Raw genomic sequence first — 143240 nt, forward strand, 5'->3', positions numbered from 1 at the left:
AATCTATCTAAAAATCAGATGTGCTTGGATGCACAATTGAATTGCCAAAATTGCATTGATTTGCCAGTGAAAAGTGCTGATCCTATTTCCCCATGCATTGTTGATTTAAATATTGAAAAGGAATATTCAAAAACACCTGAAGCCAATGATGAAGCTGTTGAAAGTTTGAAAAGTGAAAGTGCACTAACTGTAAGTTTTATTGTTCAAGTTCCTATTATATAGATAGCCTTTAAATTATCTAAAATAGTATATATAAAGAAATTACAAAACACTTATTATATGATTTGGATTCTGTGGAATCATTTTATCTGTCATTAAATTAACATTGATTTAATTGTTTTCTTCTGTTTCTAAAGTTTCTACTTAATGGCTTAAAGCATTTGCAGAGGGTGTTGTGGAGACAGGCAAGCCATAAAATAGGTGGAAAACTAATGCAGCTTTTCATGAATGTTGGCACTTCAAGAGGTATGTAATTATTTATGTTACCGTTGAATTATTGCTCTTTTCTTTGTGATTTGTTTGCTGTCATAAATTCTGGTGTTGTTCTTTGTCAAATCCATACATGTTTAAATGAATATGATATACTGTCAAAAAGCAAGCTGGGCTGAGCAGCTTAGGTTTGAAAGACGTTTCATACATGAATTTCCTGATGGCTTGACAAATGAACATATTTTTGTAAGGAATGCAATAGTGAGAACCTTTTTTTAAAAAGAAGAGCATATTCCCAGGGAAAGTTGTCCATGTGGCTAAAAGCACACAAGAGAACTTCATGTTATTTTTGTTTTCCAGAAAAATGGTGAGGTGCTAGTGCACAAGCATGAGCGTACCACGACATGACACACACACAGACTAGAAACTCCACTTTTACAAGAGATATGGTTGAGCAGACTAGAAGATAGAATTATTGGTCATTATTCTTCATAATAATGTTGCGTGTAAACTTTTATCAGGTGTCTTTACCATCTTATTTCTCAGATAGCAGTATTTTGCATAATATTGAATCTTTCTTAGTTTTTTGTTTGAAGATTAAGTCAAGTTCCCAGTATGAGATGCATATCTAATAATTTTCTCTACAATTTCACTTACAAAACTACTTCTAATCACAAACTCCTAATATGCATATAACTAACTTATTGCACACTTTCTAACACTATTGTATGCTTCACTGGTTTACAACTAGGTACCTAATTTGTTTTTCAACTATCATTTCTGATTGAACAGATAAATTAGTGACTGAAAGGGCTCATGATACTCCAAATAATCGATGGAGAAGATATAAGCGTTCTACCTCATTTGATTCAAGAAAGATCGTTCTCCTATTTTCAATCATGTAAGCTCCAGATCCTCAATGAAATGATGATAGTGACAGTAGGGAAAGTACTGCTTTCCAATGATATATGCTTATATCCATGCTCTGGTTTGAGCCTCCATTTCATATTGACATAATTATGAACTGTGAATGTTCCAGTATAACTATCATGATACATTCTCAACTTAGAACTTGTTGGAAATGCTTGCTTTAGTATTAGGACACCCCAGACATAATTTGTTGTATGATACTAATGATGAAAGTGGGAAAAACATGTGAATGGGTTGTTGGCTTGGTGTCAATTATAATTATAGGATTGTACGCCATTAAACACTTGGGATTTAAAGCATACAAAATGGCTTTTCATTTAAGATTTTAGAACTACATGCCGGTATTACTGGCATTCTCGCTAGAGTGCTCTGCAATTTCAAGTTTCAAGCCCTACACCTAGCCACACATTCCATAATAAAAAAATGGGTAAGGGAGAAAATCTTGAACTTCAATGGGTACAGGAGGAGGTGTTCTTTGCCAGATGGGTTTATTTGCTTGATGAAGCACTTTTTACTGAACTTTTTAATACCAGCTACTGGCAATGTTTTTCCATTATGGACGTGTATGTCTTTTCTATGGGTTTCCCCCTCTGTTGACCATTGATTTAATTAGGTGTTTCTTTTTTTCAGGTCAAGTTTGGGAACTTTGGTGCTGATATATCTGACATTGAAAGTTAGGCAGAGTATTGATGGTTCAACCTGATTGTTCAACCTGCTTTTGTGTATTTCTCTTCAGAACTACTTTTGAAGATCTCTTGTCCACAGTGTTAATATGAAACTGTTTTTGGATGTCCTCTGTACATGAGTAGTAATTATCATTCACAATTCTACTAAATTTTCTGTAATATGCAACTATCACAGCTTATCTCAGTGTTCATATTTCAGCATTAAGGGCACCGTGCTATGCATATCTGATGTGGAATATTGCCACCTGCAATTATTATGTCAATAAACTAGTATGCAACTACTAGCATGCCACCACTATGTGATGCTGCCAATTGCATATGCTAATCAGTTACTCATGCTAATAGTCAATCAGTCTTCACATATGTTAATGCTACCAATTCCATCTACCACTTCCAATATATCATTGACCTAAATACAAGGTATGTGTATGTTATACCCGAAGTATACTGATACCTTCTTATATGTAATAGTATATCGATATATCAAATAGTATCTTTTGTAATAAATGAGATACTGAAGAGAGTTTACCCGTCACACTAATAACATTTGGGAGAAATTTCAAGACAAGTACTGCAGAAAACAAATGCTAATGGTAATAAAGATTCCAAAATATCAACCGCAGTTTGTCAGACCAAAACCATTACTACCTTTGTTCACTAAACGCTCAAGTCTGCCGCAACTTCATCTTGCTATAAAGTGCCTGATCTCACTCAGCTTTCATATCTGAACAGCGTCTCTCTCTCTCTCTCTTAATCTTCTGAAACAGATACGTTTCTCTAGCACCGGCAACCTCCTTGCTGCTCTTGATGGGATGAATTGACAGTTGGTTTTAGATTTATGTCAACCATTTCTTCCTGTTTTGTGGAAGAAAGGGTTTCCATCCCTGGCAAGGCAGCAGCAATCTTACGGAAGAGAGGCTGCAATTTTAAGTAATGGAAGTTATCAAAAATATAAGAAACCAAAACAACATTACACAAAAACAGACATGTATCAGAGGATGGGATCATTGCAAACTAAATGGGATGGTCAGCATGGACTTAAAATTTCCCACTAGAAATATACTAGAAGAAATGCCCTTTGAGTGCAATGACATAAGATGAGATAATAGATCACTCCCCACCCTAGAGTTACAAAAGATATGAAGCAATTAAGGATCTGCTATCCCCTAAAATTTACCTTGATATTGAATCCTGCTTTTGCACTGGTTTCTATAAACATGATTCCAAACTCACGAGACTTGGCATCTCCCTCCTCTATAGATACTTGCCTGTTTGATCACCATAACAACATAATCAGGAATTCCTTTGTACTAATGACAACAAAACTGCACTTAGCAACAGCAAAAAAATGACAACAAAATTCTCTTATGCTCTTTATGATCAATGCCAAAGCATGCCAACTCACAGAAGATAAACCAGTACTGTCTAGTGTTTTGTTAATGAGGTTTATCAAATCTAAAGAAACCAACTAAAGACATAGGTCATGTTGACTCCCATGAATAGAAACTGAAATTATTATACTTGAACAGATAATCTGTTAATTCCTCACCTTTTATCAACAAGATCGGTTTTGTTCCCAACAAGTACGATGATGACATCACTGCCCCGTTCTGTACGTACCTCTTCAACCCACCTATTAATATTCAGGAATGACTGCCTATCTGCATTATGACAAATTAGTTAGGAATTAGAAAACTATGTTCATCTGTATGGCAAAGTATAAGGAAAAAGCTTTTAGCTTCTTCTTATCTTCCTGAAATGAACTCAATTTGATAGAGAAAGCTTGCAAGGAGTGTTCCCCAATTTTAAGGAAACAAGTAAACTTCTCTTGAGCTAGACTAAATACTTACTTGCTACGTCATAGACAATTACGGCAACAGAAGAATCTCTGATGTAGCTTGGAATGAGACTCCTAAATCTTTCTTGCCCAGCAGTATCCCTGTGATGTATATTATCATATTATACCAACAAAACTAAACGGATATATACATTAAATTCATAAATAGAAAAAATTGGAAAAACAACTTGGGTATGTCACCATAATCAGCCACTTGACAGTTTACTATCTAATGTTCATTACAAACATTGTAAAGCATGGCAAACATTGCTTGCTAAGCCCTAAGCCTGACCAACATTTATTCTGTCAGCAAAAATCTTTTAACTTGGGAGAATGTTTAACAAATGGTGATTCATCTTACCAAAGCTGCAAACGAACTGTCCGATCTTCAAGGTACATTGTTTTTGACAAGAAATCAATTCCGATTGTAGCCTGCAGTTTATGCAGCTAAGCATTAGGCAAAAGTTTAATAATGTGGAAATCTAATTTCCATAACCAAATTACCTACTTTAATCATCTTCCATTAAACCTAACAAAAAATAATGGGCACTAACTGGTGGCAGAGTATAACAGCAATGTCTTTGAACAATTATGAGTAATCAGCTCATACACACTTACTCCAATCTTTGCCTGAATCCTTGTTCTAGATTAACAACGCAAAACTTCATGTTTAATTCGTTTTGATTTTTCTAGCGTAGCAACTAAATGAAAAATACATTCATCCCATTAAAGGATATATAAGCATTTACAATCTATACATAAAGAAACAAACATATATATAGATTTTTTTCCCCTAAAAAGTTAAAATTCAGTTTTAATTGAATACACCACAAACAACAATAAAAGTGAACCAAAAAAAAAAAAAAATTCAAAGAAGGCACAAGTATAATTACAAACCCTTCAAGAGAACAAATCTTCGGATCCAAATTAAAAGGTTCAATAAATAAACTAATAATCCCTTGAAAATTTGTAAATATCATCCAAGATTCTAAAAGTATAAATAATGATTTCACATGGGAATTGATAAAAATCACGTCTTCGAAACTCATTTCTATCTTAACTTCTCTCTCAAACAAAAATTAAAACATCGCACTCATTGCACAAAATTCTTATTTCTGTGAAGAATGGAACACGCAATTGGGAGACAGCTCTACCCTAATTTTTTGAGAGGCTGGTTCTACACATTGCTTGCACAATAAGAAATGTATAAAATAAAAAAAAATAAAAAAAAAACACGATAGTTCTAATAATGTAAAAGAACGAAAAGATTGTTATAGAATGATGAACGATCCACGTGAATTTCCAAAACGACAAAACTCATGTTAAGAATCCAAATCACAAATATTTATATATGAGCATTCAATAACATGATGAAAAGAAAGAAAGGTGAGAGGTCGTGAGAGTCAGAGACAGACCTGGTAGGTGGCGTCGAATTTATCGTACATGAAGCGAGTAATGATGCTGGTTTTGCCTACGGATTGGTCACCCAAGAATACCAGCTTGTATTTGGCCAGAGGAGACACAGCTGCCATTTCTTTCTTTCCTTCTTATAGAGTATTTCGGGTATGTGGGGTGTGCAGGTTAGGCTCGTTAGATCTGAATCTCAGAAAATTTTCTCTCTCTTCTGAAAATATGGATGAGAGAGAGAGATAGAGAGAGAGAGAGAGAGAGAGAGAAAGAGAAAGGGTGACAAGAAAGAATGAACGTTTTTGAGTTGAATGTATTTATAGTTGTTTCTAGGAGAAACCGCCATACACGACGAAGTCGAAGACGGCAGAAGAAAACAAAAAAAAGTCAAATCTTTCAACTTATTACCTTCTAGTTATTACATTCATGTCTATCAATATTTTTTTAAAAAAAATTAATTCAACTTATTTTTTAATAATTACAATGAGTGAGAGATTTCGAAGATGGTTCGACTCGTAACTTGTAAGGGAGAGCAAAGAATGTCAATGAGATAAATATAAATCAAATTGTTTAAAGAATGAGTAATTATTCAATATTATGAGAGTATATATGTGTGGTTAATGATTATCACTACTCTATTTTATTTTACTATTTTAGTGAGTCGTGTCAATTGAATTTATCATGATCTATCATTTATGTGAGATAAGAGAGTATTATGTTTTTGTATCTTGAGAATATTTAATAATTTTTCTTAAGGTGAGTGAAAAGCTGCATACTTTAAATACTAATTAGGGTGCGATGTATTGTGTATCTCAACTAGAAATTATTTAAAACAATTATCAATTACCTAGAAAACATTTGCCCAAGATGGTTGAAGCCCAGTAAATATCTATCTAATATAGCATGTATCTCAATTAGTTTAGTTAAGTCTCTAATTTTTGTCCTGATGATCCTAAGCATGGTGAAAATCAACTTTTCTATTGGCACTTTGCTTTTGCTATATAAGGATTGATCCGAGTGTGTGTGTGTTTTTTTTTCCTTCAAAAAAGTTATTTGCGCCCTTTTATTAGTCTTTCTGAATGATCAACAAACGATATGACATAAATATCCCATTGGCGGTTAGACCCATTGAGCAAAGTAGGCAAACAACTATTTTCATACAGAGAGTATCACTTTAATTAGAGTTTCCATCAATTTGGAGATTTTTTTAATAACCTTTCCATTTAATCAACTTCTTTCTGCCTTTATGTCCAATTTTCTAGAAATTTTTTAATAGCAAAAGGCGTTTTTTTTACTATTCAAATATTGTTTCTTTTATAGTAAGAGTTTGGGTAGCATTATTTTAATCCAGAATTATCATTTTGCTTTGCAAATAGAAAATGTAGTGTGTTTGGATATATTATTTTTTGCTAGCTTATTTTACTATTTAGCTTATTTTTGTTATTATTCATGGTCTCACTATACTTTTTGGTACTATTTATGGATCCCGATGTACTATTTCAAACTTTTATCTTTATCTACAATACTTTCAGCAAAAAAATTTTAGTTTTAGCAAAATAAGCGGATTCCAAACAAACTCATATGTGCCAAAAGCCCAAAAGACAAACTATTTGTCTTAAATCTCACTCTTACTTTTACAAATTTTTTTTTTCCGACTGTTTTTGTTATTATTATTTTTCTTTATTTATTTATGAAATGTACAAATGTAATACTAAATGGCAAACTAGTTGACCTTCACTATTAATTAAGTAGCTTCATTACTCAAAGAAATAATTAAATAAAATAATCAAGTAGCTTCATTGTGTAAGCATGCAGAATCTACACGAGGTAACACGACACTCTTTTTTGCCCAAGCCCACAACTCCAGAATCTACACGGAGCTCAGGTTACATTTACCTCTTTGGCCTTTTTGGATATGATAAATACTAAAATTATTACAAATTTGACTGTACACAATACAAACTCACGTTATAAAAATGTGATTGACAGATTTTAACAACTTAAAAGCATTAAAATGTTTGTATGATTACTAATATTTTATAATATATATATTTTTTAGAAGATGGTAACTTTTACTATTAAAATAATTTAGCCAAATAGGGTAAAATTACAATATTGAGATGTAGAAAAACATTTTCCATTCACACTGATAAACCACTAACATATCTAATAAGGTTATAAAATTGTCTTGTCTCATAGTATGGAAAAAAACTAAAATCAACAAAGGCTTTTGTGAGGTTCTTACTTCTTTAGCCTCAGCAATCAAACTGACTGAATGAAGCATTATACTCATCTTCCCTCTAATACATCAATATCTAAATTTTATGTAGTAAAATTAATAATGTTCCTAATATCACTATTTTTTATACTTATTTCTTAGCTCATGTTAGGTTTTGAATAAAATTTTATTTATTATTTTTTTTAAAAGGATATTCAAAATTCTTTGAATATATAACTATTCCTCGAACATAAAAGAGTAAGAAATTTTCCAAAAATAGAGGTTAAATATTTTAAATCTAGGACCTCATCAATCTCATCCGATGCCAACCTCTCATAAAATAGATTGTGTAAATTTTACACGAACACGTGCATGGATATGTACGTGCAAATGTGCAAGTTGAACATGGGAATGGAATAAATCCATATGATGCTGCAGGGTGCGGAAAGCAATCCCATCCCATCCACTAAAAAATTAACTATCTTGTAAAGAAAGCAATGAGTAGTTCTACGACTATAAATTATTTTATAATTTTTTTTGAAATAACTCTAACGTGACAGACTATGAGTAATAATTTATCACTTGCACATAGATTCACTATTTTTTCTTCACCAACTACACTTTGCCTCGTTAAAATTATAGAAAGAAGTTGTGAAAAATTTTCATGACGCAGGCTTTTTCGAAACCAATTGGGGGATGGGATTTGTTGCTTGCAGCTTGCACACAATAAACGAGAAATCTTACAACCAAAAGACTAACAATTTATTTAAATCCAAGAGTACTTGTCTGTCCTTGTCTTTCAACTGTTCTCTTATTATGAATAAGTAGCTTCATCTTACGGCAAAAATGGAGCCTAACAACATGGCACTTCCTCCGCCACAGCTTATGAATCCAGATTCCAGAGGATGGATTAGTCATTATTAGTGTCATGGTAGGGTGAGAATTTTGACTGGAAATAAGATTGTGTAAGTTCTACACCAGCATGTGCAATTGCGCATGAATTTGTCAATGCAGTCATGCTTATGCAACATGCAAATGGTAATGAAAATATGCTTTTATCACTTGCTTCATTGCTTGTATAATTGAAAAAGTACCATATTTTAACCAATTAGGCTCAAAACTTACCCGTATTTAGGTTATGTAAAATTGTAAAAACATACATTGTTGTTTATAGCAACTACGTAAATTTACATTGACGCTATTAATTTTGAATTTAGTGTTTTATTATTTCTTTATGTATCTCAAAGATAAGGAAGAAAGTTAATAATAATTGTTGTGTGTGAAGAAAGATAAATAATTTTAAAAAATTAATATTTTAATAGAAATGTGGTGTAAAATAAATAATTTGACGTAGAGTATTTTGAAAAGTGAAAATGTAAAATAGAAAAAAATAGGCTCTTATATTAAAATAAACCAGAATTTTTACGTGCAAATACTTAAAGCTTGAATATGAGAAGTAACTGATTTAAAATAAAATAATAAAAAAAGAATCAACATCCATCCAAGCCATTTAAAGGTGGACAAAGCTTTGATCCAATGCATTGTACAAGAATTGATGATGTCACATGCTTAATTTTGGATTCGCATATGAATCATATCGTGTAGTCATCTTCTTTTATGATTATCATGTTATTTTGCCTGTGATAAATAGAAATTTTACCATAAAAATAATAGTTTTTCATTGCAATTTGGGGTGGTCAGGCACTCATTTGGGCCAACCCACCAAATTGGTGTCGCACAATTGAGCTGTTGACAGTGACCGGGTAGCAGTCGGAGGAGAGCCCGTTATTTTGACATGGGCCAGAGCAATTATCGACTGTGAATTTTGAATTATGACAATACCAAACTGACCATATATATATATATATATATATATATATATATATATATATATATATATATATATCAAATACAATATAATAAAAATTGGGTTTAGATGTCATGTTTGCACCAAGTGGCAGTACTAAGTTGCAGAAATTTTTTTAGATTTTAAAAAGAAAAAATTTACATAAAAAAAGTCTAATGCATCTTAAATTGCGGCAATATTTATAGAATATTTTAAAAAATAGATATAATTTTTTTTCCTATCTCTTTTTCCTATAATTTCTAAATTGATAAAAATCTTAATTTAATTACGATCCAAATTCTTTTCTCCATTTATTTCTTCTTAATTTCCATCTTCATCTAATTTTTTTTTTCATTTAAATTATATTACTACACCTATTAGCCACAATTTTTTGGATTAAAAAAAAAAAAAGCAGCAGCGTGATATATGATTGAGTTAACTTGATTATTTTTCATACCTCCACAAATTAAGTTTGAATCCAAGAGAAATTGAGTTGAACTAAAACTATTTAAGAATGCTAAAATCAATCAATAAAAAACCAAATTACTATACGTAAAAAAAAAAAAAGATATAATTTGTTTTTTTCTTATCTTCTTCTCCTATAATTTCTAAATTGATAAAAATCTTCATTTAATTACAATACAAATTATTTTCCTTATGTATATCTTCTTAATTTGATTACCATCCAAAATCTTTATCTTCATCTAATCCTTTTTTTTCATTTAAATTATATTACTGCGCCTATTATTTTTCACACCTCTACAAATCAAGTTTAAATCCAAGAGAAATTGAGTTGAACTAAAACTATTTAAGAATGTTAAATCAATCAATAGAAAAACCAAATTACTACACGAAAAAAAAAAATAGTAACATGATATTTGATTGAGTTAACGTGATTCTTTTTACACCTCCACAAATTAAGTTTGAATCCAAGAAAAATTGAGTTGAACTAAAACTATTTAAGAATGCTAAAATCAATCAATAAAAAAAATCAAATTACTACACGTAAATTTTTTTTTTTTATAAAAACAGCGTGATATTTGATTGAGTTAACGTGATTATTTTTCACACCTCCACAAAATTAAGTGAAGAACTGTAAAAGGAAGGATTTGGCTTTTTCAGTGAGAATAGCTATCTTTTTTTTCTTTTTTCTTTTTTCTATTAACGTAGTTCAATTATTACTTAAATTCTATGACTTTTTAAAAATATTTTACATAATGCAATTCATCTTAATTATTGATGTATTATTTGATTTGGTGTTCTTAATTGATTGTGCAAATTATTTTCTCACTTATGGCAATATCAAAATGGCTAGACACGAATGTCAATATCAAAATGGCTAGACACATACAGGTAATTTATACATAAACTTTTACATTTACATTGCAATACAATTTTTTTTTCTTCTCTTTATGTACTTTTATTTATCTAGTTTTGAAATTATTTTGATTGTTGTTCCCTAGAAGGTTTAGATATACACAGGTAATTTATATGTAAACTTTTACATTTACGTTGCAATACGATTTTTGTTTTCTCTTTATGTACTTTTATTTATTTATTTTTGAAATTATTTTGATTGTGGTACCCTAGAAGGTCCAGATGCTTTATTATATATATATATATATATATATATATATATATATATATATATATATATATATAATTTGTGGAATTTTTATTTCGGTCAAAAATTTATCACTGAATCTATTTGGGATAGAACTCACCTACCATATGGAATGAAAAGATTTATGTGAGAAGAGCTATCTTAGTTTTTTTTTTTTTTAGTATCTATTTTTCTATTAAGGTAGTTCAATTACTGCTTAAATTATATGATTTTTTTTTTCAAATTTTAGATAATGCAATTCATCTTGATTATTGATATTGTTTTTTGATTTGGTATTCTTAATTGATTAAATACTTACATTTTTATAATTTATGGAATTTTTTTTTAGTCATATATATATATATATATATATAAGAAATTTATATTTGATTAGCACTTCTACTACTATACATGTTAGCAAGTATTATGGAAAGATTTTTAAGTGCCATACACGCACACATATATAATTAAATTACAATTTTACTAGTAAGAGCTTTAAAAATTTTAAACTTGCCATAATTTTTAAAAATATTTTATAATATCTATTTTTGCAACAAAAAAAAAAAAAACTTACATAATATACATTTTACATGTAACTTAATTTTTAAATTTTTTTTTTATTATTAGATTTGATTATATTATCAAAAAATTTATATTTTAAAATTTATATATAATTTTTTTAATTAAGCCGTCGCACGGTATAATACTAGTATATATATATATTATATAAAAGACAAAGTGAATCATATGATTTTTTTTTTACATATAAAAGGCTGGAATTTATTAACAGAAAAAGAGAGTTTGAAATATTCTTCAAAAAAAAAAAAAAAGAGAGTTTGAAGCAGACCATAAACAGAGCAAAAACTAAAGAAGATCTTCAGGACCAACAACAAGACCCAAACAAAGACTCTATACAACAAGAAGAACCAACAAATACTAACCAAAAAAAAACATAACAGAACAAGAACCATGGAGTTCTGAACTGAACAAAAACAAAGCAACACCTAAGCTAACAAAACCCACAAGCTTCAGATATTACATTCAACAGGACATGATATGAATGAAAAAAATAGGGATATATATTGAGGATTAAAAACTTTGTGATATATATTGGGGATTAATGTATATGTGTGTGTGTGTATATATATATATATATATATATATATATAGTCGTCTTCTGGACAGGGCACGTGGAGCGGCTTTTAGAACCAGAGGCACCTGACTGTCAGGCTGACCATTTTATCAAAAATTTAGTGATGCTTTTTGAAGGTGGGCTGAGCCCAAACCTTCCAGGCTCGTAGTTCCTTAATACCAAAGACCAACAACTCTTAGATAAGGCCCACAACAGACCTAACGCCATCCGCCCAGATCCCAACTACTCAAACCAATAACAACATATATAAATTATAAATACTTAAAAATATCCCTTACAACTGCCGCACATCTTAAATGTGATGGTTATAAGTGCTTGTACGGTGTGTCGAGAAAGGGTTAGATTACAAATTTTCAGGAGAGAACTTTACACATATATACTTAGATAAGATTAAAATAGAATTTATATCTTGTATAAAAAAAAATATCCCCCCGCAGACCAACACCAATACAGACCAACACCAATACGCCTAAACCAAAAACCAACAAATGTCCATCTAGCGTCAAATGCAAAATATCAACCCTGTTTGCACATCAATTTATTTGACTTTTTGTAGATTTTTTTTAATATATTAAAAGTGTGCTTAAGTATAATTGGACATTAAAAAGTAGGAAATTTTTTTTGAAGTTTTAAAAATAATATACATGAACAAAATAAGCTAAAAACTAAGTGACCGTTTGGAAAGCGTTTCCCTCAGCATGTCTACGTTTAGCGTTTAAAAGGTAGGTCCCATAGCAACTGTGCACTTCTCAACCAACTTCACTATAAATGCAGATTATATATTTTGCTCAGTCCCACACAGCACTGTTCATATTTAAAAATTATTTTGCTATAGTGTTTTCAGCAATAAGTTTTCAATTTTCAGCAAATAAGCGATATCCAAACAAACCCTAAGGGGTCGTTTGGATAGAGCTTATTGCTGAAAATTGAAAACACTGTAGCAAAATAATTTTTAAATGTGTGAATAGTGCTGTGGGACCCATTTTTAATATTTTTTTCTGAATAAAGTACTTGTGGGTCCCGTGAACAGTGCGTGAACAGTGCAGCTACAGTGCGTGAACAGTGAAATTGGTCTCCCGCACAGTGAAATAACGTGTATGAACAGTACCGGTTACTGTTCATGCGCGTTGAAAAAAAAAAAAAGCTACAAAACGCATAATCTCAAAACGTGGCCACAATAAGGTGGAGTTTGGATACACGTTTTCACGTTTTGCGTTTTGCGTTTTGATTTTTTTTTTTTTTTCTGCTGCGGGGGGGGGACAACGCGCACTGTGCGCGCATTGTTCATGTACGTTTTTAGCAATTTTTTATTAAAAATGGGTCCCGCAGTACTATTTACACATTTAAAAATTATTTTGCTACAGTGTTTTCAGTTTTCAGCAATAAGTTCTATCCAAACGGACCAAGCTGAATCCAAACTCAGCTTAAGTGTCCATTTGGCAAAGATTATTTTTGCCAACTTATTTTACTATTCAGCTTATTTTTACTACTATTCATGAGTCTCAGTGCACTTTTTGGTACTATTTATGAGTCTCGCTGTACTGTTTCAACTAACTTCTATTTTTATTTACAGTACTCTTAGCAAAAAAATTTTAGTTTTAGCAAAATAATCAGATCTCAAACAGATTCTAAATAAAAAAATTAATGACAAACGCACTTGACACTCAATCAAAGGTAGGTTAAACAAACAGTCACTTCCCAATCCATGCCAACTCTCTCCAACAACAATGCAAGTTCCCCCCAATTGGATTCAAGTGCAACAGTCCCAATCTCCCCAATTGACCTTAGTCACTAACTCTATGTTTCGATGGAGGGACCTCGCCTCTCCTCTCTCTCCGATTCAAACAGATCATAAAGTTAGCTAACTAGTCCCAAAAAGTCTAGGAAGTTCAAATCCTAGAGTTGGGACACTGAAATGGGATTCACAGAAAGTTAGAGGCTCAGGCAAGGTTGGAAAAACTAACGCAAGAGAACATCTTTTTTCTTGGGATAAGTACACAGATGAGGTGAGACCAATAATTTTTCAGGCTTGCTTTCACTTTGTCCAAATTGGCCAAGGAGGCAGGTCCAATCATAATCCCACCCAAGCCTTGACGATCCTAACCTGGAACTACCATGGCCATGCCCGAGCCGAGTCAGTTTGAATGAAAGTTGCCTGTAAGGATTTCAAATTCTAGAAGCTGCTCCAATATGAAGCCAATCAAGATATGGGAAACACGCAAATGTATGGTACCCCACCATCACAATCAATATTTTCAAAAATGTGAGAATATAAAATCAGTCGTTTGGCTGTCAAATTACCAGTGAACAATGGGGTATCCCCCCTTGGACATCTTTGACATGTAATTGAACAGACAATAGTATAGAAGTTTTGAATACCCAGCACAGTATCATGGGCGTACAGTTGCATGCAGAAAGAGACCTTTGAATACATTTCTATTTCACATATTTCACACAAGGTATTTTTTTTTTTTAAATGAAACAAATATGGAAATAAAAATAATCAAAGACAAACAAACCCCCACCCACCCCCCAAAAAATCGTCTGTTGTTCCCAAGTTTTGTTTCAAAAAAAAAAATGTCAGCATAAATGTATGCGTGTTTTTTTACGTCACAAGAAATCTATAGTTAAAACAAATCCTCTTCTGGTAAGTAAACAGAAAATAATAATAATGCTTACATATATGCTACAAATGTTGGGAACAGTCAAGCTACATATGAACCACACAACCATCCATTGGTCCAGTCCACATTTGTGCGGTTCAAAATGGAACTGGCACAGCCAATATCATCCCCATTTCTCAGATGCTAAGCTAATGTGCGTGGAAATTGGCTTTTTACCCTTATTTTGCAAAAAATCTAACAATATGTTCTTATTTTGAAACTATTTAGGTCCATGTCCCTTTTTTGAAACTCAATTTTCTCAAAATCGATTTTTAATGTTGTAAGTGCACAATTGCACCTAGACCCAAAGGCAATTATGGACTCAGGCCCAATGAGCTTTAAACAATGAAATTTGTAGAGTGTGGGCTTGAAATCTAGATTAGAGGTACTGAGAACTTGATAACAGACTATAGTGTGCAAACACTTGTAAATAATGAATGATAATTGCAGATGGACCTCCTCGGACGTGAGCCGAAGACTACTTCTGTATTATTTCTCTTTCTTTCTTAAAGATTACAATTCTTCCTCTCCCTCTTGGTTACAGACTGCCCCCCCTAAATACTTCTTCCCCTGATGTTTTATCCACGTGTTGCTCAAATCCCCTCCCCTCTAGATATTTCTTCTCTTAGTGCCTTTGAATAGTAACCAGAAGTTTCAGTTCTACTGTTCAGGGGTCACTTCCCCATTAATGAGGCCAGGAAGGTAGGTGCAGAGTCTTTAATGTGGAGGTGGCAACCTTTGCTCATAATATTTTTCTAACACCGGTGTATCTAGAAGGTTCAGGGTTTCCCCCTCTTAACCAACAGTCTTTCTGGAATTCTGCCTTGACCTTCGTAGTGAATCTTCGAGTTCTCTTGGGTCTGTCCGAGGAGAAACTCACCCTCGGATGTGTCCTCGGACCCTCGGCGTATGGGCCGATTCGTAGTACTAACAAATTCTTAGCTCAAGAACAGATCGGCCTTCCTTGCTAGAGCCCAAAGGCCCAAATGCCCGCTTGGGTCCTTTTACTCCCCACAAATGTAAAACTCGATTTTTAGGAAATTGAGTTATGCCAAATCAAACTTTAAAAAGAAAAATTGTGGAACTCGAGTTCCATAAATTTTTTTTTTTTTTTAAGTTTGATTGCCTCTAACTCGATTTCTACAAATCGAGTTTCAAAACGGAAACATAAACCTAAATAGTTTCAAAATAGAGATATATTACTAGATATTTTAAAAAATAAGAGGAAAAGCCCATTTTCTTCCCTCTATATGTCACAATCCAATTTTGCGACAGGGAATAAACACAGAAGAAAAAACGAATAAACAATCCACCTACCCTCATAATGGTACTCCTAAGCCAACCACATACTCACTTCTCAGGCATTTATGTAGACAACCCACCCTATTATACCATATTAATTGACCATATGTATTGTCCCTCATGTGTCCAGCTAGAAAGCCACCATGAAGAAGTCTCTTCAAGTAACTGAACCAGGGAGTGATTCGGATGGCATTGATCAAGTTCACGACCAACGCATCGTAATTCCCACCAAATTTGTCTCTATAGCTGATAGCTTGGAAAAGAGAGAACACTCACGGTAATAGAAGTATTAGTCTAGAATTGGCAACAACAAATCAGTTTATCATAGGAGAGCCACGGCATGTTCTTTCTAGAGAATGTCTAAGCTGATATAGGAATAGGGATTCTCTCCTCTTTGACATAAATATTCAATTTTGGCATTTTTTTTTTCCTCTGATCCATTTTGTTTTCAGCGGCTTCTCTTCTCTCTCTAATGAGATCTTTCTTGCAGGTTTCTCACGTCTCAAATACCAACAGATTTATCAATCCAAGTTCAAGAAACTACCTTTAATGTTCACAAGGTATAAACAAGACAAAAAAACAATGTTCAATATTCAATATTCATTATGAAACACACACAAAAACTTGAAACTAAGTGTTTTTTTTTTTTGATAAGTAACTTGAAACTAAGTGTTTATATATATATATATATATATATATATATATATATATTAGGAGACACCACTTGAAACTATGTGTCACGTACACCACTTTGCATTGATACAATTTGTTTCATTAGTAGTGATTGAATGTGTGTACTATACATGATCTGATAAATATAATACAGGGGACTACTTGATATGGTAGATATAATACGGATGCACAAAAAAAGTAGAATTGGGGCTCTTTTGTTTGTAGGATAAATTTTCATAAAAAATAACTCTAAGCACATTTTTTATAATTTTAAGGGGAAAATAAAGAAAGGAGGGGAGGGGGGGGGGGGGGGGGGAGCAAAAAGAATAAGAATCATGTTCTTTTCATGTCTTAAAGGTATATCAAGAAAAAAAGAAAGAAATCCTCCATGTAGAATTTCTTATCTTCATAAAGCTCTAAACTCCACAACATTAAAGACCAATTCCTCTATTCAATTTTAGGAAGGGAAAAAAGATGTGACTATTGCCTAGTGAAGCAATCTAAACAAGAAGTCTCCCTTCCTTTTACTGTGACCGTGTGAGAATTTAAATGCATAAATAAAACCATAGTGTTTTTTTCATACTGATTTTTCTTTGTTGGGGGCCAGATATAACTTTGACGTCAGAATTAAAGATGAATATAGGGGATAAGATAAATAACCAGAAGTATTCACTCATTTCATAACTCAATTCTCCTGAAACAGTATCCCTTGGTGTCAAAATGCGGATACATAGGCCGATTGGAACTTCAGCCTTCAATCTCAAATTATGGGTACGACCTCAAGCTTGAAAACTTTCCAGGAGGATCAGAAACATTTGAAATCATTTTAAAATTCTGTTATGGTCTCCCAGTGGACTTAAACCCTAATAACATAGCTTTACTAAGATGTGCGTCAGAATTTCTGGAGATGACTGAAGAATTTGAAGATGGAAATCTCATCACCAAGAGTGAAGCTTTCCTCACATTTGTAGTCCTTTGCTCATGGAAAGATACCATTACTGTTCTAAAATCCTGTGAAGCTCTATTTCCATGGGCTGAAAATTTACAAATTGTTAGAAGATGCTGTGACTCACTAGCTTGGAAGGCTTCTAGGAAAAACTCATCAACTGGAGATGCAGTTCATGAAGAAGGCTGGTGGTTTGATGATATAGCTACCCTTCGTATTGATCATTTCAGGAGGATTATAACAGCAATAAGGGCTAAGGGAATAACACCAGAGATCATAGGTAAATGTATCGTGCACTATGCAGACAGATGGCTGCCGGGCATGGACATGGAGATAGAAGGAGTTAGAGGATATGGCCATGGAAAGAATGAGCTTCAGTTCAGTATTTGTAGTCAGAACGAGGAAGGGGGCATTGCACACAGCAAGGAGCAAAAAGCAATTATTGAGAGCCTAATAAGCATGCTTCCTCCTCAACAAGAAGCTGTTTCATGTAAATTCCTGTTGCAGATGCTAAAGATGGCAATAGTATATTCCGCAACACCAGCTTTGATTTCGGAGCTTGAAAAGAGAGTGGGGATGATGTTGGAAGATGCCAGTGTGAATGATCTTCTGATCCCAAGTTACAAAAATTTTGATCAAGGGAAACTAACAAAGTGAGTATGCTAACTTCCTCTTTCTTCCTAAATTGTGTGACATGACATTACAGTCCAGAAAAATTTTAATAGAAAAAGTTGTTGAATAACTAACCAAATAGACTAAGACTCTATAAAAAGAATAACTAACCACACTCCATCAAGAAACTAATAATACTAAATTTTCATCCTTGGTATTTCATTAATGGCTGGCACAGTTCTCCTGAACGATGCACAATGCATGACATAGATGTGGTGCAAAGGATAGTGGAATATTTTTTGATGCATGAACAGCAGCAGCAACAGCAACAGAAGTCTGGCAAATGCAATATAAGTAAGCTCTTAGACAATTACCTAGCTGAGATTGCAAGAGACCCAAATCTCTCTGTCACCAAGTTCCAAGTTTTGGCTGAATCATTGCCAGAAAATGTTCGAACATGTCATGATGGTCTCTATAGAGCCATTGACACCTACCTCAAGGTTACCTGTTATCCTTTCTCATTCTTCTTCTTGTGTATTATATTAATCTGCCTTTTATTTTTGGGAGGAGGGAGTGAAAAAAAAACTTGAACTCTACAATGTAATCTACTTTTCAGACGAATCGTTCACTACCTGAGCATGACCGAAGAAGACTGTGCAAGATAATGAACTGTGAGAAACTGTCTCTTGATGCATGCATGCACGCTGCTCAAAATGATCGATTGCCTCTAAGAACCATTGTCCAGGTATATATTTTATGAATTTTAGACCTTGTCTTGCACAAGCCTTGTAGATCTTTTAATGAGTAATAAAAGTAAGAAATTTTTAGAGCCATACAAGTCTTACTCTTACATACTTCATCAACAAACAATACTAGGTAGTTAAAGAATGAATATTGGATAAAGAATGGACACTAGGCCAAAATATCATTATTCTTACAAAGTACTTTGATACTTCATATATATACATATACATATAAAGTAATGCATGTTTGTATTTATGATGTCACAAGCACAGCCTGCCTAACGTTATAGATTTATAAGATTCCACAAAGTGAAGTTCATAGTCTTTCTTGTGGGCTACAATAAGTTGAGGGGGACCTTGGCCCAGGGTTCAAACCCAAGCCTTCCCTATGGGCAGAGACAAAAGTACCACTGAGCCGAGAGGCTCTTTGCAAAACTAAGTTCATAGACATGTAGCTAAGTAATAGACTGTAAATGCATTCAACAGAAATAAGTCCCATGATCTCAGTGCTCACCTGTATGTAGCATATCATCTTAACATTTCTCACATGTGGAAGAGAAGATGAGATGAGATATGCAGGTGCTACTGTCGGAGCAACTGAAGATGAGGGAAGAAATGCTAGACAAGAATGGCAACACCTCTGAGCCGGAGGGAAACCAGTCATCTACAAACATGGAGATCAAGACTATGAAGGCAGAGCTTGAAAACATGAAGACGAAGATGGAAGCGCTACAGAGTGATTATTCTGGTCTTCAAAAGGAGTATGGAAAGTTAAGCAACAAGCCAAAGAATGCATCGGGTTGGGCATTGAGTTGGAGGAGGATCAGGAACTCCTTCCATGCAAAATTAGATGGGGATGAAACTGGAGATGGACAACAGAGACCCAACCCAGCCCGTAAACGTAGCTCCAAACGAAGGTCATCCATCTCCTAAATTTTCTCAACATCTAAGATCCTGCACTATAATGCTAATTCCATCCAAAAGCCTTCAACAGGATCACCCATATCTGCTTTCTCAAGTTGGTGGGGTTTCTTTTCACAGGGTTTAGAGCAAACTCATAATCTGTATTATTTAATGATTCTCTAGCTTTAATGGATTTTTATTACATATATCCGAAAAAATAAAATAAAAGCTTCTCTAGCTTGGAAAAAAAAATAGCAGATGCCCGTAGAATTTGTATCAGTGGAGAGTGTAGAAAGGAAGTCCATAATTTTAGTCATATACTATTTCTATAGTCTCATACATTGTGTAGTTAGCTACACTTTATGCTACAAGACACTTGGCAAAAATTTAATCACTTTAAGATTCACAATTACGCGCTCATTGCTCTCAGGTGAACCTCAGCAACTTCCACCACACTAGCTACATTCACATTTCACACATCAAGCAAAACATATACTTTTTACTCTGCAATCCTCGAAAACCAACTTAAAAAATTCATTCGATCGAGAATCAATTTCTAAAATTAATTTCACACTCCATTTTATTGTTTTCATATAAATACCCACAAGCACTTTTCTCGCAATAACGCATTCCTAATTTCAAATCCCTAATACTCTTCAATCCTCAATATTCTACACTTCACAAACACAACACATTCCATAGCCTAAGTGAGACTTTAAATGCATGTACCTAATGAAATAAACAATTCTCATTCCATCAAAATGCTTTTTAATTCTTCTTTCCTCTTAAAATAACGAGAAGTTCTTATTCTAATCTATCATAAGCAAAAAGCATTACACATTCAAAAAAACCATCAAAATCATAAGCATTTCTAAGCACAAACAAATTCTTTTTTTTTTTCTCAAAACCCTACCTCCTCGCAGAAGTAACATGAGGAGACCTCATACTGCTCCACGGAAACTTCGCCACTTCACCACCACCGCCGCCACCACCGCCTCCGCCGCCGCCGCGACGGCGATCTCGATCGCGAACGCCGAATCTCTCGTATTTCTTCTCGGCAACCCTAGGCCTATCGTCGACGAGCCAGTGGTGCTTCCCTTCGCCATCCTCGACCACGCTCGACTTGGTCTGCTTGTTCATGCGCTGCTTCTCCTCCTCGAGGATCCGAATCGGGTAGAGGTCCGGGGAGATGGAGAGAGGGCTTCTGAGAGTGATGTACGCCTTCTTGTAGTCCGGTTTGGCGACCAACAGGCCGCCGCGCTTCTTCTTCTTGCCTTCCATGTTGAGAGTGCTGACCTTGTCCACCTCGAAGCCGTAGAGGGACTCGAGGACGCGCTTGATTTCGATCTTCGAGGCGGAAGGGATGGTTTTGATGGCGATTTCTGTGATGTTGTTGAAGTTACTTGGCATCAACAGCTTGATTGGGAGGTTCGCGAAGTGGACCACTCGTCTTCCCAATCTGCTTCCCATGTTTTCGGCTTTCTTTCTTTCTTTTGTGTGAACTGTGGAGTGTTGAGCTGAGTGATGAAGATGAGAAATGTGGAGCTTTGTGTGTGATTAGGATTGGGCCGGGCCTTAGCGTGTGCATGCAGTATTAATGGGCTTCCAAGTATGGGTAAAGGCCTTGTATGAGGGAATTTTGGATAACATTGACATTTGGCTTTTTGTTTTCTTTTTCTTTTTTTTGGGGTAAAAGAGCATAGATATAGAGAAGAAATGGAAATAAGTCTATTGCACATAGCTGCCCTATATCAAGGGGCAATAGGTTCTCCACTACAACCGGTGGGCAATGAAAAAAAAAACAATAGAAGCAGAAAGGAAAGATCTAAATTTGGCCAATGCATCAGCACACTGGTTAGCTTCTCTAAAAATATGCCTAATTCGAGTCTTGACATTTGATAATTTGTCAAGATTGGTTCAGTGGTATCGTAGAATTCTTCTCTTCATAATTAGAACATAAGTCTAAATCTCTCTAAATGAGGAAAAATATACAACTTAATTTTTGGCAATTTTTTATTAATTAGGATAACTTCAGGGGAAAAAGAAATCTAGAGTAAGCAAGTGCATCACTTAATCAACAAGTCTATGATCGCTTAATCAACAAGACTGATTCACACCCTCTCACATGAAACTTTGCACTCACCTCACTCAGTCCCACCACATCACAAATATAAAAGATAGCTTGTACAAATATATAAGGTAGCTTGTGAAATTTTCGATGTGTTTTTCAGTGCTAAAGAGACTTATGGTGTGTTAACAAATGGAGATCGAAGGAGAGTAGAGGGAGTTTATGCCTTTTTCAAAATTCACTCTCAACAACACCACGAAAGAAGTTTAGTAAACTATTATGCCCACTGATCTGATCATAGGTGAAATTCAATCCCTTCTTAAAGTGGATCCCTTCGCCTCTCGGAAGCGATCAGCAAGAAGGTGTCCAATATATATTAAAATTTAATACATTCAAGTAGTCATCTATTAAATCCAAAAAACAAGAAGAAAAGGTTAGACTATTTAATTTACCAAGCAAAAACTAGTTCATTACTCATCTCAAATTGCCTGCAGTGGTCCAATTTAAAATTTCCCCTTCTTCCTAGTGTGCATGGGAAATATAATTTACCATGGTACTGAGAATGGATTCAAGAATGCTGCGCTGTGCTATAACAAGTAGAAAAGATTACCGTGACAACGACGGAAAAAATTATAACTATAATTCTGCCCAAGATTTTGGCATCAATTTACTTATTACCTCAACTCAAACGACCATTGTTCTTATGAACGTAATAATATTCAACTTCTCACACGATTCTGCACTGCTCAAACATGTATCAATACCCCATTCAAATGGTTATGAATTTTGATGAAAGCAGCATAACGTGTCTTCTCAATTCCCTTGATTGGGCACTTAAATTTACACTTCCAAAAGAATTCCTCTAAGTTCTAACTACCATTTACAGATTGAAAATTTTCTAATCAAATGAAGCATGAAGTCAATTGGGAGGGGCTAATCTAACAGCTTCCCTTATGCTGTAGTGGTGACAATTTACAATTCCTTCTTTTTAACTTGGTCCGGGTATTTCTGGTATATTGAAATGCTACAAACCACGATTGGGAGAGCCACAAGACAATACAATGAAAGGCGGTTTCCCTTCAAAAATGAACTGCATCATAGCCGTGACAAGAAGTGCAGAAACGATGACAAACCCCTGCAATCATGTTAGGAATATCTTCTACAATTAGCTTTCTCCACAATGGAAACAGTTTCTTGATAATTTAAAAACTGAAAGAGAGAAGTGATACTGTAATTGTTTAAGAAATGGAAGATGCCAGTCATTCCCACAAATATGGCTAGCAATTAGATAGATATGTATACCATGCTATATTTCAGTTCTTAAATGAATGATCAAGTGGTAAAGTCTCAAAAGAATATTTAGAGTCAAACTTGCCTTTCTAACACCGCCAGCATGGCTTGTAACAAGGCCAACAAGAATTCCGCCAAGGGCATTGAATATAACCGGGATCTGAAATGAAAATAAAATAAATTGGTATGAAGTTGAGGCACATCAATAAAAGCTAAACAGTAAGTGCATTATCATAAAATTATTATGTGTTTTACTAAATATAATTTACATCAGCATTTATGCTACTTTGAGGAATTTGTATTTTGCTGGGCTCTTCTGGGGCAGGTGAGTGGCTTCTTTTTCTTTTGGGCCTTTTTTTGGAGAGGATAAAAGGGCAGGAAGGGGGTTTGCATCTGAATTTCATAATGCTAGTTGACTGTCAACCTGATTACAATCATCAATTCCAAAAGGAGTTTCAAACTCCCGAACTCTTTTGGCCTGAAGCCTCAAAGAGCCCACACCACATCCTTGATTAATCATGTCATTGGTGCCTCTTTCCTCTCTCTCTTTTTTTGGGTGCAATACAATTTATCCCCCCAACCCCGCCCAAAGATTGAGCGTTGGGACTTGAACCCTGGCCCCTAGAATAATCTGCTCATTTTTCTTGATGATTTTCTATATATATATCTAACTGCCCACCGCTGCAGTCATAAAATTTTCATAAGTCACAACTGTGTTTGGATGATCCTACTTTCATTGGCTTGTTTTGTTTAAAAATAATCTGTATTAAAGAACAACTGTACCTAGAAAAAAGAGAAGATTTAAGAAGTTATAAGGTGGTGATGAAAATAAACTGTCATTTTAAGCTAAAACAAACAGACCCTAGCAATTGTGTATAGCATTGCAAATTTAGCCCTCAATTAATAATAAAAAGAACAATTGACATTTTCGAGGTTCTACAATAAAGCGTAAGTTATCTTGGAGTTAAGGAGGAAACAACTCAGAAGGTATATATTTAGCCCAAACACTCAAAAGTTTTTTGTTTATTTTTTATAATGATTCAATGATACAAAAAATTAGAAGACCATGTATACGTATAAACTATAAGGTTTAACTTATACTCAGCTTGTCAACAAGCACAGTCAGCCCATCTAGAGAATGAATAAAAGGAAAAAATGAGACATACTCCCATAAATACAGCATTCCACACCAAGGGTGTCTATTGATGGATGTACCATCTAGTAACTACTAAGATTGAGTGGGGATGATAATAAAAAACATGGCGATCTAAATTTTCCGCATCAAACTAATAGCAATACGCAAGAGCAGAGACAGTTTACGATCTTTGATGTAAACTATAAAATTTTCTCTCTGTTTGGTCCTACTAACTATTAGATGGTTGTGCTAGCTCTCTACCTGAGTATGAGCTAGAAAGAACAGCATAAATATAGAATCAATTCACATTGCTTTCTTGTAGAGCAGTTAGATAATTACCAAAGTTAGAGGAGTCCAACCATAAAAGAATCCATGTTGTCTGATAGCTTCTCCATCTGGAGACTTAGAGGTACTGAGCAACAAGCACAGGCTTCCAACAAAAGACATTTCTACAGTCATCAAGTACGATGAGTGTTTCTTGACCTGTAATAAAAGTAAATGTATTGGAGAGCAAAGAAAATTAACAAGACATGGAATCACTTATTCTAATTAGAGGAAAATATTTTTTTGCGCTAACCTGAGAAGCCCATTGACATAAAGAAGAAGCCAGTCCAGAGAGTACAGAAGCAACCAATACAGGAATAATTCCATAATATAATATTTGCTCAGCATCAGCACTACTAGTTCCTTTGCTAGAGCCTTCACCAATGCTTAAAAGGACAGCTGCAATGATCAACAAAAAAAGGGCCCCAATTTGTTGAATTGATTGCTTCTGCCTACATATTGAGTTCTCAAAGATTATCCCAAAGCTAATGTCAGATACCTCACAACCCCTAGACTTTTGCATAACCAGATTATCTATAGAAACAAGTGCATTATTGAGACATTTCTGGCCATATATGCAAAACAAATACATTGTAAATTATAATGTGCTATCTCTCAACATAACTGGCATTGCCTCGTAAACAATCATAAATATGTGCCTCGAGAAGATAAATTTTCATTTGTCAGAATGGGGGTGAAAATAGGTGTACCATAGAACTCCAAATGTGGACATTCCCGTCAAAAAATGAGCATAACTCCAATAACAATGGACAATGGCACTATTGAATTTTCATACGTACCTTATATGTTGCTAACAAAAAGGAAAAATCCATCAAAGGAAAATGGAACAAGTAACTGTACCATAGAACTACCTAAAAGACAAAGATAACACTCGCATTCCTTAGTATACTCAAAAGAGAAAGTAATGTAATAGCTGAAGAAGTCTTACACCATAAACAAAAAAGGACCATAGGCTACTAGTAGACATCATTTGCATCAATAATAAATGGATTATTTTGCACCGTTCTTTGAATCTCATATCACCTCATAAATGGTAGAGAGAGCAGTAGCAATTAATCACTAAACAAGTCATTTGCAAGTTCCAATACAGTCTTTCGGATCAATATGAAATCAACTACTTGCAGCATACCAGGAAAGCATCAGCCCAATGAACATAAACATTGTCTTAATCTCCGGCTTCTAATAATAATAGTGCATAGAAGGTTATTTGCTTTTACTGAGGACCAATTGTCAGAGAAACCATACGTGCCAAAACAACAACAACGAGAAGAAGAATTGAAGAGATGTAAAGAAAGCAGTGAAAGCAGTGAAAAATATTTTGGTCTGGTTCAGCATTGAGAATGTGAGTGAATCAAGATTCTTGTAAGAAATCTGCAGTAGACTATTTTGCAGAGCATAAACAGCTGCAGGAAGTCCTGATGCAGTCAATGCCCCAACCAAAGTCCACCCATTGTATACTTTCTTTTAAGTGCCATCTTTTGTCATGAAAAATAGGGCACAAATAACCTAAGAAGTACATGAAGAGTGCATGTCTGTTTATGAGGGAATATTATCATAAACAGCAACAGCAATAACTAAAATATCAACATAGATAGGAAGAAGATAATCGTGTCAAGTACAAACTTTACCTTTGCTCTCGTCTGCAGAAAAAATCTATAATTGAAGATGAAATATTATCATAAACTAAAGGTGTAAAATATTACTCTTATAATATTTCAAGAAAATAACATTTTTTCCCCTAATATATTTACATGCCCATGGCTTATGCTGGGCATGTAAATATAGATATTTGATGTGAACTATACCCCTTACTTTGTCAAGTAAGCCAATCGAAATTAAATTCAAACCAGAGATCCTACCAATCACTAATGCAAAGGTCATTGAATAATATTATGAAACAATTAATCAAAACTATTATTGTACATCAAATAAGTCTGATTGATTAGCAAACCAATAAGACATGAATACAAGGATCTAACAAACTTAAAAAATCCACGTTTTATACAAATGATGAAGTTCAGATTACAGTTACAAAAAAAAAAAACCCAAAGTTACCATAAAAAGGAAGACACCATCATACTCCATACAACCAATCAGTTCCTACCAAGCGGCAGTGATCTACAAGAATATGTTTCCTTAAAATTTGACTTCCTAGACGATGTAAATATCGAAGCATACACTTCCTTCGTAGCATTAGCCGGTGCCAAATCCACTGCCTTAAACCGCTTCACTGCACCATTACCAACACCCTTAACACCAACCTCACCATTCACAACCTTCCCATTTCCCTCCACTTTACCCGAAACCTTCTCCACAGCCTTCACATCAATCCCATGCTTCTTACCACTAAACCGCGGCGCCTCCAATCCAATACCCTCTTCTCCATTCACACCCATCTCCCCATTCTTCACCTTCTTTGTCTTTTTCTCCCTCGTCTTCGCCTTCGCCTTCTCCTCCTCCATCCTCTCCCTCAACACCGCCACCTCCTCTTCGCTCCCATTGATCACAAGCTTATCTGATTCCTTAAACTCCTCATGGCACACAAGGCAGGCCGAGGACTTAACCTCCTTCAAAGCCTTGGCACTCAAAACATGCCCACAATTCCTCAAAGCGAAAAACTTATACTTCCCATTAAACGCAAGACCCGTAATGGGGCATTCAAACCGCGTCCCATCATGCACATTCTCATCCAATTCCGCCCCGGGAATCATCGACAACTTAACCGTAATCATATCCTTCAACCCTTTAATATGCCCAAATGCCTTGGGCAACTTCTTCCCCAACAAAGCCTCAACCAAAGCTTCCTTATTGAACACATTACCGAGCTTATCGATAACACAGGGCTCCCTCAAGGGCTCATTGGAGAGAGCACAATTGGACCACTTGGAGAGCCTCTGCTCATTTGGGTCAACCTTATCAGGCTTCTTCTCGTCGTACATGTGGAGATAGCAGTCACGGGACTCAGCCCCAGTTGCACCGCCATCACCGCCTCCGCCGGGGAGTCTGGGGTGTAAAATAAGGGTGGAGAGGGGGGCAATTTGGGGAATTTGGAGAGGGGTTGAGTCAGGGAGGGTTTTGCCATTGAGGGTGAAGTAGAAGGAAGAGAGGGATTGGGTTGAGAGGAGCGAGAGCTTGAGGTGGTGTAGGGTTTGGTTTGGGGTTGGGGTTAGGGTTAGGCTTTTTGTGGGGATTTGGGGATCAAGGGATTGGACGAAGATTTGGAGAGTCATTGTCTACTGCCCAACAGACTGACAATCGGGAATGAATGGAAACTTTATTTATTTATTTATGAGAATGACTGAATGAAAGAGAAAGAGAAAGACAAACCTATTTCAAATATCGTCGAGGGGCAGAGAACGGACGATACTGTTTCTTCTTTGGGTTTTGTTCAGTTGCCCAGGGTTCTTATGGTTGATTAGTAAGAGAAGCTTTTTTTTTTTTTTTTTTTTTTTTGGGGAGAGAAGAAGCTAATACAGAAGAAGAAGAAGGAGGGAATTTTCAGCCTAGCACAGTGGGGGTGGGAATTTTCTAGCATAATGGGAGGGCAATATAGTAAGTTAACACACGTTTAAAACATATTAACAAACTAGCGTCTCGAGTTTTATTTTAAAACTCAAGTCTCAAAGACTCGCTTTGTACTGATGACTTGGACAGAAATGTCAAGAAATGCCACATAGATCTCGAGTCTCTTAGACTCGAGTTCTACCAAAGGGACGAGCTGCGAACCCATCTGAACTTTGAAGAAGAGAAAAACCCAGTACCCAGAACGATGAAGAAGAGAGAAATCCAGAACGAAGATGAAGAAAAACCCAGAACGAAGAAGATGAAGCCCGAACCGATCGAAAATTAAACAACAAGAACAGAACGAAGATGAACCCAGTAGAAGAAGAACAGAACGAAGATGATGAAGAAACCCTAGAACGCGAGGAAGAACCCAGTAGAAGAAGAACAAAACGAAGATAATGAAGAAACCCCAGAACGATCTGATGATGAAGAACAAAGGGAAGAACAGAGGAAGAACCCAGAACACTGGAGCTCCGATTGGACGATCTGCACAAAGAAGAACAATGGGTCTGACTCAGAAGAATGCGAGGAAGACGAAGGATGATCTGAAAGGGAAAAATGGCGGAACTCGAGTTTCTAAAACTCGAGGTCTACGCGAAAGGAAAAAATGATGGAACTCGAGTTTCTAAAACTCGAGTTCTACGTGGAATTTTTTCCATGTCAGCTTCTACTGCTTGGGTCTCGAGTTTTAAAAACTCGAGTTCCAATTAAATCTCGAGTTTTAGAAATTCGAGATGCTAGTTTCACACTTTCTTTCAAAACTGGGCAACTAACGAAATTGTTAAAATATTATTGTTATTTGGAATGGGTGTTCGAAGAAGAAGCCCAATACTGGTTCTTGGCCAAAATTGAAAACTAAACCAATATAATTAGTAGACATTGTTTTCAAATTATATATATTACTAACGTCTCGAGTTTAAAAGACAAGATTTAGGGCCTACAAATCAAGTCTCAAAGACTCGATTTCTGTGGTCTGATCACCTCTAATGTGGCATTCTTTTCACGTGGCGTCCACCTAGAAATTGAGTCTCTAAGACTCGATTTATAAGCCAACCCTTTAAAAAGAACACCATTCTATGTTTAGGAAAAAATAAAATAAATAAATAATTTAAGATAAGATTAAAAACATCTCTCGGCCTCTCTCTTCTCTCGTCCCTGTGCTTCTCTCACATTAACAACCAACGGTGACCGCAACCACCGCAAAAACACCAACAACCACTGCATCCACACAAAACAAAACAACCACCAATCTCAATGCTACCATAAGCAACCCACAAACTCACTGATCGCAACCCATGAAAACCCATTCACTGCCAAAACACCAACAACCACCATGACAAGCAAACCCCAAAATCCAACCCACCATGATCGCCACACACAGCCCAAACACCCATATATATCGTCGACCTAAAACACCCAACTCGCAAACCCACAGTCGTGAACCCACGACCAACTAATCAGCAACCAAAATCAACCGCCGCCGCCTCCACAACAACCCCACCACCACCAAACCGGTGAACTGAGGTGACTCAATGGCTGGGTTTTTGCAGTTCGTAGTCGAAACCACCACCTATCCACGTCGTCGCCGCCACCTAGCAACCCAGCATCTTTGGTCTGTGCTCCTGAAAGAAGAGAGAGCAGATAATGGTCTATATAACTTGCTAGCACTGATAATGTTTGAATGATATTAAATGTAAAATGGGCCAAAATTGGGAATTAACCATGTTTGTCAAACAATATAATTAGTAGGCACTGTTACAAAATTATATTTTTTACTAACATCTCGAGTTTAAAAGACTTGATTTTGGGCCTAAATATCAAGTCTTTGAGGGTCGATTTTCATGTTTTGATCACACCTAATTTGACATTTTTTTCATGTGGTGTCTACCTGTAAATCAAGTCTCTAAGACTCGATTTATAAGCCCACCGTAAAACATGTTTAGCTCTCTCATGTACACCATTCCCCCCATCCCACCCCACCCCACTCCACTCCACCCCACCTTCTCATCAGACCACGACAAACCCCCATGCCACCATGCAGACCTAACCAGAAGCCAAAGAACCCACAACCGCCCAATCCAGCCAGACCACGCCACCACCGCGCCAAACCCACGCTGCGCGACCCAAGCATCAACCCACAGCCACCCAATCCACCCGACCCTCAAGTATTAGGGTCATGGGTTTTTGGATTTTCTTACTAAGAACCCCGATCAACAAACTAAACGGGTCGTGGGTTTTGGGGTTTTATTTTTTTAATCTGGATTTTAGGTGGTTGTTGAATTTGGTTGGATTTGTGCTGAATTGTTGGATTAATGCTCGGATTTGTGGGTTGATAGTGGCTGGTCTGTTCTTGTATTTGGTGGTGGTTGATCTGTGTTTTGAACTCCAGACACTTGAAAATCTTTTCACTGTAAATGTTTTACAGACATAAATCGAGTTTCTAAGACTCAATTTTCAGGTGGACCCCATGTGGAAAAAGTACCAACTCAGACCTGATCAAAACATGAAAATCGACCCTCAAAGACTCGATTTTTAGGCCCAAAATCGAGTCTTTTAGACTAGAGATATTAGTATGAAATATAGTTTTAAAACAGTGCCTACTAATTATATTGTTTGGCAAACAGTATTAATTCCCAATTTTGGCCTGTAAAGTGTTTTGTTTGCTAGCATATACAAATTGATGTTTAAATGGCGGGCTTATCAATCGAGTCTTAGAGACTCGATTTCCAGATGGACGCCACGTGAAAAAAACGCCACATCAGACATGATCAGACCATGGAAACTGAGTCTTTGAGACTTGATTTATAGGTCCTAAATCGAGTCTTTTAAACTCGAGATGATAGTAATATATATAGTTTGAAAACAGTGCCTACTAATTATATTGTTTGGCAAATAGTGTTAATTTCTAATTTTGGCCTTAGGTTCTTTGAGGAGGAGAAACGCACAGTGAACTAGGTTCTTTTTATTTTTTTACATATATATATATATATAACTTGTTTAACCGGTAGCAAGTATTCACTCTAAATTACTCCAAATTAAGTGAATGGGCGAGATCAAATTAACATTAAATTATTAATGGTTTAGATTTAAGTGGGTATCGTACCTAAAAAAAAAAGAGGGGTATGGTAGAATGACCCCCTAATTTCTTTTCATTTTTTTTCATTAAACTTAAAAAAAATTTGTTTATTTTTACTCTAAATCATTGAAACAGTTTCACCCACCTATTTTTCAATTTAAATAATAAAGAGTTCATTTTTATTTTTTAATTATTGTATTTTTTTTCACATTTAAACTTGGTCTAGTTAATAATGTCTTTAGAACATTTGTTAATTGTCAGACTTAGAAAAGTTTTAATACCGATTTTATGGAAAGTATAAAAAACTATAATAAAAAATTAGTCATTCTGTTCTTTTTCAATAAAAATAATTTATAAAATGATTTATAAACCAATGCCTTTAAGGCTTATATTAATTTTTCTCTTAAAATTATTATAAAAATTTCTTTAAAAAATTTAGGGGCGAAATTTAAAAAAAAAAAAATTAAAATACAATTTTAGCCCATACTTTTTGACTTTTTTGTCTACTTTCAAAGCATTGAATCTAGGTCCAAATAGTAATTTTATTTTGAATACATTCTGTGTGGGTACCCAATTTGACATAATATAAGATTTGAATTGTTTAGGATTTTTTATTGTTATATTGTTATGCTTGTATTGTAGGTTTTATAATGTTACAACTGGTGCTTGATGGGTTTTCATTTCATGTGTAATTTTAGATCAAGTTTTAAGAAATTATGTCCATAAAAAAAAGTTTTAAGAAATTATAAAAATAAAGATATTGCACAAGATTGGACAATTATCAACGGGTGTTTGATGTTGTGGAGGTGTGGGACAAAAAACCTAACTTGAAGTTTGGGGTGGGGGGTTGTTGAGGTTGGGATGAAGAATAGGAAACCCACCCCGGTATATGTATGTGTAGATTACACATATATTGCGGCTATATATATATATATATATATATATATATATATATATATAACCGACCTACCAAATTTGCCGAGGATCCAATTACACTTAGAAATTTATTTCTAAGGTTTTGTTGTTGTATTTTTATATATATTGACTATGATCAATATCAAATTACACCTAATTTACTATTTTGTTAATATTGCAATACTTGTATCTTTTAATGTGTGTTAGATTGTTAGTCATTGGAGATGATGAGGACACAATTTAGCTTTAAACTGATTTATAACTATTTTCTTTTTAACTCATTTTGTGGCGATTGAAGAGATCATCCATGTATAATTTTAGTCACGTGACTTTTTTAGTAAGTCATGTGACTTCTCTCTCTCTCTCTCTCTCTCTCTCTCTCTCTCTCTATATATATATATATATATATATATATATAAAGCCAAAACTTAAAGAAAATTCATCTAAATTCCAAATTAGATTTCTATTATAAGCTAATTTGGTGCCATGTGTTTTTAATCTTTCGTGCCAAGTGAATATAATGAGTGCAAAATGCTAAGATTATAATACTAGTGTGGATTCCAGTTAGCTCAAATGGTAAAGTTATTAATGGTTGAATAAGAGATCTGGGGTTCAATCTTGCCTACACCAAAAACTAATTGGTGTCTTGGTCTAATGATAAAGAGTTATCATCAGAAGAAAATGTCATAGGTTGAAACTCTCTAAAAAAAGAGTCTAATACTAATGAACCAAAAAAAAAAATCATATATTTACTCAACAAAAATCACCACACATTCTGTCTTATCAATTATTAGAATAAAAATGATCATAAATAGTAATTAAATTTAGCATGAATTTTAACATGCATCTAATTACATTTATTTTTTAATAAGTCGATTAATTATGTATATTTTTAAAAGTATCCATACATATGTATGAGCATAGATAGATATAGAGCAAAAATGGAAATAAGTCTATTACACATAGCTACCCTATATCAAGGGGCAATAGGTTCTCCACCACAACCAGTGGGCAATGAAAAAAAAAAAACAATAGAAGAAGAAAGGGAAGATCCAAATTTGGCCAATGCATTAGCACACTGATTAGTTTCTCTAAAGATATGCCAAATCCGAGTCTTGACATTAGACAATTTGCCAAGATTGGTTCAGTGGTATCGTGGAATTTTTCTCTTCATAATTAGAACATAAGTTTGAATCTCTCTAAATGAGGAAAAATACCCAACTTAATTTTTGGCAATTTTTTATTAACTAGGATAACTTCAGGCGGAAATGAAATCTAGCGTGTATGCAAGTGCATCACTTAATCAACACGACCAATTCACACCCTCTCACATGAAACTTTGCACTCACCTCACTCAGACCCACTGCATCACAAATATAAAAGATACGCATGTTTGGATAAACTGTTTCAAACCGTGCATTTTGAAAACACTATTTTAAAAACCACATATAAACGTTTGGTAAAAATATGAAAATATGCGTTTTTTATTTTTAAAGCCACATTAAGTTTTTGGATAAGTTGTTTTAAAAATTGTTGTTTTGGGTGTAAATTCCAAGAAATGACTTAACTATTTTGTTAAGATTATTTTGTCATTTTTCCTGCGTTTTCTTCAAACTCATCTACTATTCAACAAGAAAAAACTAATCTCATCCGATCCAAATGGTTTTGATCAACCCCATCTATTTGATTTTTTTTTTTTTAAAAACTTCACAACCAGTAAAGAAACAACAGCCACACCAAACATCCAACCAAAATTTTATTCTAGTACCATCACCTACCTCAAATTTAATGAAGCAAGAAAACTGTCCACCCTCCCTGAATATACTTCCATAAGCTAACCCATACGGCATACGGCCCATTAATAGACTTGGTACACCACCCACCCCCCATTGAACCATACGTTTAGTACAGAGACTTGGTATAAGAACAGAAAACTACAAGAATAAATAAAAAAGACATTTAACTGTCACAATTTTGAAGCATGCTAAAAGAATACCACAATGACAACAGCCTTGAAGACATTAGGCACTATTACCATCCCATCTAATGTGCTTCTCATATGTGTGATACAACCATTCCACTAGGGCCATGTCATTGTTTAGAATTTAAATAACTAACTTTTAGTCAAAAGTTTATAGGATCCAAACAATGGTGACCATCTCACCAATGCATAATGCCAGTATTAGATGTAAAGAAAATTTTAAATTTAACTTTCTCTCATGATAGAAACACAAAATTTATGCCATCTATAAAGCATCCACAAGGGTTATGACCAGCTGTAACATAAACTGACACCACCAAATCATTAAATCTGTCTATTGCTTTCAAAAACCTGCATAAGAATGTAAGGAAGGAGATTGTTAGGAGGTACATTGATGACAAAAATAGGTGCAACACTAGAATAATAGAGCAAAAACATAGTTGTTTTCACATTGACATATTTATATCATGAGGAATAGAACTCACATGGCACTAGTAGTCCATGCAAGGTCTTGAACAATATCCAAAGCGTCATGTAATATGAACTGATGCAGCTGAGCAGCATCTTCTCTCTGTTACCAAGAAATACAACACCAACAACAAATAGATTTAAAAAGGCCATAATATACAACTCATATGGTAAGCTCCAATAAAAATATTAAAAAAAATTAAATAATAAATAAATAAAACCAAAAACAAATCAAATTAATCATGATGATTAAACAAACCATGCTTCATACATTACTCTCATGGATTCACCCTCCAAAAAATGATAGTTGCAGCTGTTATACCAAGGGGAATTCATTAGAACAATCAACCAAGGTGTCTTGGTCCGGTTAACTTTTGGTAGTTCCTCTTCAAGCGATTTGTATTGAGGGGTATATTTACCTGAAAAAATGGTAATGACAAGTAAATTTATTATTTTTGCTTTTGTTGCATGAAATCCTCAATTTAATTGGGACAAAGCCTTAGTTGAATTGAGCTGAGCTACATTGAGTTTGGCAAAATGAGACACTAACACATGCCATCATCAGATGCTAGCTTAAACAAAACACTATGGTAGCAATCTTGCCGTTTAACTTAACCACATAAATTAGGAAGTCTTGATCATTACATTCTGTCATCCCCTGTAAAAACATTATTCTGTTTGTTTCTTACAGCATTTTGGGGGCAAAACCCCATCATTGAGGATGTGGTCCTAAGTAGTCCTAAAAAACTGATATACAATGTTAGTGAAAGATACTTATAATGTTATAAACATTGTATATGATGTCATTATGGAAATCAAAATCAAACAAGATCCCATATTGATAATTGAGGGGCCAATAGAGTTAGAAAAGTTTGCCAACATTTGATCCCATGGTCATGACGTTTTTCTTTGTGTCTATATCAATTATTCATTATGATAGGCCAACTGAAGCATTAGAGGCTATTAAAGAGAGGAAGGCCAAACTTGACCTTGTTCTGACAGATGTCTATATGCCCTTTTTTTATAGCAAAAAACCAAGATTGAAACGTATGAATAATAATATGACCAAGAGGCATGAACAATTATGCTTACAAGACAAAGCCCAACATACTTTCTCTACCCACCACTTATAAACAACCACAATCCAGAATTTCCAACAAATTGTTTGCTTCAATAAATAGTATTCTTGCTCTTTTCCCCTTTGTTATCAAAATATATGCCCACTACAAACACACAAAGATACACATCTAACCCTCAACTCCCCAGCAGCACACATAAATAGATTCCAAAATCTGCCAAACTCAGAAGGGCACTTCACATAGAGAGGACACACAAACACTATACTGGAAGTGCATTTACAATACCCATTAAGCTTTTTTATCACTAAAGAATGTTAAAAATTGAATTTTTATCAAAAGCCCATAAACACAATTCTGATTCTTGAATGAGAAACATAGTACAGAAAACTCCTTTATCCATTTATTCCCAACCCACCCAAAAAAAAAACACAATAGTCCGATTCCAATGGTATCTATGTGTCTACAAATATAAAGCAATAATTATAATCAAAAGCCAAAATGGGCAAGTCTCAAAAGCAGCCAAAAACCCAAATAAATCCACAACCCACGAAGAAACAAAAATAGCAGCAGCAACAAATCCCTCAACCAAATTAAGTTCCAAAATTTTGATTTCAAATTCGAACAATCATGTAACCCACCACGCAAAAAACTCAAATCTATAACATAAATTCAACAGAAGAGAAACAGAGAATTGTTACCTGGCAAGTGAGAAGAAGAGCAAAGACCATAAACAAAGCAGGAGTAGGAACAAAAAATAGAGAGCCTGTGGAGACTGAGAGAATAGAGTAGCAAATATAAATGGAGGAGTATAGACTGACTGAGAAAAAAGAGGAGGAGATATACATAGGGGAAGGGATAAAGCTGATATTTCCTATCGTATTGGCGTTATTTTGATATTCTTAAGAAAAAAATAGCGGTAACTTAATCTACGTTTTTGAAAAAGCAGAGCTTCACAGTGTTTTGTAAACGTAAAAAATCTAGATTTTGAAAATGCAGACGTGCTGATTTTGTGGAGCCAAATGATTTACAAAATCACATTTTCTCTAAAACGCGCATTAAGACTGTGTGAACAGCCTATCCAAAGGGGCTTAATCAACAAGACTGATTCACACCCTCTCACATGAAACTTTGCACTCACCTCACTCAGAGTCTCAGATCCACCATATCACAAATATAAAAGATAGCTTGTACACATATATAAGATAGCTTGTGAAATTTTGAATGTGTTTTTCAGTGCTAAAGAGACTTATGGTGTGTTTGAAACATATGGAGATGGAAGGAGAGGAAATGAAAGGAGAGTGGAGGGGAAGTGATGCCTACTTCAATATTCGCTTTCAACAACACCACAGGAAAAAAGTTTAGCAAACTATAGTGGCCCACTGATCTGATCATAGGCGAAATTCAATCCCTTCTTGGAAAGTGGATCCCTTCGTCTCTCGGAAGCGATCAGCAAGAAAGTGTCCAGAATATGTTAAAATTTAATACATTCAAGTCGTCATATATTCGACCCAAAAAAGAAGAAGAAAAGGTCAGACTATTTAATTTACCAAGCAAAAAACTAGCTGATTACTCATCTCAAATTGCCTGCAGTGGTCCAATTTAAAATTTCCCCTTCTTCCTAGTGTGCATGGGGATTATAATTTACCATTCCACTGAGAATGAATTCAAGAATGCTGCGCTGTGATATAACAAGTAGAAAAGATAACCGTGACAACGAGGGAACAAATTATAACTATAATTCTGCCCAAGTTTTGGCATCAATTTACTCATTACCTCAACTCAAACGTCAATTGTTCTTATGAATGTAAAAATATTCAACTTCTCACGCGATTCTGCACTGCTCAAACATGTATCAATACCCCATTCAAAATTCAAATGGTTATGAATTTGGATGAAAACAGCATAACGTGTCTTCTCAATTCCGTCGATTGAATTCTTACAAGTACACTTCCAAAAGAATTCCTCTAAGTTCTAACTACCATTTACAGATTGAAAATTTTCTAACCAAATGACGCATGAAGTCAATTGGGAGGGGCTAATCTAACAGCTTCCCTTATGCTGTAGTGGTGACAATTTACAATTCCTTCTTTTTAACTTGGTACGGGTATTTCTGGTATATTGAAATGCTACAAACCACGATTGGGAGAGCCACAAGACAATACAATGAAGGCGGTTTCCCTTCAAAAATGAACTGCATCATAGCCGTGACAAGAAGTGCAGAAACGATGACAAACCCCTGCAATCATGTTTGGAATATCTTCTACAATTAGCTTCTCCACAATGGAAACAGTTTCTTGATAATTTAAAAACTGAAAGAGAGAAGTGATACTGTAATTGTTTAAGAAATGGAAGATAACAGTCATTCCCACAAATATGGCTAGCAATTAGATAGATATGTATACCACGCTATGTTTCAGTTCTTAAATGAATGATCAAGTAGTCAAGTCTCAAAAGAATAATAGAGTCAAACTTGCCTTTCTAACACCACCAGCATGGCTTGTAACAAGGCCAACAAGAATTCCACCAAGGGCATTGAATATAACCGGGATCTGAAACGAAAATAAAATAAATTGGTATGAAGTTGAGGCACATCAATAAAAGCTAAACAGTAAGTGCAGTATCATAAAATTATCATGTGTTTTACTAAGGGTCTGTTTAGATACCGCTTATGACTGAAAACACTGTAACAAAATAAATTTAAATGCATAAATAGTGCCATAAAACCCAGTTTTAAATTGCTTTTGCAAAAAAAAAGTACTTGCGGGTCTTGTGGACAATGCAGGAGACCCACATATCAAAACGCAGACGCGCAATTCATTTCATTTCAGCAACATCCAAACGTGCACTAAATATAATTTACATCAGCATTTATGCTACTTTTAGGAATTTGTATTTTGCTGGGCTCTTTTGGGGCAGGTGAGTGGCTTCTTTTTCTTTTGGGCCTTTTTTTGGAGAGGATAAAAGGGCAGGAAGGGGGTTTGCATCCGAATTCCATAATGCTGGTTGACTGTCAACCTGATTACAATCATCAATTCCAAAAGGAGTTTCAAACTCCTGAACTCTTTTGGCCTGATTACAACCTGACTGCCCACTGCTGCAGTCATAAAATTTTCGTAAGTCAACTGTGTTTGGATGATCCTACTTTCATTGGCTTGTTTTGTTTAAAAATAATCTGTATTTAAGAACAACTGTACCTAGAAAAAGAGAAGATTTAAGAAGTTATAAGGTGGTGGTGAAAATAAATAGTCATTTTAAGCTAAACAGACCCTAGCAATTGTGTATGGCATTGCAAATTTACCCTTCAATTAATAATATAAAGAACAATTGATATTTTCGAGGTTCTACAGTAAAGCATAAGTTATCTTGGAGTTAAGGAGGAGACAACTCAGAAGGTATATATTTAGCCCAAACACTCAAATTTTTTTTTTTTTTTAATTTTTAATAATGATTCAATGATACAAAAAATTAGAGGACCATGTATATGTATAAACTATAAAGTTCAACTTACACTCAGCTTCTCAACAAGCACAGTCAGCCCATCTAGAGAATGAATAAAAGGAAAAAATGACATACTCCCATAAATACAACATTCCACAACAAAGGTGTCTATTGATGGATGTACCATCTAATAACTACTAAGATTGAGAGGGGATGATAATAAAAAGCATGGCGATCTAAAATTTCCGCATCAAACTAATAGCAATACGCAAGAGCAGAGACAGTTTACGATCTTTGATGTAAACTATAAATTTTCTCTCTGTTTGGTCCTACTAACTATTAGATGGTTGTGCTAGCTCTCTACCTGAGTATAAGCTAGAAAGAACAGCATAAATATAGAATCAATTCACATTGCTTTCTTGTAGAGCAGTTAGATAATTACCAAAGTTAGAGGAGTCCAACCATAAAAGAATCCATGTTGTCTGATAGCTTCTCCATCTGGAGACTTAGAGGTACTGAGCAACAAGCACAGGCTTCCAACGAAAGACATTTCTACAGTCATCAAGTACGATGAGTGTTTCTTGACCTGTAATAAAAGTAAATGTATTGGAGAGCAAAGAAAATTAACAAGACAATGGAATCACTTATTCTAATTAGAGAAAAATATTTTTTTGTGCTAACCTGAGAAGCCCATTGACATAAAGAAGAAGCCAGTCCAGAGAGTACAGAAGCAACCAATACAGGAATAATTCCATAAAATAATATTTGCTCAGCATCAGCACTATTAGTTCCTTTGCTAGAGCCTTCACCAATGCTTAAAAGGACAGCTGCAATGATCAACAAAAAAAGGGCCCCAATTTGTTGAATTGATTGCTTCTGCCTACATATTGAGTTCTCAAAGATTAGGCCAAAGTTTATGTCAGATACCTCACAACCCCTAAACTTTTGCATAACCAGATTATCTATAGAAACAAATGCATTATCAAGACATTTCTGGCCAAATATGCAAAACAAATTCATTGTAAATTCTAATGTGCTATCTCTCAAAATAACTGGCATTGCCTCGTAAACAATCATAAATATGTGCCTCGAGAAGATAAATTTTCAATTGTCAGAATGGGGGTGAAAATAGGTGTACCATAGAACTCCAAATGTGGATATTCCCATCAAAAAATGAGCATAACTCCATTAACAATGGACAATGGCACTATTGAATTTTCATATGTACCTTATATGTTGCTAACAAAAAGGAAAATCCATCAAAGGAAAATGGAACAAGTAACTGTACCATAGAACTACCTAAAAGACACAAGATAACACTAGCATTCCTTAGTATACTCAAAAGAGAAAGTAATGTAATAGCTGAAGAAGTCTTACACCATAAATAAAAAAAAGGGACCATAGGCTACTAGTGGACGTCATTTGCATCAATAATAAATGGATTATTTTGCACTGTTCTTTGAATCTCATATCACCTCATAAATGGTAGAGAGGGCAGTGGGCAATTAACCACTAAACAAGTCATTTGCAAGTTCCAATACAGTCTTTCGGATCAATATGAAATCAACTACTTGCAGCATAGCAGGAAATCATCAGCCAAATGAACATAAACATCGTCTTAATCTCCAGCTTCTATTAATAATAGTGCATAGAAGGTTATTTTCTTTTACTGAGGACCAATTGTCAGAGAAACCATAAGTGCCAAAACAACAACAACAACAACAATTGAAGAGATGCCATTCTGGAACATACCTCATTATGAAGTATGTAAAGATAGCAGTGAAAAAAATTTTGGTCTGGTTCAGCATTGAGAATGTGAGTGAATCAAGATTCTTGTAAGAAATCTGCAGTAGACTATTTTGCAGTGCATAAATAGCTGCAGGAAGTCCTGATGCAGTCAACGCCCCAACCAAAGTCCACTCATTGTATACTTTCTTTAAAGTGCCATCTTTTGTCATGAAAAATAGGGCACAAATAACCTAAGAAGTACATGAAGAGTACATGTCTGTTTATGAGGGAATATTATAACTACTATTACTACTACAACAACAGCAATAACTAAAACAGAAACAAAATAGATAGGAAGAAGATAATCATGTCGAGTACAAACTTTACCTTTGCTATCTCGCATGTTAAAACAGAAGAAGTGACAATAACCTCTCGTCTGCAGAAAAAATCTATAATGAGATAATGGCACTTCTTTACAATGTCAGGAGATAAAACTGAGCATAAAATATTCAATTTCTTAAAAGAAATAAACCTATCCCACCTGTACAGGGAATGGAGGAACTAAATAGCCCATCATTCCAAGAATGCAAAATTGAATTGTAAGTGGTTATTTGCAAGTATTGAATACAAAATAGTAAAAGTTTGTGATTGATTTTAAAATTTAATTTTCATGATGAGCAACAAGAGAACCATGCTAGAAAAACATATGTATATACAGGCATTAGTATCCTACAAGAGTACATTGTCTGACATTGTGAACTTCAAAGAACCAAATTAGACTATGCTAATTTTCTTTGCCCTCTTAAGTAAAAATAGCATCTCCTTCCTCCATACACACACGGAACACACTGTCTGACAACGGCACAATGCAAACTTCAAAGAACCAAGACAAATATGACATCCCTCCCCCCCCCCCCCACCCACCCTCCCTCCTGTAAACAAGGTGATTCAGCCAATTGAATAAAAACACAAATTATAATATTTGCATTAATAGCTGATTGTAGCAAAGAGCTCTGTAGCTCAACTGCCCCCACCTAGGATGCCTCGGCAGTAAGGGAGAGTGCCTGGACTAACTATAAACCCAGAAGTCTCAGGTTCGACTCCTAGCTAAGGCATTTCGCAATTTGCCTAATGCCCGCATCACGGTTTTTGAACGGAGACATCATGGTTCAAATCTTCACCCCCCCCCCCCCCAACTATTAATAAATAAATTAATAACTGGTAGTATGTAATAACAACACCACAAGGTATTAAACATGTATGGAAACCCTAGTGTCCTTATTACATAAAAAGAGTGTTCCTTATCCAAAAAGAAATTACACAACAAGAGAACATTATCGAATCAGGAAAGTATAATCTATTTTGAGCACAATATCATCAATTCATCTACAAAGCCAAGAAATTATTAGGTCCACCAGGAGAACTGCTGATATGGTTCTCCCTGACCTCCCAGCTAATAAAATGCTGGTATTTATGCAAATGTAACACCATTCGGTAATTTTTATTTTTTACTCTTTGTGCAGATTAGGTAGCTCACGCCTACATTTGCATAAATGACATCATATCATTGGTCAAGAAGGACCACATCAGCAGTTTTTCCGGTGTAAATAATTTCTCCTATAAAGCCTATCATACAATCAATCAAAGCAGCCTCAAGATCCAAATCAAGATTTACACCGTTATTATATTGAAGAAACTAAAACCGACTAAAATCACATAGATACCTCCAATCTGAAAAACCTAATCAGCATTTCCTAAACCCTAAAACAAGCTATGATCCATAATTTTCAATCCGTCCTAAAAAAAAAAAAAAAGAAGAAAAGAAAAAAATCTTCGCCTACAATTCAAAAACCAAAGAAAACTGTACAACAAATCTTTGTCTGTTATCTCTAAAAGTAGAATTGTGGAAGATCAGAGCGGTGAAATTGTAGTTGAAGAATGAGGAGGTTACCTGATGAAGCGCTTGGAGATCAAAGGCTGAGCTCCATATTGCAAGGTTAGCAGGAGCGAGTAGAACCAAATCCTAGCGCTCGTCTTGTCGGAGCTCGGAGTGGATTTCTTGGACTTGACGGCATTGGTCGCCATTGTTGGAGCTTGGAAATTGGCCACCCTGTTGAGTGAGAGAGAGCGGTTAGAGCTTTCTTTTTCTTTGTTCTTTTTTCTTTTTTCTTTTTATATGATTTTTTTTTGGTTGTTGGGATGCAGGCATGCGGCAGAGAATCTGTATGTGTGATCTTTAGCTTTGGACCCAGTGAGGTGAAAGGGTAGGCAGGTTCGCATTTAATCAAATGCCAGACATGAAAAGTTTAAAAGGAACATGTGAAAAGTACCGTGCAATCAACGTTTTTTTTTTTTTAAAGACCGGCTTCAATCTCCACGTACACCAAATACTAATTACTATCTTTGTCAGATGATAAAGTACTATTATTAGAAGTATACACTAGGGATGGCAATAGAGTGGGGCAGGGCCAAAGGATGGAATCTTCGCTCTCGCCCCGTATAGATTTTTCTTGCCCCATCCCCGCCCCGTATGACGGGGAAAATTTCTTGCCCCATCCCCGCCCTTAAGGCCCCACGAAGACCAGCGAAGCCCTGCCCTATACTGTAAAACTTTATTTCTTGTTAATTTTCCCTATAACTATTATCATTTTTTCAAATAAAATGACATGTTTTAATATTAAAAATATACTTGAAATTATAAATAAATTTATCCTATCAAATCAAACTAATTTTTAGCAAAAACTAAATAATATTATCTAAATGTTTAATAAGATAATGTCACAACAAAAATATTATAGTATAACACAAAAATTTCATATTATGTTAATGATGAAAAGTAAGTTGAGAAAGACATATGAATCATGAATGAAAATACAAAAAAAAAGGTAAAATCGGTACCTTATTTCCAACTTTGCTTGAGAGAAAAGAGAGGTAGAACCACGTTAGGTAGAATAAAATAAGCTAATGGTATTTTTGTTTAAATAGTAGGACTTTAAAGTATGAAAAAATTACAACTTAATCCTTATTAACGCAGGAGGGGGCGGGGCGGGTCTAAAAAGTGTAAACTCATCCCCGCCTCACCCCGTGATGCGGATCTAAAATCTCGCTCCATCCCCCCCATCACCTTTGCTGGGCGTAAAAATCCGCACGGGGCGAAGCGGAGAGGGGCGAGTGACGGGAAAAAATTGCCATCCTTAGTAGACACTATAGATTAAAATTCTCTAAAAAAACGTGTTTTTATTTTTTAATAATTTATATGTATCTATATATATATATATATTTTTTTTTCTACAAATTCAATTTGATGAATAAATTATCCGGTTTCTTTTTCTTTATTTTGATAATGGTGGTTTTTTCTTTTTTTTTTTATAGATATTAATAATGGTTTCGTTTTCTTTATAAACATTCCTTTTAGGTATGGATTTAAATATTCTAATCTGTTTCTCAAAAAATAAAAACAAAGATGTTTTATACAGAAACTCTTTTATTTATTTTTGGGTCTTGCACCTTTCCGTGACCTAACTTCGAGTCCACTTCAATCCTCATCTAGTGTAATGTCTTAATTGGTAAACTATCTCATTACTGTTATATTTCATCATATTAAAAAAATTATGCCTACACTTAAAAATATCTCATTTAAAATGACATGTATGATAGATGTATGCTATTTAGAACAAAATAATTTCATCACTTAAAAAAAAACCTCCTCTCTCTCTCTCTCTCTCTCTCTCAACTAATGAAGGCATGGATTTTCAATCGTTGACTATAGACAAAAACCTCATACTTGCGGATAAATCCATCTTCATACTTTTTGTTATTTCTATCCATTGACACCACTCCTAACCCAAATCACGACCTCACTCCAAAAACTTATACTTTGTTTGGTTGAATTAGTGGGAAAAGAAAGGAAAATAATTAAGAAAATAGAAATGAGAAAGAACAGGAAAAGAAAACACTTCTCTCATATGTGTTTGTAAATATATGTTTTTTGTAAATATATGTGTTTGTAAATAGGAAGGAAAATTAGAGGAGGTGAGGGAATAAGAAGAGAAGAATTCCTTATTTTGGTATGCTAAGGGAAGAGAAGTGGAAAGATTTTTACTTTTTACTTTTTACTTTTATACCCCTTATGAAGTAAAGGGAGGAATGTAAACTAGTTGGTGAAAATATATTTTTTGAAGCAATTAAAAGTCAAAGTTCGTAAATATTATTTTTTTATTTTTTTGTGGGTGGATTTTCTCTCTATTTGGCAGAAATCAAAATTCGAGCCCAAGTGATTCAATTTCTCCCTTATTTTTCTTCCCTCTTACTACCCAAACAATATAAATCTCATTTTCCCTTTCCTTTTCCTTCTCTTCCCTCCTCTTTTCCCTTTTCCAAAAGCATTGTTAGATATCATGGTCTTTTTTAGTAATACCTTCTTACTTCGTATTTAATTATATTGTATATAAAAAAACTAAAAGAATGTTGAATTCCATTAATTTTTATGAGAAATTTGTCAAATGGATGATGAAATAGTGTACTCGATCAATGTAAGAATTTTTTTTCTTTTTAAAAACTTATAAGACATAAATAAATATTATTACTATTATTATCAATCTTTCTTTTAGAAAATTATCTTACGAGACAAGCTCATGTAGAGGGCGTTTGGATTCAGCTTATTATTTCCACGTTTTGCTGCGTTCACGTTTTGCTGTTTTTTTTTTTTTTCCCCAGCCGCACTTGTTGACTTTCCTGTGTTTCACCTTCTTTTTTTTTTTTTTTGCTGCAGCACGCTTTTCAGGAGACAAACGGCTACTGTTCATAAACAGTAGTCGTATATTTCTGACTTTTCAACACTTTCTTCCGTGAACCGTGCATTCGTGCACTGTTCACGGACCCACAAATTTCATTTTCAGCAATTTTTTTATTAAAAATAGGTCCCACAATACTATTCACACGTTTAAAAATTATTTTGCTACAGTGTTTTCAGTTTTCAGCAATAAGTTCTATCCAAACAGACCCGTAGTGTCTCTCTTATAATATGTGGGTCCCACAAATGTAGAGAGTCCACCATTTGTGAGAGAGGTGTTGCACTTATTTATACATGCTCCTCCTTTGCCTCCTCCCCATAAAGAAAAAAAAAGTCTAAAATGGCTATTATTTATTTATTTTATATAATGGTTGTTAATTCAATTGTTTGTGTTTGTGACCTCATATAATTAGCTTGATGCCATCACCAACTTATTAGCAATGCCTACATAACAAGAGTGTTAAAAAGAAAAAGATTTGGTTAACAAGTGTTTTTAGGACATTTGTTAATTGATAATTTTATGATTTTTTTTATATCATTTTCATGAGGAATATACAAAGTTGTCAAAAAAATCAAAACTTTTTTTTTTCATAATTGAGGTAGTAGTGGATTTCTTGGACTTGACGGCATTGGTCGCCATTGTTGGAGCCTGGAAATTGGCCACCCTATTGAGTGAGAGAGAGCGGTTAGAGCTTTCTTTTTCTTTGTTCTTTTTTCTTTTTATATGATTTTTTTTTTTTTTTTTTTTTGTTGGGGTGCAGGCATGCGGCAGAGAATCTGTATGTGTGATCTTTAGCTTTGGACCCAGTGAGGTGAAAGGGGGTAGGCAGGTTCGCATTTAATCAAATGCCAGACATGAAAAGTTTAAAAGGAATATGTGAAAAGTACCGTGCAATCAACGTGTTTTTTTTCTTTTTTTTAAAGGCTAGGTTCAATCTTCATATATACTAAAAATTGATTGCTAATTTTGTCAGATGGTAAAGTGCTATTATTAGGAGTAGATATTATAGATTAAAATTCTCTAAAAAAAAATATTTTATTTTTTAATAATTTATATGTATCTATATATGTATATATTTTTTTTTTTTCTACAAATTCAATTTGATGAATAAATTATCCGGCTTCTTTTTCTTTATTTTGATAATGGTGTTTCTTTATTTTTTATTTTTATAGATATTAATAATGGTTTCGTTTTCTTTATATACATTCCTTTTAGGTATGGATTTAAATATTCTAATTTGTTTCTAAAAATTTTTTTTTAAAAAATGTCTTATACATAAACTCTTTTATTTTTTTTGGTCTTGCACCTTCCCGTGACCTAACTTTGAGCCCACTTCAATCCTCATCTAGTGTAATGTCTTAATTGGTAAAAACTATCTCATAACTGTTATATTTCATATATTAAAAAAATTTAATGATTTTTTTTTTCAAAAATTATGCCTACACTTAAAAATATCTCATTTAAAATGACATGTATGATAGATGTATGTTATTGAGACAAAAATAATTTCATCACTTAAAAATAATCCTCTCTCTCTCTCTCTCTCTCTCTCTCTCTCTCTCTCTCTCTCTCTCTCTCTCTCTCAACTAATGAAGGCGTGGATTTTCAATCGTTGACTATAGACAATAACCTCATACTCGCGGATAAATCCATCTTCCTACTTTTTGTTATTTCTGTCCATTAACACCACTCCTAACCCTAGTCACGACCTCACTCTGAGAACTTACACTTTGTTTGGTTGAATTAGTGGGAAAAGAAAGGAAAATAATTAAGGAAATAGAAATGAGAAAGAACAAAAAAAGAAAACACTTCTCTCATATGTGTTTGTAAATAGGAAGGGAAATTAGAGGAGGTGAGGGGATAAGAAGAGAAGAATTCCTTATTTTGGTATGCTAAGGGAAGTGAAGTGGAAAGATTTTTTTTTTACTTTTATACCCCTTATGAAGTAAAGGGAGGAATGTAAACTAGTTGGTGAAAATATATTTTTTGAAGCAATTAAAAGTCAAAGTTCGTAATTATTTTATTTTATTTTTATTTCTTTGTGTGTGGATTTCCTCTCTATTTGGCAGAAATCAAAATTCGAGGCCAAGTGATTCAATTTCTCCCTTATTTTTCTTCCCTCTTACTACCCAAACAATATAAATCTCATTTTACCTTTCCTTTTCGTTCTCTTCCCTCCTCTTTTCCCTTTTTCAAAAGCATTGTTAGATATCATGGTATTTTTAAGTAATACCTTCTTCCTTCATATTTAATTATATTGTATTTAAAAAAACTAAAAGAATGCTGAATTCCATTAATTTTTATGAGAAATTTGTCAAATGGATGATGAAATAGTGTACTCGATCGATGTAAGAATTTTTTTCTTTTTAAAAATTTATAAGACAAATAAATATTATTACTATTATTATCAATCTTTCTTTTAGAAAATTATCTTACGAGACAAGCTCATGTAGTGTCTCTCTTATAATATGCGGGTCTCACAAGTGTATAGAGTCCTCCATTTGTGAGAGAGGTGTTGACTTATTTATTCATTCTCCTCATTTGCCTCCTCCCCATAAAGAAAAAAAAAGTATAGAATGGCTATTATTTATTTATTTTATATAATGGTTGTTAATTCAATTGTTTGTGTTTGTGACCTCATATAATTAGCTTGATGCCATCACCAACTTATTAGCAATGCCTACATAACAAGAGTGTTAAAAAGGAAAAGATCTGGTTAACAGGTGCTCTTAGGACATTTGTTAATTGACAATTTTATGATTTTTTTTATACCATTTTCATGAGAAATATATAAAGTTGTCAAAAAAATTAAAATTTTTTTTTAAAAATTGTTTATAAATCAATGCCCTTAAGGCATCCATTAACTCTTCTCAAAAAGAAAACTTAAGGGTAATATGGAAAAATAATAGTCAGAGTACTATTTAATCCTTCAAGTATTGGGTAAAGTTCAATTTGGTTATTCAACTACTAATTGTATCAATTTAATCCCCTAACTTTCAAAATCAAATTAATGTTGTCCTTAACTAATTTGGCAAATAAGGCTTATGCTGAAAGGTTGTTATGAAAAGTGAAAATCTAAAATCAAGCAAATTTCAACTATTAATTTTGTTAAATAAATTAATAAATTGGACTTTCTAATTAATAGTTAAAGGGCCAAATTAGTAACTACCTTCTCCCCCTCCCAAAAAAGAAAAGAAAAGAAAAAGAAAAAGAAAGTTAGGCCTATTAAAGTAGGGCCACATACGACAACTCCTTAGATACACAAGGTGATTGACAATTTGTCAAGACGCATGGGTTTGCCTAGCCTTATTTGTTGACTTGAAACAAATAAAGATAGCAAAAGCAATACATAAGCTTGACTGAAACATTTATATGTGGCGTTTATGCCTTAAAAAAAACATTTACACATTACTATTTCTTTTTCTGTTTAATTAATACAAAGCCGGGATGAAGAATTCAAACTCAGATTCTCCCCTATTCAAGAATTGGGTAACGTCACTGTGCTAAGACTATCGATAACTTTTTTGTTTGTACCGTTTTAATTTATAGTATTTGCTTATAATAATAGCTCTTTATTATCAAACCAAAATATCAAAATATTAGTATTATATTATGCAGTGTGTATTCACAGTGACTTATTCCATACTTTTAAATGGAGAACCAAAAGGATTTATTTGGTCATCTAGAGGACTGAGACAAGGTGATCCTCTTTTCCCCTTTCTCTTCTTGTTTTGTGCAGAAGGACTAAACGCTCTTCTTAACAAAGCAGTAGATAATGGGGAGATTAGAGGTTTATCCTTATGTCACCAGGGACCAAAGATTACTCATCTCTTTTTTGCAGATAATTGCCTTCTGTTTTGCAGGGCCAACAAAGCTGAATGTCAAAAAATCTAGCAACTACTTGATTGGTATGAGGGTGCATCTGGTCAATTGGTACCACTCTCTTCTTTAGCCAAAATACATCGGAGGAGGTCCAATAAGAGATTAAGGTCTTGCTAGAAGTGCCGGCTATCAAGCATTATGAAAAATATTTGGGCTTGCCATCATTTGTGGGAAGACAGAAAAAAGCTTGCTTCAACCAGATTAAAGAGCAGATGTGGGCAAAAATGCAAGGATGGAAGGAAAAACTACTTTCTCAAGTAGGAAAGGAAGTCATGATTAAGGCGGTGATTCAATATATTCCTACTTATTCGATGAGTGTGTTTCGATTACCTATTGGTTTAATCAAGGATATTGAGACGATGATTCGCAAATTTTGGTGGGGTAACCAAGATAATACAAGGAGAATGCAATGGGTGAAGTGGAGTACTTTATGCTCTCCCAAGTCTTTAGGGGGTATGGGGTTTTGGGATCTCAGACAATTTAATGATGCACTTCTTAGTAAACAAGTGTGGAGACTCTACCAAGAGAAGAATACGCTGTTGTATAGAGTTTTTAAGCCAAAATATTTCCCATCTGGCAGCATCTTGGACGCTAATTTCAATCCGCGAAGTTCCTTTGCATGGAGAAGTGTTTTATATGCAAGGGAAGTAATTTGCAAGGGAGTAAGGTGGAGAGTAGGAGATGGTTCATCCATTAACATATGGAAAACATCGCTGGTTGGATTCTTCAGGGGGGTGGTTTGATAGTATCTCCCCAACGTGACTCATCACTGACCTCAGTAAAGGACCTTTTCATTCCTGGCACAAAAGTATGGAATAAGGAGCTTATTGATTAGAACTTTCTCCCATGGGAAGTTGAGAGCATTCAGAGTATCTCGGTTAGTTACTATTCGATGGAGGATTTGCTTGTTTGGCCATTTACCATGGATGGAAGTTACTCGGTTAAGAGTGCATACTAGCTGCTATCCACCGAGAGCAAATCTGCCCAGCCCAGTTCGTCAACTACAGAGGGGAGCAAGTCTTTTTGGAATAGAATCTGGAAGCTGCGGATTCCTAATAAAGTCAAGCATTTCTTGTGGAGAGCTTCAAATGAGTCACTATCTACCAAAATGAATTTGTTCACACGGCATATACTTCATGATAACGTATGCAGTCTTTGTGAAGAACACCTTGAAGACACTATCCACTGTTTATGGCTATGTGACCAAGTCAAGTGTATATGGCTCTCAGACCCTCTCTTTAGTCTCCCACGAACAAAAATATTTAGAAGCTTTGGTGATTTAGCTTCATTAGTGCTGACCGATGCAAGCCTAGCCACTGCCGCTCTGTTTTCAATGGTCGCCTGGTGCATTTGGATTAGAATAAATAAACTAAGGGAGAAGCAACATGTGTGGGACGTAGGGGAGACGGTGCAGTGGGCTCGTGAATTACTATAGGAATTTTGGGACGTACATGAATGCCCATCTCAACCTCTTGTTCGATGTATGCGGTAGAAATGGTCACCACCAAAAGTAGGAGTATATAAGATTAATTTCGATGGCGCTATCTTTGAAAGTGCAGCGAGAGCTGGTATGGGGGTGGTAGTGAGAGATGCTAAAGGCGTGATCATTGCTGCACTTAGCCAAAATATTCAACTCCCTAGCTCTGTGGATTTGGTAGAAGCCTTGGCTGCTCGGTGTGCTATTATACTTGCTCAGGAAATAAGTCTTGCTCATGTGGTGGTGGAGGGGGATTCACTTAAGGTCATTACAGCCATTAATAATCCAAAGCAGAATAAGACTTGGTGGGGCCATGTTATAGAAGACATTAAGAAAGCCAGTTCCTTTTTACAAGTTTGTAGTTTCTGTCATGTTAGTAGGGGGTAACAATCTAGCCCACTCCATTGCTAGAAGAGCAGTTCTAACTGCTGATACATATTTGTGGTTAGAAGAACTACCACTAGATTTGGATGATGTTTTCCAGTTTGATTTGCCAAATTAAATAAAAATGACTTACCTGTTCCTCAAAAAAAAAATTATAATTTTGGATAAAAAAATTATAATTTTGAAATATACCTTAACTTTTTTATAAGAAGAAAAATATACCATAATTGATATTTGGTTATCTATTAATGGTAATTTTATTCTTCAAATACATGTAATTTCGTGAAAATTTCATAATGGCAAAATACTCTGACATTTTTGTCAGATGTATGGTCATTATCAGAAACATCAAAAAATTTATTAAAAGTTACAATTTTATTGACCGAACTCACCACCCAAACCCTTCAATGGGCCTTGCACCCTCAATAGCCGCTTAACTATACATATAATTTAGGATGTTCATATATGACTTGGAAAAAACACTTTAATTAACATTAATTATTGTTTTTTATACGAGGTGACTCCAACCATTAAATAGAGACTTTCCATTTCAAAAGTGTAACGAAGAGGATTCAATTCGTGATTAGATATACCAGGGCTGAGAAATTCCACAATAGCTTTGCCAAATTGACTCTAATACGTTCCGTTTGAAGTAAAATGTTTTCCATAAAAGTGTTATCCCATTTTCAAGTTTGTTTGTATGCAAAATGTGGTCATAGTTATAAAGTAATTTTTGTTGATTGTAATTTTTTTTTTTTTGGTAAAAAGTTGTAAAACATTTTAAAAAACATACAGTGGCCCTCTCCACATTTGGTGGCTAGGTTGCTAGTCCAGTGTGCTTGCCAACCATCGATAGCAAGTGTTGGAAAGCAGATCGTCCAAAATGTTTTACATATAGAATAATGTTTAAATATTTTATTGTAAAAAAAAAAAAATTTTACTTTAAAACAAATTGATCAAAGTCTGTAATTATTTACTATTGTCAACACGTGGGACAGAGTACTACTCAACTACACGTACCCAAAAATTATTAAACACCCATGTAAGAGCACTCGCATCACTAATGTGTTTGAATGATAAAAAATATCACATTTTTGCTGAGTAAGTCCAAAATACTCATGACGGTGTATACAAAGTTGTATAAAATATATTTTTTGTTGTTGAAATTAGTAAGTATTTTTAACGCACACATAAAAAAAAGTAATAAAATTTTAAAGTTTGTGTAATTTAGTACGAACACTCTTAACTTATATATAGTTTATTATTATTTTTTATGTATTTTAGTGATAAAGCAAGAAAATGAATAGTAGTTGTAATACCTAAAAAAAGAGAAAAAAAAATTAATACTTTAATCTACTGTAGTATAAAATAAATAATATAATGTAAATTATTAAAATTAAAAAACAGATTATTATGCAAATACTTTTTTATTACTTATATTTTTAATATTTATTTTTGGATAGGTATAAAGTAACACAGATATACTTGGACTTTGGATAGCGCGTCCAAGTTTCCTGCGTTCGCGTTTTGTTTTTTTTTTTTTTTTTAACCCAGCCGCAAGTTTGGACTTTTCAGCCATGAACAGTGCACAAATGCACTGTTCATGGGTCCCACAAATTTTACTTTTCAGCAACTTTTTCATTAAAAATAGGTCACACAGCACTATTTACATATTTAAAAATTATTTTACTACAGTGTTTTCAGTTTTCAGTTTTCAATTTCAGCAAAATAAATTCTATCCAAACGGACTCATAATACTTAAAAGCAGAGCTTGACTTGCGTAGATTCGATTCGCCATAGGAGCTTGCCCTAAACCCTAGTCGGCAATTAAAATAAATAAAAAAAGGAATCGGAATCTTTTGAAAGACTGAGTCAGAATCAACGGCTGTGATATAAAAATAATACCACAAAATCCCACTGGATTCCCTACCTAAACCAAGCCTCCACTCTCTCTCTCTCTCTCTCTCCTCCATTTTCTGTCACACACACACGCACACAGTCCTGCACAGAGAGAGAAAGAGAGAAGCCGCCTGCCCAGCCATGTGTGGAATTCTCGCCGTCTTCGGTTGCATTGACAACTCTCAAGCCAAGCGCTCTCGCATCATCGAATTGTCTCGCAGGTTTTCATTTCTTTTGATATCATGAAATGGGTCATGAGTCATGGGTTTTGTGAAAATTTTTTTATGATGTTTGGTTCTATTAAGAATTCATTTTATTATACGATCACATTTTTCCAGCTCCATACAAACATGCATGCATACATACATACATATATAAGCGTTTCCTAATTCTAAAATGATCATTTTATTTATTTATATATATACAACTTTTTATAACCTCGCGCATATAAAAAAGCAATCAACAAAAAGTTAAATAAGCTGACGCGATATATCAGACGCTCTATTTTACTTTGCCTAACCAAAAATGCAAAATCAATTTCAATTTTGATCGTTGTTATTTAGGTTGCGTCATAGAGGTCCAGATTGGAGTGGCTTGCATTGTCATGGAAACTGTTATCTTGCTCATCAACGATTAGCTATCGTAGACCCTACTTCCGGCGATCAGCCACTATACAACGAAGACAAGACCGTTGTTGTCACGGTATTTTCTACATCTATTGTGTTTTTTTTTTTTTTTTTTTGTTCAATAAATCTAGTGACACATTTTCAGCAAGTGTTAGGCAATCGAGGTGGCATGTTGTGATGGGTGCATAATAAAAGTGCAGTCAGTGATGCGCCTATGTGAAAGTAATTAACCAATCACAACTTGCCACCTTACGAAAGTTGTGAAAAAAATTGTGGCTGGATCACTTGCCACTTTACTAGGCATTGAGGATAATTGATAACAAGTTCATAGACACAGCATACACAACAAGATTGATAATTTCAATGGCCTTCAAGGAACATCATATGTCTGGTTTTGTCTAATAAAAGTTTTTTTATTTCTAGTTTTAAAGCTATTGGAAAACTAAAAATCCCATTAAAAAAATTTATAGAGAAAATTTTGCGTGTACATGTTGATTTTGGTAGACTTTGGATGAACTTTAAGATGGTAGAGCCTGGATAATGTATAAATGTAAACTTACAATATTGTATTTGGATAAAACTGATTTGTGCGCTCTATGTAATTGTTCATGGTTCTTATCCATAATATTTAGTTTTAAGCTTTTATTCTCTTTGACAATGCCATTTGGTAACCTCAAAGGGAAGCACAATCAATTTGGGACCATGCCTCATGGGGTGGAGGTCGCTAGTTCGAATCTCCCATTCCCTTTCCCCTCGTCCCAAAACTCACTTATAAAAATACAATACGATAGCATTTAATGTTTCATACTGAATTGGTAGAAACCTTTTCTTAGTATTATACACACACACACACACACAAAGCTTCATGGTACTCATCTTAGAATTTTGGAACTCTGTCCTTAGGTTAATGGTGAGATATATAACCATAAACAATTAAGAGAGAAGCTGAAGTCTCATCAGTTCCGAACTGGAAGTGACTGTGAAGTGATTGCCCATCTTGTAAGTAATTGAAAACCTATTCAGATTTTGTGCTCATACTTCTTATTATAAGCAATTGAGAACTTAGCTACTTACCTTTTACAGTATGAAGAGTATGGAGAAGATTTTGTGGACATGTTGGATGGCATGTTCTCCTTTGTTCTTCTTGACACCCGGGACAACAGTTTTATTGCAGCTCGTGACGCTATTGGTATTACCCCACTATATATCGGTTGGGGTCTTGATGGTATGTAACTTCATTTTGGTACGAGGAATGTTCTTTTCTCTTAAGATCTAGGTGGATATATATATATATTGAATGATGTAGGGAAGTTTCTAAAGAAGAGCTCTTTGGACTCGTCTCTCGATAGTAAAACGTACAGGCAACTGACCCTACCCACTAGAACCAATTGCGGAGTAATCTAGGGGCATTCATCCCTTACGGGCTAGATTTAAGTGGAATATTAAAAGTTGTTGGCTATCATATATCAGTGTCCTTTCCTATCTATAGAGTTGGTATGAGGGATGTCCCAATCATTATTTAATCTTGCTTGGCTCCCAATCTTTAGGTTCCTGTAGATTCTTTCTTAATTTATAATTTTCATTGTTGATACATTAATACTTTTATATTTATAAAAACCATTCTGGTGCTAGACATTGTTTACATTGTAATGCTGATATCTTGTCTTGTGGTCAATGTTGATCATATGAGAGCATTAGTTTGTGGTTTACTTGTTTTAGCGAAGCCTAATAGATTTGAGAAGATTCGCTACTTTGTTAACGACAACAAGGGATGGCAAGGAGTTTTTTTGTTTTTGTTTTATTATCTTTCTACTTTGACATTCTTTCCTGTTCTTGATTAATTTATGTTTTATTTATTATTATATATGTCTTAAGTGTAAATTGTTGTAGTTGCAATCTTTGTTGACTTTAATCATTTTTAATAAGTGGGGTATGTTGACATATAAGATGGGCTTGATCACGGGGAAAAAACTACAATGCTTCTAAGTTCCCATTTACTCAGCTTTAGTGAGATCTTAAATTAGTGGTAATTTAAAGTCTACCCAGTTTGGCTCAGTTGATACTTTAACTTTTGTTTTGTACTTCATCTAGAGCTTGCCATTTCATCTGATATTATATTTTTTTAAATCTTATTGAGGACTGCATAATTTAATTAATGGTTGATCATATTTTGTAGGATCGGTATGGTTTGCTTCAGAAATGAAGGCTCTGAGTGATGATTGTGAAAGATTCATGTCTTTTCTCCCTGGGCATATATATTCCAGCAAACAGGGTATACATCCACAGAGCTAGTGAAGAGCAAAGTTCTCTTTTGATTAAATAAAGTATTGGTTGTGCATTCTCAAAGTTGATGGACTAATCTTTGTTCTGGGTTGGTCTAAATTCTGAAATCTGTTTTGGATTTGAAGCTCCAATTCATGTTAATGAGGATTATTTTATTAATGCCTTTTATGGAATGTTCCTGAAATTTTTTCAGAAAAATTTATATTTGTGAATGGTCAAAGTTGGTTATGTTTTTTTATAACAAAAAAGATTGTGTCTGAAATTTATTTTACAATTTTTTTTTTGGTTGTGGGGGGAACTCAAGACATTATGATTAATTTTAGAAATTTTAAACTTTGTACTTAGATGTGTTAGGTGTTCTATGAACTGTTATTTTTATAATCTGTAACATGTTGACAGGAGCACTTAGAAGATGGTATAACCCACCATGGTTTCCAGAGCAGATACCCTCAACTCCATATGATCCTATACTTCTACGTGAGACCTTTAAGAAGGCATGCCCTGACTTGTGCTTGTTTAAATTCTAGTGCTATTATTGTTGTTCTTAACTTGTAGGGCAATTAGTTTATCCTCTTTGAATTTGTGAAACTTACCAGTTTAGTTGATCTTATTTTCTTGGGCATCTTGGATGTTACTGATTTTCTAATTAATTGCTTGCTGTGTGCTATACATACTAAATGAATACTTAGTGTTTTTAACTTCATCCTTCTGGTTTTTTGGTATCAAATTCATTTAGGCTGTGGTAAAGAGACTTATGACAGATGTACCATTTGGTGTACTTTTGTCTGGAGGACTGGACTCCTCTCTTGTTGCTGCAGTGGCTAGCCGCCATATGGTAGAATTAGAAGCTGCTTGTCAGTGGGGAACACAGTTGCACACCTTTTGCGTTGGTTTGAAGGTAATAATACTTGGATATTATTTTTAGTCCTTCCTCTTTTATCTTTTTATTCTTTTGTGTCTAGGACGGGCTTTAGTGATTCTAGTTACACAAATTTTTAGGTGAGGAAAATAAAATGGAATCTTTTAAGATAATTTTGTATGTTGTTTTTTGATAATTGATTTTGCATGTTGTTTTGTTACCTATTGTTATAAATTTATTTATTTATTTTAATACTTTTATTAGTGCATGCAGATTTTGATTGCACAATATGTTGATATGATAAAATGTAATCACTACAATCACCTTCTAGGCAAATACCTACAAGTGAAACCAACAGTTTGGACCTATTAATGCTGATTGATTTTGTTGGACCTGGTTGATTTAATTCCATATCTTATGTAATCTAATTATGAGTTAGTTTGCTTTCATGTTGGATGTAATTTGGAAAGCCAATTAAAAGCCTAAAAGGCCCTGGACTCACTATTTTAAACAGTTGATCATGGATGAATGAAATTTGGGTTGAAGCTGTGTTTGGTGATGAATACAAGCAAACCCCTGTGGTGATTTCTGGATTACTATCTTTATCCCATGCTCAGATATTGGCTGGCTTATTTCCAATGGCTTTTAAAACAGCTGTCTGAGAGCTTAGTGGTATCTATAGGTTATCTCAGTCAGTGATGAGGGCACTGATTTTGATCTGCTGTGTGACCTCTGTATAGGGTGTTAACAAGTTGATGCAGAATAGTGTGAAATTGACCTGGTTATTGACGTCTTAACTGTTTATTTTGCATGTGCAAAATTTGGTGTTACTGAGACAAGAATTTGCTAGTTTATGTGTCTCTTGATTGTTTTCCTGAAATTAATTTTTTATTAGATTTATGGTTATGGATTATCTTTTTATATGTTTATGTGCTCCTTTTCCGTTTTCTAATATTCAGGGCTCTCCTGATCTGAAAGCTGCCAGAGAGGTAGCAGATTATCTTGGAACTCGCCATCATGAGTTTCACTTCACCGTTCAGGTAATCACCTATGTTTCCCCCCCTTTTTTCCCCACACCGGGGGCAAAAGGCTCAGATGTGTTTAGTTCAAGTATATGAGAAATGTTTCTTCTCTTTGGCATTTCAGGAAGGCATAGATGCACTTGAGGAAGTCATTTACCATATTGAAACATATGATGTGACAACTATCAGAGCTAGCACGCCAATGTTTCTCATGTCTCGAAAAATTAAATCTTTGGGAGTGAAAATGGTTCTTTCTGGGGAAGGTTCAGACGAAATCTTTGGAGGTTACTTGTACTTCCACAAGGCGCCTAACAAGGAGGAGTTTCACCAAGAAACTTGTCAAAAGGTATCCACACAGTACGTTTTTCAGCTTTTTGTGCTAGATCATTGTGTGCATGCAAAATTGCTGGATTCCGTTGTACTACCATGTTATTATTTGACATTTTGTGATATTGCAACAGATTAAATCTCTTCATCTGTATGACTGCCTGAGGGCCAATAAGTCAACTTCAGCTTGGGGTCTTGAAGCTCGTGTACCCTTTTTAGATAAAGAATTCATCAACGTTGCTATGAGCATTGATCCTGAGTGGAAACTGGTATCACACTTGTTGACTCTGGTTGTACATTTTGTTTTCACAGTTTTAACCTGCAGAGCAGTTCAAATATAATATGTGATCAGAATGCAATAACCGTTGGTGGCTACCTACCTATAAAAAAATTTAAGGAATTTATGGTTGTAATTAATTAGAAAACTATCTATTAGCTGGTGTTTGCCATTGCCAATTATATCTTACGCCTCAGTGCATATCAACACATATTACAATTTTGAATTTTCTCGGTTGCTTTTTGTGCTTCTGTTTCTGATTCTTACGTCCCATGATGATTGAATATGCATCTTGAGTTCCATTTCTTACTATTCTGGATTTTCTTTACTCTTAGGTGTAGGAAGTATCCTAGTATATGGTGCTTATTTCAGTTAGGCGCCTCAAGAATTGAAATGGGGTAGGGGAGATCGTTAGGAAATCTCTAAATTATTTTTATACAATATTAAATTAATCAAAACCAATTATCCATTTAAAGATTATGTTGTCAAATGAAACACCATTCTGAAATTAATTGTCTATACTCCATATATGATGGCAATTGCTCTGAAATTTGTATATGTAAACCCCCCTTTTGTTTTGAATGTACCTATTAGTTACTTCCATGTATTTGCAATGACAGATCAGGCCTGATCTTGGAAGAATTGAAAAGTGGATCCTACGCAATGCATTCGATGATGAACAGAACCCATATTTGCCAAAGGTTGGGCTTATTGTGCTTTTGCTACATTCCCATCCATCATTCCGCCCAAACTTCTTACATGTTTTTTTTTCCTACATTTTCTTATATTTGACTTGAATATGTAATATTTGTGCAATAATTGTTGGAATTCTTTGTTTTTTGGTTATAGCACATATTATACAGGCAGAAGGAACAGTTTAGTGATGGTGTTGGGTACAGTTGGATTGACGGCTTGAAGGATCATGCAAACAAACAAGTATGCATAGTTTGAATTTGTGGGATTGGTGAAATGAGTTATATTGCTTAATCAGTTGTGTTTCCATATACCATTTGGAACCAGAGCTGCAGTTAACTTTGTTTGACTTTCCTGATCAAGAAACATAAGTGATACTTCTTCCTTGGCTGCATATGATTATTTGTCATTTTTCTGTTCATTACTGGCCAGGTAACAGATGCAATGTTGATGAACGCAAGCTTTATTTACCCTGAAAATACTCCTACCACAAAGGAAGCATACTACTATAGGTCTATATTTGAGAAGTTCTTTCCTAAGGTTGGTCGTTACGTGTTTCCAATGAGAGTTAAGAGTGGTGTATATTTGCTTGTTTGTGTTTATCATTATCTTTAATTATCTACCATCTGTGGTGTTAGATTTTCTTCCATTCTTATCTTGAAGGGGCAATGTTGAAGTCACAAATCTAAATTTCTAAATTTTCTCCTTTTCTTTTCCCACACCTTATTTTCAATTAAATGGAAGATCAATATCTACTGGAGTGTTGCCTGCTGACTATTGTATACATTATCTTTAAAATTTTATTACAAATACTTATTTTCAATTTGCCATTTCTGAACAGAATGCTGCAAGGTCAACAGTTCCTGGAGGTCCTAGTGTAGCATGCAGTACAGCAAAAGCTGTGGAATGGGACGCTGCATGGTCAAAAAATCCTGACCCGTCTGGTCGGGCTGCCCTTGGCGTTCATGCAGCTGCATATGAGGAAGAGGCGGATGCTAAGGACGCCAATCTGATAAATGGCTCCCCTCAAAAGCTACCAGGGATTGTAGAGAAAGCTACAACGGTTGTTTGATTGAGGACTTCCTCACTTTTTTATTTGTCACATCACTTGAAATTTGTTCTTGACGGGTAGGTATTCTGGTTTCTTGGTTACACTTTGATTCATTTAAATATGAGGGGGCAAGGAAATTGGGTTATTGACTTATTGTACAGTCCATGTATCATGGAAAGCATTTTGCATGAGATTGTGTATTGTTTTTGGTGATAATTTGATAGTTACAACGGGTGAGGGGTGATTTAAATCTTGAATGTCTCCGTTAGAAACATCAGAAAGTGCATAACCAGTTAAGCTACAAGGCTCTTGGTGAGATTATGTAGTTAATAACACACTTTTCTGGTATTGTGACAGATCCTGATACAACAGGCTTGTGGCTGTGAAGTTTCCGCCATTTACATCAATTCAGCTCTTTCACAACTGTTTTGTAATCAATTTCTGGATTGTTGGTTGCTAGGCTATTAGAGTTCTGTACTCGTCTTTTCCCAGGTTTCTTGTGTAGACTTAGATTACTCTATCTTAACAATTTTAAGCTTGACAATTTCATGCGGTTGTGAACAGATGTTTAATTTGTTTTATCTTTTTTCCCCCAGAATTTGAGAAACCATGGTCCAAAAGTCGAATAGTTTTAAACAAATGTATTTGCTAATAAGCTCTAATTCAAACGGCACTTCACCTGTAATAACAATGTGGTAGTAAGGTCGGGCTTTAGAATTCACTACTTGTGTGTATCATACCAATGAAAAATGCAATTGTATTTGGTTAAATACAAATACGTTGGCCATGTACAAATTAATATAGCCACGATCATGAAAAGTAGTTGAATCCAATACAAATTAGGAAAAGCAAAGTCATCATTTTTTACGGCCACAAATAATTTTACAATATTTTTACAAAATGCTGAAATGCTCAAATTCTTACTAATTATCATTTGAGTTCACTACTAACATCAATTTTTAATTTACTAATAATCATTTGTCACATCAATAATTTATAAAAAATATTATAAAATAGTTTGTAGCTCTTAACATTTTTCTTTTTATATTTTATTTAGAAACAAACTAACTATTAAACACACACACACTTAATAATACTCTCTCACCAAGCATTTTCCTTTCTAGTTGGTCACTTCTTTTTCTTCTAATTTAATATTGGAGTAAACTTATACACACTTAATTATACTCTCACACCAAACATTTTCCTTTCCAGTTGGTCACTTCCTTTTCTTCTAATTTAATTTAGGAGTAAACTTATCCACCGATAGTATTAGAATTAAATGAGTTCTCACCAACCATTTTGTTTTTCTCGATCATTCAATAATTGGGGAAAGAGAATTTGAATATTTGATACCAACCATTTTCTTTTTTCGATCATTTAATAATTGGGGAAAGAAAATATAGCTTTACACGTGTATGAGTATCTAAAATTTTTTAGCATTTGTGAACGGTAAGGTTGTAAACATAAATATAGATATTTCATTCTCTCTCTCTCTCTCTCATACTATGGCATTTCTCTCACTCTCATGGGTTGTAAATATAATTTTTTTGTATATATTATTTAATAGTGTAGTTTATATTATTTTGATAAGTAAAAATAAAAATTGAGATATTAAATGAGTTGTAAAATGAAATGATAAATAGATAAAATAGATTTTAAAGTCGTAAAATAGATGTTTTTTAACAACTTGGATATGAATGCTTATCCAACCACTCGGATAAAACTTTATTGAATAAATCAACAAACAACTGCTTTATTGGAGTAGGAAAAACACAAGATAAGAGATAGATCACCTTTTTAGCAGTACAACGTAAAAAGGAAAATTACACATTACTTTTCTAAACCATACCCTTTTTTATATTTACCCCATAAACTATGAGTAAACACGTTTACTCTCCTAAATTATTATCCACATAACACTTGCTCTCATAAACTATGAAAGTACACACTTACCCCCTAAATTATTACTCAGGTAACATTTTATATCCTATTTCACGAGTAATAGTTTAAGGAAGCATGCATTCTCAAAGTTTATGAGGAAAAGTGTAAAAAGAGTACAGTTTAAGGAAAAATTAATTTACCTAAAAAGTAAATGCTCCCATTGTTAGATCTCTTCTAAACATGTAAGGAAGTAAATTTTCGTAATCTAGTCCTTGTAAACCGAACGTTCATCACTTGACTCCCCACCCCTCACCAAAAGACCAAAAGAAAAAAGAAAATGCATGTTTCAGTTCTGAGACTGCACATTGTGTTGCTTGGACCACTGCTCATATTATCAACCAGTATACCATCAGCATTCACCTTTTACCCAAAACTGGCAGTTCAAAAAACACAAGCCCTCTTTGTATATACAGGGGCGAATACATATGTACAAAAACATACTGAGTTGGAGCATGTCTTGGTATTTACAAAAGACCCTCCACTCTCAGTTGTTAACTAGGAAGACAATCAGCAATCAGCAATCAGCATTATGCAACAGTACTAAGCTGAGACCTCACTAACAAGGTGGCCAATCATCAAATGAGTTTGCCGGGCATTTACCATCGACAAATCCCAGGTGCCTCTGTTCGGCTTAGAGAAAGTATTTCCTCGTACTTTGAAGCATATACAAAGGCCCACAACTGCATTTTTATGAAGAAATTTTGGATTATGTTATTTTTTTTTTCAATACAAAAGAGATATTGCATCAATTAACGAATGCATCACAACCAAATAATTGGTAAGCCAAGCTGTAGAAAACGTGTGTGCTTGTGTGTGCGTGTGAGAGAGAGAGAGAGAGAGAGAGAGAGAGAGAGAGATGGTAAATTTCTTCACACCTCAACTTCCTTCACTTCAAAGTCTTCAGTGTGTGCAAGACAGGGGTTTCCATATGTTTCCGAAACAGAACTTGATCCACTCAAACTGCAAGAGAAAAAATCAAGATAGTTACAAAACTAATATAGCAACATTTTCTTTTATCCTGAAACTAAGGCATGCTACTATAGAAAGATTCAACAAAACAAAGGGGTAGGGATGATGTGGCAGAATTCTCACAGATCACCATCCAAATACAGTGCAAAGTGACCACCTCCACCAATTGCTAGAAAGTCAGTGGAGCACAGAGTGAAATAGCGATTTACACCTGCTCATATATAACAAGGCATTCCACCAAAATTAGTCTTGCATACCAAACCAAAAGGTTGAACAAAAACCCAGCACCCTTCTGAGAACGTGGTCCCTTTCAAGGCAGGTTTAGGTTCAGGACCACACTGCTGTGTGCATGCCTCAAATAAATTTTCCACATAATTATACTTCTATGACATCCAATTTGAGGTAGAACCAGAGAGTCAAATCTCAACCATGCTCTCATTAATTTTACTACTTGACTTAAACCTAGAATTAAAATGTTACAGGAAACAAAAATACATAGATGATAGCTTCTTAGTGTTGACATTTACTTTGTAAATGATAACATACATTTTTGAAAAGTACATAATAAATTTTTTTTGAATTCCAGCAAAGCATTACAAAAAAACCGACACAAATTAAATTTCAGACAATAAGAAAATGGAAATTTACATCAAGCATGTAATCTTCTGGAAAGGATCAGTAAATGGCAAATGTAGCAAATCAAAATCTAGTTTCCCATGATGAAATTATCTGTCTTTATCTAGCTCTTAGGAACTAACCTAGGATACACAGAAAAGAGACATAATTTCATGGGGGGTCTTTTGTTTGAATCCCCTCGGCAACCATTTCAAATTTTTACAACTTCAGCCAGTTGAACTGGTGAATGGTTCGGTGGTTTGCTGGATCAACCGATGATCCGCATAGTTCACTGGTATTATATAAAATGCACGGTTTTCAGAATTAAAAAAAAAAAAAAGAGTAACAGATTGACTTCTGTTCGTGGTTAACCTGGTCCAACAAGGAAGTCCAGTCTGGATTTGAAAACCATGTCCATATGGATCCTCAATTCAACAGAGTAAAGACTAATTGGGGTCGGCCATTGCATATACAAATCTTCTAAGCACTCAAAGAATAATAGCATAGCAATCATTTCTGTTGTTATTTGTAATCCTAGTTGATAGAAAGCATAATGTTTATCACAGATTCCACTTTTTTATGATAACAATGTTAACTACATCAATTAAGCAAGAGAAAAAAAATGTAGCTTGTAGCTTTCCATTTTGAATACATGAAAAACCAAAGCCTAAGACAATGGGAAATTGCAGATGAGTCGCTTGTGAAAGCTAATATGCAGTAGTAAGTACCTGTGGGGCGGAATATATCAGGATGACCCGATTTATTTGTAAAAACAAATGTATCATTTGTTCCCTGTTCAATGTCCAGTGTCAACAAGATTCATAAAACAATATACTTAGCTAAATGAACCCAAAAAATTATGTGTTTCAGCAACACCTGATATTTTCTCTTGTCAGTTGGTCTTAGAGGGGCCTCAACCATGCCACCAAATACTGCACCTTGATGGTCTCCAACCACCTGAAAGAATAGTAAGATCTTATGATAAATACATAAGTTTTATCCTGAATTTAAGTGCGTAGTGACACCCAAAAATTTATAAACACAAATTGTGTTCCTAGCTTAACAATAGAAATAAAAGAGGTCATCTTTCTCAAATGAACAACATAATTGTTCTGAAACCTCAAGCTTCTAGAAAATTTGGAAAATTGATATGTACATCTGCTCAAAGAATTTAAACTTTCAAAATATGTTAAAATCCAATTTTGCCTATGAATTCATCTACAAGAAAAACATATTTCTTCAATGATTTGAACACCTAAATAAATCTTTCACTATTTTCTTTTTTTCTTTTGATAAATAAATCTTTCACGATTTCTACTCGAAGACAGTAATTAAATATATGAATTCCAAGTTAATTTCCAGAAAAACAAAAAATTATAATTACCAGCAAGCTAGATCCAGGCCAAAGCATGCTCCTTCTGTACAGGGTTGAAAGTGATATGCCATGCCTCCATGTACTGCAGAGGTCAATAGATACGTTAAACAAAAGTACATAATTGATAGTAACAGCAAGATTTTTTTACAACTTTAGGAAGATCCAAATTCAATTATGCAAATGAAATTTCACTCCACCTATAGAGCAATAACCATTTCCTCCCCTGAACAAGTGTGGGAAGTGATGCATAAAGAGCACTTCTGGTTTTCTCTGAAAGAAGCAAAGAAGGTTCAGAAATGTCTGGGACTTCAATCAAAGTCAGACACTCTTTCTCATTTTGCACATTCTTCATCTCAACTCCAGCTACAGCAGCATCATTCCCATCAACTTTCATCTCAGAGTCACCCTTACGATCCTGGGATCGATAGCCACCAATTCTTGCAGCCTTGTACATAGCTCTACCAAGTGATTGTTTTCCCCTAGAAAACAAACTTTTCTTCCCACCACCTTCTTTCATTACATTCTCTGATTGCAGGTCACCCAATTCCACTTCGTCATTCTTTTTCTCATCTGATTTTGATTTATCTTCAGTCTCAGAGGATGACAATAGAGAGTAGAGAAAAGCGCTAAATGACGAAGTATCAGGCCCATCCACTAAATCCCCAGAACCCTCTTCATTAATTGACTCTAGTTGACTTATTTTCGACTCACTCACATCTTCCTAACAAAACAAAAACTACAGAGTTAGAATCTGGACAAATTAATGAAGAGTCTAAATTCTAAACTTAACACAATCATAATTCAAGCAATATTAATGTTTATCTGGATGAAGGGTTTTGTTCCTATATGCATCCTAATTATCAGTCTCATATTTTTTATTTCATAATGAAATACCTTCCATTGTCTGATACACATAGATGAATAGTTGAATACACATAAACCCCATCAATGATTAGAGCCAATCAGAGCTCTAAGATTCCAAACAATTAGCTTGATGACTTTTAGAACATACACAATAAAACCCCACATAGAGAACCAGAACCCCAATAACCAAAACCCCCAAATTCTGAAACTTGCATTAAAATATGAAAAATCAACCACAAAAAAAGAGAAAAAAAAAGGTAGAAAAGTCAAGATTTTTAAGGCAAAGCAGAGGGAGAGAGATACTTACAGGAGGTGTAGGAGGATGAGGATGAGGTTTGGAAGGTTTGTCAGAGATGGGGTTGAGGATGACAGTGGTGAGATCAGACACAAAGTGAGCTGCTTTGTTCCTCAGTGACTGCTGTCTACCCATTTTTTCAAAATACAATAAAAACACACAAAAGATTGAATTTTACAGTACAATTTTCAACACATATGATATGATGATTCTTGATTCTGTATTCCCACTTTTTTTTTTTTTTTTGTGTGGCCAATAGTACTATGTTACAATTACAATCTTTTTCTCTCTTTTTATATCAAAGAATTTCTCCGTGTCTAGGTAAGGAGGAATTGGCAGGAGAAGAAAGAGTATGTCCAAAGTAACATAACTTTCAAAGCAGTTGAATTTGTTGCCACCCAACAAAAGATATTAATCCATGGCATTGGCAGCAAACAGGACTTCGAGGTGATAGACTAAGGTGACCCGACAGGGTCGTGTAATGGACGTCAAAATATATTCTCGGTGACCTTCTTGTAGGCTTCAATGTTATCTAGTGTCTAGTCATTTAAAGTACGTTAAATATCCCTTAACTTAGGGGATGGACAAAAGGGACTCCATGGCCCAATGGATAAGGCGCTGGTCTACGGAACCAGAGATTCTGGGTTCGATCCCCAGTGGAGTCGTCGTACTTTCATGTATTTATTTTATTTTTACTCAAAGTAGACATTAACGACGTTGTTTCATATCTATCTATCCTCATGGTACTGACGTGGGCTTATTTCTTGGACAAGTGAAGTAGGTCCATTAAAGAAGTACTGAGTTGGCCCATTCTTTTTGGATTTTCCTTTTAAATTTTCCTCTTGTTGATTGACCCATCGTCCGTTATCACATCCTTCATTCTATATAGCATTAAGGGTTGCAAAATTGGACACAACTCATGGACCCAATACAACATATATACTACATGAAATTAATAGGTTATGAGTTGAGATTTAATGAGTTTGTGTTATATTCGGATTGACACGACTAATCCGTTTAATAAGCGGGTGGGTTAGTGTTCAACTTATAGAACCCGTTTGATCCGTTTAATTAAATGACATTTTACTAATATACTCTTTAAACCCTAAGGATTTAAACTTATTAGTTGTTGTGGTTTACTTTCTTTGACATAATGTAATTTATTATTTGTGATATTGAGATATACTTTAGTTTTGAACTAGCCTCATCATATATGAGTGTGATGAGACTTTTTTTGGGTTTAGTGGTCCTATTTTGTAGAAAAAAAAAAGTTTGTATCTTTATCTGTTATATATAATTTTTATTTTGAAAATCAAATTTATAAGTGAATAAAGCAATAGGAGAGTGGTTCTATTTTTTAAGCAATATTTTAGTAGGAGTTAGAGTTATTTTTACTAGATTATCTTTTAGTTTTGTCTCTACTTAAACATGAGGATATATGGGCATTTTTTAACTAAAAAGAGAGGATCCCAAACAGTGGGAAGCTCTTTAAATAGTAGTATAGATAATTATTTGTGATGTTATTCGTTGGTTCTGAATTTTATATTAAAAATATTTATTTGTTTGTTTTTCATAATTTTTTTTTTCATTTTGATAAAGTCTAATAAACAGGTCGACACGATCAACCCGTTGAATAAATGAGTCGTGTTAGGATTAATAAATCTTGACCCGTTTAATAAACATGTTATGTTAATGTAAATTTATATAGTCAGATATTCATGAATCGACATAACACAAACCCAATACGTGAACACGAATTCCCGCTTTATATATAGCATATAGAAAAATAGGATCAAATTAAAATCGAAATGTGACGCAACATGACGTGCCTTTGTAGCTTTTTTATTTATTTTTATTGCTTCCAAGTCTATGAAACCAATTGAGGATAGCAGCGAAGTAAGTTGAAATTGATGAAAGCATTTAATGTTTTGTTACGACACCAATGAGAGAGAGAGAGAGAGAGAGAGAAAGAGAGAGAAAGAGAGATAATGGAGAATGGGAAGAGGCAATAATGAAAGGTCTAAAGGGGGAGACAAGTACTTTTAAGATAATAATATTAATATGATACACATTAAAAAAATTAAAATTAAATGTATGGGGTGGGATGGGATGGGATGGGATGAAATAGACAAAATTCATCGTTGGGGTGAGACAAATGCATTTTACCTATTCTTTGAACCCATAAAACTTGGGTGAGGTTCGGAAGGATGCATTTTATTATTTGACTACAACACCAACGGGGCAAAGAGTGAGCGAGATAATATAGAATGGGAAGGGGCAAAGAGTGAGGTACTAAAGATAGAGATTTTATTATTATATTTTTTTTTGAGCAGAAAAGAAAGAGATGGTAATATGATAGTACATAAAAAAAAAAAAAAAAAAAATAAAAAATATATATATATATATATATATATATATATATATATATATATATATACATAACGGATGGGGCATGACATGATACCAAAAAAAAAAAAAAAAAAAAAAAAAAAATATCTCTTGGGCAAGATGAAGACATTTTGCCAAATTCTTAAACCCAAACTTAGGTGAGCTTTGTGTTACTCAAATATTGGGCTCCTATTACGTCGTTAAATTCTAGAATAAGCCTTAAACCACGTGCTTAGGGCAACCGCATCAAATGGTGTAAAATTTGTCTATTTTGTAAAAAAAACATACTTTTTTTTTATTTTACATACATACTTTTACAAAATACCCACATCAATTTATCTATTCTAAATATTTGTTTAATAAAATATTCATTCATTTAATTTATTATTATTATTATTTCGTTCAATGATGCAAAAGAGAGAGTGAGGTGAAGGAGAGAAAAACAAACAGTAAAATATTAAATGCAAAGTTACAATAACCGTGTATATATGCACGGTAATTGTAGCACTTTTATATATATGCACAATTTTATAAGTACTGATGTGAATATTTTTTTGATTAAAATATTCAAAATTAACCACTTTTTGTATTTTGCACAATTTTACAACCTTTGTTGGGGTTGCTCTTGGCACCAAAACTAGAGTTGTAAATTAAGGAGTTTGTTTGGATACCGCTTATTACTGAAAACTGAAAACACTGTAGCAAAATAATTTTTAAATGTGTGAATAGTGATGTGGGATCCATTTTTAATGAAAGTTTTGTTGAAAAAAGAGGTTTGTGGGTCTCGTGAACAGTACATGAAACCCACTGACAGAGGCTAGATGTAGCTGAAAAATCATTTCAACTCTATCCAAATGTTCACCAATACCGCTTATTTTGTTGAAAACTAAAAAATGAAAACACAATATCAAAATAATTTTTAAATATGTGAATAGTGCTATAAGACCCATTTTTAATAAAAGTTTTGTTGAAAAAAGAAGTTTATAGGTCCTGTAAATAGTACACAGACCCACTAAAAAAGCCAAAAACGCGCTTCTTAAAAAAAAGAAAAAAAGAAAAACACAGACGCTGTACACATTCATGTATCCAAACGGATACTAAAACTTTTTTTTTTTTTTTTTGATATAAGATGGAATTCTACTCTAGTCTAATCTAAGTATATATGTGTGTGAGTCTCTCTCCTGGAGACTTGAACCCTAGCCTTTACCCCCCACACTCTATAAACATAAACCATTGCATTAAGGATGTGCGGTGGTACAGATATTAAAACCTTAAGAGTAAAAACAGGGATTAGAAGAGGCGGATAATGCGACTTTTGTCCCTTAGGAGAAGCGGATAATAGTATTAGCCCATAGAGATCTAGAACCTTCCCAGAACTTTCCTAGTCTGACAGAGAGGATAAGATTCAAATTTGAATTCAACCGTAAGTAACGCATGAATTTGTAATAATGTAGTTTGAAATCATGAGCTTTGAGCTGTTTTCCTTATACGCTTGCTTACTATTACGTGGCATTTAGTCTAATGAACAAGTAGTAGGTATTCACACTCACACTTTTAATTCCTTGCCATAAAAAGTAAATCAAGGTAACATTTATATACTAAAATATAGCGGACATTTCAATATATTCTTGTCCTAATTTGGCAAAAAAAAAAAAACAAAAAAAATCCTATAATATTATGACTCTTCATTTCATTGCTATATAAAAGGCCAAGCTCACATAATCTTTTCAATTGCACAACACAAACACATCAATGGCATCTCTTAAAGTACCAGAATTGGTTCCTTCACCGGCCGAGGATGCTGAGCAACTCCGAAAGGCTTTCCAAGGTTGGTTCTCTGTCTGTTTCAACCTCTAATCAATCTTATTGTTATCTACTAATTCTGATATTACTCTTATAATGTCATTTCTTGCATTTTGTTCTAATTGTCAGATCGTTTTGATCACACCTATGTTTGATCTGCTTTAAATTGAATTTGTCTGTTTGATGATCACATTTAAGTTTTCCAATTCCAATCTGGTAATGTGCTAATGATTTTATAGTCTTCATGTTGATTAAGATTAGAGATTTATGTTATTCAATCATGGCTTCATAAATCCTTGATTTTTATTTATTTATTTATTCTGATCTGATTATATATAATCCAATTTAGCATGGATTTTGATTGATTGATTGATAATGTTGGTCTATTCAGGATGGGGAACGAATGAGGCATTGATCATATCGATATTGGCACACAGGAATGCAGCTCAGAGAAAGATAATAAGGGAGACCTATGCTCAAACTTATGGGGAAGATCTTCTTAAAGATCTTGACAAAGAACTCTCTAGTGACTTTGAGGTTTGCTTTTTCACTAACTCATTTATTTATATATTAAAAGTGTGCGTTTTGATGATCAGAATTGTTTAAAGTTGGTTAAAGTAGGACTTAGAAAAACTACAATCTCATACTCACAATTTTACATTTTAAACAACATTACACACATTTTCATACACTTCTTCACCCAATTCTTCACCCAAACGTATTTCAAAAAATTACAAAAATCTCATCTCTAACTACTCTACCAAACACTCCTAAGACTTTAAAAAGTTGTATCTATTATTCATAGAATTAATTCATATGTCGATATTTTTCTATTTGTAATTCTTTATGCAACTTCGTGTCTTTTATTTATCGTTTTAATAAAATTATTCTTGCCTACTAAAAAAAAAAATTGTTTATAAGCAAATAAGATAAAAGAAAAACTACTGGAAAATAGATAATAAGCTGCAACAAATGGACTCCTTCGGTTTGTTTTAGCTTGAAAAAGCCAGCTTACATAGCTCTGTTAATTATGCTTAAAATCATAAAATGTTAACTTATTTTCACTGCTTGCTTATGTGTAGCCTTTTGAAATCTCTCGTTTTTTTAGGTGCAATTGAACTTTAACGAAGCTTATTCTTAAACAAAATAAGCCATAAATGAAAATAAGCTCATCCAAACGCACTAAAATGTTATGATTCTTGTGAAATGATTTCTAGGGTAGGAGGGGAAGTTATGAAATGATTGCATTTTGGGCAATATTTAAGAGGCTAATGATAATGCTTGTTTTTTTTTTTTGTCGATTTTGTTTGCATTAAAATCAAATAGCGAGCTGTGCTGCTGTGGGTATTGGATCCTGCTGAGCGTGATGCTTTTTTGGCTAATGAGGCTACAAAAAGGTTGACCTCAAACAACTGGATTGTCATGGAAATAGCTTGTACTAGGTCTTCACATGACCTCTTTGTGGTAAGGCAGGCTTATCATGCTCGTTTTAAGAGATCCCTTGAAGAAGATGTTGCATATCATACATCTGGAGATTTTCGCAAGGTACAGCCTAAAACTCCTAAGTCATAAGTAATTAGATTTAAGTTTGTGAGAAACAAAGTTTATTCTTATAAAAAGATGTAGCAACTTCCTTAGCCGGTTAAAAACTAAGAGAAAATGAAGACATTGATTGGACAAATGAATGTTTTGTACATTGGTGATGTTTATGAGTACAAATAAATACAATGTCTCTCAGTATTAGTAAATTTGCAAATATTAGGCAGTGCATCTTTCGGAGATTCAATGGATGATATTATTCCTTGGAGAAGGTATTGGTATCAGTTATTATAAAGTACTAAAAAAGTGAGGTTAAAATGAATTGTACACCTTGCTTGATTTCAGTTTTTCTGCAAAGAAAAGTTCTCATCTTTCTTTGCTGTGCTTGCAAAATATGCATTGGCTAATAGATTAGTTCTGGTTTCCTGACAGCTTTTGGTTCCTCTTGTGTCCTCATTCCGATATGAGGGGGATGAGGTGAACATGACATTGGCAAGATCAGAGGCTAAGATACTTCATGAGAAGATCTCGGACAAAGCTTACAATGATGAGGAGATCATTAGAATTCTAACTACAAGGAGTAAATCACAGATCAATGCGACACTCAATCACTACAACAACGCATTTGGAAATGCCATCAACAAGGTAATTATCATTCGCTATGATATATGTTCTGTGACTAGAATTGTTCCCAAGGTCATGCTCATTTATCAAATCTTTTTTTTTTCAAAATTTCAGAGATATTAGTTAATCAATTAAATGTCTATTATTTTCATTTTGGTTTCCTATAAGGGTGCACTTAGAGGAAACTTTAGAAAAAGTTCTTGATTGAAGCAATGTATTAAATAATACTTCATGAATTTCATATTTCATGGTGTCTAAAAGATTAAGTAGACCGTTTAAATGTTATAATTTTTAGCAGAAGATTTAAGAACCATTCTGGTGGTTGTGGTGATACTTGTTATGAGATGGCCTAAGTAGCATACATGCGATTGTGACTCGATTACTATGTCTTTGGCAATTATAGTTTAGCGGTTTTGAACCCACGACTTAACCCAGTATCTATCCTTATAGAAGGATGAAGTTCCATTTGAGCCAGGCTCATTCATTTGGCATGCCTATAGCGATTAAAGTTAAATGTAAATATTATTGTGACCTGTTGAATATCTCTTTTCTGATGATAATACGATGCTATTAAAACTGATAATCGGTATCCTTTTTGCAGGATTTGAAGACTGATCCTGAAGATGAGTACCTCAAATTACTAAGAGCAACAATTAAGTGCTTGACCTGCCCTGAGAAATATTTTGAAAAGGTTTTGCGTCTGGCAATCAACAAGTTGGGGACAGATGAATGGGCTCTAACAAGAGTAGTCACAACTCGAGCTGAGGTTGACATGCAACGAATTAAAGAGGAATACCATCGGAGGAATAGCGTTCCTCTGGAACGTGCAATTGACAGTGAAACTTCTGGAGACTATGAGAAAATGCTTCTTGCACTGATTGGACATGGGGATGCATGAGAAATGCCTGCTGGTTTGAGTTAATAATCTATGTAATTTGCTATGAGTTCTCTTTTCTTTGGATGTGTCTCTTGTTCTGTTCCATATGCACTTAATTTATGTTGAGCGTGATACGTTGTCTTTGCTTTGGATGTGTGTTGTTGTGGTTCCCTATGGGCTCTGTTTGTCATGCTAATTCAGATGAACATACTGGTTCTGTTTTATATAGTGGTGTAGTGTTTTGTGTTTTGTGTTTTGTTGGGTTTTTTTTAATACATTTTATTTTGATGATATTTATCATATATGCCATTGACTGAGTAATTGGATCTAATACTACTAGTAATTGTCAAACAACTTTGCATGTAATTTACCAACAATGGCAACAAACGATAAGTATATGGGTACAACTTTTCACAATCACAACAGGTTAGATTACATGTGAATGATTCTAATAAAAGTGGTGTTGGTTTTGTGTACTCAAACATTATTCTAATGGTTGCAAAAAAAGATTGTCAAAATTTATGCAGTCAGCGTATCTCAGAAAAATACATTACTCTATCGGCAAATGACACATCGGTCAGATGGGCCAAAACTAGTTCTGCAGTATTCAGTGTGAAGTGCAGAAAATCGCATGGCACATCTTTTATCACACCGAGACCGAGTGGTTCACACGATCCCTCACAAGGCCCAAGTGGTAACTAGCACAGCTTTTGAACAACAACTACTTTAAAATGGGGGGCCTTTTTTTTTGCTGAATTTAAAATGGGGGCCCTTATGTTATGCAAAATGTACAATTTAACCTAGAAATATGGTCTGGTAGCTATGTTTTCTAAATCATTTTAAATGGTACACTTTTGCAGTATCAATGGAGTGATGTAATTATATGATGGAAACTGATACTAATCTTGTAGGAATACAGAGAAGCCAGTCAACTCTAGCTCACTCTCTTGCTAAATAGGCTATCTTTCATATTGTGAAGAAAATATGAAAAAAATAAAGAATTATATAAATACATACAGGTAGGTTAGTAATTTCACTGAATAATTCATGATTAAATAGACAGCTGCATATGTTACCTTATAAAATTTCATAAGATACTATTTTTGTTATACTTATTTGTGAAACTATTTATGTAATTTCATATATTTATTACACTTTTGACTTATAGATATTTTTTTGAGCAAAATAACATAAGTAACTTATTTTCTAACAATCTTATAATTTAACATAATTTATTTTTATTTATTTAAAATTTAATACACATTTGTCTGTCCTCACACTCACATACATATGTTAATATTAGGATCAAATTATAGAAAATGTAAGGCTCCCTAAAATATTACCTAGTTCATAGGTAAATACATAGTTGAAACTTGAAACACAAATAACCCAACTAGACAGCCATCCCATATTCATATGGATGTTAAACCCTAACAATGTAAAGATATAACAGTACTCATTCACTCCAAAACCCACATTCTTAATCCTCATCAAGCATGAAAGGTTTATCAGTCAATACAAGAGTTCATCATAAAGGGATATGAAGAAACCAGCATGTACTCATTATTTAAACCAAAGCAATGCTGCTCTCGCCACCAGGGGGCTTGCGGACACCTCCGAGATAGTCTCTCGACTCTGCCTTCCCATCAGCAAAGATATTACTGCCACTAATTTCTCTCAGCTTAGCTGTGCTCAGTGACTTTTCGGCAGATCCAGGAGGAACATCTCCCTTAAAAATATCATTGCCTGTCAGCTCGGCAAATTTCTGGTTATGTATTTTTTTTGCTGTCTTGACAGTCGGTTCTTCACTAAACATAATATTACTTTGACCTCCAGCAGGCTACATAGAATGAACAAAAATAAAACGTGAGGTTATATGGCTGAAAACAAAATATATGAAAATTCACAAAACATCCATTTTGGATAATTATGAATTTCAAGCTGTTAGACCATAAAAAGGGAGAATTGTAGTAGCAGAGCCACAGAATTTTGAATACTACATCTTCCTTCACACATTGTGCTTAGATGTGTTAAGGTTACACAACATTTTAATTGTCAGAAGAAAACCAAAACTGATTGAAAGAGGTGTTGGACATAGTCAAGTCTCTAGCAAAAACTAGTCGTAGAAAAATACTGATTACATGCAATTTGGCAACAATTAGATTGAAAGACCTAAAATGGACATTCAAGTGAAGAAATAATACAATTTAGAATATCAAGCTATGTATGCATTTTTTTTTTCATTGGTAAGCTATGCGTGCAGTGTGAAAAGAGTTAAATTATGACTTTGAAGCTTGAACTGCTTTATTACATGTATTGCACTCCTTGAAATAATGTAATAATCAAATGGATGAATTGTAATTACCATAAGATTGCAATTGAAAAATTATTGTCATTGGATCCTCTTCTGATAATTCAGGAGTTTGGGAATTGAACTATTGAGCCCATAAAACATTTGTAATTTAAGTATATGCATAAAATTTGACACTAATACGCATTCACTCAGCATGGTGTATTAGAAGGTGATAGCACAGTGACAGATTTGAACTTCTCATCAAAATTATAATACTTGGCAGGATGTAATTTGAAAATATAAAGATTCACTTCCATGCTCATGAAGTACTCACATTTGAAACTTTGACAGATGTGCGTAAATTTCGAGGTGCAGGTTCCCCCATGTCTCTACTTTCTTTTGATTCTGAGGTGCGTGAAGCAGCCACTGACCGAGGTACAATTTCAGGAGGAGGTCCAAAGATGTCATGTCCACCGAGCTCCTTGTTCTTGGCATTTGATAATTGCTTCTTATTCTTTAAGTCTGACTCACTTTGCAATGTCCCACTTAATTCACGTTGCTTTGCTACCTCAGGGAGAGAGGTAGGCTTCTTGGGTGAAACACTCTCTTCCACGCTGAATGAAATTTGACTAATTCCATTCACAGCTTGCTGAAAGTTCAACCATAATAAGTTAGAAGGAGAATTGCCAACATGATAGACTTATGATGTTTTATATGTTCATATTACATCTTGAATTCAAACAAATCAACTAAATACCTGATAAACACGGAGTCCTGTTCTGGCTGCATCAGATTCCGATGTACCATCCTCACTGTTGGCCGCAAATATACCACTACCAGTAATTTCTTTTAATTTATATCCTGAACATGGCTTCCTAGTAGTGGCACAAGAAACAGATGTAACTAGCCTTAGATAAACAGGCATTATATGTCATCATGATTCCTGAAGAACTGGTGATGAGAATCCTAAATGATGTTATCATAAGCTTCAAATTTTATAGCAGCAAGATTTATTCTTCATATTTTCTACATGTATATATATATATATATATATATATATATATACACACCAGATCAAGTTACACTTGATGCAACCTTTTATTAATGTTAAACCATGTAGTAAATTTTCATTGGATTAATATTTTCAAATCTCAGTGTTGAATTGCTCATTTTCATTTTTCTTAACACGCATGTCAAATTTCGTGTTAATTGGATGTTACTGTTAGATCAAATAGCTCACATGTTGTGTATAAGTTAATTTTTTAAAAAAAACTTGAAACTAAAACATTTTAGGGATTAAATAGTTATTAACATCTGATCATCTTGATATCTTGCAAGCACAGAGTTAAAGAGGCAACATAATCCAACAGTTGATTCGTCAAAAAACCTATCCACTAAAAAGTTATTGAATGGTGTAACATTGATAAAAGTTACGCCATGCATAATTTGAACCCCATTCATAAACCCTAACAAGGGCAAAAAAAGAGCAAGTTTCCAAGTAGGTTCAAGTTCAGCTCTTTTGTTTTTCTGAACAATTCATTTTGGAGCTAGCACTCGATTTCTACCCCTTTTTTTTCTTTTGAATGATGAGTTACATATGCACCCATTTGAGCCAAAAGCTCAACCAAGGTGTTGCATTTAGAGTTAACATGAGTTGAAAGGACTGATACTACCAAAATAAACTCTAAAAGTAAGCATTTTTGGGGGGCTTTTAGTTTAGCCTCTACAATCTACATCAACCATCAAATAAAAAAAATTTAAGTTTGTCACTCTTATTAACAATTAATTCTTAAAACCATTTTTTATTTGCTAGTGATCTTGAATAAGCAATAGCTCTAAAAGTCTAAAAGTAGAAACCCCATCATTGGCATCAACAGCTTAAGACCATTTCTAAAATATGGCAAACTAGCAGTTAACTCTATTAATTGCCTTATTAGCTCATTGCTTAGATTACAAATTATAAAAAATTGAACCCATTTACAGCACAGATCAGGAATCAACAAAAAAAAAAAAAAAAAATCCAAACTTTGACCAAAAAATTTAGATGGGTTAGATCTGATTGCGAATTCAGCTAAAGATAATGCATGACAGGAAATGATGATTTGAAAGTAGAAAAAGAGACAATTTTGGAGTGAAAAGTAATAGAAATGAGTAGTCTTTTTTTTTTTTACTTTTTCAATAGGCTCTGAGCTTCTTCGTCAGTGAGCTGACCTCCATGGAGGACTTTGCTGATCTTATCAGACGGCTGAGAATCAATGCAAACACAGAGACACACACACACAATGAGTAAAACTAAACAAACCCAACAGTACATTTTTCACCTGAGAGAGAGAGAGAGAGAGAGAGAGAGAGAAAGTTGGTACCTGGTGAGAGCGAGCGCCGGAAACGGTGGCCGGAGATTCAGACGGAGGGACTTCCGACCAGGTAAGCAGATCGGCTGTGGATGTGTGAGGCTTCCTCACTGGTGTGTTTCTCTCCATTTCTCACTCACAGAGTTTCTCTCAGTCTCTCTCTCTCTCTCTTTTTCTCTCTGTGCGTTTGAGATATTTTAAAAAAATTTGAAATTTTCAGATCGATAAAAAAAAATATCTTGGATTGTGTAAAAATGTCGTCCACCAGACTTGTTATTATTATTTTCTATTTTTTAAGAGATTGAGACATTTGGAAACATTTGGAGAGTTCAGACTTCAGACTCGCTGTCTCTTACATATGTGTACGTTGACATGTGTTACCTTTTAAAAAAAAAATATAATAAAATGTTAATAATAATTAATAAAAAAAATCATTTTTATTTTAGGCTTTAATTCTTGATGCTCAATTTTTTTTTCCCTCCTTGTGAAGAAATTCTAAACATTAGGGTGGATAGGATTCATTAAACATAATCCAATTAAATCTTTAAAAAATCAATTTAAAGTTTAAACTTTAAAATATTTTACAATTTTGATAATATATTATTTTTTATTATCAATTTTTAGTAATGTGAGACTGTTTTTATATAAGAGAATATAGAGGTTCTCTCTCTCTCTCTAAATGCATAGAGAGCAAAAAGTATGGTTATAAAAATGTACAAACATGGTGTTATGATCAAGACGATGTGCTTGATAAATTGTTATTCAAATTAGAAGTATTTAAATTTAGGCTTAGTAATAGATTTTTATCTAAATAAGACAGTAATAGATTATGATAAGATTAGTACCTATGTTTTAAGATTTGTTGACGAAGTTATCTTTTCTCAGTCTATGTATGTACCTTAAATGTATCAATGAGAAGTAAGCACAAAAGTAATCTAAAAAGTCTATTCTCCCTTTTGAGTTAGGAGGCTAGTCACAGCGATCTACTAATTTGTCTTTCAATTATTCCGATTCATAACAAATAGTGTAGTATTTGAAGCGATCATAGATTGGTTTTTTAATGAAATGATCCATTTGGTACCCTTGTAACTACACAACAATTTGTATTAGAACTAGAGTTCTGTTTGAGTTTTAGGTTGACAATATTTGTTGACAATGTAATATAAAAAGATCCTACTAAAATTTGCTCAAGTATTCAAGATCAAGTTACTTGATTGATGCTCAATTGATCAAAAGCCATAATTCGACTGTTCCTCGATTGATGCTCGATTTCTCGAGAGATGTAGTTTGATTAGTTCCACATTTGAAAAGCAATTGATCAAAAGTTGCGAAACTTTGTTTTCAGTTACCTATTTTAATTGAAAGCAACAAGATTACTTGGAGGAGTTTATGCATTGCTGCTCCTATTTCATGCTTGCCTTTTAGTTCATTATTAACTTATTGATTAAGTAATTTTCCTTCCTTTTTACATATATCAAACAAATTGATCAAAAGAATCATGTCAAGATACAGGAGCTAAGCTAGTCATTCAAGAAAATTGGATGGAGTTATTCAAAAAGATGAATAAACATGAAATCTTTTATAAAAACAAATTGAGACAATTCAATATTCATCGGAAGGTTAGATGTCCTTACTCCTTATTACAAATTTGATCAGTTGTTAACTTTGTATACCATCTAAGGAAACTTATCCTGAAGATTTTTTTGGTTGGGATGTTGCTAATCATATGATGCTGTAACAGGTAAAATCCCCATAATTAGGTTAGAATCATATACAATGGGACGTGTGAACCTGAGTTGAATATGACAGTGTTTCAAAGTTGTGGTGTTTGCATCTCCCAACTAAAATTGTTTTCAATTTGCAAGTTTCCAATGTAGCTAACAGCTACGGTGAAAAGGGAGTTCGAAATTTGAATTGGCAATATTTGTAATTCATTGGCTGAGAGATGCGGTGGAGTGAAGTGAAGACCCATTTCACTCGACTCTTGTTGGGAAACATACATTGAAAAGGAGGATATAAAAAAAAAAAAAAAAAAAGAAGAAAAGGAAAGGGAGAATTATAAAAAGAAAAGAAAAAAAAGAAGAAGAAGAAGAAGAAGCAAGCGGCTGGCGAATTGTGCCTTTTGAGGTTGACCTGCATGAGGGACATCCTTTTTAAAAAAAAAAAAAAAAATTTGATGAACATCTTTTTAGGACCATATACATGTAGAAAAATTTATTTTCACAAACTCCAAATAAAAAGTTTGGTTTTGAATCAACTAGAAATTTGGGATTAGTCAATACTCAAGAGTCTTATAACTCATGACAATTTGTTTTCTCTCGTTTATGAAGAAAACTGCCTCCCCCATATTGTAATTATTGAAAAAAAAAAAGAAAGTAGAATGACATTTTTCTTTATTTAGGTTTGGTGAATTTAAGGGGAGGTCAAAGTCCTTCGTGATGTATTGGAATTTAGCAAATTACTCCCTACCTTTACAAATTCCAAATAGTGGGGGGAATTGAAGTGTATCTGTAAAAGGGGAAGTCTAATTATCCAAAATTGGAATTTGCTATGATTATAGTATATATTTTGATAATTTAAATTTTATATGGTCTCCAGAAGAGCTTACACCCAATTTAAATCAAGCTTCAAAAAATGGTTAAAATTAAATAACAGAAACTTTATACATGTCAAGAGTATTGTAATTTAACTAGTTAATACTTTTTAGTATTTTCAACATAGGCATTAGAATTCAAATTTCCTCTCCAACAACTATCGAAGTCATTAAAACAAAAATAATCTAGCAGCTTTTGAGGTAACAATAGTAGATCACCACAAATGCATCACCCTGGGGCGATTATAGATTTCACATACGAAGCTCCAGTAAGCGAAACTCAAACTTAACACTAATAATAGTTAAGTTCCGTAACATTCCGATTGAAAAATGAAATACATACACATCTTAAAAACTTAAACAGAGATTTTGTTTGTCTCTTCCTAGATTCATCCTAGGCAACATTCACTCGACACGATCGATCTATCAACTCCATGCAATGTGACTAGAAGTTTTCAGACATGAGACGTTTAGAATCAAGAGCATTTATACTATGTAATATGTATACCTCTAATCAAGAGGTTTTACAAATCCTTATCAAATTAATGTTAACATAGACTTGCTTTTATTGTTTGATAAATGCATGCTTATAGCTGAACCATTGTTAGGAACCTAGTGGTTTCTAATGGAATTGGATAGGAATTATATGGGGATTGATAGGAATTGTAGGAAATTGACTTAATTCGAGGTAGTTACCCTCCAGAGAGAGAGAGAGAGAGAGATGCACTAATGCATTAAGAAATTTGTTTATTCTTCAATTAATATTTTATATTGGATTACAATCATGTATTTATAGGAGACTAGCTCTAATCTTATTGGCCCACATGACCTCATCATATTGGTTCTATTATTCGCCATGTGCATTAATAATTTCAACATGTGCTAAATGTGATTAACATGTTTGGAATTGTAATTAACTAATTAACTAAATCTCAATACAACAATTATTATTTATATGCTTATTGCATTCTTAACATTTCCCTCCCCTTGAAAACACCTTTGCCCACAAGGTGTTGTTGTGAAATAGCATCTTCATCAAATGAGATCTTCCAATGGACCAATACCGTAGTGACATTTTGATCACCATATTGATGCATTTCTCTTTAACATGCGGTCCTGTGCATATGAAGGTTTCTTCTTCATAGATCTTCAAACTTCGCTCAAATTCTTGAGCTTTCAATGGTTCTTCAATTTTCAAGGTCTCTTTGGTTCTTTGAACCTTGAAATGTTCTTATATCCTCAAGACCTCATTTGATTCTAGAACCATTAAAATTCTTGGCGCTTGTATCTTGGATTCTTGAATCACCGACACTTGGATTGCCAATTCTTGAATCGTAGACTCTTGAATGGAAGCCTCCATTGGTGTATCAAGAATTGGTTCTTGGAAGATCATCATCACCTTCTTTGTTAGTTCTTTCGACTTAACTTCAAGGGCAACATGTACATGTATATCATCATCCACTTTGACACAAAAATCAACATCCTAGCTTGCAACAACGGTAGTAGATTCTTGGAACTTGATTTGTTCTTCGAGTTTCATTGAATCAAGAAATTGTAACTCCTCTTCTGTCATGTTCTCGAGACCCTCTTGCAATTTTGAGAGCTCTTCCTTCATGGCCATGTTAGATTCATCCAAGGCCTTAGCTTTCTCTAAAATGACATTGTGTGATCCGTACAAAGCCTTGAAATTCTTTGAAACTTCATTCACCATTTTTAAGATTTCTTGCCAGTTATATTCACCTATATCAAGATCGACGGCTCTGATACCAATTGTTAGGAACCTAGTGGTTTCTAATGGAATTTGATAGGAATTATATGAGGATTGATAGGAATTGTAGGAAAATTGACTTAATTTGAGGTAGTCACCCTCCATAGAGAAATAGAGAGATTAAGAGAGAGAGAGAGAGAGAGAGAGAGAGAGAGAGAGAGAGATGCACTAATGCAATAAGAAGTTGGTTTATTCTTCAATTAATATATCATATTGGATTACAATCATGTATTTATAGGAGACTAACTCTAATCTTATTGGCCCACATGGCTTCATCCTATTGGTTCTATTATTTCCAGTGTGCATTAATAATTCCAACATGTGTTAAATGTGATTAACATGCTTGGAATTGTAACTAACTAACTAACTGAATCTCAATACAACAATTATTATCCATATGCTTATAACATTCCTAACAACCATTATGACACATACACCCATTATGATCATTGCATACCCTTGGTGCGATGGTTACTTCACAAGTATAAGCGCTTGTGGGGTGTGGAAGGCAAGGGCCGGGATTCAAGTCTCTAGGAGGAAGTTTCATACACACATATATACTTAGATTATGGTAGAGTCGAATTTCTATCTTGTATAAAAAAAAATTATGAAGAAGTTGAATATTGTTGATGTTGCTTTTAAATTAGGGTGTTACTATAGTTACGCTTAGGTAAGAAAGTCACACCGTTGCCCCCCTAACCATTTCTCGTTTACCCAAAAAAAAAAAATCAAGAATATATATATAAGTGGGTTAACTGAGATTAAAAGTTGTGCATTAATTATTGACTTTTGAAAATAAGCTGTGTCAATTGGTTGTCTTTTTGGATTTCTTATTAATTAGTTAAAGCTTTTGGTGGTTCAATAACATGGTGTAAGAGACCATGTTTATTTGTGAGATCCATGATTCAAGTTTGGTAATCAAATGCACGCAGTTTCATTTGGATCTAAGCGTTAGAGTTTTAAGTGTATAAAATAATTTATTTGATACATAAATTGTACCTTAGTGGATTTCAATAGAATGTTAATTGTCGATTATTAGACCTCAAATTAACACCATTCCAGTCAAAATACCTGGGGGTTTCTCCAAGCCAAGACAAATCAAAGCAAGAGTGCTTAACCCAAATAGTAGAGATCGAAGATTCATGGTGGTGCCAACGAGATTATCTTAGACTGTCCTATAGCTCAAGTTGTTTGGTCCATGTCCTGAATCCTGATGTCCCCCGTGGCCAATACGATGATGTCTTTGAATTCAATAGGAGATTGGTTTAAATTAATTTTGGAACTGTCTAAGCGGGAGGACCACAAATTCACCATCTTTGCAATTATCTGCTGTGATATTCTAGGGATGAATAGGAACCTACAAATTGACAATCCATCCCAAAATGACCCTTTGTGATTAGTTAGAATGGTTATCTCAAAATATTTAATGTAATATAAGAGAAAGGGTTATTTAAAAAAAAAAAAGGATATATTTTCTTTTGTTTATGGATGACAACGTAGAACATATCCCAAATTAATTTTTAACCATCATTAAATATTTTCTTCTGAAAGAAAGAGAAAAGAAATTCATGCCTTTGTATTCCTAACTCTTTAATTATAAAATGAAAAAGAGAGTTTTATTGTTTTTGGAAAAAAAAAAAAACTATTAAGAATTCCTTAAATATTTTTGGAAATATATGTTTTAAATTTTCCTAAAGTTAATGAGTTATATGGGAAAAAAATGAATATGAAAAAAAAGGACATTCATATTTTAAGGAACAAAGTTTGGGTACAAATTTAATTGTTGGCTACAAATTTAATTGTAACCTAAATCGACAACTCCACTCAGTATATTTTATTGGATGTGAATTTTGACAAATTCATAATTAAATTATATTTTCTTCTTCTATTCTCTATACTTGCAAAATTTCCAAAAGGTATATTAAAGATCAATAGCTATTTCATCGTTTCTCAAAAAAGAAGAAGCTATTTCATCAATCAATTGCAAAGTTTCAATAGTCTAAAATTATGTATAAAAAATAGGTTTATGAATCATATAGTAAATAATATCTGATTAACACGAAATTTGACATGTGTATTAAGAACATAAAAACTATAAAGAAAATGCAATATAACAATTAGATTTTCTAAATATGTAGTAATGTTAATTTTTTTTAAAGGAAATTGTAGTCTTAAGCTATAGTTAAGTTTATGGTCAAACTTTGTCCTGTTTTAATGTGTGTCACTATAATTTTTTTTTTTTTTAATTTTTTTTATGAAAAAAATAAGGGAGGCCAATAAGTAAAATTTAGACCAATCGGAAGGGAGGTGTTGTACGGGGAAAATGTTACCGGCACATATATAATATAATAATATATGGTGTTGCATGTATATATAGCAATTAGAAGGGAGGTGCTATTTGCTTTTTGATGAAGATTGCTCTAAATTTAATCAAACAAAAATTAGAGAGAGTAGATCCCCAGATAAATCTTTTTTGTACCATAAAAAAAAATACTTAAGCTTTAGATTTTGGCATGAAAGCAATCATGCAATACAAGATTGCAAGGAAGATTATATCCAATTAACTTAAGCCCTTTAGCTTCTTGAAGGGCCATATTAATATTAAAACGAAACTTAATTAAGCACTTGCAAGTTGTAACAGTGTTGGGGTTACAATTGTTATGGCCTCTCCATCAACTCACCAACACCACTCTGAGAGTACCACTTATTTGCTTATTAAATTGTGCCATCCATTATTTATAGATTCACACGAGATTCTAATTTTTTTGGGTGGAATACTTTTCTTTTTATATTGATTTATTTTTTTGGTGGAATACTGATACGCACTTGAAGTCTTATAAAACGAAAACAGACAATATTATTATTATTATTATTATTTTTAAATGTGAAATTAAGTATAAAGTTGCCCCCGTAGTGTATATGACTTAATTTTTAGCACACAGAATTAACATTTATAACGTTTGTATTGGGATTTTTTTTTTTGAAGCTGTTTTATAGTATATACTATATAGAGGGCGTTTGGATCCAAGTTTCTGCGTCCACGTCCGCGTTTTGCTTCTTCTTTTTTCTGCTGATTCTTTGGGACAATTGGATCTAAGCAGTATATGCGCATATTTGAGCCCGAGAGGATCAGGATTTGTTGAATGCTGCGTCTCCATACTAAAATATTTCCTTTTAATTAGTTTTCAATTAAAATGGTATTTTAATTACTTACTATATGGCAATTGAAGAGATTATTTAAATGTAATTTAATTTTAACTACATGACTCATCAAAAAAACAAAAAAATAAAATTTAACTATATGGTTTTTTTAATGAGTCATGTGATTTATTTAAATGATACACATAAATAGTTTTATAATATACCATCTAAATAGTTTTTTTTTTAGAGTATTCAAAGATATTTGGGTCAAAGTCTATTAGTGCTAGCGATTTATTTTTTTGCAAAACATGTCTAATTGTAATTTGAGTTGTAAGTTTTTAGCATCTAATTGTGCACTTGTACTTTGTAGATAATAGATATACATTGAAGAAGAATTGCTCAAGAAGCTATAACGTCTATTGCCTCTACCGAAAGCTCAACTGTGGCTCAATAGATCAAGTTTCATTAAAGCTCAACTCATGCCTTGACTCTAGTCAATCAGTTGAGCCATGGGATTACTTAGTGAGCGTTTGGATAGCTGAAATGATCCTGCGTTTTGCGTTTTGCTTTTCCGGTTACTATTGATGGGAAATGAACAATGTAAATAGGCAAATGAACAATAATTTCAATTATGAACAGTAATTGGAAAAGCATTTTTTATTGTTTTCAGTTTTCAGTTTTCAACAAAATGAGCAGTATCCAAACGCACCCTTAATTCTCATAATCAAGCCTATGATGATACAGGTCTTGGGATTCTTGCTGTAGGGGAAATATATTTAAAGCATTCTTTGGTCATCATAAACATAGAGAAAACATATAGAGAAGATGAAATTCACATGGTAGATGAGTTTTGTATTGAGCATCGTCTTCGACAACGTATTGAAATTTTGAAAATAAAAGGGTGTTCCAAGTACTGAAGTTGCTATGAATATCTACATTAATCAAGTTATTGTTGTAATGTTTGACACAAATTGGGTATTTTTGCATTGAAGAAATTTACAAGGTAGAAGAGTCCAACTAGAGTTAGAGTTATGTGTGGTCACATGAGTAAACTTCCATTTTACTTTAGTGAATTCTTTCATTGGGTGGTGATTGATAAACCCTTAGAGAGTTTTTTCCGTCAGAGTTTACCTTCGTAACCGTATTGCTATGTCAAAATTTAATTTCTGTTACATTGAGTTATATGTTATATGGGTGTGTCCACTATAAACTAAATTGAAATCCATTCCACAACTAGTTAATTAATCAAGTTGGTAATTTGGATTGAAAATTATCAATATTTTCTAAAGAAAGAAATGGTAAATATGGAATTATGGACAATAGCTTAGGTTCCGTTGAGGTTGTGCAATGAGAGGAGAACTGTCCCAATGTATCAGAAAAATGATTGTTTTTCTATTCTGAGAGTACCATTGGCCAGTGAACTTTGTTTTGAAAGGATATGTTGTAAAAATCATATATAGGGCAAGGATGGAAATAAATTTAGGAAAAGCAAACGGGAGGAGGGTTTGTTGAATTTCACTTACATATACCTCCAGGCTCCATGTGTCTTGATATGTAATATTTGTATGGGATCAAGAGATTTAACTATTTAAGTTCAACAGCGTTATATGGTAAAAATAAATTTAATTTAATTGCTTCCCCTCTTCAACGCATTATTATATTCCTAGTAGGGAAATATTGGACCAGAAAACTAAGAGAAGATTTCACTTTTAATTTTTATAGACTAAATAGGCTAAACCATAGATGGGAAGTTCTATCGATTATTCAAAAAAAGAAGAAGATTATTTATGTTTATTTGTTTAGCAAATAAGCCAAGCTCAAACACAAGTTTAGATTTGATTATTAAATGAACTAAGCTCAAACATAATAATGCATTTATGAATAAGAAAAATGCTAGAGAAATAAACTATTTTACAAATTTTTTTACAAACTGCTGATGTGGACCATGTGGTGAGTGATTGTTAGTAAATGAAAATGTGATATTAATGATGTGGTTTAAATGAAAATCAATAAGTGGTCGGCCACATCAACAAGTTGTAAAAATATTGTAAAATAGTTTGTAGTTGTAGTCAAGGTTGTCAAAATCGGGATTATAATTCTATGTATGATTGTGGGAGGTAGGTGAGATCGTGGATCATAAGATTCTACATATTTTTAGATTTAAAACAAAAAACATATTGATAATGACTTTGTATGTTAAATAATCACGTAAATTGTGATTTTATCCATAAAAAAACAAAAATTTGCATCATATGATGCAATTTGAATGTCATACATCACTACATCTATATTAACAAAAAAATATTTAAGTTTTAACCCAATGTATTTGAGAAGTTCAATAAATGTTTAATTAGCAACCAAATACCAAAATATTTATCACATATGAAAATATTTTCCAAGTTCCAAGATGAATATTAAGGTAGAGTGAACATTTAATTATTCTCATTCTAGAGTTCTTATAACCACCGTCCTAATCATCATCATCTAGTTCATCATCTATGTAGACATTGTATATTTGTATACTAGAGCCGCAAAAAAAATCAAGATACAACTTCACAATCAACCATTTAAGTTATACCACTCAGCAACAATTATAGAGCACACTCAAAAAAATTAATCAATCAATGTGCAAATACAAGTATACTAATAAAATTATATATAGGAAAAACATTTTAGTTATATTAGAACACAAATTAGTATATTGATCAAACAAATTTAACAACATTATAGATTAAAAGGTAGCAAAACCAATATAAATTATTTATTTAGAAATGATGAAGCATTTCTTCATTTTGATTACAAGTGAAATAGACACTAGAAAACATTTACTTAGGTTAACATAATTATATATATAAAAATTCACACCATCGCAATGTAGGAAAAAAAAACCCTTAAAACTTCATTAAAACCAAAAATTTATCCCATAAAAAAAACCAAAAATTGATGTTTTGGTAGTGTTGGTAGAGTCGGTAGGATCCCATATGATCCTATACGATTTTACACGATCCTACATACGATCTTACAATTTTTACGATCCTAGTGTGATTTTAAACGTTTTGATGAGGTGAGATCGTAAAATCGTGTAATCCTACGATCCAGATCGCGATTTTGACAATTATGGCTATAGCATTACTCTATGAATAATCTCATGAACATGATACTCGGTTTAACTATATATGCTATCATGTTTTTATATTCATGCTTCTCATAAAAAATACTCATATAAATTTAAGATTGAATTGTATAAGTTTGTAAATAGTTTTATATGATATCAAATTATTATTTGTAGTTTTTTGATGATATAAAGTATAAATAGTTCAATTGTAGTAAAAATTCATAGATTGTAAAGAGGTAAAAATTTTTAGTCATGATTTTACTATATATATGAAAAAAATAATAAGTTAATCAAGTAGTGTGTTAGTAAGGTCATGTTTGTTCTAAAAAAAAATTGAACCAAATTTGAACATGTATCTTATTTTGTAATAAACTTGAGCTTGATTTGTGTTTAAAATAAAACAAATAAGTATGAATTTTTAATTCTTGGTTTGACTTGGCTTGACTCGGCTCATTTACAAACCCTAGATGGACCCGCTCATAAACCATTTACTTATCCTCACACAACCAACAGCCAAGTAATTAGTCGTAAATCATAATTGATGAAAATTCTCATTGGAAAATTGGTCCTATGAAAAGAAACAGTTTTCAAATTAGCTCAACTACTCCAGCTTCTTTTGACAAATTTGTATTCATTTCCCATCATCATCATCATCATCATATAAACACATACAAACGTCCTAAAATCAATAAAACAATAAGGCCCAAGGCAAAAAATATGTACACCAACCAAAACCCATGTTAGTGCATGCCTAAAAGGCCTCCAAAGCAGCCGCCAATGCAAAAATTTCGTAATCTTCACAAGTACTGTAGCCATGACCATCTTTGCATTCACACTCATATTTCCACTTGTTAACCTTTACATGTGTCCTCGTCTCCATTTCCACCATTGCAGGAACTTGAATTCCCATCCCCACCTGCAGCTTAGGTGGCTTGGCCCCATCAAGCACATGCCCCCTCGTTGAAATCATCGTGACCCACTTCTCTATTTCCATGTTTGGTGACTCAAACACTTGTTTCCATGGAATCTCTGCCCTCCCCAACAGCTGTGACCTTCCAATCTTTCCAAGAACTGGAACTTTGTTCCTCCACCGGAGCTCAAACACAACATTTTCTTGCTTTAGGTTGTCCATGGAGTCTTGGCTACCAACACAGTCCAAAGAGAAGGACTCGTTCCAAGAGAGGTCGGACTTGGAGGAGATTTCTCGGGTGTTGAGGCGAATTCTTTTGTTGTTTCCTGCAGAAAGATAGTATCTAACAAAGAAGGAACCGGTGGGCTTGAATTCCACGCTTTTTGCTTGTATGATTTTCAACTCACAGCTAAGAGAAGAGAAAAGATGAGGAGCACCCATTAAAAGAGTAATAGAGAGAGAGAAAGAGAGACAGGTAAGGCTCTGTGTTAGTGTTGTTGAAGCAAACTGTGTTTTGGGTTAATTAGATGCCTTGGCCTGTGGGGATATATATACTATATAGTGATTGTATATTTGTATTATACTATTATTGCATATTGGAAGGAAAAGATGGTATTGCTTTGTCAGTAAACTACTAAACTGTAATCTGCCTTAAAAAATTAAATGCTTTAGATGATTAGATCTACATGAAGAGGATCCTATGAGATTGCGTAAAAGATTTCTCTTGCAAGTTGCACCAGTGTTGGGCTACAATTTGATCGTCACATCCTGCACACCAGTGACTCCACTATAAGGAAACAATGTTTATTGGAACGCATGGATGCTTAAAATAATAATGTTTTTCACTGCTGGAAATAGTAGAAGCTTCTACCTATAATTACTATTTAATTTCTAGCTACCTACATAGAAATTAAGTAGTAATTATAGGAATACTATTTGAGGGTTGAGGAGTGTTAATTCAACCTACCAATCAAATAAAACCAACCTAACCTAATGCCTTAAGTTATTGAATTTGAAAGTTTACTTTGAGTATTGGGTTGGATCAAGTTTGGGTTGATAATTTTTTCAACCCATATGATGACTCACCATATACGTAAGTTTATTTTATTATCTTTATTTGAATTTTTTTTGAGATGTGCTACGTCTACAACATTTTTACAACATTTTTACAACAAATCATAGGTGGTTAGTTGTTATTGGTTCAAATTTGAACCTAACACTAAGATTACTTTTTTGCCCCAATAATAACAACCAGTAACATCCTGCCACTTAGGATTTGTTGTAAAAATGTTGTAAAAATGTTGTGGACATATCATTTCTCATTTTTTTTAGTTTCATTTATTAAGGTATTTTGAAAATTATTTTTGAAAATTTGAAATATAATTTAAGTATATTATATGATTTTTAATCATTTGTTGAACAAACATGATTATATAGTTAATGAAACCCAATTCTTTAACGAAACATGAAAACTAGAAGCACAACCTAACTACCGACTTAATTCAACTCAACCCACATGAGTAGTGTTGAATTGGTTTCTACACATGTGATGGGTTGAGAAATTTTCAGCCTAACAAGGTTTTTAAAATCAGAGCATTGAAAGAATTGTAAAATGGGTGGTTCAAGGTTTGAGATCAAGTCGAGGTTTAACCATATTAGGATCTTCTCCATTTGATATAGATATAATTTTATGATTCAGATTAAATATTAAAAATCTAAATGAGTATTCAATGCCACTTAATTTTAAAATTTTAAACTATGTAACACTCTCTGCATTGTCAGATCTAGGAAATAAAATCTTAATAATAAAATTATCTTTTTTCATTTCAAGTGAATAACAATGATATCATAGTTAATATAATATTAATTAAAATTAATAAATAAACTACAAAATTAGTGACCTTGATAATAAAAAATATCAAATGAAATATAAATAAATTCAAATGTATAATAACAATTTATACATAAAAAAACATAAAAAAGTATAAATAAAAATAATTCTAATTCTAATTTTTTTTGAGAATCCTAAGTATTATAACACACACATGAGAAGATAGAATGAGATCTTAAAGAAATTGACAGTGGTATATATCTAGAAAGGCCTAATTATAATTAATCCATCAAGTACAAGGCATGATAAAAAAAAATTTCAAAATTTTCCAAAAATGATTAATTAGAAGACAAAAAAAAAAAAAATATATCATACAATGAAATCTATAAATACATTTTTTTTTTGAGAATCCAGACCAAAGTGGCCCAACGAAAACTGGCAATACATTAGTTATAATAAAAATTAAAATGAAAGATTATTTAATTTATTGATATGTGCCATATTAATTAAAAAAAATTTGAACTTGCACTTATCCCTTGATTATGTTTAAATATTTTAATTAAAATAATAATAATATTTCCAATTTATTCTCCACTAGTTACATAGTTGAATTATGATCATCAATTTTTACACATGGATGGATGTTTATTTGAAATTGTAACCATATTAAACATTTAAACTCCCAAGTCCATCCATTATGATTTATGACCAAAGTCTAAACTCTCTACCTGCGTGTAGCTCAAAACTTACAAGGTTTGACCCACTCCTACAGTTGTGTGTATCAAAGGTTAAATCTCTGTGTCTACCGTTTATCCTCAAAAAAGGTTAAAGTTTTGTGTAGTTAAATTTTGTATTATTAAGTGGATTATAAATATTTAAGATAGTAATTAGTATTTAGAGTGTAGATTGTGGAGTGATTTACCTTTATTTTTTTGTATGGTATTTTACTTTCAAGAAATAAAGTGCTGGATAATTTTTTTTTTCACATTATATTCTTTTGCAAATTTTATATTATTAAGTGGATTATAAATATTTAAGATAGTAATTAGTATTTAGAGTATGGATAGTGAATTAATTTATCTTTATCTTTTTTTTTTTCCTTTTTTTATGGTACTTTAATTTCAAGAAATCAAAATTTCAAGAAATTAAGTACTGGGTAATTTTTTTTCTTTTGTAAATTTTATATTATTAAGTGGATTGTATATATTTAAGATAGTAATTAGTATTTAGAGTGTAGATTATGGAGTAATTTATTTTTATCTTTTCTTTTTCTTTTTGTATAGTACTTTACTTTCAAGACTATGGAGTGATTTATCTTTATCTTTATTTTTTATTTTTCTTTTTGTATGGTACTTTACTTTGAATAAATCAAGTACTGAGTAAATTTTTTTTCTACTTATTTTTTTCTTTTGTAAATTTTATATTATTAAGTTAATTATAAATTTTTAAGATAGTAATTAGTATTTAGAGTGTGGACTGTGGAATTATCTTTCTTTATTTTTTTTTAAATTTTTGTATAGTGCTTTACTCTCAAGAAATCAAATATTGGGTAATTTTTTCTTTCACTTTTTTTTTCTTTTGTAAATTTTATATTATTAAGTGAATTATGAATATTTAAGATAGTAATTAATATTTAGAGGGTGGACTATGGAGCGATTTTTCTTTATTTTTTTTAAATTTTTTTTGTATGGTACTTTACTTTCAAGACTATGGAGTAATTTATCTTTATCTTTATTTTTTCATTTTCCTTTTTGTATAGTACTTTACTTTGAAAAAATCAAGTACTGGGTAATTTTTTTTTTCATTTTTTTTTTGTAAATTTTATATTATTAAGTTAATTATAAATATTTAAGATAGTAATTAGTATTTAAAGTGTAGACTGTGGAATTATTTTTCTTTATTATTATTTTTTTAAATTTTGTACGGTACTTTGCTTTCAAGAAATCAAGTATCGGGTAAATTTTTCTTTCACTTTTTTTCTTTTGTAAATTTTATATTATTAAGTGAATTATGAATATTTAAGATAGTAATTAGTATTTAGAATGTGGACTATGGAGTGATTTTTCTTTTTTGTTTTTGTTTTTCTTTTTGTATGGTACTTTACTTTCAAGAAATTAAGTACTGAATTTTTTTTTCTTTTGCAAATTTTAAATTATTAAGTGGATTATAAATATTTAAGATAATTATTAGTATTTAAAGTGTCGATTGTGGAATGATTTATCATTATTTTTTTTTTCTTTTTCTTTTTGTATAGTACTTTAATTACTTTCAAGAAATCGAGTATTGGGTAATTTTTTTTATAAATTTTATATTATTAATTGGATTAAAAAGATAGTTATTAGTATTTAGAGTGTGGATTGTAGAATGATTATCTTTATTTTTTTTATTTTTCTTTTTATATGGTACTTTACTTTCAAGAAATCAAGTATTGAGTAATTTTTTTTTTTCACTTTTTTTCTTTATAAATCTTATATTATTAAGTGGATTATAAATATTTAAGATAATAATTAGTATTTAGAGTGTGGACTATGGAGTGATTTATCTTTATTTTTTTTTGTCTTTATCTTTTTGTATGGTACTTTACTTTCAAGAAATCAAGTATTGGATATTTTTTTTTTTTCACTTTTTGTCTTTTGTAAATTTTATATTATTAAGTGGATTATTATTATTTAAGATAGTAATTAGTTTTTAGAGTGTGGACTGTGGAGTGATTTATCTTTATCTTTTCGTTTTTTTTTTTTTTTGTATGGTACTTACTTTCAAGTAATCAAATACTGGGTAAATTTTTTTTTCCACATTTTTTTGTTTGTAAATTTTATTATTATTATTAAGTAGATTATAAATTTTTAAGATAGTAGTTAGTTTTTAGAGTATGGACCGTGGAGTGATTTATCATTTTTTTTTGTATTGTACTTTACTTTCAAGAAATCAAGTATTGGGTAAATTATTATTTTTTTACTTTTGTAAATTTTTTATTATGAAGTGGATTATAAATATTTAAGATAGTAATTAGTATTTAGAGTGTGAACTGTAGAGTGATTTATCTTTAGCTTTCTTTTATCTTTTGTATGGTACTTTATTTTCAAGAAATCAGGTACTGAGTAAATTTTTTTTTCACTTTTTTTTCTTTTGTAAATTGTAAATTATTAAGTGGATTATAAATATTTAAGATAGTAATTAGTATTTAGAGTGTGGATTGTGGAGTGATTTATCTTTATCTTTTTTTTTTCTTTTTCTTTTTGTATGGTACTCTACTTTCAAGAAATCAAGTACTGGGTAAATTTTTTTTTCAATTTTTTTTCTTTTGTAAATTTTATATTTTTAAGTGGATTATAAATATTTAAGATAACAATTATTATTTAGAGTGTGGATCGACGGTGGAGTGATTTATCTTTATATTTTTTTAATCCCTTTTGTATGGTACTTTATTTTCAAGAATTCAAGTATTGGGTAAATTCTATATAAAAAAAAAGTACTGGGTAAAATATTTTTTTCACAATAAATGGGTATTAGCATCAAGTCATAACAAATATGTTGCTGTCAAGAAGCTAAACAATATGGCGAGGGAAGTTGAGAGGGAATTTAAAACCGAAGTGATTGTGATTGGCCAAAAACTGGCCAATCTCAAAAATAACAAAAAAGGGGGTAATAAATAACAAAAACTAGCTTTGAAAAAAAAAAATTAAGGTGTTGAAAAAAAAAAAAAGCTTCTTTAGTTTCTAAACGAAAGTAACAACACCAATACCACAAAGGCAAGGACATTGTAAGGTCGCAATTTGTACCAAAGCCTAATAGTAGAAAGGGTACAGGCCCAAAGAGCCCAATACAATAAATTTATAGAGAGTAGGTTCTAAATCTAGTTGCTTATGGGCTTAATTAACAATGGTAATGGCTCAAGATCATAAAACAATATTGATGGACAAGTTTATTGATACAAAACCGTCCTCGGACTCAAGCCGAGGAGCTATTTCTTCTACTTCTTTCTTCTTAAGGGAAGATTACAAAAATATCTAGTCTACAGTGTTTTCTCTATTTCTTTCCGATCCCCTTTCCTGAATGTCTCCCCCCCCCCCCTTTTATATCATCCTTCTTCCTCTCTACATTCTCCACGTATGGATTAGATTACTGGTTTGGATACTTGCCTCATCAGCCCTCCTCTGAAGTCTTTGGAAATAGCTGTAAGGCTAAACTTTGATGCTCAGACATCACTTCCTCATTAATTAATGCCGTCAGTGGGTTAGCTGCAAAGCATTTAATGCGGTGGTAGCAGCTTTATCTTGGATATTTCATAGTCCTTCTTCCTATCCTGTACGTCCACCATGCATATCCTTACTTACAGGATCTCCCAGAACATTGCTTTTGCATATCGGGCAACACTTTCCTACCTCTGCTTTATTTGGCCGAGGAAGGATTCCTCTTCAGACCACCTTCCAGGATGACCTTGATCAGATTTTACCTTTTTACTCACCAACACAGCCTCTTGGGTCGATATTTCCCCATCCTCGGACCATTTAATGTCCTCGGATTGGGCCTCTGGCCCAATCAGCACATACACATGTAATATTGGATTTATCGTCCCTACAAACATCATTCTCTATCCTCCTCGAGTGTTCTGAGCAGGGACTGGAGAGAGAGGCCATAGGCTGTGGAGCATAGAGAATAATGCTTTGGTTGAGAACCTCACTGGAGGAGAAGGTGAGGGTTGGGGAAAGGAACAAGAAAGGAGAGAAGAAAAAAAAAATGAAAGAGAGAGAAAAGGAAGTTAAGGAAGAAGGGTGAATATTGGGGCATTTCTAAAGTGACAATGTGATCCATTAATAAAAGAGAAAGAGCAAGTAAAATAAATGAAAATTTTTGGCTAAACCTCACAAATTTTTTTATAAGTTATTGTTGTGACCAAATTTTTTATTGATTTTTATGGCCAACCACTAGCATTTTTCTAAATAAGCTAAATGATTAACATATATTAAGCATGAGTAATGCTATAAACACAAAATTTTTACACAAAGTTGATGTGACAAATTTTAATTGATTCTCATTTGAGCTCATTTTTTTTACTTACTAATAATCACTCACAATATCAACTATTTGTAAAAAAAAAAAATAAATTGTTTGTAGCTCTAGCATTTTTAATTAAACATTGATGCCAATTTCCTCAACAAATCTATTGAATTCATCAAAGCCTTGAGAAGTGAGGATGAATTTTTAGCCTTCTAAAAATCTGCTCACTTTTGCAAAGTCCTTTACAGACACCTTTAGCGATGTTATTTTCTCACATATCATCAATTGGAAAATTCTGTAATTTATAATCTAATTAAACATGCGAAACATATTAATGATTAAATAGTGTGGATGGAAGATCTTCCTCCACATATTTATGGTGTTAAATCTAACTAAACTTGTGTTACTTTTTTACTTACCAATATTTTTATACACTGAGTATGACAACTTATTTTTTTTAAACTTTTTTTCAAATTACAAATATACTTTAATCCACTTTCAACAAAATTTCGAATAAGCCGTTCACAATTGAAATCTACCGCTCATTGAGGTTTCTTCTTCACATTATTGTCAGTGTGGTAGCTTTGTTTTGTACAAAGACTATCTATATATTTCGGGTATTATTTCATTGAAACCTACTGCATCTACTTCATCTCTTTCACGTTTTTGCAAAGCCTCTGGAATTTTGAAATACTTTCTTTTCAATCTCAGCTCTCCTCTTCTTAGTCTGCACAACTTGCAAAGTCTTTTTTATTATAATTCCTTGGCTGTAACACAACTGCTCTCATTTTACCTACAAATAATTTATGAACTCAATTAATCCCTCAAGTTGAAGTTAATGTTGTTCAGCTGATATTTATGAATACAACTTTTTGATTTTTGTTCCCTTCACTTTAAGTACAAATAGTAATTATAGTTTCTAGCTATTGCTACTGCCATGTTGTTGAATACCACTATGGTAGCATCATCATATTGATGATGGTGAGTGTGGCAGTAGAGATGGAGGCTAAAAATGAGAAAACAAAAGCACCGCTCAACAAAACTACTCTTCTTCTTCTTTATTGTTATTATTATTATTTAGAATACCACTGTGGCATTATAAATACACATAACAAGCCTCATGTTTGCTTCTTCTTTTTCTTTTTTCTTTTTTTTTTTATAAAAATTATTATTATTAGAGTATCATTTAAGTACATGAACATCAATTGTCTACTATTATCAATAAATTGACATTTTAGTTAGAAATTAGCATATTAAATGAGATATGAACTTCTTCTCAATTTTTAAAATGTTTTTAATAAATGATATAAATTTTGACTAATGAATATTCAAATAAATAAATTTATATATATTTAAATGAATAAAATTAGCGGTAAACATGAAACAGTATACCTCAGTATCAATTGGTATCAATATATTTCGTCTTACTAATCAAACCGAAACAACCTTCGGCATAGTATTGACTCCATTTACATTATCTCATAGTGGTTTTTCCATTTGAAAATGTTATCCATTAGTTTACCACTTTACTTCCATATTTTTCTCTTATTTTGTTACTTATATTGTTTTCTTTTAGGGCATTTTTTAATAAGCCATGTTAGAATTTTTTTTTTTATACAACTTTTATGGACAATATAAAAATATGTAAAAAAAAAATCAGGTACTTTTTTTTCCCATAAAAAGTTTCTAAAAATATTTTTTAAACCAATGTTCTTAAATTATCCTTTAACCTTTCCATATTTATAGTGTAAATTGGGGTCTTTAATCTAGGAAAAAAATAAAAAGAAGGAAAGTGGGAGAAAATAAAGATCTAAGTTAGTGGTAGCCTTGTAGGAAAAGAGAGAAAATTTACAAACAAACTATTTTACATAATTGTATACAGCTCAAAAAATAACCAAAATTGTGAATTGATCATATTTTGAGAAACGTGAATGGTCAGATTAACCTTTTTTTTTTTTTTTTTTTTCATACTTTGCTAGATTGGAGTTTTGCCTTACAGAATTTTTCATGTCTTTCTCTTCCTGATTTGATTTGACCATTGTAATATGAGATCTTGATTGTATATCCCATAGTACGTCCCTAGTGCACATGGGTTTGTTTTGTGATTTCAATAGAAGTTTCGTTATTTATCCTGCAATAAGAAAAAATAAAAGGAAAAAAGAGAGGAGAATCTGACTTGAGAGTTGAAGTATGAAGTATTGGTGGCCAAACACCATACTAGTATTCTAGACTTTCACTTTTTTGCTTTTGCAAATATCTCCGTGATTTTGGAATTGTACGTAATCAATTGAATATGCTTTTTTTTTTTTTTGGAGAAATAATTGAATATGCATTTAAGTCTAATATACAAAATCATGGGCCATGTTTGTATTCCTATAGTTAAAAGTGATATAGTATATATCTTATTATAATAATTCTATTAAATATTGTTGTTTTAACTTTGAATACTTCATGTATCTCAATGATATACTTTATATGAGTTTGGCTTAAGTTTTTTTTTTTTTTTTTTTTGAGAATCAACATCAATCACTTTTATTAAGAATTTGCAAAATCTAAACTAACAAGCTGCTCTATGTCAAATGGAACATGATCCATCCATACTAATAAAGGAAAAGAAACAATAGCTCTCTTAACCAAAGTATGGGCTACACAATTACCCTACCGCCTAGTATGAGAGAAAGAATAGGTTCTAAGCGAACCCACAATAGACAAAGTGTCTTTGATAATCTGACCAATAGACGGGTGGCCCCAATCCACTTTCCGCAATGCCCTGCACACCACCTCTGAGTCCCCCTCAAATTCAGACAAAGAAATACCCAGTTCAACAATAAATTTCACAGCCCTTCTTGCAGCTAAGGCTTCTAACATCTCCAATGATCCCGGGTAAGTGATTTTTTCAGCAAGGGCCGCAATTACCTCCCCCTTAGCATCTCGAACTACGACTCCGATACCTGCCTCCCTCGACTCACTGAACACAGCCCCATCATAATTTGTTTTGTACAACTCACCCAAAGGAGGTCTCCATTTCACACTGCCCCTGGAAGGTTTTGGCGTGGTCATCTGAAGCTTCGACTGAAATTCCGAGAGATGCAATTTCGCCGCTTGAAATATTTTGTCAAATGCCAACCCCTTCTCATTCAGTCTCAACCGATTTCTGTGATTCCAAATAAACCAAGCCACAACTGCAAACAACTCGAGATTGCCTGTCCTCTGCCCAACCAAGTCAACTACCTCCTGCACATCTTGGATTAGAGGGTGCTCTGTTCGGATCCAGCTGAAACAGGGGTTCCAAATATGGTGAAGCAACTCACAACTCCAAATGGCATGAAATGTATTTTCCTGTGCCAAAAGGCAAGCACTGCATTTGGCATCATCTAGTATCTTCCTCCTCTTCAAATTTTCCTTAGTTGGTAAAGCATTTGAACAAGCTCGCCATAGGAATAATTTTATTTTATTTGGAATGCGTAGTCTCCGAATACGTCTCCAAAAAATATCCTGCTTCAAACTATCCGAACTTGATGCATCACTATCATTTTCTTCCTCACAAAGAAGCTTGTAACCTGTTTTGATTGAGTACTCACCACTATTACAAGCCGGCCATATTAAACAATCATTCTGGACTGTCCAGCACAATGGGATGGTGTTTATACGGTTAGCCTCAAAACTCAAGAAATGTTGTTGTAACATGTTCTGATTCCAGGTCCTTGTGTCCAGGTTAATGAGAGCAGCAACTTGGGCACCTTCCAATGCATGCACATGTGGAGATACCACTTTGGCAGAACCCCTCCCAGGCAGCCAATTTTCATTATAAATATTTATGCTTTTACCATCCCCTATCCTCCATCTCATACCCATCGAAATCACCTTCCTGGCTTTGAGGATACTTTGCCAGGCATATGACCCTCCCGCTACTTGAGCTTCAAAAATCGACCCCCTTGGAAAATATTTGGCTTTGAAAACCTAGGAAAATAGGGAATTTTGGTCCCTTAGAAGTCTCCAAACATGTTTTGCCAACATTGCATCGTTAAATTTTCCCAAGTCTTTGAAACCCATCCCACCTTTGGACTTAAGCTTGCATAGAACCTCCCATTTTTTTCAGTGAATTTTCCTTTGCTCCCCCTTTTGGCCCCAAAAGAATTTCCGGATTAACGCTTCAATTTCATCACAAAGGCCCCCAGGTAATTTGAAAAAACTCATTGCAAAAGTGGGAATTGCTTGCACCACCGCTTTGAGCAAAATCTCTCTACTCACTTGGGAGAAAAGCTTCTCTTTCCACCCTTGGAGTTTGCTCCATACTCTTTCTTTTATATAGTTGAGGCCTTCTTTCTTTTTCCTTCCCACTACTGCTGGTAAGCCAAGGTATTTTTCATATTCTTTTACCTCAGGTACCTCCAAATAATTGGAATTTTGGGTCTTGGAGTCTTCTCTTACAGCTTTACTGAAGAAAATGGTTATCTTCTCCCGGTTTAGCTTTTGACCTAATGCTTTCTTATACAATGACAGAATATTTTGAATAACCTGTAAGTCTGACAAGGTGGCTCTACAAAACAATAGGCTATCATCTACAAAAAATAAATGTGAGATTTTTGGCCCCCTCTTACAATAAAGAAAAGCCCCTTATACAATCATCAGCAGCTACCTTTTGAAGCATCCTATTCAACCCCTCTGAGCATAACAGAAAAAGATATGGAGACAAAGGGTCTCCCTGCCTTAGACCTCTCGAAGGTCTAATATCTCCCATTGGTTCTCCATTCACAAAAATTGAGTATGACACAGTGCTAATACACTCCAATACAAGAGGCACCCACTTCTCACAAAAACCCAATTTCTCCATAATTCTCACCAAATAAATCCACTCCACCCGATCATACGCCTTAGTCATGTCTAACTTCATAGCCATAAAACCCCCCTTCTTCGATTTTTGGTTCTTCATGTGATGCAAAGTCTCAAAAGTGACCAGAATATTATCAGTAATTGATTTACTAGACTGAAATGCACTTTGAGATTCATAAATAACACAAGGTAAAATTTTTTTTGAGTCTATTTGCTAGAATCTTAGAAATCAGCTTATAAAGAATGTTACATAAAGTTATAGGGCGGTAATCTAAAACTCTTACGGGGCTTTTGATCTTTGGGATGAGGGTGATAAATGTCTGGTTTATTGATGGTGGTATTAAGCCTGTTTTAAGACAAGTAAGAACAGCCTCCGCCACTTCATCCCCAATGGTCGGCCAGAAGTGCTGAAAGAACAGTGGAGGTATCCCGTTTGGTCCAAGTGCTTTTAAAGGGTCCATCTGTTTTAAGCCAAAGTCCACTCCTGCTCTCTCAAAAGGTGCCACTAGAGCTTGGTTCATCTCCTCCGTTACCACCATAGGTGTAGCTTCTAAGGCTTCCTCAATCTGATCTGGTGAGGAAGAAGCAAATAGATTTTGATAGAAATCAACCAAAATATTTGCTATGCCATTTTCATCCACACACCTTTCTCCCCTAGAATTCTCCAAGGCCTCAATCTTGTTTCTCCTGAACCTGTGAGTGGCTCTACTATGGAAATAGTGAGTGTTACTATCACCTTCATGCAACCACAAAGCTCAAGATCGCTGTTTCCACATTTTTTCTTCTTTAGATAAAAGATCATTTATTTCTTTTTTTAGCCTAAGCACCCTGTTCATAGACCTACCCGCTATTGCAGCCTCCTCCGCTTCCGTAGCAGTTCTTTTTTTTTTTTTTTCCCTTCAGTAAGTGGGTAATGTTCCCAATTGCCACCCTACTCCACCACTTAAGTTTTGCTTGGCATTTACTAATCTTTCTTTCTACCCGAACCATGCCATGACCAGGAGCATCAAAAAGCCAAGCTAACTCCACCGTATCTCTACACCCCTCATCCTCTAACCACATATGCTCAAATCTCCATGGTTTATTCCTAAGCTTTGGTATACCATTTAGACAAATGAGAATAGGTTTATGGTTAGAAGAGCCACACTCCAAATGAATTACCTTGGTTGCTAGAAATTTTTCTAACCACTCCATTGTAGCTATTGCTCTATCCAGCCTTTCCCATATTGTGAAGTCATCTATAGGCCCATTACACCATGTAAATTCCCCCCCCCCCCCCCCCCCAACAAAACCAAGGTCCCTAAAACCGCATTCATCCAACACATCTCTAAATTCTTCCATTTGCCTTCCTGGTCTTTGTTGGCCCCCAATTTTGTCATGACTTCTTGTTATCTCATTGAAATCCCCAGCATAAAGCCAAGGAATAGAATTTCTACTTTTTAAGCGTCGTAAACAAGACCATGATACATGATGATTTACTGTTTCTGACTCCCCGTAAAAACCAGTGACCCTCCACTCATCCTCCTTACCTTTGTTCACGATACCATCTATGTGGTTTGGAGAATATGTTCCCAAAGAGAAATCAATTTCCTTCTTCCAAAAAATGACAATCCCCCCACCTCTCGTTTCTCGACAAACTTCAATCATACCACCAAACTTCAAACTAATCCGAATATCTTCTAGCCTTACTTTATCTAGCCATGTTTCGGCTAAAAACACAACTGAGGGATCTTGTGCCCGGACAGATCAAATCACCAAGCTCTTGCTCTGTCAGTAGGTTCCTAAGCCTCCGATAGTTCCAACATAGGAGATTCATTGCCCTTGGAAGGGCTGTCTAGTAGCCTCCACCATTGAAGATTTTTTCTGGTTATCTTGAACAATTAACTTTCTTTTTTTAGGAGCCTCACAGTTTACAACCTCCATCAGAGTTCGTTTAGAAGAGAGAACCATATCACTTGAACTACTTTCTTCAACACTCTGAGCCACCCTTGCTACCCTTGTCCATGTTTTCTTTAAAGATCCCTCCTTGCATACACGGCCAGCTGATGGAGCCTGAGTATCGGGTTGGATTTTTTCCTTTGTTTCTGATGTTTGTGAGATTAAGTAATCCACGTGACTTGCACCTACCTCCTGACCGATTTCAGCCACACCAGATAAGTTAGTATTCGTATCTTTAGAAGGACTGTCCACGTGCACCTCATTATGATTGGCAATCGCTCCCCTTAAATTGGTCCCTTAGATATCAAAATTATTTAATTCCCTATCAATCTCCCTGATTTGCTCCTCAATAAGATCTCCCTTATTTCCGTTGATATCTCCCTTTAATGATTCTGTCGGTTTCAAATTTATGGCCTCAGGAGCACTGAATGTTTCCGCACTATGCGCTTCAGCCACTTCTGTTACTTTCTCCATCCTTTGGTTTGCCTGACTGCCCTGAACCCTAGCCTCCCTGGACGGCGGCGCGGATTTCTTTTCCATCGGCCTAGACATCCTTGAGCCAACTTTTCTTCAAGCTTCATAGAAACCATGTACCATAACCACCGGTTTACGCCTTATCTGAGTAGTAGAAGCCCGAATCCATGGTCCATATTTCTTGTTACTGCTGTCAAGGGTTCCCTCACTATCTATCCACTTATCACAGTCCCTGTCGGAGTGGTCTAAACATCCACACCAGTAGCAAATATTGGGGAGTCGTTCATATTTGAATGACACCCATCGCTCCTCCTCATTCTCCATTGAAAGCACCCGACCCTTGCACAGAGGCACTGTAATATCCACCCTTACTCAAACTCTAATGAAGCTTCCTCCATCCACTTCTTCATCCTTAGTGTTTCGGTCTACTACTCCAACAGCCTCACACAACTCTTCAGCTTCCTCTCTGTTCAAATAGCTAACCGGGATATCGTGTACTTGGACCCAAAGAGACACCGTATTGAAAGCCACTTCATGCACTGGTACAACATTTTCTAACCTATGAAGGACAACAAGATGCCTATCAAAATTCCAAGGTTCACTAGCCATAATTTTGTCAACCTCTTCTGCATTATCGAAAACAAAAAGCCTTATATGTTCCCCTGCATCTCGTACCTTAAATCCATTCCTAGATCACCACAGAGGGATGAAAGTCCTAACAATTGCTTCCGTGTTTAGAACCCGTGTCATTAGGAATTTTGCTGCAATGGTATACTCAAGAGTTGCCCCCATGGGCAAGCAGGCAAGGCCAAGGCACGCAACCAAGGCCATGGCATGCTTGCGTGGGCACGCTGGCATGCCCCTGGGGCAGGCAGCAAGGCCCCTTTAGTGCACTGAATCTGACATAATTTAGACATCTGTTTAAAATTGGTCAATGTATCAGTCCAGTGTACTAAACCAAAGCTTTGCTCTATCTAGATGATGAAGGAACCTTCCTGCAAATTTTGAAGTCACTGGGGGAATCAAGAAAGTTCATACTTCATTTAATATTTGTAAGAGCCGTTATAGTATAGGTTTGGTAATCCTTCTGACCATTCTGATTTCCTTTAGATTTAATTAATAACACTAGCAGTCTAGAAACAAAATTCAATATGCTAGAATATAGACAGCAAATGACAATATAAGACAATAAGATCTAGCAAAGAGAACAAAATCTTGTCTGGTTGGTGAGCACTATTGAAATTTCTTTGCATGAACAATGTTCTTTTATACATATAATGCAACTTTCCATATTTTGTCTGGCTGCTGGTGGGAGACAATGAGAAACCACTATTATAAGTAATCAGATGATGTTCTGCGCGATGTGCAGATACTTTACAATTTCATTTGATATCATTTTATGTATTTTAAGATCTACATATAATATTTATTTTGTTGTATAATATTTATCTTTGTCCATAATATTGTTAAATACTTTGAAACTTGATTTTTTTAATTCATATTTATTAAAAAAAATTGTATAACACTATAGGAGTATAACATATTATAATATTTACATTTAAAAGTAGACTTTATTTTTTATACTGCTTAAACCATTTTGAAATCTATAAACAAGAATTTAAATCATAAATACTTTTATCTCATAAAACCACACAAATTTAAGCAACCTACCAAAAACTTCCTCAACCACTCTATTCTCACAACTAAATACGGAGACCCCAATCTCAAACACCCGATTCATGATATCAAATGAAATTGTAAACTATTTACCCATTGCGCGGAACATCATCTGATTACTTGTAATAGTGGTTTCTTATTGTCCCTCAGCAACCAGACAAAATATGGAAAGTTGCATTATATGTATAAAAGAACATTGTTCATGAAAAGAAATTTCAATAGTGCTCACCAACCAGACAAGATTTTGTTCCCTTCGCTAAATCTTATTGTCTTACTGTCATTTGCTGTCTATATTCTAGCATATTGAATTTTGTTTCTAGACTGCTAGTGTTATTAATTAAATCTAAAGGAGATCAGAATGGTCAGCAGGATTACCAAACCTATAATATAACTAAATACTTTTATCTCCTAAAATTACACAAATTTAAGCAACCTTCCAAAAACTTCCTCAACCACTCTACTTTCACAACTAAATATTGAGACCCCAATCTCAAACACTTGATTCATTAACTCAATGAAATTAAGAAAATCATTTGTACGTATCAACATAAAGAGAACGTGATTAAACAAAGATAAATTGGTTAAAAATACATTTATTTATCAAAATTTAATTGCCTTTAGTTAGGCTTCCGTATTTAAAAAAAGAAGAAGAGTTTTTACACTTTGAGATCATAATCAATTTTTTATTTTTATTACTATGGCTCTCACCGCACAAGGTTGCAGTAAAAAAACCTATAATATACATTATCTAGTTCACTCAGTCTATAGAAAGCTCATCTTAATTCCTCCACCTATTAGAAAACACACACTGTTAGTCTAATGTCTACCGGTTAGAAAAGTTTCTTTTCATTCTTTGTATTCTTCACTTTCATTCTATAAAACAAATTTAGTCGTCTTTTTTCAGTATCCATGATGATATCTGGGTATGAATAAGGTTACTATTTTAGAGCTTTCTATCTTACTTATTAATAATGCAAACTAGTAAGATAATGGCAAGAGTGGCTGGATTGTTGTCTTTTATAAAATATGTAGCACTAATAGGTAATATCTCCTACTTATTCTCTATTTCGAGACGAGAAACTTTTGTAAAATGCGTAGCACTAATAGGTAATATGTAGCACTAATGTATACTTTTGCACATGCATTTTATTTATTAATTTATCTTCATATAGCTAGGAACAACAATTATTTTCACTTTTTAATATAAAATGTGAGAAAATTTGCATGAATAATGTGTAAATTTGATGTGAAATTTTTTAATAATTGCTATTAAATAGTAGTTGATTTAATTTATTTGTATTATTAAATGATTATTAATTAAATTATTTATGACATTATTAGTTTGACTCTAGAAAACTAGGAATCACTTCCTTTTCTAGTTCTTCATCTGGTCTGAATTTTAAAAACATGGTTTCTAGGTCATCTTCAACCTTCAGCCGAGTCCCCTCAACCTCCTTGAGGTTGGTCTACTAGGCTCGCGGCCATTTTCATGGACCGTGTGAGCCTCCTCATGGCATCCCTGCATGGTCTGATGAACCTGCTCTCTTCCAGTATTTTAAAGTTGGCTTATCACTAAGTAATGCCTGATCTTGACCTCATAGACCCGATCTTAATTAGGTCCAGCCCAAAATCACATCCGCGTGACTATCCTACATCACCCTACAAGTAACACACACTCTGGGTCCAAGAGATTTACTATATGTAAGTTCAAAGACAACACCGTTGGCCAACTTAAAAATAAATTAAATTTAAATATATGTTTCCTTCAACGAATCTTCCTGGAAAGAAAATATAGGACGAGAAAAACTTACCCAAAATTTTCTTTTTACTTTTAAAATAGACTAGCTTATAAGAAGTGTACTCATACTGTCAGACCAATGTGGAAACCACCAACCATCACAGTTTTAAAAGGAGTTTATTACTTGCTCTACTACACTAATTGTCGTATGCAGTTTTAGTGTTGACCTATGAGTATATTCCCTTATCTCATTATATATGTGTGTGTGTTTATCAAATATAAAAAATCACAGTTTTAGAAACATTTGCAGTTAAATTTAGCCATACTGGAAGTGAATTAAAATACTACATTAATGTGATTAATTAAAAATGTAATAACAATAAATGCTATACTTAAGATTTTAGATATTACGAGTTTGAGGTTTATATATTTTTTTAATAAATCTGGATTTAAATAAGGTGATTTCAACTGAAACATATCTTTTCCATTACGTAAGTACACAAAAATAGATCAAAGTGGACCAAAATAGATTAAAGTAATTTAAATGGACTGAATTGGACCAAATAAGACAAAGTGGACCAAACAGACAGAATAGGACCGAATAAGAATAAGGTAGACCAAATAGACTGAATAAGAACGAATGGACCGAAGTAGACCTAATGGACCAAAAGGGACCAAATTGGAGCGGACTGGACAGATCGGACCGAAGTAAACCAAGTTAGACCGAAGTGGACTGAATAAAAGAAATGAGGACTGAAGAGAACCGAAGTGGATAAAATGGACCGAATAAAACCAAAGTCACACTACAAAAAACGCGGGCTATAGCCGCGTTTATAAAAAAACCCAGCTATACCTGACCTATAGCCGCGTTTAAAAGAAACGCGGCTATAGAAAAAACCTATAGCTGCGTTTCCTAGAAACGCGGCAATAGACCTAACCTCTAGCCGCGTATTTTATAAAACTCAACTTTAGACATAACTTATAGCCCCGTTTTAAAAAACGCAGCTCTAGGTAAGGTTTATAGCTACGTTTGTATGTGTCTTTAGCTGCATTTTTTAAGGGCCTATAGCCGCGTTTTTGAAAACGCGGCCATAGGTCCAGCCAAATAGGCATGTACAGCCCAATAAATAATTTTTTATAAAGGTAGGGCTATAACCGCGTTTCCTAGAGGTGGGGCTATAGCCGTGTTTCTAGGAAACGCGGCTATAGACCTAACCTATAGTCGCGTTTTTTATAGAATGCGGCTTTAGACATAACACAAAAAACAAAATGACGAATATATTTTTTTAACGTAGGGCTATAGCTGCGTTTTTAGAAATGCGGCTATAGGTAACGGGGAAATGCACATTTAGCATGAGATTTGAGCGGGCTAAAATATATTTTTTAAGAGAGGACCTAGAGCCGCGTTTTTTAAAACGCGGCTATAGGTAATACAAAAAACAAAAAAGGGATATGCTGAGATATGTAGCCGAATAAAATATTATATTTTCTAACAAAGTAGGACCTATAGCCGCGTTTTAAAAACGTGGCTATAGGTCTACCTTTTAAAAAATAAAAAAGTGATGACCTGACCCCCCCCCACCTACCCCATTTGCTCCCTACCACTCAATTCAAAAATATCTCATCTTTTCTCTCTTACCCGGTGTTCTTCTTTTCTTTTCTTTTTCTCTCAACACAACCATACTTTTCTTTTTCTCTCAACACAACACAACGGGTTCTTTTCATTTTTCCGGCAAGGATGACCGGAAATCTTCATTGGAAAAGCTAAGGTTCACTCATCTCTACTATTTGAGGTAAAAAATTTCTAATCTTCTTATGGGTATTATACTTTTGCTAGAGCTTATTTTTATCTAAGCTTTATGAGCATTGGGAGTAATATTTATGTGTTTATATGTATGGGTTTTACATTATTGGTGGAATTATTTGATTTTGAATTTTTTGGATATGTGCTTGAATTTGTGCTATTGTGTTGCTGATATTGTGCTTATGTTTAAATTTGTTTGTGTTCTTGAGCTTGTTCTTTTTTGTTTTTGGGCTTATGCTTTTGTGTTCCTTGAATGAATTTAGTGTTAGATTTGGGTTGGTTTTGTTGAATGAGAGGAGATTCATGGGTTTGTGTTATTATATTTTGGAGCATGTTATGTTTGTATTATGAGGATATTGTGTTTGATTTTGAATTTTCTGGGTGTGTTTGTATTGTGGGTATGTTGTGTTTGATTTTGAATTTTTTGGGTTTGTGTTTGATTTTGGATTTTTTGGGTTTGTGATTAATTTTGAATTTTTTTTGTTTGAATTTTGAATTTTTTGGGGAAAAAAAAAACCCAGATTTTTTTTTTTTTTTTTAATAAAACCTATAGCCGTGGTTATAAACGCAGCTCAAAGTGGGTCTGTAGCTGCATTTTATAAAACGCGGCTATAGATCCGATGCTTATAGCCGTGGTAAAAAACGCGGCTTTAGGCTTGACCTTTAGCCGCGGTTATAAAAACGCGGCAACAAACCTGCAGGGGGCTGTTGCTGCGTCGCTTAGGCCTGAGTTGTAAACACGGCTCTAGAAAACGTGGCTAGAGCCTATAGCCGCGTTTTTGGGGTCTATAAACCCCTTTTTTGTAGTGTCAACAAAATGATTCGAATAGAACCAATGAGACCGAATAGGACTGAAGTGGACAGAATAGGGCCAATGTGGACTAAATAAGACTGAATGGACCGAATAGAACCAATGTGGATGGAATAAACACTTTTGAATATTTATCATTTTATTTCATTTTTAAAGCTCATATTTCTAATTTCTAATATCTATTTTAGTATTTTCTTTGTATTTTTTAACTCAAAACTAAAGAGTTTAGCCCAAATATAATAAAAATATACATTTTTCAACCCAATAATTAAGAAAAAAAAATTAATTTTTGAGCTAAACTTGAAAAGAAAACCTACAAAAAGAATTAATTTAAGACCCAATTAGTCTAAAATGGACTGAGGGAGACCGAAATTGACCAAATTGGGCCGAAGTAGACCTAATTGGACTGAATAGTAATTGTTTAATTTTTAGGGAGAAAAAATTATCTTCAAAAAAATTTTAAGTAAAAATTATACATTATTTTGTAATACAAAATAATTATTTATTCCTATGTATCGTGTGGGTTTGTGACTAGTTAGTCATAATTACTGAAAATTCTATTTAGAAAATCGCTCCTATGAAAAGATCAGTCTTCAAATTAGCTCAACTCTCGTTCTCTCAACTCCTTTTGACCAAGCTGTACTCAATTCCTATCATCAACATCGTATAAAAACATACAAAATAAAAATGACCAGGTCTTGAATTTAATAAAACAAATAATAATAAAAAAGTGTTACGTCCACAACTATTTTACAACACTTTCATAACAAATTATAAATAATGAGTTGTTATTGGTTCTAATTTGAATACACTACTATAATTACTTTTTAACCTACTAACAACCCGTCATATAGGATTTAATATGAAAATATTATGGATATAATATTTTTTATATGACAGCCTCGGCAAATTTATCTACACGAACCAAGACTTAATTCGTGCATGCGACTTCAGTTGTGCCTAAAAGGCCTCCAAAGCTGCTGTTAGTGCGAAAATTTCGTAATCTCCACAAGTACAACTGTAATCATGACCATTTTTGCACCCACACTCATATTCCCGCTTGTTAACCTACCCATGTGTCCTCCTCTCCATCTCCACCATTGCAGAAACTTGAATTCTCATTCCCACTTGCAGCTTAGGTGGCTTGTCACCTTCAAGCACATGTCCTCCTGTTGAAACCATCGTGACCCACTTCTCTATTTCCATGTTTGGTGATTCAAACACTTGATTCCATGGAATCTCTGCCCTCCCCAACAGCTTTGACCCTCCAATCTTTCCAAGAACCGGCGCTTTGTTCCTCCACCGGAGCTCGAATACCACATTTTCTTGCTTTAGGTTGTCCATCGAGTCTTGGCCACCAAAACAATCCAAAGAGAAGGACTCGTGCCAAGAGAGGTCGGACTTGGAGGAGATTTCTCGGGTGTTCAGGCGAATTCTTTTGTTGCTTCCAGCAGAAAGATAGTATCTAACAAAGAAGGAACCTGTGGACTTGAATTCCACGTTTTTTGCTTGGATGATTCTCAATTCACAGCTAAGAGAAGAAAAATTTTGAGGAGCGCCCATTGAGATAGAGTCAAAGGGATAGAGAAAGAGAAGTAAGGCTTTGAACGTTGATGTTGGTAAAGAAAACTGTGTTGCTGGGATAATTTAGATGCCTTGGGTGGGGATATATATAGCGATTCTATTGTTGTATATTGTAAGGAAAAGATGGTATCCTTTCTGAGGAGACCGTATATACTTGGCCTTAAAAAATTATAGAGAAAGTGTCTAAAATCTAGATATAAAATTTTTTTACACCAGGTTTGACATGAAAAATTATTATTGGTAGATAAAAAATTGTTATCAATAGTGATGAGTTCAGATAAGTATCATTAAAAGCTTGTAAGCTTAGTTATTATGAAAAATATTATAAAATTTATTGTGTATGTAATATTGCTTAAAATTATATGTATCACCAAGCTGGCCAACTAGATCTTATTTGTACTTGTAGGATTAAGTTTACTTAAAGGCTTTTGATCTACATGAAGTGGATGATCTATACAAGATTTTCAAAACTGACCCTTGCAATTGGAATTTAGCGTGCAGCTTGGAATGAGACTTAAATAACAAATAAAACTCCAGCTCTAATGGGTTTTGAGTTTATCCATCAACTCTTAACAAATTCAAAATTGTCATTAATTATATTTAATACCATTATATAAATATAATTATACTCTAGACTTTACTAATAAAATTAAATCTCAAAACTTTATTATCTAATTAATTAACATTTCCATGAAAATATTCAAATTAACACAAAGTCATAACATATAATTGTCACGTTAAAAATTACCAAGTCTTGATCCTTGAGTTCCTAGTTTAATCATTTAAGTTATTTATATATTTATAAGATCTTATTTCATAAAATATAATCTTTAGTAATTAACTCTTTGACAAAATGGTTAGTCCTAACACTCTGAGTAACTAATCTCATTAAACTTATTTCGAGTGAATATTTTATATCTCGTGAAAGAGATTATAGATTTAATCATGAGAATATGTGTTTCATTATCAGTATGTGTGATTTCCTAACGTACTAAGGTTTTGATTGTTAAAATAAATATCACTCTTGTTACATCAAAGAAAACAACATTTCATGTTTAAGTTCACAATTCTCTCAAGATTGAGAGTTTATGTAAATGAATGTCATGACATTTAATATTTATTTGACAATCAGTAATAAAATAATTAATCTCACACACGACTCAATGCATCTTATATACTTAAGACACATTAACATATCAATTAGAAGTCTCCACATTCATAATCAAAACAAATCATTTTCGTTTTTTTAAGAAGAAAATCATCTTATTGGACACATTATAGTCTTTGCAGATTAAATGTCCAATTCATCACTGACTATAAAATCAAAATATAAGTTTACAAGCAACTTATGATCTATATCTTCTATAACTAAATCATATACAATACATCTCAAAGATTATATGATAGTGTCCAATTATTAAGTTACCATTATTTTAGGTAGTAAAACACCTTTAATTACTTTAATACATGATGGTGTACATAATGTCAAATATAACATAATACAAGAGGAACTTATGTCACCACTCCTAGCATGTTGGGCTACCCATCATCAGTGCCCCACTAAAAAGAAACCTAAATGTTTATTGGCAAGCGTGGATGCTTAAAGTAGCAAAAGCTTGATTCTCAATACATATTTGACAGCAGGAAATTGTGGAGGTAGACTTAGGAATTAGGTATAGGAATAATACTTTTTGAGTTTTGAGGGTCAAAATGTGTTCATAACTAAAAGTACCTTCTTTTTCTGGTAGAAAGTGTAGAAGTAGATCAAAATGGAAGTTAAGAATGCTACTTTTGACAGTCAGATTGGTTGGTGCTTCCCAATCTGGTTTTGACAAGAGTAACATGCATTTGATATATAATATATTTTAAGCAACACCAGAACTAGTACATGCCTCTTCAATTAGAGAGTTACATGTAAAATTATGTTGAACTAATAGTTTTAAAAGGAAGAATAAAATAAGAATCGAAAAATTATTCACTTTTTAGGTATTATTGGTTGAATCAAGGGTTGCCTGATGGCTGGATCATATAGGACATGAGCTCAAAAAATTTACCTTATGGAAGAGGCTTAGACTAAATTGTATTTTGTAATGAAAATTAGAAGGGAACGGTATAATTATATAAGTAAATTATTGAATAATTCTAGAAACACACCCACACATTTAATTTTACAACTTGTTGACTTGTGCAACTATGAGTAGTGGACACTTTTTAGCTATTAATTACTGATTATATGGTTTCATCACTTTTCATCCACCACTCACAATTGCACAAATTAGCACATCGTGAAATTGTGTGTATGATCGATTGAGTGTGTTTGTAAGTGAATTGAAAATATTAGTCATAAGTCATACATTTTTTTTTTTGGATTAAAAATTAAATAAAAGAGATTTATTTTGTTATGAGAAAGACTTGTTGGAAGTCTTACATTGAAAAAAAAAAGGCTAAATTATAAATTGCCCTATTTAAGTTTGACCAAAATTCTTTTTATGCCTCTAACTTTACTTTTATTTAATCGAACCCTATAACTTTCAAATTTTATTCAATCAAGCCCTCCCGTCAGTCTCATTACTAGTACTATTTCATTAGAGACCCAAAATCAGCGACATATAATTTTTAAGCTGATTTTTTTGCGTAAAAATTCCTGGTTCTTTGATATTCTATGTTGCAATCACATAATACCTAATAAATTATTTTTCTCTCGTAAAACATCCTTAGCTCATCCTACTACCATACACCTTTGATGGATCTTCTATGCTTGTTGGTAACATCAGATCTATTTCCTCATCTAAGTTGTCCATTGGGAACTTTACCTTGTTCCTAGCTAAGCTATCCTTTAATCTTCTTTCTATTGGTCAATTTTGAACTCAGTCTTGATATTCATTTCTCTAACTGAAATCTTGATGTGCAAGATCCACAGACAGACCAGCTAATGGGGATAGGCCATAAAGTCGGACATTTGTTTGAGGTCAACCACCTAAAGGTTCCCTCTCATATGATCTTCTCCTCTGCAATTGCCACCATCACTCCCAATTTGTGATACTTCCCCCCCCCCTCTTCATCATGCAGCCTTGTCGTGTCTTCAATTATTAGCATCTTAGGCTGTGTTTGGCTCTATGTAAATTCATTTCCGAGGGTAAAATAGATTCAGGAGAAAATAGTTTACGTAAAAGGAAAACATGTTCTGTTGTTTGACTGTGTTGTGAAAATTATGCCGGAAAATTATTTTTTGTGTTTGGTCTTATATGTAAAAAACCTATTTTCAGAAAAGGGAAACACAAGTCAGCCACCACCGCCACCACCAAGGAAAAGCACAACCCACCACCAACCACCCAAAATCCAGATCAAGAAGAGGAAAAAAACCGCCCCCATTGCTCCATTACCACCAAAATCAACCAAAACACTACCACTCACACCACAACAATAACAACAAAATCTAAAATCAAAGAAAAAGAATATCAAACACAAAAATATGTGGGGGGTTTGGTTCGGGTTAGAGAGAAAAAGTGAGATGAGAAGATGAAGACCACTGTGGAGAAGAGAGTGAGGGTGAGACCGATTGAAGACAGGGATGGTGAGACCGTTCTAGATCGAGCTATGGCGGTGGTGGATCGGGTTCATGCAGAGGTGGAGGAGATGTTTGACTGGTCGACGGTGAGGTGGAGTGAGAAGATGAGGGAGAAACTCATCGTGGGTTGAGAGGAAAACATCGGAGAGGTGCGTTGGAGAGCTTAGTGGAGCACGGTCTGCAGTCGGTTGTCAAGATCGGAGCTCAACCTGTACTCGTCGGTGCATGGTTGGCGATCAAAGAGGTGGGTCTTGGGTGTCTTTGGATCGGTGATGAGGGAGGGGTAGGATGAGATCTTCAAGTGTGTGATGTCTGTGAGGAGTGGGTTGGTGGTCGGTGATGGCCAAATCGGCAACATTGAGCAAGAGGAAGAAGAAGAGTTGAGGAAGAAGAGAGAGAAAAAAAAAAAAAAGCTTGGCTAGTGCATGACTTGGGCGGTGGGGCGGCGTGATCTGGGCGGCATGATCTGGGCTGGCCAAAGCTTGGCTGGGCGGCCACCTGTGCTCTCTCTCTCTCTCTCTCTGTGAGTCCTAAAAATCATTTGAAGGTAAAATAGAAACGGAAATGAATTTACGGCTTGGGAGGCTTATTTTACAATCAAACTGAATTCTATTTTCAGTTTGACTTTATTTTCAAGTGGTGCCAAACACACACCCGGGAATAAAATGTTTTCAGATTTTAGTTTACCACCGAAAGAAACGCAGCCTTAAAGTCACTTAAGGTCAATTAGATTTAATAAGTTTGATTTTATTTCTTGCTAATGTAGGTCACAATTTATTATTTTTGGTATTTTTATGTAAAAAAACGTTATTTTAGGTTTAGGTGATTTATTTCAGGTTTAGGTGATTTATTTCCTTGTTTTTAGGTGCATTTAATGTTTTTAGGTCAAATTTGGTTCATGCTATGGTCAGGTATCAATTAGGAGTTATTTTAGAATATATTTTCTTGTCTGTCAAGTTTTAAGGAGCCCTTAAATAGGTTCCTAAGTTTGTAAACGTTTTTCCATTGTTTATTATCAATAAAAATTCAGACTTGTGTCTATTGTGTTCTCTGGTGGATTCTAGATCTATAACCTTGTGGATTCAAGGAATCCCTTGTGGATTTGAGGTTTACTACCCAAGAACTAACAGTTTATTTTCTATTCCATCAAGAGAGTATCGTATGTGCTTTCTTTAGACTTCCGCGACATCTGTTGGTATCAGAGCCTTGACTTATCCTGGTTTGGTGGCTAATGTATGCGACGATAGCAATTCTGGTGACAGAAAACTTAGCAAGTATTGCATGACATACAACTAGTACTCACAAATATCTTTGTTAGGATGCCGTCATTGGAGCATGGAAACAATAGGGATAATTGTCTCAGAGACATAACTCACAGACAACCTATTGGTAAACAAATTTCATATAGACCTTATAAGATAATTGAAAGTTTTAATGGTTATTTTTATAAAGTAGATTTGCTTGATTGGTTACTTGATCTAGAGGTTTTATTTGACTATGAGAATATTTGTGATGAGAAAAAGGTTAAACTTGCTTTGTATAAACTTAGAGAGTATGCCTTACGTTGGTGAGAATGAAAAAGATGCTTGCTATCAAATTTTATCCTTTGGATTGTGATGAACTTCTGTCATATACAAAACAAGATTATTTTTGGCCAATAAGTTCGTACTTGAATTATTTTGGAGAACCATATATTCTACCATTAAGAGAAGAATTGTATGTTGAACAACATATTTTTCTTGAAGAAAATATGGAGATTTCTGAAAAGATTAATGAAGACATTGTGGAGGAGATTAATGAAGACTCTATTATAGAGAAAGATCTTGAGGTTGAGATAGTAGAAACCATTAAAGAAGAAATTATAGAGGAAGTTGTCAATGATCTCGATAAAGTCAAGTTAGATGATTGCAACATTCAAACTCATATTATTTTAGTGGGAGACACCGAAACAAAGTTTATTGATTTTATTGGGGGTGGAAAGATTTGATTTGATCATTGACTCTTATTTGGTAAATATGCTAATTACATGAAGATCAAGGAAGAAGAAGTTCAAGTTGCCCAATTCATGACTTTCAAGTTTGGCAAGAAGACAAAGAAGATGAAGTAATCAAAGTATTTGTTCTCTTAGCATAAGAGATTTCAGATTTTAAAGATGAGCTACGAGTTTGTTTCAAGTGAAGGGTTCTGATGTAGGACACAATTTATTATTTAATTATTGTAATTTATTATTTTTGGTATTTTTATGTAAAAAAACGTTATTTTAGGTTTTGGTGATTTATTTCCTTATTTTTAGGTGCATTTAATGTTTTTTAGGTCAAATTTGATTCATGTTATGGTTAGGTATCAATTAGGAATTAATTTATGTTAGGTTCCAAAAGTTTAGAACAATTGGCAAATCGTGAATACAAACTTTTCTAGATATAGATTCTAGAGTCTATAGGTATTGTTAGACAATGCTCAAGGAGATACAAGTCAAGATTCAAAAATATACAAGATGCAGAAAAAAGAGTTCAGAAACTGCCTAGTTCGATCGATCGAAAGACAAGCTCGCCCAATCGAAATATGGGTCTGTAGAATTTTAAGTTCAGCCCCACAGCAGTTCAAGCCCAAAAAGGATTAACGTTTCAAATCTACTTCTTCTAGTATATAAAGGAAACCTTAAGCACTTTTTTAAAAGGCTTTTCAAAGACAGAAGAGCGTGCCTCTTTTGTAGATCTAGGGTTTTGTACCCAAAATCTCTCTAAAGTCTTTGTTAAGTTGTGTGATGAATCTTTTGTGAGATCTGAGAGGTGTTTACCTTCATACACACACATATCAAGATCAAGATTCACATCAAGAACTTGAAGGTTGATTCAGTTGCTGCATAAAGAACATTCAAGGAGATCAAGATTCACAAGTAGGAGAACTTGTGGTTGCTGCAGATTAAGGAAAGAAGTAGTCCGTGGACTTGAAGCTATCATGGGGTCGTGGTAGTAAGTTTTCTATTCGAGGTAGCAATAGAATGTTAGTGATTTAAATTCTATTGTACAAACTTCAATTCTTTCATAGTGAATTTGCTTTTTACCTTAAGGATAGCTAGGTTAAATTCTTCCCAGGTTTTTTATCGGTTTGGTTTTCTTGGGTCATCATATGTCTTTATTTTTCGCTGCTTTATATGATATGATTGTTTTGTTTTAACCTATATCTGAATAATTTATCTAACTTCATGTAGGGAATTTCCACGAATTCCTAAACCTGTGAGAACAAAAATATAGAGAAAAAACACACGCCAAAGAAAAAGTAAACACACGCACAAGACAGTATTTACGCGGTTCGGCAATTTGCATACGTCCACAGAGTTGCAGGGATTTCACTATTATCAGAGAAAAAAATACAAAGGTGCGGCTACAATTAATTTTCTCTCTCAAAACCGACTACAATAACCACACAAACCCTAATGACAAAAAACTACGTCTTTTACATCCTACGCACAGGACTAAGCCTCAGAAAATCTCCCATTAAAAACCACGCAACATTATTCGGGTCGGGTCGTCGACCAGATCAAACATAAACTAGGCTCCACAAAGCCCAACACTTCAATTGTACAAACTTCAATTCTTTGATAGTGGATTTGCTTTTTACCTTGAGAATAGCTAGATTAAATCCTCCCCAAGTTTTTTACCAGTTTGGTTTTCCTGGGTCATCATATGTTTTCCTGGGTCATCATAATTTATCTAAGTAATCACTTGGCTAAATAACTAGGTTAAACAACTTGTATTTTAAGGGGTCTAAAAATGTACATTTTAGAATATATTTTTTTATCTGTCACATTATAAGGAGCCCTTAAATAGGCCCTTAGTGTGTGAACGTTTTTCATAATTTATAATCAATAAAAATTCAGACTTGTGTCTATTGTGTTCTTTGATGGATTCCAGATCTATCACCTTTTGGATTCAAGGAGCCCCTCGTGGATTCGAGGTTTACTACCAGGAACTAACAGTTTAGTTTTTGTTTCATCAAGAGAGCATCGTGTGTGCTTTCTTTAGGTTTCCACGACATCAATTTCTGATGTAGGATAGAATTTATTATTTAATTATTGTAATTTATTTATTTTGGTATTTTTATGTAAAAAAAAGTTATTTTAGGTTTAGGGCATTTATTTCCTTGTTTTTAGGTGCTTTAAATGCTTTTTAAGTCAAATTTGGTTCCTGTTATGGTTAGATATCAATTAGGAGTTATTTTAGAATATATTTTATTGTCTGTCAAGTGTTACGAAGCCCTTAAATAGGCTCTTAAGTCTGTACACGTTTTTTTAACAGTTATTCAATCAATAAAATTTAGATTTTTGTCTTTCTATTTTTTGGGGGATTCCAGACCTTTTCTCCTTGTGGATTCTAGACCCTTGTGGATTCAAGAAATCCTCATGGATTCAAGGAACCCTCGTGGATTCGAGGATATTTTCAGAAGCAAACATGTTTTGTTTATTGTTTTCTAGAGGTAGACTTGTTCTACTTTTTGACACTTTTACATTTCGCAACATCAGTTGGTATCAGAGCCTTGACTTACCATAGTCTGATTGCTAACCAGCGAGATGGTAACCACCACAACAACGACAAATGACTTAGCGAGTATTACGTGACATATAACAAGCTCTCACAAATATCTATGCTAGGATGGCACCGTTGAATAATGGAAACAATAGGGATAACTGCAGCAGAGACATAACTCACGGGCAACCTATTGGTAAGCAAATTTCAATAGACCTTATAAGAGAATTGCAAGATTTAATGGTTATTTTTTAAAAGGATATTTTCTTGATTGGTTACTTGATCTAGAGGATTTATTTGACTATTAGAATATTTGTTATGAGAGAAAAGTTGGACTTGCTTTGTATAAACTTAGTAAGTATGCCTTATGTTGGTGGGAATGAGTACAATCTGATAGAATCCGACAAGGTAAAGACAAAATTCTTTCATGGCCAAGAATGAAAAAGATGCTTGCTATCAAATTTTATCTTTTGGATTGTGAAGAAATCTTGTCGTACACAATACAAGATTATTATTGGCCAAGTAGTTCATACTTGACTTATTTTGAAGAGTCAAATATTCCACCGTTAAAGGAAGGATTGCAAGTTGAAGAAAATATTGTTCTTGAAGAATATGGAGAAGTCAAAGAAGAAAATATAGAGATTTATGAGGAAATTAATGAAGGCTTGTTATAGAAGAAGAACCTGAAATCAAGATTGTGGAGGAGATTAATGAATACCCTATTATAGAGAAAGATCTTGAGGTTAAGATAGTAGAGACCATTAAAAAAGAAATTATAGAGGAAGTTGTCAATGATCTCGATGAAATCAAGTTAGATGATTGCAACGTTCAAGCTCCTATTATTTTGGTGGAAGACATCGAAACAAAGTTTATTGATTTTATTGGGGTGGATAGATTTGATTTGATTATTGACTCTTATTTGGTGAATATTGTCAATTCCATGAAGATCAAGGGACAAGAAGTTCAAGTTGCTCAATTGATGACTTTCAAGTTTGGCAAGAAGACAAAGAAGATGAAGTATTCAAAGTATTTGTTTTCAAGGACTTGTGAGCCTCCTCATGGCATCCCTGCATGTCCTAAGCCTACTCTCTTCCACTATTATAAAGTTAGCTCATCTCTAAGGAATGCCAAATCTTGACCTCATAGACTCGATCTTAGTTAGATCCAGCTAAAAATCACATCTGCGTGACTATCCTACTCCATCCTTCCGAGCAACACACTCTGGGTTAAAAAACAACACCGTTAGGGCTGATTGAAAGAAATTAATTTAATTGCTTCCTTCAATGAATTCTTCCTAGTAAAGAAATATAGGGGCTACAAAAACTAAAGGAAATACTTCATTTTTCTATTTCTATTATCTTTATCATTTTACAAGACATAACATAAATATTTAGGCTACAACTATAGGGATGCAAGGCTTAAAAGATAAATTTGGATGCATTGATATGCCAGGTGTTAGGACATATGTGATTCATGTTAGGAACATATGTCACCATTTTATGTAATTGACTAATCCCTTGATAAAACGCACTTTACTTGTATTTGAGTAGATCTAGGATGTATTTAATGCTTCAAGATACAAGGTTTCAAGTTCAAGTGGTAAAGGATTAGTCAATTACATAAAACATAAATTTGGATGCACTGATATGTCAGGTGTTAGGACCATGGTTTTAAAAACCGGTACGATGAAAGAACCGAAAAAGAGACTAATTATCGATTTTCTGGTCCGACCGAGGTCCAACCAATGGTCGAACTGGTGATGTCATAATAATTTAATTAATAATTTTTAAATTATATAAATAAATAATGATAAATATATTTTATTTTTATAATGTTAATAATTTTTCACAACTTATATAATAAATATCATTTAAATATTAAAGATAACTTACTATATTTGTCACAAATATAGTTAAAACTTTAAAAGAAGCACATACAGCGACAAGACTTTCTAAGCTCCACCAAAAAGAAAAAGAGATAATGAATAAAAAAATAAAAAAATCCACCTCACTTTGGTTACTTTTCCTAGCCATTGCTAACAATTAACACTCACCCACTTTTTGACTTTTATGACATTGCATTTACTTCTCCCAACTCCCAAGACTCTCTGCCTTTCCACTTTTCTAATAGAAATCCACCAGAATCCAAATTGGCAATTTCCCATAAGGCCAGAACCTCTCATTCGTCTCTCTCTCTATTCTATCTCTCCCTCTCACCTTTTCTGCCAAGCCCGTCCATCACTCCATCTCTCTGCAACATATCAATTAGCAATAGTTCAAACTTCAAACCAAAATACCTTCCTCCACCCTTCTCATGTTGCTTCTCTTACCTCCTCTTCAAATTTTATTTTACCCGCAGATTTAAAAGTTTCATTCACCAAATCTTATTTACAATAGATCTAAGATTCTCAAAATGAGGAAGAAAATTCGTTCATTCCCATCATTCACAGCAACAAAGTAACCGCTGCACCAATGGGAGAGGCCGAATGGGGAAGAAATCAAGAGAAACAAAGTCATTTTCTATGTATTTTGCAAAATCGGTTCAACCATACCAGTTTTCGGTTTTACGGTTGAACCGGCCAGTTAATTACTATTTCTGGTTTTTATATGATTTTTGGTTTTTAACTATAACCGGACCGGATTGTATGCCGGAACCCGGTTGAACCGGCCGGTCCGGTCCGGTTTTTAAAACTATGGTTAGGACATATGTGATTCATGTTAGGAACATATGTCAACATTTTATGTAATTGACTAATCCTTTGACAAAACGCACTTTACTTGTATTTGAGTAGATCTAAGATATGTTTAATGCTTCAAGAAACAAGTTTTCAAGTTCAAGTGCTAAAGTCATGCAAGTCTGTCCAAGATTGAAGTATTGAAGTGCAAGATTTTAAATCTCGATAGCTAGTATCTATCGAGATTTAAAAGAGTTGTTTTAGCCCGAGGCTTGACAGTTGCTTGACAGATATGATATCTATCGAGATTTATGAAAAACAGATTTTCAGTTCTGATTTTCATCAAATCCGTGAATATGTGTTTGGACTTTCTTTTCTCACTACCCTAAACATATATAAGGATTATTTTAAGGGCCGTCAAAGGTTACACGAGTATTGAACAAAGTCTTGTTCATGCAAGTTGTGACCAGAGACAGAATTTTCCCTAGTTCTTCTTTCTCTTGAAGAAGCTGCTATGTTTGTACACCATAGGGTTTTGTGACCAAGCAACTTCATGATCTTCATCGTGTGATGAACAGAAGAACTTTGCAGCCAACATCCTTCTCAAGTTGGTGATCAAGTCGCGTACTGGGATCCGCGCATCTTTTGGTTAGTCACATACTGGGAGCCGTGCATTGAAAAGGAGAAATTGTCACTACAGAACAAGTCCAATTGTGTATTGGAGTAAGGGTTCAACTGTAGATTGGTATAAGGTACTGGGATGCATTTATTTGTAACCGCTTGTTTTGATAATAGTGGATTCTCGGGAGTGATAACCTTAAAATCACTCAATGAGGTTTTTGTCTTGGATGTTTTTTCCATTCGTAAACAAATCATCATGTCAACTTTATTTTCCGCTGCACTATACTTTAGTTGGTGATTTGTTTGTGTTGCCATGTACATTGCATGTTAATTTGATTAATTAATAAACTTGGGTAATTAATCAATTAATTTATCATAAGGGGTCAATACATTCTTGGCCTATTACCAGGTACTGGAATTTTCGGATCCAATTTGTACAAACATATACTAAATGTTTATGTGTATATCTTTTTTTCTTTTCACGCAGCATGAAGAAGTATATATTCATGGTGACATGGATACTACCCATTATTTGTTATTGGTTTGGATGTTATGACAATTAGAACAAAGTGGAATAGTTTGATGTTCGTAAGCCATATATTTATGTCCAAATTATATAACCAATTCCAAGCAGCCAAGTCATTAGTCACAATTGCTGAAAATTCTCATTAGAAATTGCTCATAAGGAAAGAACAGTCTTCAAATTAGCTCAACCTCCACTCCTTTTGACGGAGCTGTACTCATTCCCCATCCTCACTATCTAAAAATATACAAAAATCAAAGTTCCCAGATCCTCAATTTAGTAAACAAATAACAATAGCCAAGGCAAAATTATCTACACCAACCAAAACTTGATTTTCAGTTGCGCCTAAAAGGCCTCCAGAGCTGCTGTTAGTGCAAAAGTTTCATAGTCTCCACAGGTACTGTAATCATGACCATCTTTGCATCCACACTCATATTCCCTCTTGTTAACCTTCCCATGTGTCCTCCTCTCCATCTCCACCATTTCAGAAACTTGAATTCTCATTCCCACTTGCAGCTTAGGTGGCTTGGCACCTTCAAGTACATGTCTTCTTGTTGAAGCCATCGTGACCCAATTCTCTATTTCCTTGTTTGGTGACTCAAACACTTGTTTCCATGGAATCTCTGACCTCCCCAACAGCTGTGACCCTCCAATCTTTCCAAGAACCGGCACTTTGTTCCTCCACCGGAGCTCAAACACCACGTTTTCTTGCTTTAGGTTGTCCATGGAGTCTTGGTTACCAAAACAATCCAAAGAGAAGGACTCGTTCCAAGAGAGGTCGGACTTGGAGGAGATTTCTCGGGTGTTGAGGCGAACACTTATGTTGTTTCCTGCAGAAAGATAGTATCTGACAAAAAAGGAACCTTTGGACTTGAATTCCACGTTTTTTGCTTGGATGATTCTCAATTCACAGCTAAGAGAAGAAAAAAGTTGAGGAGCACCCATTGAGATAGAGTCAAAAAGATAGAGAAGGAGTAGTAATGGCTTTAAATTTTGAACGTTGGTATTGGTAAAGAAAACTGTGTTGTTGGGTTAACTTAGATACCTTGGTCTGTGGGAAACTGGTGATATATATATTGGAAGGGAAGATGGTATATATTGCTTTTTGATGACACTGTACTTAGCCTTAAAAAATTATATGTATGACCCAGCTAGCCAGGTAGATCTTATTTGTACTTGTAGGATTTAGTTTACTAATTAAATGCTTTTAGATCTACATGAAGTGGATGATCCTACGAGATTGTGTACAAGATTTTCTGAATCGACCATTGCAACTTGCAACTTCATTGCCACGCCCTGCGGCCTGCCCACTAAAGAAACCTTAGTGTTTATTGGCACGCGTGTATGCTTAGAGTAGCTAGGCTTGATCTGAATACATATTTCACAACAGAGAAAAAAAAAAGGTAGTAAAAGCTGTTTATAAACAAGGCCAACATTGAATAAAAGAATGCTATGTCTCATAATGATATATCTCATACAAAAGCTAACACATCTGCCCAATGCTTGAATCATTGAAAGAGAATGATATTTATTGAGAAAAGAAGTATATCATTCTTTTCTATTTTTTTCAATGTGAGACTTCCAATCATCACAACAAAACTAATCTCTTTCCTTTTTATAAATCCAAAAAAGAATGTTATTACTAATATTTTTGGTCTACGTATAAACACACCTAATCGCATACCTAATTTCACAATTTACTGATTTGTGCGATTGTAAATAGTCAAGGAAAAGTTTTGGATTCAAATAATTAGTAGTGGATAAAAAGTGTTCAAAATCTACAATCGCACAAATCAACAATTTGTAAAATTGAGTGTCTCTATAATTATTCAATATTTTTATCTTTCATTGGAAAAGACAATTCACAATTGCAAGAGTCTTTGCAAGACTCTTTCATAAGGTAAAAATTAAAAATATATTTAAGAATTTTTGAGACCACAAGTTAATAACTTGAGTAGTATATCTTTAAGATATTTATTATTCATGGCCTATATGGTCCAACCATCAAGCAACCCTCGATTCAACCATAATACCAAAAAAGTAAACAATTTTTCATTCTTTATTCAACATAATTTTACATGTAACTCTCCCATTGGTGTTGCTCAAAATATCGTACCAAATGCATTTGCTATTACTCTTGTCAAAACCAGATTAATACGTGTAAGCACCAACTAATTTTACATGTAACTTTCCAATTAGGAACACTACTTAATTTTGACGGTCAAAATGTGTTCATAACTGAAAGTAATTTCTTTTCTGGCAGAAGGTGTAGAAGTAGATCAAATAGGTGACAGGAATGCTACTTTTGATGGTCAATTTGATTTGGTGCTTACCAATCTGGTTTTGACAAGGTTCATAGCAGAACCAATTGGAGTTGCATGTAATATTATCATTATGTTGAACTAATGAAAGTTTTACAAAGCAGAACCAAATAAAGAATCGAAAATTATTCGCTTTATAGGTATATTATGGTTGAATCGATGGTTGCCTGATGGTTGGATCATATTGGACCATCATTAATAATAAATATCTTAGTCAAATATATATTACTCAACTTATCAACTCGTGAGCTCAAATACTCTTTAAAATATTTGTAATTTTTTCCTTAGAGGCTTATAAAGACATATCAATTGTCAATTGTATTTTCCAATGATAGATAAACGAATGACGGTCTCAACGTATAAGTAAAAATATTGAATAATTTTAGAGATACATCTAATCGAATATCCAATTTTACCATTTGTTAATTTGTGTGATTGTGAATGATAAATATTTTTTGTCCGTTATTAATTATATGGACCCACTATTTCACATTGATCGTTTACGTGCACAAATTAACAAGTAGTGAAATTGGGTGTACAATTCAATGTGTCTATAGGCATATTGAAAAATAAAATATTAGTCAAAACATTTTTTTTCTTCTTTTTTGGATTGAAAAAGATAAAAAGAGATTAGTTTTATAGTGAGAAAGACTTGTTGGAACTCTTACGTTGAAAAAATAAAGAAGAATGATATACTTATGTTTCCTATAAATATCATACTTTTTCAATAATTCAAGCATTGGGTGGATGGGTTAGCTTTTGCATGAGAGATAACAATATCTTATTTAATGTTGGGCTTCTTTTCTGCTATTTCCTCCTCTCTCTCTTTTTTGCTCTGCTGTGTGTAGGTCAAAAGATTTTTTTGGGTAAGTAAGAAATAATGAGTAAAAACCAATTCTGATTTTTGGTTTGAGCGGTTGAACTATCGTTTTTCTATATTCACTAGTTTTTAGAAATTTTCAATTATAGAGTATTGACCAATAAACCAATTTAAATCCCATCCATGCTTGAACTGATTGTACTAAGTAGTTAGGACTGGTTGGTTTTTAAAAGTATGATAACACTTGTCATACTTTTGATTTTATTAATGAACACATAGCACTGGACCCAAGTTTTATCCTCTATTAATTAATTATTTTTTGCTAATCCTTTCACTTAATTCTCCAAAAGCACATGCTAAGCAACTAGTTCTTATTAAATTGATTTTTTTTATAAAAATAAATTAGAGATACATTTCTTATTAAATATTGATCTAATGGCTATGCATTTATGTTAAAATTTTAGGTCAAAATGGGCTTTTGTCTTCTTTTTTTTTTTTTTTTTTTAAATATCTAGCAAAATACCCCCTATCTGAAACTATTTAGGGAAATGCCTCTGTTTTGAAACTCAAATTTTAGAAAATCGAGTTTGTACGTTTTTGGACCCTTTAAAACAACCAGTTTAACCTAGTTATTTAGCTAAGTTATTAACTTAGGTAAATTATGCAAATCTAGGTTAACACAAATATATCATATCATGCAAAACAGCGGAAATATAAAAAACACAATGATATGATGACTCAGGGAAACTAAACCAGTAAAAAACCTGGGGAGGATTTAATCTAGCTATTCTCAAAGTAAAACTGAATCCACTATGAAAGAATTGAAGTTTACACAATAGCAACTGAGACTACTGACATCCTATTGCTACCTCGAGTAGGAAACTTACTACCACGACCACGTGACAGCTCCGAATCCATGGACTACTTCTTTCTTGGATTCCCAGCAAGTACAAGCCCTCCCACTTGTATATCTTTAAGCTCTTAATGCAGCAACTGAATGATCATCAAGTTCTTGACATAATCTTGATCCTTGATAACCCTAAGTATGTGTGAAGGCAAACACCTCTAGATTTCACAGCATCAACAACCTCTAAAAATGTGGCTAGGGTTTTCCTTTTTATATCTAAGGTAAAACGTAAAACCCTACATGTAAAATGGGCTTGGGCTGAGTTGGAAAATTCTGCAGAAAAAACAATCTGCACGACTTTCGATCGGTTGAGTCTAATTCTCGATCGATCGAGTCAGGCAGAATTGTACAGTAAATTCTATAGCAACTCGATTCCAACTTTACATAAAAGACACATACTTTAAGCGTTCTAATCAAGACTAAAACGTTTTGATCATGGTTTGCCAACATTACAAAATACTGTTCTAATACATTTAAACACAAAGGTCTTAGAACCTAACAGGGTTTTAAATGTAAAATTCAATTTTTGGACAATTAAGTTATAGCGAAATTGAACTTAGAAATTGAAAAGTTCTACTTGAATATTTTCAAGGAACTTGAGTTCCTTAAATGGAGTTCCACAAATTTTTTTTTTTTTAATTCTCAATTCGCTATAACTCGATTGTCCAAAAATCGAGTTTTGAATTGAAACTCGATTTTTAGAAAATCGAGTTTCAAAACAGGGGCATTTCCCTAAATAATTTCAGACAGGGGGCATTTTGCTGGATCTTTAAAAAAAAAAAAACGACAAAAGCCCATTTTCTCCTAGAATTTTATATTACAATTAATTGCTACTATCCACCCTAAACTATAAAATCATTTGTAATATTCTTTTATGTTGAATTTGGTTAGACAAGAGCCTTGTTGCTCAACTGGTTGATATCTCTTAATGTTTTCAACGGAGACATCTAAAATTCAATTCCTTTTCTCCCATTGTAATTATCAAACTATTAAAAACAAAAACAAAAAAACTGGTTGATATGTTTGGAAAATAAAAGTCTAAATAGTAAGCAGTGATTTTCTTTGAGAAAACCAAACCTCCAAATGGTTAAACTTGGAATAAAATTCTCACATCATTATTTAATTTTAAAATAAATAATTTAGTAATTCTTACAACCACTATATAGCAATACTCCCGAAAAATATAAACAAGTTTATGATATATACTTCATGGAACAAGTGTTAGCTGATCTTGTTGCTAAAGGTCAAACTTGGCCAACACTTTGGCAGTTTGGCATCTTCACTATAAGTTAGGACAAAATGGTAAAATACTCCTTTCGTCTAAAAGTTCTAGCAAAATGTCATTATTATGAAATTATCTAGTAAAATGCCCATGTTTTGAAACTCGATTTTCTAAAAATCGAATTTCAGTAAGGAACTCGAGTTCCTTGAAAAATTTCAAATGGAACTTGAGTTCCATAAATTTTTTTTTTTTTTTTTTTTTTTTTTTTTTTTTTTTTTTTTTTTTTTTTTTTAAGTTTGATTTTCTATAACTTGATTTTCTACAAATCAAGTTTTACATTGAAACTTGATTTTTAGAAAATTGAGTTTCAAAACAGGAGCATATCGCTAAATAGTTTCAGAACATGAACATTTCGTTGGAACTTTTGGGCGAAATGGGTATCTTGCCATTTTTGCCCTATAAGCTATCATCATTGGTGTAGAGGGGGGGGGGGGCTTAGGTTTTTAAAAAACCCTTATTCCCCCTTGCACTTTTTATTAATATATATATATATATATATATATATATATATATATATATATATATATATAAAGTTTTACTCCTTGGCCCCTCTTGGGAAAAAGTTCTAGCTTTGCCACTGGTTATCATCTTCCAGCAACTCACAAATAAATCCCTTATTATATGTGGATTCATCTTGAATCAGCGATCTCCCTTTGATTAGATATAATTTCTATCCACTACTATTTTTTTGAGAAGGATCTATCCACTACTATTCTAAAGGTTAATTTAGATATGTTTTATTAGCATTATTATTTAAAACTTTCAACCATGTAATAAGTATTAGCATTATTATTTTAAACTTTCAACCATGTAATAAGTATTAGCATTATTATTTAAAACTTTCAACCATGTAATAAGAGTTCTTATATGAATGTCTGTATAGCACTATAATTGTCGTCAAAACAGTCCACAGTCACCAAGAATTGTTTAACAGTAGGTCTAGCTGTTGGGTGTTCAACTATTATATTTATCATAAATTGTTTTACATTCTGCTAAGCTTTTGATTATATTTATTTCATGTTGTAGCTAAAGTAGATCCATCCCCTAAGTTACTTATTATAAGCTTCTCTTATTTATTAATCATCATTAGGATAAGGTTTGAAAATTCTTAATAAGAATTTAAGAATGCCTGTCTGGTTGTCACTACTCACTATACACTTGCTGGAGTGGAGTCACCTTGGAATCGTTTTACGGAGTCTGTTTCAAAGTGTTAAAAGATTACGGACACCCCAATAATTCACTATCTGTGAGTGTATATATATATATATATATAATGAGTATATTTTATAATCAATATAGAGTGATTTCCCTTAGATTCAATCCTATCTTGTGAAATTAAAAAAATACGAAATAGCACTAACTCGTTATTGGTCATCTACACAATTCATATATGCATGTATTATTGCTTTTTATCTTATTCTTGGTTTTTGTCTTTTATACATCAACTATAGAGGCTATTGCTTTGAAGTTTGAAGTCATGATCTTTGTAAGAAATCTTTTTAAATATCTGTATAGAAACATATCCTAATATATGTTAAGCTACAAAATTGGTTAGAACTTAAAATTACAACCTTACTCAATATCTTTTTATTTGTGGTGAGTTTTAACAAATCCACCATTAAATTACATTTTCTTCTTATATCCTCCATACTTGCAAAATTTCTAGAAAATTAAAGATCAATAGCTATTGTAGGGTCATTGGGCCTAGGAATATATGTGGGGTGGCCCAAGAGTATTCTTTGGGCTAAAAGCCCAGTCCGAGGACACATAATGGTTCGAGGGTGTATGAATGTTAACTCATAAGAAAATACTAGATAAAGAAGAGATAATGTTTGAATAAAGTATGTCCGAGGAAGATTGTGTCCTCGGGTATATAAAGCCGAGGTAGGAGAAGAGTTGGTTAATATCCACAAGCTATGTTCTAGAAATTCCTATAGGTTAGGGTAAACACGGTACACGTGGAGGATAAGAAGAAGGGGCGGTGGAATATCTAAGATAAAGTTGTTACCACCGCCCCCGCATTGAATGCTCTGCAACTGATATTCTAGCCGCATTAATGGGGAAATGAGACCTGAGCACCATGGTGGAACTTGGCTCCTATCTTCACAGACTTCAGGGGAGGTGGATAGGACAAGTATCTAAAACGAGCAATTTAACTGTGACGTGGAGGACGAAGTGGAAAGGAAGGAGGGAGTATAAAAGAAAGAGGGGACCTTAAGGAAGAGGGGAGAAAAAAGGACATTGGAGACCTCACTATCCATAATTGTAATCTATTTTGGGAAGAAGTAATATAAGTCATCCTCGGCTTATGACTGAGGAGAAGATTTCTTTCGCATTCATATATAACAGTTCTTCATGTGTGCCATTGTAGAAAAAGCTCATCCTCCTTTGTTACCTAAACATTATTAGAACCTAGATTTAAAGCCCACTCTCTCTACAAATTTCATTGTAAAAAGGCCTCTCAGGCCCACCCCCTTTTAATTGTGGGTCCGGGCTCAAATTGTGCCCTTACAGCTATGTCATCACTAAATTGTTTAAATTACAATTTTTTGTAGTTTAAAATTACGTATAAAATATAATTTTATAGATTATATAGTAAATAATATCCAATTGACACAAAATTTGACATGTGTATTAAGAACGTAAAAAACATACAATTGAACATTTAAATGTTCAAAATATGTAGTAATATTTATTTTATTAAGTAAGGTTGTAACCTAATTTTATAGCTATAAACTTTGTCTTTTTTTTTCTTTTTTCTTTTTTACATTAAAACTTAGTTCCAACTTCCAAGACACAAAAGATTCTTAGAGTTGAAATAAAGGAATATACCTTAACTTCATGACCCAAATGATAAAATTTTAATGTGTCATGTAATAAGCTTAATTTCATGCGGTCATGCTAATTTATTGTGTGAAATTTGCCTATTTTCTTTCAAAAGAAAAGATAGAGACCTGAACCCTCCAATAACACACACATATACTCATCTTTCATTTTTATTTTTATATATACTATACTAGCCTCATCACACGCGCCTTGCGTGTGTGATGAGACTTTTTTTTTAGTGATCCTATTTTATAGAAAAAAAATTGTATTTAATTATTTTATATATATAATTTTTATTTTAAAAATCTAATCTATAAGCAAATAAATTAATTTAAAAATTAATAGGAGAGTGGTTCTATTTTTTAGGCAATGTTCTAGTAGGAGTTAGAGTTGCATTTTTACCGGATTGTCTTTTAGTTTTGTCTCTACTTAAACATAAGACTGTAGGGGCATTTTTGAACTAAAAAATAAGGAATCTTAACAGGAGAAGCCCCTTAAATAGTAATATAGATAATATAAGTTACATCTTAGGAACCGTTGATGAAATAAGTGGACATTCTCCTTTTATTCTACCAAAATAAAAAATGCTCTCCCTTTATACCATGTGTATAATAAAAGAGTACCTGTCACATACTATAAATACATTAAAATAAGTAAGCTAATTTTTACTCTAGATAAAATAGTTTCACTATATTAAGGGTCGGTTTGGAAATGGCTTATTTTGCTGAAATTGAAAACTTTTTGTTAAAAGTACTATAAATAAATGTAAAAGTTAGCTAAAATAATACAGTGGGACCCATGAATAGCACCAAAAAGTGCAGTGGGGCCTATGAATAGTAGCAAAAATAAGTTGAATTGTAAAATAAGTTGACAAAATTAATCATGACAAACGGACACTAAAATTACATTACAATTTATTATTTAAAAAGTTTAAATTATTTAAAAGAAATGAAGTTTCATTATTTATTTTAAATTATTTATTCTTCTCTCATAAGTTTTAGTTTTGATTAAAAAATGATTTTATCTGCTTTTGTCATATAACTTATGTTAATTTTTTTAAAATTAATTATTTTATAGTTTGATTTTACTAATATCAATGAGCTTTTTTTTTTTTTTTTTTACTTTACTATAACCCATGAATCACGCTATTGTTGGCTATATTTCAACAATTTATATTTGTGATAAAGCAAAAGGAACAATACACAAATCTAAGAAAAACAATAACACAAATAAATATACAAGACAACAGTAATAAATAAATATTGAATATATATATATATATATATATATATATATATATATAGAGAAATCTGCAAATAATTAAAAACTCACAGACCAAATGCGTGAAGGATTAACAATTCAGATTAAGTCTTGTGTTTGACACAATCTCCTTAAAGCAGATTTTGCCCCTCACACAATCACTGTGGTGCTTTAAGGCTCACGGATGTCTGCCTCCCCGGATAAAATGATCTACAGCACAAAAACAAAGCACACAAGGTCGTGCTCTACGAACTACTCAATGTCTCTTGCTCTCTCTCTGACACAGAATGAATGCAAAAAATATTCTCTCTTTGAGAATTTTCTCTGAAAAGTAGTTTTATATGAATGGGAGACTATATAAAATTATACGTTACTGAACAGGTACTCTGTTTCAGTAATAACTGCTGTGTACAGACTAACTAACTCAAAAATTAAAATAATAAAATACTATTATTTGGACAAGTAGGCCCAGTCCACATATGCCAAAAGCCCAACCCAATGTTCAACTCATGAGCATATGAACTCATATATTATCTCTTTCTTATCCTATGTGGGATTTAGGATTTTTACCACTTTTAATAACATCTTCAAGTGAACATAGAAATATCAATTTCTTATTCACTCCATGCTATTTTTCCAACAATCCCCCACATGAATAGAAATTGAAAAGCACAATGAAAATGATGATGCAGACACAAAAAGAGTAGAAGAAAAGTTACTGTATCGGGAGAAGTAGCTTGTGGCTTTGAACTTTCCTTTGTGAAAGACTATCGGATATACTAGCTAACCAGTGAACATGATGTCTTCAACTGTTCAGCCGTTTATGTATACCAAGACAATAGAATTCACACAGTTCCTTTTCGGACATATTTCAATCTTATAGTTGTGTTCATTTCGGCCCTGAACGTATCCTGGTAAATTCATGAAGTGCTTTAGAGAATTCAGCCTTGAAACTCTCATGGAAGCAGCCCACTTCACACTCATATAGGTGATTCTTATTAAGAGTATCCTGCTATACCCCACTCGGAATTCCAAGATATAAGAATCATTAAAAGAAAAGCTTACCCTGAACATCGCTTACAGACATCATTATTTCATCATAGGAACGGGCGGGAGATGTAATCTCCATAGTGATAAAATTAGTCTCCACGATTCAATTGTCCCTTTGAACCTAGATCTTGGGATCTCCAGTCAACTAGGTTGGGTTGCCATCCCAGAAACTTTTAAATAATAATAGGCTTTAACCCCATTCCCTTCGATGAGCAGTTTACTTGCTTTCTACTCAAACCTTTGGTTAACGGATCCGCTATATTCTCTTTCGACTTTATAAAGTTAATAGAAATCATTCCATTAGAGAGCAACTGCCTTACAGTATTATGTCTTCGACGTATATGTCGAAACTTACCGTTGTACATATGACTTTGTGCCTTACCAATAGCTGATTTACTATCACAATGTATACAAATAGAGGGCACAAGTTTCGTCCACATTGGCATATCCTCCAGGAAATGTCAAAGCCACTCTGCTTCTTCTCTTGCTTTGTCCAATGCGATAAATTTTGATTCCATTGTGAATCTAGCAATGCATGTTTGTTTAGAAGACTTCCAAGACACCACTGCACCACCAAGTGTAAAAACATATCCACTCGTGGATTTGGTGTCTTTTGTGTCGGATATCCAATTAGCATCACTATACCCTTCTAGTACAGCTGGATACTGAGTGTAGAGCAACCCATAGTTTAGGGTGTATTTCAAATACCTCAAAATCTTAACTAATGCATTCCAGTGGTCTTCCCCTGGATTACTAGTGTATCTACTCAACTTGCTGACAGCATATGCTATGTCTGGTCTAGTGCAGTTCATTATATACATAAGACTGACTATTATTCTCGAATACTCCAATTGTGATATGCCTTGCCCTTTATTCTTAGTTAGATGTAAATTTACATCTATCGGTGTTCTCATTGGATTGTCATCACATTTTTTAAATTTCTCAAGAACTTTCTTAACCTAATGTGATTGAGATAAGACAAGTCCATCAGATTTTCTAAAAAATTTCATTTCTAGTATCACATCTGCAACACCTAAATCTTTCATGTCAAACTCACTAGTCAACATTCTCTTGGTAGCTTTAATGATATCATTATTGCTACCAATAATGAGCATATCATCAACATAGAGACACACAATGACATAGCCATTTGCAGTATCTTTAATATACACACATTTGTCACACTCATTGATTCTAAACTCGTTTGAAATCATTGTCTTGTCAAATTTCTCATGTCATTGCTTTAGAGCTTGCTTTAATCCATAAAGAGATTTAACAAGCCTGCACACTTTCTTTTCTTGACCAGGAACAATGAACCCCTCTGGTTGTTCCATACAAATCTCCTCATTTAATTCACCATTCAAGAATGTTGTTTTTACATCCATTTGATGTATCTCTAGGTTATGCAATGTTGCAATAGCTATCAACATCCGAATGGATGTTATTCTTGTAACAGGTGCATATGTGTCAAAATAATCAACACCTTCCTTTTGTTTGTAACCTTTTACAACAAGTCTTGCCTTATACTTGTCAATAGATCCATCAGCCTTTAATTTCCTCTTGAATATCCATTTATATCCTAGAGGTTTACAACCTGGTGGAAGATCCACTAGTTCCCATGTCTGATTTTGAAGGATGGATTCAATCTCACTATTGACAGCTTCTTTCCAGAAAGGAGCCTCAGGTGTAGAGATAGCTTCCTTGAAGCTTTGAGATTCATCTTCTAACATAAAAGTTAGAAAATCAGGACCAAACGATTTGATGTTTTAGCCCTTTTACTACGTCTAGGCTCAACCTTATTCCTCTCTTGCATCAACTCTTGATCATGAGAGGTACTAGACGTAGACTCGAAGTTTCTCTTAAGGGAACTTGACACTAGTGTGGATTTGTAAGGAAATATTTCTTCAAAAAATACTGCATTCCTTGATTCAATAATGGTATTCACATTCATGTCAGGAACGTCAGATTTATGAATTAGAAACTGATATGCACTGCTATTCTGAGCATAACCAATGAAAACACAATCCATTGATCTTGATCCTATCTTTATCCTTTTAGGAATAGGGATAGCCACCTTTGTCAAACACCCCCACACCTTTAAGAATTGATAGGAAGGCTTTTTACCTTTCCATAACTCATATGGCGTCTCTTTGGTTTTCTTTGTAGGCAATTTATTAAGAATATAATTGGCAAAAATAATAGCTTCCCCCCACAAGTTCTGTGGTAAACCAGAACTTATCAACATTACATTCATCATTTCTTTTAAGGTTCTATTTTTTCTTTCAGCAACTTCATTTTGCTGAGGTGAATAAGGTGCAGTGGTTTGATAAACAATACCATGTTGTAAACAGAACTCACCAAATGGTGATTCATATTCCCCACCTCTATCACTCCTTAGAACCTTAATGTTTTTGTTGAGTTGATTCTCAACCTCATTCTTATATTGCATGAATGCCTCAATTGCCTCATCCTTGCTCCTTCACAAGTACACATAACAGTATCTAGTGCAATCATCTATGAAAATGATGAAATATTTCTTACCACCTCTAGTTTGTACAGATTTCATGTCACATACATCACTATGTATCAAATCTAAAGGTTCAGTGCTTCTTTCAACTGATTTAAAAGATGCTCTAGTCATCTTAGTTACCACACAAGTTTCACATTTTTTATCAAAATCAATTTCAAATTTAGGCAATAAATTTAAATTGATTAGTCTATGTAAAGTATGATAATTAACATGACTCAATCTACCATACCATACATTAGAAGACTCAAGCATGTAAACAGAAGATTCACCTTTATTATTATTAATAACAGTCATTACATTCATCTTAAACGAGTCATTGCTCAAATATTCTTTGCCCACATACATTCCACTCTTAAAGAGTGAAAATTTATCAAACTCAAAAACCAACTTAAAACCATTTTTGCTCAACAATGAGACACATACAAGGTTCTTTTGAATTTCTAGCACATGCAGTACATCTTTCAAGGTAAGAAACTTGCCCGTAGTCATTTTGAGCACGACCTTTCCAATTCCTTCAATCTTAGAGGTTGAGGAATTTCCCATGAAAATTTTTACCATTACCCATAGGATTATATGTAGAAAATATTTTCTTTTCTGAATATACATGGCGTGTAGCCCCAGTGTCCACCCATCATTCCTTGGTATTTCCTCCCACCAAGTTCACTTCAGAAATCACAGCAGAAAAGTTCATGTTGGTTTGAGCCACAACTGGATTCTTAATAATTTTGTTTGACATCTGTGTTCAACAAAATTCAAACAAATTGAATCCTCAAAACCAGCCAAGTTTAAGAAATAAATGTAAGTATTTACGTCCAAATATTACTGTGCAAAAACAAAGTCAAGCCAACTATATATATATATATATATATATATATATATATATATATATATATATATATATATATATATATATTTTCCCTTTCAACACCGAATTGCAGGAAAATAACAACACAGTACACATAAACCGAACAAAAGAATTAAAAAAAATTCCTAGCCAAGCAAATAACACAATAAAGCTTACTAACATATAAAATATTATAAGCCAAAGATATTTAATATATTATAAGCCAACAAAATATCAAACCCAAACAACGTAGGAACAAACCACACAGACTAGTGAAAAATGAAGCAGAACCAGTCAAACAAAATTTAAGAAGACAAATATCCTAATATAATATATTTTGGAATTCTGCTTTAAGACTGTTGGCTATATTTCAACAATTTATTTTTGTGATAAAACAAAAGGAAAAATACAAAAATCTAAGAAAAAGCAATAACACATAGATATACAAGACAACAGTAATAAATAAATACTAAATATATATATATATAAAGAGAAATCTACAAATAATTAAAAACTTACAGACCAAATACGTGAAGGATGAACAATTCAGATCGAGTCTTATGTTTGACACAATCTCCTTAAAACAGATTTCACCCCTCACACAATCACTGTGGTGCTTTGAGACTCACGGACGTTTGCCTCCTAGGTAAAATGATCTACAGCACGAAAACAAAGCACACAAGGTCGTGTTCTGCGAACTACTCAATGTCTCTTGCTCTCTCTTTGACACAGAAGGAATGCAAAAAATATTCTCTCTTCGAGAGTTTTCTCTGAAAAGTAGTTTTATATGAATGAGGGACTATATAAAATTATACGTAACTTAACAGGTACTCTGTTTCAGTAATAACTACTGTGCACAGACTAACTAACTCAAAAATTAAAATAATAAAATAATATTATTTGGACAAGTAGGCCCAGTCCACATATGCCAAAAGCTCAACCTAATGTCCAACTCATGAGCATATAAACTCATATATTATCTCTTTCTTATCCTATGTGGGATTTAGGATTTTTACCACTTTTAATAGCATCTTCAAGTGAAAATAGAAATATCAATTTCTTATTCACTCCATGTTATTTTTCCAACACATATCATACTACTAATATATGTATAAGCGATTATATATATTGCAGCATCATAAGTTAGTGTCATGTCTCAATCGGTAAATTTTTTGTCATCAAATAAAAAATGTGGTTCGAACTCTGCTTATATAAAAACTAATTGATGTCTTGGCTTGATAATATCATAAATTAGTGTCATGTCTCAACCAGTAAAGTTTTTTTATCATCAAATAAGAAATATGTGGTTCGAACCCTACCTGTACAAAAAACTAATTGATGTCTTGGTCTGATAATAAAGCACAATCATCATAGAACGGATATCATAAGTTGAAATTATATTGTATGATCTCTATAAAAAATAGTAATAATAAAATCATCTTTAATTTTAACAAGATAAATGCATTTATTTTTATGAACTCATTATTTATAGAAGGTTTAAATTTATGTAAAATTAATTTATATGATTATTTTTCTAAAATTTACATTAAAAAAAATTAGTTCGGAATGTGATATTCTTGCTCAAGTTTAGTTGCTTTGATAGCTATTGAAAGAAAAGTAGCAAAAGACAAAAACATATTGAATAACACATACAATCAAGAATAATATAATAAATAACCATACATTTAATTTAGTCGAAGTAATTAAATAATTATAGATTCACTCAAGTAAAATATTTATTATATTCTTACATATATTAATCATAATAAAAATGATTTTACTTTCTTTTTAATGACATATATAATATAATTAAAACTTATTCTACAATCATTATATTTCATAGTGAATATTATATATATGTCAAAAAAAAATTGATAATTTTTTTTTTTTTTTAAAAAGAGCTATAACGTATCTACACATCACACAGGAAATCAGCCAATGTATATCATGAAATATTAATTTTCTAACTTTGTGGTTGGACTTTTTTCTAATTACTATCTATTGAATTTGTCATAAAAAAAAAAAACTATTTATTGAATTTGTGGTTGGACTTTAACAGAGCAAGTCATGGGACAGACTTCTTCGAGCTTAAGCAAGTAAAGTCCAGTTCAGGAGATTGTATACACATTACACCCAAATCAAGATATAATTTTTCCCAGTTTAGCCACAAAAATTTATTATAACAAATTGCATCTCTCTCCCATCTTCTCTCTGTTTTTTTTTTTCAAAGTACTATTGTGGGGATAAAAGGCCCAAGATATGTTTTTTGGGCCATGGGCTTGGTACAAGGACGCTTACTTGTCCGAGGATGGATTGAAGGTAATAATGATATCAAATTTACGGACCCAAGAGCAAATATGGCGAACGAAGTGAATGTAGATAATCCGAGAAGGAGTACATCCTTGGCTAAGTGCAGTAAAGATCAGGTGGTACGTCATGTTAACTAGAATGATATTTTGGAAGGTCTTGAGGATGAAGACATGTTTCATAAGGGCACAGAGAGCAAGGGCGGTTGGAAAATATCTCAGAGAAAGCTGCTGTCACCACATTGAATGCTCTGCACCTAATCTCTGGCCGCATTAATGAGGAAGTGATATTTGAACAGTGATTCTCAGCATTATAGCTATTACCTAAAGACTTCAGGAAGGTGCTGATGGGACAAGTATCCATGTTAGTAGTCTAGATCTACACGTGAAGAGCAACTTTAAAGGGGGGGATAAAGTATAAGAAGGAAGAAGGCCCCGGAGAAGAGGAGATCGAGAGATAGAAAGAAGAAGACGGGAGACTGGACGTTGGGAATTAATCTTTAAGTGAGGAGAAATATAAGCACCTGGTCCTCGGCTTGAGTTCGAGGATAAGTTTCATCATATAAACTCATTCGTCCTTATTGTTTTGTAATCTTGGGTCATTGTTGTTACCATATAAGCTCATTAGAAACCAGGTTTCTGACCCATACTCTATAAATTTATTGTTTTAGGCTTTTTGGGCCTATACCCTCCTTCTTGTTGGGCCTAGGCACAAATTACGTCCTTACAATTTACGCCGTCTGTGGGAAATCTTGGGTTTTTAATGAGTCTGAAGTCTGTTTATGGCAAATTCAAGTCCACACCAAGAAGAGTCTAGGGGCTCCCAGCGTTAACATGACTTCCAGAATCCTGAACAAGGTGGAGATCGGGAGGGAAGTGTACGTACCACCCATACGAGCAGGAGTCAATCACGAAGTGGAAGCAGAGTCTCCCATGAAGAGAATGCCAAGGTCATGCAGTTGGAAATTGACCATTTGAAAAGAAAATTACGTCACGAACGACGGAGGCGGATTTAGTCCATCTCTGACTCTTCCTTTGGTGAGAATGAGAATGAGGAGGAAAGCTATAGGCCAAGGTCAAGAACTCCCCTTGGTGAGTCTTACTCGCATGAAGAGAATAGCCCCCATAACCGCAGGAATAGGAATTCATCTAGCAGGGGCCTAGGAACTGATGTTATGAGTAGGGCATTGAATCAAATTTCCAAGTCACCCTTCACATGTAAGATTGAAGGGGGAAAACTTCCTCGGCATTTCACTTAGCCAGCGTTCACCATGTATAATGGTCGAAGTGACCCTGTGGAAAAGGTAAGCCATTTCAACTAGAGGATGGTTATGCACTCCAAGAATGAGGCGTTGATGTGCAAGGTTTTCCCATCCAGCTTGGGGTCTGTCGCTATAAGATGGTTTGATGGCCTGGGATCAGGGTCTATTAATTCCTTTAAGGAACTTACTCGGGCGTTTGGATCTCGTTTTATTACATGCAGTAGAGTCCCTCGGCCTTTGGATTCTTTGTTGTCTATGGCCATGCGAGAGGGTGAAACTTTAAAAACGTATACAAATAGATATTGGGAGATGCTCAATGAGATTGGTGGGGATTTTGATGATGTGGGCATTAGAACTTTCAAGGTCAGCTTACCAGCCGAGCATGGTTTGAGGAAGTCCTTAACTGGGAAACCAGTTAGTAGTGTGCGCCAGCTTATGGACTGGATTGATAAGTACAAGCGGGTTGAGAAGGACCAGCAGTTAGGTAAAGGAAAGGCGAAGGTGGTCTCTCAAGATAGGAGGGACTTCAAGTCGGACAAATACAATGACAATCGCCCTTGGCGAGACTTCACCAGGTAGACTGGGGTTGGTATTGTGACACAAGAAGTCAACACGGTGTTCCGAGAGCCAGTTCATCAAATTCTAGAGAAAATCAAGAATGAACCATACTTCAAATGGCCTAACAAGATGAATGGAGACCCCACAAGACGTAATCAGAACCTTCATTGTCAGTACCACCAGGAGCACGGACATACCACCTAGAACTGCAAAATTTGTGGTATCATTTAGAGCAATTGGTTAAGGAGGAAAGGTTGCAACAGTTCCTATATAGGCCTAATGGGCAAGTCGGTCATACAGACTTAGGTACTCAGGGGAACACCTCTTCGAGGCCTCCGTTAGGCACCATTAATGTCATTTTTGCGACTTTTGGAAGGGTGGATTCGTGTCCCTACTGGGTAATGACTATGGCTCGGCCACTATCCAAGAACTCTAATCATGGGCCGAAGAGAGCTAAGGTTGTACTACAACTAGCATTGAGTTTCTTGGAGAATGATAAGTTTAGAACTATGCAGCCACATAATGATGCTCTGGTGGTCACACTCAGGATAGGGGGTATGACATAAGGCGTGTTATGGTGGATCAGGGTAGTGGGGCGGAAATTATGTATCCCGACTTGTATAGAAGTTTAGGATTAAAACCAGAAAATTTAACTAGTTATGATTCACCTCTAGTAGGTTTCGATGGGAAGATGGTTATACCAATGGGACAGGTCAAGTTGCCATTACAAACAGGGTCAGAAGTTGTAGAAGTTAACTTCATAGTGGTATATGCATATTCTCCATACACAGCCATTGTGGCGAGACCCTGGCCTCATGCCATGGGAGTTGTCTCTTCCACTTTGCATTTGAAGGTGAAATATCCATATGGGGATCGGGTTGAAGAGCTGATCGGAAGCCAGTCTATGGCGAGGCAGCGTATGGTGGCTGCAATTAGACATCAGTCTGGAGTAGGGTCCTCGGCATCAGATGATCATGATTTGTAGCACTTAAAGGAGCCGGGGTTATTAGGGGGTCTATCGGTGGTGGAAGTAGAATGTGAAGCTTTAGAGCGAGTTGTTATAAGTGATGATAAAGAAAAGTATTTTCATGTAGGCGCTCAGTTGCCTCCTCAGGAGAAAGAGGAATTGGTGAAGTTCCTTAAGGGAAACCTTGATATTTTTGCTTGGAATACTTATGAGGCCCCGGGGGTCAATCTGAGCTTCATTTGTCATCATTTAAATGTCAACCCCACTGTGGTACCAAGGAAGCAACCACCTCAGTGATCATCTAAAGAGCATTCTGAAGCTGTCAATGAAGAAGTAATTAAGCTCAAGAAGGCAGGAGCTATCAGAGAGGTGTTTTACCCTGACTGGTTGGCCAATACAGTGGTGGTTAAGAAGAAGAATGGCAAATGGCGGGTGTGCGTAGACTTTACTGATTTGAATAAAGCATGTCCCAAGGATCTTTTCCCCATGCCTCGTATTGATCAGTTGATAGATGCCACAGCTAGGCATCCTCGGATGAGTTTCCTAGATGCTTTTCAAGGTTATCACTAAATACCTTTGGCTTTGGACGATCAAGAGAAAACAGCCTTTGTCACTCCTATTGGAAACTATCAT

At 33.8% G+C, this 143240-nt stretch overlaps 15 protein-coding genes, 1 non-coding gene and 1 pseudogene across 20 annotated transcripts in view; 6 read left to right on the forward strand and 11 right to left on the reverse strand.

Annotated features, from left to right (window-relative positions):
* Positions 1-2250, forward strand: part of LOC142625619 (uncharacterized) — a 5059-nt gene extending 2809 nt beyond the window's left edge. Inside the window, exons 4-7 of one of the 2 annotated variants that reach the window (XM_075799281.1) lie at positions 1-189; positions 378-465; positions 1222-1330; positions 1990-2250. The exon at positions 1-189 is cut by the window's left edge and continues 96 nt beyond it. In XM_075799281.1, coding sequence (XP_075655396.1) covers positions 1-189; positions 378-465; positions 1222-1330; positions 1990-2062 — 459 coding nt within the window. In that variant the 3' untranslated portion in view covers positions 2063-2250. The remainder of the gene's footprint in view (positions 190-377; positions 466-1221; positions 1331-1989) is intronic. The other variant, XM_075799282.1, reaches the window with a different exon arrangement.
* Positions 2251-2493: 243 nt separating this feature from the next.
* Positions 2494-5580, reverse strand: LOC142625621 (ras-related protein RABH1e). Its single transcript, XM_075799283.1, has 6 exons — positions 5298-5580; positions 4244-4314; positions 3896-3984; positions 3595-3706; positions 3223-3313; positions 2494-2963 (listed from the first exon to the last, which is right to left on the reverse strand). The coding sequence occupies exons 1-6, from the start codon at positions 5412-5414 to the stop codon at positions 2823-2825; spliced, it is 621 nt and encodes a 206-aa protein (XP_075655398.1). The 5' UTR covers positions 5415-5580; the 3' UTR covers positions 2494-2822.
* Positions 5581-16194: 10614 nt separating this feature from the next.
* LOC142625622 (BTB/POZ domain-containing protein DOT3) lies at positions 16195-20287 on the forward strand. Of its 3 annotated transcripts, none has more exons than XM_075799284.1 (6): positions 16195-16351; positions 16565-16634; positions 17450-18345; positions 18543-18804; positions 18921-19049; positions 19627-20287. In XM_075799284.1, exons 1-6 carry the CDS (start codon positions 16218-16220, stop codon positions 19978-19980), a joined length of 1845 nt encoding a protein of 614 aa, XP_075655399.1. In that variant the 5' UTR covers positions 16195-16217; the 3' UTR covers positions 19981-20287. The 3 variants fall into 3 exon arrangements, with proteins under 3 accessions (XP_075655399.1, XP_075655400.1, XP_075655401.1); XM_075799285.1 differs by having other exon boundaries at positions 16214-16351; positions 19572-19826; XM_075799286.1 differs by having other exon boundaries at positions 16214-16351; positions 19609-19725.
* A 393-nt stretch (positions 20288-20680) lies between these two features.
* Positions 20681-36937, reverse strand: LOC142625625 (uncharacterized). Its single transcript, XM_075799289.1, has 2 exons — positions 36934-36937; positions 20681-21440 (listed from the first exon to the last, which is right to left on the reverse strand). Exon 2 carries the CDS (start codon positions 21418-21420, stop codon positions 20860-20862), a length of 561 nt encoding a protein of 186 aa, XP_075655404.1. The 5' UTR covers positions 21421-21440; positions 36934-36937; the 3' UTR covers positions 20681-20859.
* Positions 22771-25560, reverse strand: LOC142625624 (UDP-N-acetylglucosamine transporter ROCK1-like; annotated as a pseudogene).
* Positions 26664-28184, reverse strand: LOC142623547 (uncharacterized). The gene has a single exon (XM_075796982.1). The coding sequence runs from the start codon at positions 28016-28018 to the stop codon at positions 26882-26884; it is 1137 nt and encodes a 378-aa protein (XP_075653097.1). The 5' UTR covers positions 28019-28184; the 3' UTR covers positions 26664-26881.
* On the reverse strand, positions 34153-36716 carry LOC142623459 (uncharacterized). Its single transcript, XM_075796877.1, has 3 exons — positions 36570-36716; positions 34810-34895; positions 34153-34675 (listed from the first exon to the last, which is right to left on the reverse strand). Exons 1-3 carry the CDS (start codon positions 36714-36716, stop codon positions 34561-34563), a joined length of 348 nt encoding a protein of 115 aa, XP_075652992.1. The 3' UTR covers positions 34153-34560.
* A 660-nt stretch (positions 36938-37597) lies between the features above and the next one.
* On the reverse strand, positions 37598-43302 carry LOC142625623 (UDP-N-acetylglucosamine transporter ROCK1). The gene is made up of 7 exons (XM_075799288.1): positions 42989-43302; positions 41425-41473; positions 41062-41288; positions 39991-40189; positions 39752-39895; positions 38346-38420; positions 37598-38107 (listed from the first exon to the last, which is right to left on the reverse strand). Exons 1-7 carry the CDS (start codon positions 43120-43122, stop codon positions 37946-37948), a joined length of 990 nt encoding a protein of 329 aa, XP_075655403.1. The 5' UTR covers positions 43123-43302; the 3' UTR covers positions 37598-37945.
* Positions 43303-53501: 10199 nt separating this feature from the next.
* LOC142625559 (asparagine synthetase [glutamine-hydrolyzing] 3) lies at positions 53502-61217 on the forward strand. 2 transcript variants are annotated; one of them, XR_012842382.1, is made up of 15 exons: positions 53503-53693; positions 54036-54174; positions 55002-55097; positions 55182-55323; positions 56275-56370; positions 56781-56875; positions 57118-57279; positions 58200-58280; positions 58387-58608; positions 58724-58858; positions 59487-59567; positions 59716-59802; positions 59992-60099; positions 60401-60687; positions 60968-61217. XR_012842382.1 is itself a non-coding variant. In XM_075799190.1 (14 exons), the coding sequence occupies exons 1-14, from the start codon at positions 53614-53616 to the stop codon at positions 60629-60631; spliced, it is 1755 nt and encodes a 584-aa protein (XP_075655305.1). In that variant the 5' UTR covers positions 53502-53613; the 3' UTR covers positions 60632-60860. The 2 variants fall into 2 exon arrangements, 1 of the variants encoding a protein (XP_075655305.1); XM_075799190.1 differs by lacking the exon at positions 60968-61217 and having other exon boundaries at positions 53502-53693; positions 60401-60860.
* A 1644-nt stretch (positions 61218-62861) lies between these two features.
* On the reverse strand, positions 62862-67153 carry LOC142626220 (uncharacterized). The gene is made up of 8 exons (XM_075800013.1): positions 66682-67153; positions 65708-66231; positions 65520-65592; positions 65012-65092; positions 64864-64927; positions 63644-63731; positions 63427-63511; positions 62862-63231 (listed from the first exon to the last, which is right to left on the reverse strand). Exons 1-8 carry the CDS (start codon positions 66802-66804, stop codon positions 63148-63150), a joined length of 1122 nt encoding a protein of 373 aa, XP_075656128.1. The 5' UTR covers positions 66805-67153; the 3' UTR covers positions 62862-63147.
* Positions 67154-67261: 108 nt separating this feature from the next.
* Positions 67262-67334, forward strand: TRNAR-ACG (transfer RNA arginine (anticodon ACG)). The gene has a single exon. It is a non-coding gene; the product is annotated as a tRNA-Arg (tRNA).
* A 3152-nt stretch (positions 67335-70486) lies between these two features.
* On the forward strand, positions 70487-74149 carry LOC142625850 (annexin D2-like). The gene is made up of 5 exons (XM_075799586.1): positions 70487-70885; positions 71252-71397; positions 72187-72405; positions 72832-73044; positions 73625-74149. Exons 1-5 carry the CDS (start codon positions 70810-70812, stop codon positions 73919-73921), a joined length of 951 nt encoding a protein of 316 aa, XP_075655701.1. The 5' UTR covers positions 70487-70809; the 3' UTR covers positions 73922-74149.
* A 972-nt stretch (positions 74150-75121) lies between these two features.
* LOC142623156 (uncharacterized) lies at positions 75122-78805 on the reverse strand. The gene is made up of 5 exons (XM_075796555.1): positions 78557-78805; positions 78365-78438; positions 76951-77068; positions 76528-76842; positions 75122-75740 (listed from the first exon to the last, which is right to left on the reverse strand). Exons 1-5 carry the CDS (start codon positions 78671-78673, stop codon positions 75468-75470), a joined length of 897 nt encoding a protein of 298 aa, XP_075652670.1. The 5' UTR covers positions 78674-78805; the 3' UTR covers positions 75122-75467.
* An 11107-nt stretch (positions 78806-89912) lies between these two features.
* LOC142625486 (uncharacterized) lies at positions 89913-90512 on the reverse strand. The gene has a single exon (XM_075799130.1). The coding sequence runs from the start codon at positions 90510-90512 to the stop codon at positions 89913-89915; it is 600 nt and encodes a 199-aa protein (XP_075655245.1).
* Positions 90513-111207: 20695 nt separating this feature from the next.
* Positions 111208-111814, reverse strand: LOC142624236 (uncharacterized). The gene has a single exon (XM_075797768.1). The coding sequence runs from the start codon at positions 111739-111741 to the stop codon at positions 111247-111249; it is 495 nt and encodes a 164-aa protein (XP_075653883.1). The 5' UTR covers positions 111742-111814; the 3' UTR covers positions 111208-111246.
* Positions 111815-124019: 12205 nt separating this feature from the next.
* Positions 124020-124619, reverse strand: LOC142625487 (uncharacterized). Its single transcript, XM_075799131.1, has one exon. It carries the CDS (start codon positions 124617-124619, stop codon positions 124020-124022), a length of 600 nt encoding a protein of 199 aa, XP_075655246.1.
* A 16526-nt stretch (positions 124620-141145) lies between these two features.
* On the forward strand, positions 141146-142904 carry LOC142625488 (uncharacterized). Its single transcript, XM_075799133.1, has 4 exons — positions 141146-141566; positions 141872-142038; positions 142188-142557; positions 142735-142904. The coding sequence occupies exons 1-4, from the start codon at positions 141146-141148 to the stop codon at positions 142902-142904; spliced, it is 1128 nt and encodes a 375-aa protein (XP_075655248.1).
* The last annotated feature ends 336 nt before the right edge of the window (positions 142905-143240 follow it).

Source organism: Castanea sativa, chromosome 2 (assembly GCF_040712315.1).
Source record: "Castanea sativa cultivar Marrone di Chiusa Pesio chromosome 2, ASM4071231v1".
NCBI lineage: Eukaryota > Viridiplantae > Streptophyta > Magnoliopsida > Fagales > Fagaceae > Castanea > Castanea sativa.

What these genes read in the sequence shown, in the direction of transcription:
- LOC142625621 (XM_075799283.1), bottom strand. Translation starts at nt 5,414, where the DNA reads ATGGCAGCTGTGTCTCCTCTGGCCAAATACAAGCTGGTATTCTTGGGT. An exon ending in ACCGATCTTGTTGATAAAAG is followed by an intron (nt 3,314 to 3,594) that starts GTGAGGAATTAA and finishes GTGATCAAACAG; the next exon opens with GCAAGTATCTATAGAGGAGG. An exon ending in AAGCAGGATTCAATATCAAG is followed by an intron (nt 2,964 to 3,222) that starts GTAAATTTTAGG and finishes TTAAAATTGCAG; the next exon opens with CCTCTCTTCCGTAAGATTGC.
- LOC142625622 (XM_075799284.1), top strand. Translation starts at nt 16,218, where the DNA reads ATGAAGAAGTCTCTTCAAGTAACTGAACCAGGGAGTGATTCGGATGGC. An exon ending in CCATTGACACCTACCTCAAG is followed by an intron (nt 18,805 to 18,920) that starts GTTACCTGTTAT and finishes TCTACTTTTCAG; the next exon opens with ACGAATCGTTCACTACCTGA. An exon ending in CTCTAAGAACCATTGTCCAG is followed by an intron (nt 19,050 to 19,626) that starts GTATATATTTTA and finishes TGAGATATGCAG; the next exon opens with GTGCTACTGTCGGAGCAACT.
- LOC142625625 (XM_075799289.1), bottom strand. Translation starts at nt 21,420, where the DNA reads ATGGGAAGCAGATTGGGAAGACGAGTGGTCCACTTCGCGAACCTCCCA.
- LOC142623547 (XM_075796982.1), bottom strand. Translation starts at nt 28,018, where the DNA reads ATGACTCTCCAAATCTTCGTCCAATCCCTTGATCCCCAAATCCCCACA.
- LOC142623459 (XM_075796877.1), bottom strand. Translation starts at nt 36,716, where the DNA reads ATGTATATCTCCTCCTCTTTTTTCTCAGTCAGTCTATACTCCTCCATT. An exon ending in CTCTTCTTCTCACTTGCCAG is followed by an intron (nt 34,896 to 36,569) that starts GTAACAATTCTC and finishes TCTTGGTAACAG; the next exon opens with AGAGAAGATGCTGCTCAGCT. An exon ending in GCATGGACTACTAGTGCCAT is followed by an intron (nt 34,676 to 34,809) that starts GTGAGTTCTATT and finishes ATTCTTATGCAG; the next exon opens with GTTTTTGAAAGCAATAGACA.
- LOC142625623 (XM_075799288.1), bottom strand. Translation starts at nt 43,122, where the DNA reads ATGGCGACCAATGCCGTCAAGTCCAAGAAATCCACTCCGAGCTCCGAC. An exon ending in TATGTCAATGGGCTTCTCAG is followed by an intron (nt 39,896 to 39,990) that starts GTTAGCACAAAA and finishes CTTTTATTACAG; the next exon opens with GTCAAGAAACACTCATCGTA. An exon ending in ATGCTGGTGGTGTTAGAAAG is followed by an intron (nt 38,108 to 38,345) that starts GCAAGTTTGACT and finishes ACATGATTGCAG; the next exon opens with GGGTTTGTCATCGTTTCTGC.
- LOC142625559 (XM_075799190.1), top strand. Translation starts at nt 53,614, where the DNA reads ATGTGTGGAATTCTCGCCGTCTTCGGTTGCATTGACAACTCTCAAGCC. An exon ending in ATCATCGAATTGTCTCGCAG is followed by an intron (nt 53,694 to 54,035) that starts GTTTTCATTTCT and finishes GTTGTTATTTAG; the next exon opens with GTTGCGTCATAGAGGTCCAG. An exon ending in CCTTTTGCGTTGGTTTGAAG is followed by an intron (nt 57,280 to 58,199) that starts GTAATAATACTT and finishes TCTAATATTCAG; the next exon opens with GGCTCTCCTGATCTGAAAGC.
- LOC142626220 (XM_075800013.1), bottom strand. Translation starts at nt 66,804, where the DNA reads ATGGGTAGACAGCAGTCACTGAGGAACAAAGCAGCTCACTTTGTGTCT. An exon ending in AAATGGTTATTGCTCTATAG is followed by an intron (nt 65,593 to 65,707) that starts GTGGAGTGAAAT and finishes TGACCTCTGCAG; the next exon opens with TACATGGAGGCATGGCATAT. An exon ending in GGCCTGGATCTAGCTTGCTG is followed by an intron (nt 65,093 to 65,519) that starts GTAATTATAATT and finishes CTATTCTTTCAG; the next exon opens with GTGGTTGGAGACCATCAAGG.
- LOC142625850 (XM_075799586.1), top strand. Translation starts at nt 70,810, where the DNA reads ATGGCATCTCTTAAAGTACCAGAATTGGTTCCTTCACCGGCCGAGGAT. An exon ending in ACTCCGAAAGGCTTTCCAAG is followed by an intron (nt 70,886 to 71,251) that starts GTTGGTTCTCTG and finishes TGGTCTATTCAG; the next exon opens with GATGGGGAACGAATGAGGCA. An exon ending in CATCTGGAGATTTTCGCAAG is followed by an intron (nt 72,406 to 72,831) that starts GTACAGCCTAAA and finishes GTTTCCTGACAG; the next exon opens with CTTTTGGTTCCTCTTGTGTC.
- LOC142623156 (XM_075796555.1), bottom strand. Translation starts at nt 78,673, where the DNA reads ATGGAGAGAAACACACCAGTGAGGAAGCCTCACACATCCACAGCCGAT. An exon ending in CCGGCGCTCGCTCTCACCAG is followed by an intron (nt 78,439 to 78,556) that starts GTACCAACTTTC and finishes ATTGATTCTCAG; the next exon opens with CCGTCTGATAAGATCAGCAA. An exon ending in CATCTGTCAAAGTTTCAAAT is followed by an intron (nt 75,741 to 76,527) that starts GTGAGTACTTCA and finishes CATTCTATGTAG; the next exon opens with CCTGCTGGAGGTCAAAGTAA.
- LOC142625486 (XM_075799130.1), bottom strand. Translation starts at nt 90,512, where the DNA reads ATGGGTGCTCCTCATCTTTTCTCTTCTCTTAGCTGTGAGTTGAAAATC.
- LOC142624236 (XM_075797768.1), bottom strand. Translation starts at nt 111,741, where the DNA reads ATGGGCGCTCCTCAAAATTTTTCTTCTCTTAGCTGTGAATTGAGAATC.
- LOC142625487 (XM_075799131.1), bottom strand. Translation starts at nt 124,619, where the DNA reads ATGGGTGCTCCTCAACTTTTTTCTTCTCTTAGCTGTGAATTGAGAATC.
- LOC142625488 (XM_075799133.1), top strand. Translation starts at nt 141,146, where the DNA reads ATGGTTATGCACTCCAAGAATGAGGCGTTGATGTGCAAGGTTTTCCCA. An exon ending in TGAGAAGGACCAGCAGTTAG is followed by an intron (nt 141,567 to 141,871) that starts GTAAAGGAAAGG and finishes GGTATCATTTAG; the next exon opens with AGCAATTGGTTAAGGAGGAA. An exon ending in TGGATTCGTGTCCCTACTGG is followed by an intron (nt 142,039 to 142,187) that starts GTAATGACTATG and finishes GGTCACACTCAG; the next exon opens with GATAGGGGGTATGACATAAG.